At 46.9% G+C, this 144179-nt stretch overlaps 1 protein-coding gene across 6 annotated transcripts; it reads right to left on the reverse strand.

Annotated features, from left to right (window-relative positions):
- Positions 1–5833: 5833 nt before the first annotated feature.
- Positions 5834–120825, reverse strand: RPH3A (rabphilin 3A). Of its 6 annotated transcripts, none has more exons than XM_034791329.1 (23): positions 120724–120825; positions 85298–85393; positions 83419–83430; positions 68499–68642; positions 50778–50898; positions 49648–49734; positions 48248–48413; positions 46933–46974; positions 44292–44330; positions 43870–43977; positions 41076–41237; positions 34310–34393; positions 33788–33847; positions 30869–31111; positions 27958–28037; positions 25044–25118; positions 22236–22345; positions 20700–20826; positions 19472–19528; positions 18015–18166; positions 15964–16045; positions 13597–13693; positions 5834–12304 (listed from the first exon to the last, which is right to left on the reverse strand). In XM_034791329.1, exons 2-23 carry the CDS (start codon positions 85372–85374, stop codon positions 12174–12176), a joined length of 2256 nt encoding a protein of 751 aa, XP_034647220.1. In that variant the 5' UTR covers positions 85375–85393; positions 120724–120825; the 3' UTR covers positions 5834–12173. The 6 variants fall into 6 exon arrangements, with proteins under 6 accessions (XP_034647220.1, XP_034647222.1, XP_034647221.1 ...); XM_034791331.1 differs by lacking the exon at positions 120724–120825 and adding an exon at positions 120612–120706; XM_034791330.1 differs by lacking the exon at positions 120724–120825 and adding an exon at positions 120239–120389.
- Positions 120826–144179: the final 23354 nt, after the last annotated feature.

Here is a 144179-nt window from a genome sequence, read left to right on the forward strand (position 1 = left end):
TGGGGCGGCAAAAAGCCTAGAGCCGGCCCTGCCTCCAGCAACTGTCTGTCTCTCTGGAAAGGAGCCAGCCTTGGGCCTTTCTGTCATGCTGGCAGTTAACAAACCCGGCCGCGATTCCCTGTTACCTGAACGGAGCCGATCGGTTCTCGTTGCCCCGGAAAGGGGATGAAAAGACGATGTGAGTTTCCTCTCCCCCATTACTATGCAAAGCCGAGAAGGAAGCTGCGCTGCTCTGTCTGCTATCCGGGGCACTGATTAACTGATTGGAATAATTGGTGTCTGCCCAGGGCTTTTCAGCACTTGACTGATCCTCGGGTTTGATCATTTGCTGCCACACTGGGTGGAATTAACATGTGCAGTCCCTGAATAGCTGTGCAAAGTAGGGTAACAGAGAGCTCGCTTCCCTCTGTGGCACCACAAAGAGGGGGGTCTGTGCTTTCTTTGGCCACTGCCGGGATGTATGCACTGCAGCAATGTAACAGCATCCAAGAGTGGCTAAATACAATTGTCCATTAGTGCAATGAAGCCTGAGTTACAGCCTTCAGCTTTCAGATTAGATGGAAAACCGGAGTCCCGACTCTTTCTGCTCTTCGTGACCCGAGGGCACGTGGTACAAGAATCAGCAGGTGTCGCTGCAATATCCAGGCCAAATTCCAAGTTGGACAACTGCATTGTGCCCAGCTTCATCCTAGTGAGGTTCTTATACCACGTCCCTCTCGGTGGTATCTGGGCGCTTAGGGTTTCAGTCAGATAGGTTATTCTTTACAACTACCTGCCCTAGACAGTTACTGCGTCGCACCCCAGAGGTGGCTGCATTTCAGATAAAGAGATTCTGCAATTAAAGGGCCCAACTCTGAAAGATGCTGGGTGAACTCAGCTCCCACTGAACTCAGCTTAGCTCAAGGCCGGTTCCACACAACGTCCTTAAAGCCATTCCGCAGAGCCCCCTCTGGTGCTAATGCTGGCATGTTCATTTCTGCACTATGTTTCCTTTACCCCCGCCCCCCTTGAGGCCCAGCTAACAAAAGGCAAGAGATCAAGCAATACAAGGACAAATCTGCCAAGGCCAATCAAAAACTGAATGGAGGAGGCTGCTGGGTTTGCCTTCCTCTCTCATCCGCTGACAGCGTGCTCTTTGTCTTCAGGTCCTTAGTCACAGGACCAAACTCAAACTCCTCTGAAATCAGTAGAGATCAATTTGACCCCTGGGGCAGAGATTCAGAGGTTACAGGGATACCTTCTTCCCAGGGTAGCTCCTTCAAGAAGGGAAGTGATTTGTGTCTTATCATACGTCTACACTGGTGTAATTTCCAACTAAACCTGGAGCTGGCATGGGTCTATCGACACCAGCTGGAAATTATGCCTTCCAGCTCCTGTGTAGGCATAGCCATACTCTAAATCATGTTCGAGATGCTCAGGTGTTACAGCCATGGGCCCCCTGCAAAATGCCTGTAACAAATGCTAATAAAGTTAACGGCCATTGGCTGGCCTTCCTGGGAGCCGCGGCACAGCTGGGAGAATCAGTTGCCCCAGGTTGTTACAGAGCATGCGGCGGGCTTCCTGAGTGCTGGCCCAAAGTCTTATGAGAAAGGTCACTTTCTGGTCACCCTGGGTCTCTAGGTGCATCCAGATATCCTCCAGTCACACAAGCTTTCCCTGAGCACGACTGGTCAGGACCTTGGTCTTCTCTCTTATCCAAAGGACGCAATGAATCACAAAACGACTGCTAGGAATGCAAGTCCAGCCACTGGGTTTTGTTGGGTTTTTTTTACTCGCCTTTTGTGGTTGAAGTTGCTGATCTGGATCATTGAAACCATCTTCCTCAAATCAGCCCTTCTTGCAGCTTGCAGCTTTCACAGCTACTGCAGACAGGCGCGCTTGGTGGCGTTGTACCGGCCAGTGCTCCCTGATGTTGTCTGATGCCAGCAGGTGGCACTGCCGTCAGCTGGAAAGGGAGCTGCCCCGGCACAGCACCAGGTGCAGCTCCGCTCCCTGCTCATGAGAACAGGCTCCCGGCAGCGGAGCGGACAGCTAAAGGAGGCGATTCAGATGCTGGAGTTTTCCAGGTGGGGGCTTGGGAGCAGAAAAGGGTTGGGTGGCAGCGAACCACTTGAGCATCATCTAAGCCATAAGTGAACTTTTTCAGTGCAGTGTGGAGCAGGGGAAGGGTTCCGTAGCTCTGGTTTCTAAATCTGGCTCACAGGGACCTATGCAAGGGCTTGATTAGTTTCAGGTCTCATAGCCAGGGCATGGCTTTTCCCTACCATCAGGTGTGGAGTTGCGGAATTCTGTTTTGGTCTGAACCAATATTTACATCAGAGATCAAACACCTCTCTCTCTCCACTCAGGATTTCTGACCCCCAGGTTGAAGGTAATAAGACCAGATCCCAGGGAGATTTTGGCCTGTTTCCAGCCATCTCTGATGCTAAAACACTTCCCTACCTCCCACTGAATCTCTCCTACTAAAGACCAGGATCTGCTTTTCTTACATTTTATGCAAAGGTTTTGGGGCTTCTACATAATTCAACAGGGTGATTGGTTGGGAACTAAAGGATCTGCTTTGCCAGCCATGAACAATGACCATTACTGGCTGGGGCAAGTTAAAAGCTACTTAATACCATGAAATGCTGATTTTTAAAGTATCATTCCATCCCTTCTATAACATAGCCTTATTCTTCTGGGGCAACTAAGCCAAGCTTGGAAGTGAGAAAGGAATCAGTGATCAAGGTTGGTTCTTGTGCATTATCTTGTGTCCCATGCTCTACCTAAGTTAGTTTTCCAAGGAGAGTTTTCTGTGCCTACCTAAATAATAGCACTTTTAATAAAAAGATAGGGGAATAGATGACCATCCCAGTGTGCTCTAATAAAGGCCTCTTTCCCCTGGTTGAAATCTGATTATGCATGGTAATTTTTTTTCAGACTATAACCAGCGTCAGCTGTGAAGATGTTCTGAGGCTCAAAGAACTTCAGACTCATTTTAAACATATGGTTCACTATTCAATTACAGCCGCAAAAAGGATGAATGGCAAAGAGGAGGCAAACAAACAAGGAATGTGAATTTCAATGCAGTCAGGCACACAAAGATAGCACACAGTAAGCATCCTGATTTCTGAATACTAAATAAAATAGCAACAGATCCTCGCCTAGTTGAATTCATTCCTAACAGCTCTGCATATATTTTAAATGACGCTTTCAATCTGAATAGCATTTCAATAGATATAAACCAGCCGGCCTTTTACATCAAAAAGTAAATTCCTTGTCAGCATAACAAAGTCCTGCTGACTTTGAGCCTCCTATATTTTGTGCATAATGCATGCGTGGGGTTGTGAATGGAGCTAATTGCACTGGAATGTGTTGGTATCCTAAAATATTCTATCTTCCGAGCAATGACGAGAATTATAACACCCATGATGTCCCGCCTTAAGCACAGGCCTTTCAGAACCAAGCAGAGGGCCACTGAACATTGCAGGGGTTGGAGTGGGTTGAATTTTGGGTAGAAGACTATTAGATTCTTTTCTGCTTGCAGACCGATCCCAATCAAGTCAGTTGCATTCATCGAATTCTGCCTCAGCACCTAGATCCCTTAAACTCCCTTCTGGCCTGACAATTCTATGAGTCTATGACTAGTTTGCAGGTGACCATTTTGAGATCCGGTCTCCACAAACTCTGCTATTCGGTATTCATGGTGTGCAGCTGCTCATCTGCAGGTACGTCTACACAGCCACCGGAAGGTGTCATTTACAGCTCGGGCAGATGGACATGTGCCAGCTCTGCGCGAGGTTCCACGCTAAACACTGCAGCGTGGCCCCAGTGGCATGGGCAGCTGCCCTGGCTAGCCACGTGAACACCACCTCATCTGCCACCCTGGATACGTGCTTGGGTGGCTAGCCCGAGCCACTGCCCCGGCTGCAGTGCCCACGCTGTTATTTAGATGCTAGCTCGAGCGGAACTACTGCGGGTACATCGACCTGAACTGCGAATCGCCTGCCAACTGCAGGGTAGATGCAACCTAAGTTACACGGGGCCGTGCCTGGATTGAGGACGTCAATGGGAGTTAAACACATGCTTAAATGTTTGACTGGGCTGGGGCCTAAGGGACTGGAATGCTTTAGCTAGGAGAGTACGCAGCAGCAGAGGTGCCGTATGCCGTTGCCGGTGACCAATCACTTATGCTACAATCGGATTCACAAATATCTTTCCCATATGTGGAGGCTGAGAAGAAATTCCCCCCCAGGGCAGATGGCAGAGACCTTGGGGAGTTTCACCTTCCTCTGCAGTGTGTGGGTTTGGGTCTCTTGCTGGGATTATCTGGGCGTCTCTCACTTAATCGGTTCTCCTGAGGGCTGTAATCCTTCGGTCTAATTCTGGTTGTTGGGTTTGGTGTGCAGGTGCTGTTGATGGTCTGTGCCATACAGGAGGTCAGACTGCATGACGTGGGGTCCCTTCTAGCCTTAAACTCTATGATCCATTGTCATTGCTGGAATACTAGTGAATAATCATCCCTACCAGCAATTGAAGTGACGTGACCTCAGGTCTTGGGTTCACCATTCTGACTAAAGGCCAATTCCATTGTTCCTAGGATTTGAAGTCGTATCATTCACTACAGCCAGCCCACACTAACACAGTATGGTATACACCCATTCCTGAAACGGGCACCGTGTCCCTAAACTCACAGTGAAGCGGAACAGGACTTTTTACCATTAGACACAATAAGCCAGATCCTCCGCAGCGGGTGTAAATCTATTGTGATCAACAAGGCCATGCTGATGTATGCCAGCTCAGGATTCGGCCCATTTGGTTATCCTACTGAAACCTCCTTCAATGAGATTGTTGAATTAAAATTAAAACCAAGAAGCTGGTCTGGGTTTTTTCCAATAGTCTTACTTTATTAGATATCACACAAAGAGAGAAGAGGTTTGTACCTGCATGCAGCGGAAGACTGGAGAGTATTTCTAGGTTCTGTGTTACATTTCTCTTTCATTACTGGTAAACTGACATTTTGCTGTAAAATTACTGCATGCTAGTTAGAACGCAAACATCAGTAGACAAGGCTCCTGCACCATTCCCAAGCCAGGTGTGCATGCTTTATTTACAAAGGCAAAAACTAGGTCAGGTCACAAATCGCCAACACAAAAATCAGAAACGGGTGAGAAATGGAAACATTTAATTTGACTTACGCAATACTCAGAAAGTGGTATCAGCAATGGAAAAAATTTTGAATAAGTATATGACTTGAACATAACTTCTTCAAAAGTAAAGCAGACCGAGTCGGGACTGTTAAGAGAGGTGATGGTAAGAAGTTGCCAGGTAAAGTCAATCTTTGTTTAATTGTTCTGTGTGTATATATGTATATACACAAAGAAGGCTTTACTGCCATTATCTTTTGAAGAAATTGCTTAGTAGTTTTTTTTGGGGGGAGGGGTCCCCAAGAATTAACATCTCCATCCAAACTTTGCTCCTTGACACATCAGGATTAGCTAAATTATGATGTCAATTGTGTAATAGAACATTACAGCATAGGACACTGCTACACCCAGGGCCGCCTGGGGGGGGGGCGGCAAGTGGGGCAATTTGCCCCGGGCCCCGCAGGGGCCCCCACGAGAGTTTTTCGGGGCCCCTGGAGCGGGGTCCTTCACTCACTCTAGGGGCCCTGGAAAACTCTTGTGGGGCCCGGGCCCCCAGAGCGTCTTCCGCTCCGGGTCTTCGGCGGCAATTCGGCAGCGGAGGATCCTTCTGCCCCAGGACCTGCCACCAAAGTGCCCTGAAGACCCGTGGCGGGGGGGTCCTTCCGCCCTGGGACCTGCCGCTGAAGCGCCAGGTCTTCAGCGGCAATTCGGCAGCAGGGGCTCCCCGCCGCCGAAGACCCCAGGCCCCCTGAATCCTCTGGGCGGCCCTGGCTAGACCTATAAATACTGTGAGCCCAATTTCCCCACTCAGCATCGAAGGTGGTCAGTTCTGAATTGGTAGAGTCTAATGCAGATTATTTGGATGTCTATGACAAGGTAAATACTCAAATTAATGCCCCACAATAAGCATCCAAGTTTGAAAATTAAGCCTTGTTTGCAAACCACTTTTTATATACTTAGCATAAAAAGGCAAATTTATATAAAACCTCTGGAAAATAGGGAGGGGATGATAGATTTGGCAAAAAAGGGATTTAGATTTAAGAAAAGACTGTGGGCACTTTAGACGTGTATGCTCAAATGTACCACTCGGAAAGGTACTGAAAATGGGGGAGGGAAGGCAGAAATAGACCAGAAAAGCAAAACAGGTAGAATTGACAATTTTAGTTTGGATTCTCAGTATAGATCAGCTACTATGGACATAATTTATTTGGACTTTGTACGTAGTTGAGAAGTGCAATACACGAAGGAAGGATGGAGGGACATTTTCAAAGTACCCAACCCCCATTAAACTTTCAGGGGGCACCTAACTGCCCTTGTGAATATCCCTCTAAGTTCCTTGAGTGAAGAAATAAATGAATATAAGATATAGAAGACACTCAGGCATGGGAAAAATATGGGATGGAAGGAAGGAGCAGTCTTCACCGGCCAGGGGAAGTTAAAAGGATCAGTACGAGGGTTTGCATCAGTTTTGTTCACTTTATGTCTCAGTGGCCTAAGAGAACAGCCTTGTAGAGGATAATGAGATGCTAACTTTTGCATAACAAAGGTTAGCAAGACAGAGCCAAAAGCAGTGGTCTAAAGGACAAAGGCAATAACATCTCACTTGACTGCAGTAGTCTAGGGGCAGAGAAGGGTTAGCGCTTTATGGAATTCTGTGCAGAGAAATGTAAGGTAATGTGGCTAGGAACCAAGGACATGAAACAGAAATATGTCCTTAATTTAAAAAAAGAAAAATCAGCGTCTGAAAAGCACAGATCTACAGGTAGCAGGGGATAAAAAGAACATCTTCAGGTTACTTGGCAGCAACACTGCAGAGAGGCACAGAGGTACTGAACTCGAATTGCAAAGAAATTAAGCTAAATGTGCATAATGGGTTAGCGAGATCACAAGGGAGTATGGGGAACTGCTCTCATCACCCTAATATAAAAAAAAGTCTATTCTAGCAATGGAGACAATGCAGCCAGGGCTGGCCATAAAGAAACAGAGACTGGAGAATCTGCGGCCATGACCCTGCGTGATGCAATCGCCGCTGGCTTCAAGGATCAGCTATTCTGAATGGCCAGATAAGCTGACCTTGTGTAGCGCTATGGAAATAAGGCTTAAGCCTCAGGGAGATACAAAGTTTCTCAATGGGGGACACAACATCAGAGCTGGTTTTAAACAAACAAATTTAGGGAGGGCACTAAGGTCTCATTCAGGAAAGCTCCTAAGCATGTGCCTAATTTTAAGCACATGCTTAAAGTTGAAGACAGTGGATTTAAGCAAGTGCTTCAGAGCTTTCCTGACACAGGGCCTAGAAAAAACTGGGCAGAATTTCTTCACCCAATTATAGAGAAAAATAAATACGTCTCAATGGGAACTAGGTTAATATTTGGAGAGAAATGTTTCAGGGCTGTGGCAGGAACTCTGATCTCAAGAGTTCCTCTGCAAAACGTGCTTTTAAGAGAGCTGGCGTGAACTATTTCTGAGATCTCACACATTTCTAAATCAGTTTTAGTGTCCCAGAGCAACGACTCATGTCCCAGGCCTGAGTCTCTGTTACCTTGTACTGTGTCTTGGCAGTCACACTAGTGCAAAATGCCTAGGCAGCCGGTACACAAACACTAGTGTTTTACGCCCTCTTAGCACGGCGTAAATGAGGACACGAGGTGCAGAACAGCAAAGAATCAGGCCCTCTGCTTTCAACTGGTCCCACTGGCTGAAAGAGGCTCTCGGACTTGAGGGTTTCTATTCTGCATCACAGCGGCACCAGCTTGGAGTTGCCGGGTATTCCAGCTACTTGCAATGAATGGCCATTCACAACCCAGACTTCACTGGGGATCAGGGGCTGCCTTCCTGGATTCCTCTGTCCTTAAAGCAGCTTTGACTTCTGAACCCCACTGACGTGTTCAAAAGGAGTTGAGAAAGCAGCAATATAGATGCACACCGAAGAGTGAGTCTAACCCGGGGAAAGGAAGAGGGTGGAGCGATTACTGTATTGCATTCAAAACACTGAACCCCTCCCGCCCCAGGCCAAATTGCTCTGAAATAAACTAGGAAGGGTGTCTCAGTGTGGGGCATTGGATCTAAGATGCTGAAAATAAATGTACCAATGTCGAGAAAAATTCCCTTGTCTCCATCCCTTCAAACCAGAGCTGACAGGCCCTCAATAATCATCAGTGCTGGGTCAAGCAGAAGAGGCTGATAGAAATGTGATCATATTCCCCAGACATTTGGATTGTACAATCAGAAGCACATCTGCAAAAGGTGTCCCATCTGGGGAAAGATTGTGAGCATTTCCCTATGCTGCCTTACAAATCTTCTCGACGCTGCGGTCTTGCCTTTTACTGGCCACCCCGGCATCAAGTGTGCGCTTTAATGACCGTGGGGCAATTTCCTGTGGAAGTCTGTCTACTCCCAAAGAAGGCTTCAAACGTGCACTGTTCTAGCCTGAAACATTTTGGTCATAGTAAACCAGTCCGGCAGTTTAACTGTAAACCCTAGAGTAAAGTCAGGTTCCTCCATTACCACGTTCAGGAAGGCTTTCCACCCCCACCCCTCCCCAAAGGGGCTGATGCAGGGGTCTCCAAGAAGCTGGGTCCCTTGTCCAGAAGGAACCTTTGCAGGTGGTTCAAGTGGTTTCTGGCTCAAGGCATGAGTTTCCAGGCAACAGAACTGGGGCTTCAGCAAGAAGCCCTGAAAACCGAGCTCTCCAGAATGAAGAAAGAGCCTGTAAGGATTGTTGAGGAGATGCTCTGCAGCAAGATGCTATCCCTTGTGTTTTGCTATATCTTGCAGAGCCTGGTCAAGGTGATTACCCGCAGCAAAAAAGGAGAGAGAAACTTGCCTGCCTGAAACAGCCTGACTATCCATTCTGCCAGGAAGGCGCACCGTGCGCTGGAAGGCTGTTCTGCCATTGCATTATGAGCCGTAGTTTGTTTTTACACTGGACAAAGGGAAGTCCTGCACTACATCAAGGAAGAAACCCTGCAGCCAGGAACTGACAGGCTGCTGTCCCTCTCCTGAGCCCAGCACAGGCAGAAAATGTGGCATCCAGGAACTTCCACGGGGCAGTTACCAAATACACAGGGCAGCTGATCCGATACCCGGTGAGGTCGCTGGGAGTCTTTCCATTGAGGTCAAAGGACACTGATAAGCCTCAAGGTCTGTGTATGGGCACGGCTCCCCCTGGACGTGAGTGGCAGCTCTTGTGAAGGAGATTTGATTGAGACGAGGACAGGATTCATTCGCACTGGGAATGGCCTGGTCTCCTTTGGTGCATGCCAGAGAGAAATCTGAGGAAAGGAAGTTAGCAGGGCTCCTATACATTTCAATGGACCCTCCCTCACACAAGTGTCCAGGTAGATTCAGCTCAGAGAGGCTGGGCCCGGCCTGTATGCCCTGTTCAGTACACCAGTCACCTCAGGGGGCAGACGGCACTACCATCTAGAAAAGGGAAGAAGGGCTGAATAGACATGCAAGTTCCTTAGCCAAAAACCCAGCTCCGAGTCCCCCAGCCTTGGGAAAGGTCAGGATGTAACCTTCACATTGTGGGCCCAACTCCAATGCTCTGGGCTGACCTGAATGAACAATAAAATGCCTGCCACACGGACCCACCCGCTCTAAGGCAGAGAAAAGACTAGCCCTCTGAAATCACAGCTGGGGGAGGAGGGGCAGTCAGAGGGGGAAGGGAAACGAAAGATGGCACCATAAACATTAGCATTGCCATCTGCCTGTCGAAAGAGGGGAGGGGACGTGCACCAGGTCTGGATGTGATCCCTTATCAAATCAATGGTGCAACAGTCCACTGCTGTGAGGTGGCAGTGGTTTGGCCCAGAACAACAGCATCCTGCAGTGTTGTGCGGATGGGTGGTCTGAGGGAGCAGAAAGCCTTTGTTGGTTTTAATCAGAACAATGCAAACAATACTGAGCTTTATTCACCTGGGAGAGAGAGAGAGAGAGAGAGAAAACTCATCTTGATTTTATCCCATGGACATTTAAATGATCACAGGAGCCAGCACTCCCTGGAACACTATACACCTGTGTTCTACGAGCGGAAAAGAATCACACTGCACAAGAGGACAAGAAACAATCCACAAACTAAAACAGCAGCTCAGGAGACATGCGCGGGGCCCACGATCTGGCGATGCGTTAGGAGTGAGGTTATTCAGTTGAGCAATGCACTTCCTTCACTGGCAGGGACTGCCCCCCCGGTCTCAAGGCTCTAAAAGAAACGGCGAGTAAAGAAAGCTAAGGACTCCAGGTAGGAGAATTACTAGCCTATAGTTTCTTCTGTATAAAAGCACATCACAGGAATACAGTACGGTGACAGCCCATTGAAACCTTCATGCGGGATAGAGGGTTGGATTTTCCCCCCTGTCTGTGAAGTTAAAGCTTTATAAAAAGATGTTCATTGCAAATGACTAGTACTATTAAATGCCACTGAAAAAAGCCAAGAATAAGAAAATAACGCATCAAAATAAAGAATTCAAGGACACTGAGGTACAGCTCAGTTCAGAATACACCACACGACACCACCACCGTAGCAGAGAGGAGTGCAGCAGCCTGCAAAGAGGCTTGGGATGACAGCCTGAACCAAGGTCTTTAGGTTTTGTTTAGCATGCTAAGTTTGTAGCTGAGCGACCATATAGTCCAGGGGTACTTACTGTACTAATCTTGACATTGCTATGCTTGAAGGTTGTACAAAACAGCAGAGGGATCAGACTGGCATCAAAAAGATCAATATCGATTCAAGAGCTTGTCTACGCTCCTTTTGTTGATATGAAATAAAATACCCACAAACAATAAATGTAGCACAGATTGAAGCAAATGTTTCTTTTGTGCAATAATAAAAGGAAACCCACCAGAAAACTGAAGTTGGAAGACCACTAACTGTCCCAGATAATTTCATTAAGTACTGTATTTTAAAAGGAAAACAAATACTTAAACACATCAACTCCTTAGGAAATGTTTTCCCATCTGCAGATGGTAAAATGAACATTTATCAAATTATTATGAAACAGAAAATACTGTCTCAAGAGAGCTTAACAAATTCAGCCCCCAAAATAGATGTATTTGCTAGGTTATGTAGCCATATTCAGTGGAATGGGAGGTGGTCACAAGTCTAAGACAAGGAAGGATTCCTATAGTAAGAGCATGTGCAGGTTCCTAGTTCCAAAATTAATTGTGTCTGAAACAAACTAAAACTCAGATCTGGTGTTTCCAAAATGACCATGCAGAAGGTGGCTCTCTATCTCAGTTATTTATTTAAATGCCATAATACTCAGTGTCCTTTCTGTGAAAACTCAAAAGGATTTACCACCCCGTTTGCTAGCTCTGTACACTGCAAAAATGTTCCCTTTGGAAAAGAAGCCAAATACCTAGTACTCTCCGGATTATATCAGTGGAAATGCAGTTACTAAGTTATGTCTATAACCAAACCCAGCGCAGAACAAACAGCCTTTTGCTTATTGCAACTGAGGTATTGATATCAAATGAACTGAACTGTCCGACGCTGCTCCCTCACCACATGCTGAAAACAATAATAGGGTAGGTTCACTGACTGTGCATCCCAATGGACAGAACTGATGTTAAAAGTATTTCAGTTGGCGAAGAGAAAAATGAGAAGAGTGGAAAGAGACATGCAGAGATAAAAATAAACGCACTCGGGTTAGTGAGGACAGAACAATGAGCACCCAAGTGAAACACCACCTCAAGAACAAATATCGTCAACAAACAGAATAGGAAGCAATATTATGATGCAGGTTAGACTGGTGAGAAATGAAGACAAATGAAAATCCTCAGTGTGTGGCTATTGCTTGACAAAATCATACATCAGAATGATGCACTAGTCAGAAATGGATGTGAACACACAAGATCCAGGTTGGTCTTTGGGATGAGAATGGTGAACAGAGGATGCTGGCGTCAAGGAGACAGGGCAGCAGAACGTTCCTGGGATCCAAAGAGACGTAGGCGAGGCGTGTAGCATCGGCTTCGGAAGACGGACATTGGGAATCTACTGTGACTTGGCTGAGGATGTGGACTTCAGAGAGACTTGTGCTGGGGACCTTAATCGCTTGCAACGTGGTTCTCGTTTTGTAAAGTGTGCCAGCGTTCAATTTTCTTATCCTTATTCTTCAGACACTCGTACCAGTGTTTCAAACGCTCCCCCTTGGCGGTGATGCCCAGCTGACATCCGCCTGGAGGAAAGAAGCAGGCAGGATAGTCAAAGAAGACACCAGGGTTCCAATTACCCATCTCCATGGTGCCACTTTTTTCTGTATTTCTTTTTTTCCTCCCCAGTTTAAAATTTCATGTGAATTTTATGCTGGCAAAAGGCCTCAGACTGACAAGCTCCGGAGACTGGGGTCTTCTAATCAGCACAAAATAGAGGCAGCACCACGGACAACCAAAACTCGTCTAAAATGGAGCCCCAGTGGGAGACCCTCACCCCACCCCTCCACACAGGACAGCCTGGACAGCAGGGCAGGTTTAGACCCTAGGAGTTCTGAATAGCCTAACACGAAATATTTAGTTTTTCAAACCATGTTCTCATCCTACAACCCCTCCTCTTATTAGTGTTGGCTTAACCCAGCGGAAGTAGTGTGGCATGGGAGATCCAGATGCACATTAGAGTACCCTGCAGCTGTAGCTGGAGAAGTTCTTCCTGTGGCGCGATCCTGCTGGGATACAAGAGCCACATACACAGGTTCAGCTACTTTGATATTTATGTACAGGGTGCAGAAGAAGAGGGGCAGGTTGATAGCCACGCCCATATTGGGGGGGTCTAGCACCACTATTGATACCACCTTCCCCTTCCTTCAAGCGACTGGGCTCCAGCTCCTCCCTGCTCAATGCACATGGCTGAGAGCAGAGCTGTCTAGGCGCCTGCCCGTCTGCAGAAAGGCCACAATCTGGCCTGAAGTTTCCCTGCTCCCCAGGTTACTCTGACCTAGAGCCGGCCACCAAGTGAGAGTTCGAAAAAGGTGCCAACCAAAAAAAGGGGTCAAATGGGCAAATTTTATAAAATCAGCCCAGAGCAGAATCCGCTCGTGAGCCCAGGTCCTCTATACAATGGTGCAACATGAGGAGTCGCAACTGAATCACCGGACCTGCTGCCCACGAGGTCCTACTTCAGTGCTTAAAATGGAACTGATTTGTATTTCAGAGCACTGAAGAGGAGCTAAGGACAGGGGAGTCATTTAAAATCACCGAACACTTCAAATACAGAGAGAGCACTTTGTGGCAGAGAGACTGCAGCCACGCTCCGATAAGCCCAACCCATTCTTAGCACCCTCCCCGCCAAAGTGCCTGCAGTTTTTAATCACACCCAGCACCTTGGTCACTTCCAGATTCCAAAGTAGAGCCGGCCAACTGTCAGCAAGCCTTTGCCTCTTCCCTCTGACCTGGCGCTGTGTGTGACCTCAGAGTGACTGTAGGGAAACACCCTGTTCCCATCAATCAGCAGAGAGTAGACAGACCTGTAACTCACCGATATAATCGTTAGATTTGCCAATATCATAATCCCAGACCGATATGTCCAGTGATTTCTTGGCCAGATCGCTGTGTTTTATGTCATAGAAAAACTCCTGGAAAGCACACAAAGTATTAAAATTACACCAAAACCCCAGAAGAATCTAAGGAAGCATTACATTCTAAAGCTTATTGTGCACACTGAATTTAAAAGACCCTCACAGAGATTTAATAAAATGCTAGCAAATAATCATACTCTGCTCTTTGACCGTGGCTCATATCCTTGGATCTAAATGCACTTACATGGCAAGTTCCCCCCTTATAACTATCATAAGCATTTCCAAGGCCCCTATCAAGGGGACATCTAGGCCGCGGCGAGGTGCAAGGATTGTCCATTTTACAGACTGGCCAACTCCAGAGCCAGAGGTGAACTCTGGCCTGATTCTCTGTGGTGCTGAGCTATGGGTGCTCACCACCTCTGAAAAATCAGTGGGGCCAAGATTTCCCTCCCAGGAGTCTGGACTGCCAGTCTCCTGCTCTGACCACTATGCCACCCTGTGAGTCATTTTGCCAGTCGCACAGTAGCAAAGCCTCCTCAATCCAAGGCTCGAATGGCGGGAACTTGCTCTTCCCTTCAGCGCAATCTCCAGATATAGCGAAGGATCAGTCATGGGGGACCTGCATTCGCCCTTTGCTCCTGAGTTGAGCCTCGCTTCAAACAGCTCCCCGAGGAGCACTACTGTTCATACTGCCTTTTTAAAGCCACTGGAGAAACTGCAGACCAGTCACACAACCCAGCCCTGAAAGGTGTGGGGTGCTCCCGATTCTCCTGGATGCCAACGGGGATCGAGGATGCAAAGTACTTCACAGGATCAAGCCCTTGGTAGGGGAAAATGTCTTACAAGGAGCTTGTGTGTCATCGCTGGGGTTTTTTATAATAATAATCCATACGTTTCAGAGACGTTTTAACCATGGTCCTTTCCAGCAGCAGGAGAGTATGGTGAGAAGAGGTCTGACCTAGGGGACAGCAGTCAGTTCCTGGCCAATGTCATCTGAGCAATCTTCATTTACAATGCACTCCTTCCCAGGAGTTTCGAGCATTTGGAAGCTAGTTATGAAACTGATCACACCCCAAAAGCTTTCCAGCTAGGGACAACATAACCCCTGCTTCTCACTTAGCCCAAATTGTATTGTAGGTTATACTGGAGCCTCTGATTCGGTCAATGCAGAGATCTCAGCATGTACTTGTGGTGTAGAATCATGATTAGTTAGATCAGTCGCTCTTTCATAGAGGGGGAGACGACACTGAATTATTGAGATTGATCTAGCATGTATATTTCTCCCTGATCAAGGAGATAAGGCCAAAATATCAAACGCTTCAATTAGGCTGCCCAGATTCCTGACTCTCAGAAACACAGGACTAGAAGGGATCTCGATAGGTCATCTAGTCCAGTCCCCTGCACTCATGGCAGGACTAAGTATTATCTAGACCATCCCTGACAGGTGATTGTCTAACCTGCTCTTGAAATCTCCAATGATGGAGATTCCACAACCTCCCTAGGCAATTTATTCCAGTGCTTAACCACCCTGACAGTTAGGAAGTTTTTCCTAATGTCCAACCTAAATCTCCCTTGCTGCAATTTAAGCCCATTGCTTCTTGTCCTATACTCACAGGTTAAGAAAAACAATATTTCTCCCTCCTCCTTGTAACAACCTTTTATGTACTTGAAAACTGTTCTCATGTCCCCTCTCAGTCTTCTCTTTTCCAGACTAAACAAACCCAATTTTTCAACCTTCCCTCATAGGTCATGTTTTCTAGACCTTTAATCATTTTTGTTGCTCATCTCTGGACTTTCTCCAATTTGTCCAAATCTTTCCTGAAATGTGCGCCCAGAACTGGACACAATACTTCAGTCGAGGCCTAATCAGTGTGGAGTAGAGCAGAAGAATTACTGCTCGTGTCTTGCTTACAACACTCCTGCTAATACATCCCAGAATGATGTTTGATTTTTTTGCAACAGCGTTACACTGTTGACTCATATTTAACTTGTGATCCACTATGACCCCCAGATCCGTTTCCGCAGTACTCCTTCCTAGGAGGTCATTTCCCATTTTGTCTGTGTGCAACTGATTGTTCCTTCCTAAGTGCAGTACTTTGCATTTGTCCTTATTGAATTTCATCCTATTTATTTCAGACCATTTCTCCAGTTTGCCCAGAACATTTTGAATTATAATCCTCTCCTCCATAGGTGGTGATTAACTTTGTACTCATTTATTTCAGAAATATCTCTGAACAGTTTGAAGACAGAAATGGCAATGCCTTGTGTTTCACACGCACAAAGAATTAATAGTTTGTCCCATGTAAAAAAAATGGATCCATCCTTACCTCATTAAACTCGGGATTCAAGGTCTTCCTTTTAATCTGCGTCTTATGCTTGGCCTTTTTCCCCATGTCAGGTTTCAGCCAACTAGGAGCAACATAAAAGCAGTTTAGAAGTGAAGTGAATGAACAGAGCCAGCTTGCAAGCTAAAGAAAAAGGAGTTTCTGGACTGGAAGAACAATAGCTGAGGAAGTTAAAACTTAATCAGAATCACAAAATGAGTAAAAAACCTGTTTCCGATCATCAGGTTAAAGTCTAAGACTAGAATGATTCACTTGGCGCTGGTTACTGAATTCAGCATAAATCTCTGTATATAGATGCACTGTTGGTACTTAGATTAGAAAGCCTAGAATCATGCTAAATCCGAATAGCTAGCGCCCCTCTCACTTGGATCGGTTGTAGAACGAGCGTGTAGAAGAGATCGCACTGAGGCAGTTTATTTGTAACTTGCTCCACAATTTTCTCACAAGGCACCTCGATGGAAAATTGCAATGGTCAAAGAAATGGCCAGAGGAGTGTTAAAATGCCCAAGGGACTAAACTGGAAATACACGTACAACTCGAAAAGGGCTTCACTGTTGCTAGTGAGGGCTACAAGTGTGGAGAGGCTGAAATAATCATGACATTGACAAGTAGTAGACCAGTTGGTTATTATATGATGTCAAACCACTTTTAACCTCCCTGGCGAGCTATTCCATTGTGCCTCTGTTCCTGAGAATTTCAAGAGTGCACAAACGCAAACTAGTCTAGAGAGACTTGAAAAAAAAAAACCAACTACTACTAATAATCAATTAGCATTTAATGAAGCACAGACTAGCATACTGAATTCATTTTACTTATAAGTATGGAAACAATTAGCTGTTTTAACAGTCCAGTCCAAACTCAATGCTCAATTGTACAGTTTGTGTTAATTAAATCTTTGTTTAAATTACCTTTGAAAGTAAAAATCTCAGTGTTCTATTTGTTGAGCATGAGAGAGAATAAAGCACGACATCAGAGGAAAAACATTCAACTTTGTTGAACAGCAAACAAGACTTGCAGATCGCTATGGGCAGGGGTTATCAGTGTTTTTAATTTCATTTTTTAGGGGGAAAGTGTTCTTGTTGGAAGGGGAGAAAGGAAATGGAAAACGACCAGGGGAAAAAAAATATATGTGATGTAGATGTAGAGGGAATTCAAGCCTGAAAGGATAACTGGAATATCTATTCTGGATTAAGAGTTTCAGATTAAAATTTGCCCAGTTTACAAACTGATTACATGTCATTTGACTTTGCATTGAGCGGAGAATGTGAACAACAAACTGTGTTCTTCCTGCCTCTTGCAGTGTCACATGTAACTGAGTTATTGTTAAAAAAACGCATATTTCCAGATGCAGTGAGGCATCACCACCATGAAGTGCAGTAAAGGCCAGCCTGGCTCTGCTCATGGCAAGGGCATGGGACAGGTTGGAATCTGGGCAGCAGGGATGAACAGCAAATCTCGTATGCACTACCATGCCCCGCTCCAATGGCAAGATTGTTTTGTGTATTATACCACACGATTATCAAGACTTCAATCACAATGGGTCAGCTACTGAGGGCCTGATTCTCCACTCTGCTACAGCCGTTTTACACCGGTGTGTCTTGAGGAGTGAAGAATCAGAACCTGAGTTTGGAATCACTCTGGAATGCACATGGAAAAGGCACATCAGAAGCCCACGTAATGTGTATGTATTTGCGCCGTGTGAATGGCAGCATGCCTCATTGCAATCCCGAAGAGCCTGCAATTACAGTTCACCTGACAATGTCATTGGTTTTGCATGAAGCTGGATAGAATCCATTTTACCCTTCCACTGTTGTATGGGCTTTTCAGCGATAATGCCAGTTAAACCGCATTTCGGGCAGTGAAATTCATGGAGCAGGTACATTACAGAATTAGAAGCCATCGTGTTTCACTGAGTTATTCCTCTGACAATGACCAGGCTTTAAGGTAACCCCCCTTGCACACACTCCATCATTGAGTTTGCTCCCCGCGCGATGGCACAACAAACACTTCAGAACTTTTGGGCTCCAACTTACAGTTTAACGAAAGGATCCGAGTATCCATTGGCATCCATGGCAGCTAAATGGACACAACGGACAATGCCAACAATCAGGCCTCCCTGCTGGGTGCTGTACATGAGGGACACGAGGATCTTTCCTCGTTCTTCCACATCACCACCACGGTCTACCTACAAGAGGAAGCCAGAGGAGTGAGTGGGGACTGGGATAAGAGAGACCAGAAACAGACCCACACGGGAATACTGGAGCCAGGGACTCACCATAATCCATTGTGCAGGAAAGAGGAAATGACTAAGGGAAAAGCTTGAAAAGGGACCACGAGAGATGACAAAAGAAGGCAAGGAAGTGTTTGAGCACAGGGACCTACTTGCTGAAGGTGACCAATACAATGTGCAGAAGCCACGCCCAGTTATTAGGATTCTATTTTTTATATTCGATAAGGATTGAAAAGGTTTGTATGTGTCAGGTTACTTGGCAGACCCCGTTCAATGGTTTGCAAGAAAGTTGTAGCTGGTTTCGCTTTGTCCGGGGGTCACACGTGGCACCTGTTAGTCTCAGGTTCAGGTTGGAATGAACCTACAATCTGAAAGGGCCTTGGCAAGCAGATGCTCTGAAGGCAGAACGGGGAGAGAGATCACACGTGTAACATTTCCACCTCCCACTTGGCACTTCGGCAGCTCCTTCTACAACCATTAACTAACCCTCCCCTCTTGTCACGCAGAGTCTGAAACGGCTCATGGGAAAAATGCCCGAGTCCTCCAGGCCTGCAAAGAAGTCAAAGAAACTCACCTCCACTATTAGCATTAGCACCACGACTAGACATTTGAGCTGGCACTAGAGAGATACGCACATCCCCCCCAACTGGTAGCATGATGGGTTCCCCCGTGAGAGACCTGGGCTCAGGGATGACCTTGGGATCCCACACCCCAACTGGCTCTATACTGGGGGCATCAGGAGAGCAATTCTGTTACTCACTCAAGAGGCCGATCACAGGGAAGCGGTGCACTCTCAGGGTACGTCTACACGACAATCAGAGACGGGATTGCAGCACGTGTAGCTATACCCAAGATAGCGTGACTCTAGCTAGCGCGAGTACCAATAGCAGTAAAGCTGCGGCAGCGCGGTATGTGCAAGCTCACCCAGGACCCTGGCTACGTACTCCGGCGGGAATCCACGCTGCCGGGGCTTGACTGCTATCCGCACTCGAGCTAGCTAGCTTACAGAGAGCGGATATGTCGGCAAACACACCTCCATCTGCAGCGCCATCATACCTAGAGCCTGACTCTCGCTATGGCCCTGCGCAGGTGACCTGCATAATAAGCAGCTGCTGAGAGGCTCTGGAAGTGGGATTATAAAACAAAAAAGCGATCAGTCACTAGTGGCACCAAAAGGATCGAAAACGGGGCCTCTCGCCCCTTAGCTAAGGATGCCCTTTGAAAGCAAAGCCAGAGGAGCAGAGCAGCACAGCATCTTACCTCCTCTTCATACAGCGCCATCCCACGAGAGGAGCCGGTTGTTCCAGCCCGCTTCATCTTGGAATAGAAACAAAGAGAGATTCCCTTTAATAACTCCACAGGCAGAGAGAGACCTCTCCCTACAGAGACAATATTCATGCACACACCCAACAGGTCAAACTCAGCCACGGTGCCCCACTCACTGACCTCGGGGGTGGAGGGGGGTGAATTTGTCCCACACACCTACAGGCTCTTCAGCGAGTGATGTGACTTCTGTCCACCCATCGAACTTTAAGAGTTTCTTTAGTCCTATTTTCCGATGGCCAGAGCCATAGATCTTAATCTATTCCACGCACACAGGAGTGCAATCTTTTCCCCAGCCACGTACTCAATCATCTCACCTAAGCTCCCGTCTGGAAAATTGTGGTAGGATACTGGATGGCAGGGCACTCTTGTCAGGAGAGCTACAGGCCACCGAACTATTTAAAGCAGCTTGTGGGCATCCATATGAGTTATTTCTAGGGAAGGAAGCCACCCATATTCCACTTCACCCCCAAAGCTGTACACAGGAGCAGGCAATATGCTACTCGCTCATGGGGTCAGTCCTTTAAAACTAGAGAAGGAATCCTAGATAAAGAGTTGGACAGGAACACCGCATAGGCTGGTCAGACAGGTTCCGGCTAGAACTATTGGTGATCTTACCTCAGCGATTGGCCTAGTTTTCCTTGTTTAAAGCCTGTGAGCAAAAATCTGCTCTCAATCCTAAAATAGTGATCTCAGCTCCGTTACGCTGCTCTTCCTACATTTACAGAACTGTCTCTGGGAGACCAGAGTACGAGAGTCAGCATGCATATCCAAGAGCAGAGTTTTGCCCTTTGTCCACATCACAGGATGTTTTTGGGGTGCAGGGGGGATAATATCTTATCAATTAGACTTGTGCTAGTCCATGGAACAGAGTGCCCCGTGCACTGAAGAACTGTCCTATCACACCAACAGGCTAGGTAGTGCTTGGACCAGATTCTGATCTCCATGACGGCCTACAATAAAGTTACTTCATATTTATACTGCCGCAACTGAGACCAGAAACTAACTCCAAGGTTCTGAACACCTTCACAGAGACCGTCACTTTCACAGATCACATAGCCACTCAGGAGTCTCAAATTCACTGTCACTCCAAAGTCCATTAAATGCTACTTTTATATCGAGCACCAGAAGTAATGACAACATAGCAAAACTTCACGAGACTTACCGGTATTACTCTCTCCAAGCAGATGTTGAAGTTCTTTTTCTGGTTGGATTTGAGTTTCTTCAAAGAAACTCGAGTTTCACCAATAAATTCATTGTGGCCAAATTTGTCTTCATCACACACTGAGATCCTGAATTGAACAAGAAAAAGGACCTAATATTGAATGGGCTGGAGCATTTCCCAGCTCAGACTCTGTGGAGTAATGTAGACCGCAAACCCTAAAAATCTCACATCTAAGATACCTGCGAAATCAAGCAGCCTCGATTTAACTTCTGACCAGAGCTGGTTGGAAAACAGAATTTCCATTCCTCAAGAAATTCTGACATTTTTAAATTTGTTCCAATTCAGAGCAAAAAGCCAAAATTTTGAAATTTCCTGCAGAACGGAAATTCTGAAAAACGCCACTTCAGAACCACTGAAATATTTTGCTAGAATAATGTGAAACTATCTAGTTTCAATAAGGTAACATTTCATTTTGATGTCAAAATAGAATATAAAATATTTAATATTAAATAGACAATATATTATTTAAATTATAATAGTACACAAGTTTAAAGGAAATAAAACATGATGAAATGAAACATTTTGACATTATCTAAACAATTTGTTAAGACTTTCTTCCATCAAAAATTTCAACTAAAATCGACACCTCCCCAGGCAATGTTGTGGTTTTGATTAAGCTGCATTTTCCGATGGAAAACTGTTCCTTCGTACATTTTTCATCCAGCTCTACTTCTGCCCAATTTCTTAAAGGGGTGCAAAGGTAGCTAACTTTAAGTGCTGCTACAGGGAATGACACTCACCCCTGTGCAGAAGACACACATAGTTCCCCATCACAGTGCACTTTCATAGAATCAGAGAAAATTAGGGTTGGAAGAGACCTCAGGAGGTCATCTAGTGCAACCCCCTGCTCAAAGCAGGACCAATCCCCAACTAAATCATCCCAGCCAGCACCTTAAAAACCTCTAAGGAAGGAGTTTCCACCACCTCCCTAGGTAACCCATTCCAGTGCTTCACCACCCTCCTAATTAAATAGTTTTTCCTAATATCCAACCTAGACCTCCCCCACTGCAACTTGAGACCATTGCTCCTTGTTCTGTCTTCTGCCACCACTGAGAACAGCCGAAATCCAGCCTCTTTGGAACCCCACTTCAGGTAGTTGAAGGCTGCTATCAAATCCCCCCTCACTCTTCTCTTCTGTAGATTAAATAAGCCAAGTTCCCTCAGCCTCTCCTCGTAAGCCATGTGCTCCAGCCCCCTAATCATTTTCATTGCCCTCCGCTGGACTCTTTCCAATTTGTCCACATTCTTTCAGTAGTGGGGGGGACCAAAACTGGACGCACTACTCCAGTTGTGGCCTCACTAGTGCTGAATAGAGAGGAATAATCACTTCCCTCGACCTGCTGGCAATGCTCCTACTAATACAGCCCAATATGCCGTTAGCCTTCTTGGCAACAAGGGCACCCTGCTGACTCATATCCAGCTTCTCGTCCACTGTAATCCCCAGTGTAAGACCCTGGGATTTTGTCTTCAACTTGCCTGAGTGTTTTCCTTTGCATATCTTCGTCCGTAATGCCATGATACACCAGCGTCTCATTCCACATGGGGTTGCGAGTGTTGCGCAGAGTCTTGGTCCTCAATTTGTTTGACTGTTGGGTTTCAAAAATTAAAACAAAGAACTAATCACATACACTGTCTGCAGCCTAAAATGGTCCCGGGTCAACCGTTATGCAAACGGTGGGTCAATCCTGTGACCTTTCCTCACATGAGCAGCCCCATGGTTCCCCCGTATTTGACTTCATTGGAGGCCACTCACCCAAGCAAAGTATTACAGCCTAACATTTTTAATTTTTTTTAAATAATGTCTGTAAACCAAAATTGCCAAACTAGTCTCATTGAAGAGTCAAACGCCAATCCTCATTATTTGACCCAGATGCACATGGCTTCTTCTTCTAAAGGAAGTTGAGGTGTTTACCATGCCATGGCAGTTTAGAAGATCAGGCACAGCCCACTGGAAAATGGACTTTGTGGCCTAAAATAAATGAAAAGCCTAAGAAGCTGGAACTTTCTTGCCTCCCTCTCACTTGTTCATATTTACTTACTATCGGCCAATTCAGCCCTTGTACAAACAGAAAATTAACTGATTCCCAAGTTAGTAAAGTCTTGGCTTCTGCATCTCTTGTGCCACGTGGGAAAATTATTCCTACTAATCGAGATTCCACATCTAGCTGCGATTCTCTGCTTGGCAAGATTAGTAGCCTCCTTCCACTGTTGCGAAGTAGAAAGATACACCATAGATTGGATAAACAGAGGCACCTAAAGCTAACAACAAGAACCCAGATGCTTCTAACTGGAGAATTTTTTCCCAATGTATGAGAAAAAGGATGAGAAAGGAAGACTAGCCCATAGACTTCTCAGATCTTGCACTAGGGATGGATTCTGTCCACTGTATTTTGTGGTTGTGCTGGAATGTTTCTTTTGTTTGAGATCAGATGGCTCAAACACCAAAAGTGCATAAAGTGTAAACTACAAACTTTTTATTAACATTATTTTGAAAGAGGTTGGCACCTCAGTCATTTCCTTTGAGTATAATTCAGCCAGAGAGAGAGAAAAAAATCTTTGAATCCCCACAGGAAACAGAAGAGACATTTGTTAGGCAATGGGCCAACAATGTTCATTTCTTCCTAGAAGTTTTCTCCACTGAATTCAATTCAGCTGGTCCTGGGCGCAAGAGTTTACAGAGCTTCCTTTGATGAGGAAACTAATTGGTGCATTTACTCACTTGGTGGATTTTTTTCACAGCTCTAATTAGAACACGCAAAACCTTCAAAGTAAAATTGATCTTTCAGACTCCAGTAATAATTAGATTTTGTGTCAGATGTTTTGCGTTGCATTAACAATGTCACCTTCTCTGAAGCTTCTCTGTGCTCATTAACTAGGTATTCGTCTTTCGAGATGTTCTGTACGCTGCTCGCTTCCGCAAGGCTGCTGTGAAACATGCAAAACCGAAGGCAAAACGAAAAGACACCCTCTCTCTCAGAAATCAGGGAACACTCATCCATTAACAAAGACCACCAGGCTGAGCTATTCCTCTCCCTATTCACCAGTGTCCTATTCATTTCCATCCAAAATTAAGGAGGTATTGATATCCTTACAATAATAAGCACTTTGCTCCACTAATAGCAGAAGTGACTTCAGTGGGACAAAGGGCGAGGTTCTATTTAACAGTAATGAGGGCATTAGAAGCCAGTCATCAGGTGGAGGAGGAGCCTGCTTGGTACATGGGGTGTAAATAACACAATCAATCCAATTAATCTTAATGTGCAAAAGGAGAAAAAAAAAAGACTAGAGCTGACTCTGAGACAAAGAAAAATCCAGATCCAGATTGGGAGGAACCAGTCAGAGATAACAGCTGCAGAAGCAGCCAATGCAGAGGGTACTGCTGTAAACTCTCCAGGGCAGAGACAATCTGCTGTTCTGTGTTAGTACAGGGCCTGCCACCATGGGCCCCGCTCTTGGTGGGTCCTTAGGCCTCACCGCAATTAACATGATTAAAAAATAATCAGATTCAAACTTCTCCAACACAACAAGTGTTCTCAGCTCTGGGGTTTTAGTTCAGCCCGTTGAGCCAATCCCATCTGTTTGCATCCAGATATGAACATCAGCGGTGTCAAGGGGTGTTCAGATCGGTCGTCTCATGGTTGGACCCCAGAAAGCATCTTTTTGCTGAACGTTAGTGAGCAGCCATTGCACAGGAAATATCCTAGTAGGCCTGTGTGAGTTCTTGAGAGTGTCAGGGAATAGCGGAACATTTAGTGCAGTTCATCTCTACTGAGTTACTGTAGGTTTCACACTTCTGATTTTCCAGGACCTACATCACAGTGTCTACAATCACCATTCATCCTAAGAGATGCAGGCGTCAGGAAGGTTGCTTGGCCCAAGACTTCATTTTCTTGAGCAGGTCACGTACTGTATAACAGCAAGGAGCAACTGTGTACCGAAATCAGAGGGGAGAGACCAAGGCAATCTTCCGAATAACAACAGAGCGGCTGCCTTTGCGAACTGCTCTCGTTCCTTCCACGCTATTGTTGTTTTCAGTTAAAAAGTATCAATACTCAGGATTAACGCAGCATTGTAGGTTTTTCTCTCCATGTGGAATATTTTTAGGCCTGTGAGCTGAGATTTTGAAAGAAGCCTAGAGGATTTGAATGTCAAGCTCCTATTAATTTTAATGGGAATTAACCATCTCAGTCCTTTGGAAAATCACTACTATAAAGCAGTACTGTCATATTTTTGTTCACAGTTTCAATGTAACAGAGTTAAGAAAATGAATTGATAGATATTTACCTTACTGGCTCCCGGCAATAGGTGCAACTTTACATAAGGATCAGCTAAACCATTGGAGTCCATTGGTTTTAAGCCCTAAAAGAGAATGAAGGGGGTTAGCCATCTTTAAATACAAGGGGGAGAAGGATTTAGCAATAGTTTATTACGAAATATAAATTAATAAAGGGAACGGAAGGTATGTGCTGGATAAAGCAAGGCTCTTTGTTCTGAATAAGTGGAAAGCCCGATATCCAGTCCCAACACTGAACCAACACTGTGAATTCAGCTTCTAAATATCAGAGCAATGCTACTTTCCGCTATAGACTTGGTCACGTTGTGTTTGAGTCTTGTGCGACCTAACGGACAGATCTGCATTATCCCCAGCCAGCTTCCAAACTCACATTCAAGAAGCAAAGGTTTGCCTCCATGTCTTCATCCCCTACAAAAGGGAACGAAGAGCTAGCCCAAAATGACACCGCTGGAGCAGCATGTTTAGCACAAAGAGGAGAGACCTCCTTCATCCAGAAAGTCATTCCTGAACACGTAAGAGGATGGAGCTCTTCCAGAGAGAGCGAATGAATGGGAAGCTGGGACACAATAGGAGATGAGGCATGTTCAGAGGTGCACGTTGGCATTTTCAAAGTGGAAAATGCTGCACACTTCACTACCACCAGCACATCTACGCACTGGAATTACCAGCCTTCTCTACAGGACAGCGGTAGCAGGAATTCGAGCATTCAATGGCATTCACCCTACAGAACTGGTGAAATCTGAACATCAGTTTCCCCTCAGGCCTGCAGGATCCCCAATTACCTTCAGCGGGACCGACCAGAGTTCTACGCAGGGAGGAGAATCAGGCTTCAGGACTTTACCTGTTTCTCAAGGCACTAGGGATGCAAGTCCATCCTATGGCCTCACCACAAACTACTGAAACACAGTTGGCTGCAGCAGAAAGCACTTGGACCTACATTTTCCCACATGACTAGAGATTTTGGGTGCCCACGTCAAGGCACCTTAAAAGGGGCCTGATCATCTAGAAATGCTGAGAACCCTCTGGAAATCAGACCTATTTAAGGTAGGTACCCAAAATCACTAGTGGCTTTGGCAAATTTAGGCTTTTGTCTATAGGACTGCCTCCGAGTTAACCGGGGTATTCGCCTTTGTCAGGTGTTTCGGTTTGAGATGTTCACTGCTATGGGAAATCAGACCGTGTTTGTCAGATCTGAGGTTTGGGGAATTTTCACTGCAGAGCGCAGCCCGTTCCCATCAGGCAATCTGGAGAAATGGCAGCCTGTACTTTGGGTAGCCTGACGTCACCTGCTCTAACCAGATACGATATGAGTGCTGCGGGCGCACGGGCAGCCAGGTACGTTATCTGTGAATGTCAGCGGGCGGTGGGGTTACCTAGCGACAGTAACAAATTCTGGATTCAGGCCTGAATCTGTGCTGTTAAATTCAGAGCTTTTGTGGACTTCTCTGCTTTGCGATTTTAACAGGAGTGAAAGAGTTTTAGGCCCGAGTCAGACATTGCTCACAGTGCTGGAGCTTGGGGTTTCACTGCACATACGCTCAATGGCAGCTAAACGTTGTTGATTTTGCCTGATAGCGAGAACAGAAATGGCAGGTCGACTGAATCATTACAAACAGGAATCATGGAAATAAAGGGCCGACGTCTTAACTTGTCTGCTGCCGTCTCTGCAAGCCCGTTCAGTTCTGAGAGCCAGGTACTAATGACTGTTGCAGGTGGTTAAAGGAGATGGAATGAACTACCCCGATTATTTTCAGCGTAACTCAAGTAACTGTCCTGGTTACCGTTGCTATAATCAACCCGCTGCACATGGGCAGACGTAACCCCGATAACCCCATGAGATGACTGTGGGAAATCAATTAACCTGAGCAAGCTGGTGGGAAATTACAGCGCACTCAGCTCTCGGATGCACTCCTATCCAGAACACGCATCGGCACGCTCAGGCATAGGTTGCCGCCAGCTAGGCTCAGGTCAAACATGTGATGCCAGCTCCTGGCACGTGGCCTCTGAAGCCAGCTCAAGTCTCCATTATCTGCTCAACTGCTGCAAAAAATAATCACCTCCTCTCGTCCATCTCCTAACGACATTCCCCAGCAAAGGGATTCCAGTTCAGAGACACGTCACACTGGAAATTGCCTATTCAAGGACCTGCGGCTTCGCTATCCTGCCTACCCAAGTCTACTGCAGCAGATTCATGCGAGGGAATGATGAATGATGAAACCCACGTTGTAACTTGCTGTGTCCAGGGACAGACTGTTTTTGGAGGAGAGCGCTCAGCAGGAGAGTTTGCTACCACTAGCCATCAGACTGAGCCCGTGCCTTGCTACCTTTCAGGGCCCGATACAAGACCCTCCCATCTGCCTTTTCCTGTGTGGCAGAACAGGAGCTCACGTATGCCTCCGACACTGGAAAAAACTACTTCTGCCACTTTTAGAGACAGCAGAGGTTTCTGAGATGTTCCCTACACTTGGAATGGGGAATCTCTCTAGAACGAGTAGGCGCGCTAGCGCTGGAAGGACGCTTAGACGTGCCCAATGCAGCCCTAACGCCTCGCAAGTCTGCAGCGAGATGGAAGGACAGAGAATCCTGCACCTCACCCTTAAGGGAATTATTGTTACCTCCAGCACCCAGCTATTACAGAAACGGATATCACACATCCTTGTTAGTAATGCCTGTGTGGGTCGCCTGGCTGGGGGGGAGAGAAAGATGGCGGCAGATCTAGCTTCAGTTCCATTGCATTCGGTTAGGTGGAAACCAGACTAGGTCTTGGGGAGCGTATGAAAACAGAGAGGTGTTTCTGAAATACGCTCTTCCAGGCGAGGACAATGGCCTGTGTACGTAGAACGAGCCGGTGCCTCTGCCGGCCTACTCCCAAGTCATTTTATTTTGCTCCAAGGGCGCACTTACTTTGGCTTTGATGAGAGTGCAGTGCAAAGAGCTCTTCTCCTGGTCGTAGAGCAGACTGAACTCCAGCGCCCCCAGCGTGGCTAATTAGCAAGAGGGGAGAGGGAAAGGTAAGAGATGGTTTTTTTTAAGAACAAAGCCACTAGAGATATTTCATCCACCCGGCCTAGCGATACCAATATGAAACCCTGGAGGCTCCTAGCACCAAAGGCAGAGCAGCATTAAGGAAGGGAGGGTATCCACACAGTCCAACACGCATTCTGCCATGCCAGTGAGAGCTGACAGGCCGACAATTCCATTTCATGGCAACTTCCGAGGTTCCAGGCACCAGCCGACCAAGCACGTGCTTGGGACGGCACCTTGGGGCAGGGCGGCACTCGATTTTTTATTTTTATTTTTTGGATTCGGCGGCGCGGCGCTCGGAGGGAGGGCGGTGGCTTTGGGTGGCGTGGTGCTCGGCGGGGGAACGGGGCTTCGGGTGGTGCTCTGCTCGGAGGGAGGGCAGGGGCTTTGGGCGGTGCTCGGGGGGGCAGGGCCAGCCCTGGGTGGAAGAGACCAGGTTTAAAGTCCCTGCTTGCCTGATTCAAAGGAGTTTTTCATCCCAGACCACCCCAATTCAGGCAGAGCAGGGGCTTGAACTGGGTCTCCCAGTGCCCTCACCAAGCATCACAATAAAAATCTCACTTCATCCAAAGCGTTCAGACCAGCTCTCCATACCATTTGCCTGGCAAGTCTCCTCCCAAAACTCACCCCAGGCAGAGACACCATTTGAAATTGCTGACCGTGACCCTGGCCTCGCTCTCCTAAAAGGACAGCACCGCTCTGCCAAGGGGCATTCCAACATCACAGAGAGCCCAAACCTCTTGGAGTACAGGGCAACCACGTTGCATCACATCACGAAGACATCAACCTACAGCATTATGACACGCGATATATTTTAGCTTCTAATTTAATACCCAGAATTGACTATGGGCACAATTAATTGGGACTGCAAAGGATAGCCTCGAACGACCTGGTCTGCAGGCTTGATCTATTTGTTCCCCTTTGCTCTTGTGACTGCAGGTGAAAAACTGTGTGCACGAATTTAAAGGGCATTTAAAACACTGCAGCCATTATTACACACAGTCACCAACAGGGCCGGCTCCAGAGTTTTGGCCGCCCTAAGCAGCCAAAAAAAAAAAAAAAAAGCCGCTATCGTGATCTGCGGCGGCAATTCGGCGGGAGGTCCTTCACTCCGAGGCGGAGTGAGGGACCGTCCACAGCATTGCCGCCGAATACCTGGACGTGCCGCCCCTCTCCGGAGCAGCCGCCCCAAGCACCTGCTTGACAAGCTGGTGCCTGGAGCCAGCCCTGGTCACCAACTAACCTACCATCCCAGCATCTCCTGGCCAAATTCACGAGCTACAGTAGTCAGAACGTTATCAGAACAGAGCTATGCAAACATTTACCTGGAACACGGGGAGGGGCCACTGAGAGTTTTAGCCTGCGTTAGTGCTCAGCATGCAAACAAGAAAGTGACAGCACAAGCGAGATCTGTTAAAGGCACAAAGCAGCTGTACAATGCAGATCACATCTTTATATGACCTGCTAATGCACTTTAGCCCTGAACTTCAGCAGTTCTCCCAAGTGAACAGAGGCTGCCAATTACCCCAAGTTTCATGTTGTTTCCAGCCTGGGTTCTGCACACTCGTTTCGTTGGGTGCTCACCCAAATTTGACTGAGGAGAGGAAATGTTAGACACGGGCTCCCACTGTACTAAATTTCCTCATGGCCACTTTCCTCTCTGCCTAATATTTATGCACTGCCTCGCGGTTCCTAACCACCCTCATCCTTCTCCCCAGAAAAAGGTCTGAAACCATGAAGTGATGCCTTCTGGGAGTTCCTGATCTTCACTCTTATGGCCAGTAAGCTCATGAATTAGGATTGGGGTGGGGGGAGGGGAATCTTAGTGCAGAAGTATTGAAATCACAAGGATCTCTCCTTTATACAGATGGATCTGTCTATTGCATTTCATGCCGCTAAAGAAACATAAATAGAGGCTTCACCTGAACTTCTGTTCATATGCGTACAAACGTGGACATGTGCATTTACACACATGCTACATAATGGCATATATTAGAGAGAGTAAAATAAACTAAGGTCCTGGGGCCATAAGCTTAGGCACCTACATAGCTTTAAAAATCTGGGCCCTGATCCTGCAAGCCATGTCGAAATCAATGGGAGTGCCTCTTGAGGAAAGTTTGCAGGATTTAGCTCTAGGTCAGAGCCATAGTCTCCTCTCAGTCTCTGCAAATACTGGGCCTTTAACGGGGCTCTACATTATCAGTTCAGTTTTTGACTTTCCCCTTTTTCAAGGTTTAAAACCAAGTTGCATGGAGTTGCCACTTAGACCCTTGGGCGCCTTCCTAAAAGGATGAATTATTCAACTCAAACGCTGAATTTTTGGAGATGGTTTGTTATTTTCAGTCAGAGCGAAGTGGAGTCACAAAATAGCACAATTCCCTCCCTGATTACTTATTTACCGAGCATTAAAAGCACTTAGTGGATGCCAGGAACATGACATGAGCCTCGGAGGATCAAAGCTGCAGTCACTTAAAAAGGACAGTGTTCCCATTTTTTGCCAAATATAAAACATTCAAGAGCATAAGGCGACATAAAAAATAGAACAGTTTCTCACAAGGTGCACTTTGCAGGGACCCGATGACCTCACATTTATAGTCACATTCCCACAACGCAGCCCTCTGAGCCATCTCCACTCCCCCTCTGAATAAGGGGCTCTGAGCACTGATGAACCCAGAGGGAAAAGCAGGTCCTCAACAATTCAGGATCTGGCCCAAGATTTGTTACTTTTCTTATGTGGCTCAAAACAACCCATCTGTATCAGAGCCGGACGGTATGACACGAGGCTACGTACTTGCTTCATCAGAATCGTAGCTGTTGGCCTCATCCTCTTCGTCGTCCTGAGGCGGCGGGAGTGGACGTGCAGGTGCAGATGGTGCAGGCGGGGCAGCAGCTTGCGTATATGGGGCAGGCTGGCGCATAGCCCTCTCCTCTCTGGCTACAGGCATCGAGTAACCACCGCCACCTCCTCTCTCATCCCTGGGTGCCGCTGCTGAATAGGCCGGGTCTGTCTGGGGAGGGCCCATCGACTGGCTCACTGGGCAAAAGAAAATAGGCATTGAACATAGAGATCCTGATGAGATGGGGTGCAGCACTGGAGACCTGAGCTCCAGGTGAAGAATGAAAGTTGTTCGTGTCCGAAAGTTCAGCTAGGCAGTTTTATCAAGGTTATTGGGCACCTGGGATTTGGATCTGCACAGTTCGTGATCCTACTTGATTTTCATAGATTCAGAGATTCTAAGACCAGAGGGGACCACGGTGATCATCTAGTCTGATTTCCTGGATAACAGGCCAGAGAACTGCCCCCAAAATAATTCCTGTTTGCACTAGAGCAGATCTTTCAAAAAACATCCAATCTTGATTTAAAACTTGCCAGTGATGGAGAATCCACCACAACACCTGGTAAGCTGCTCCAACGGTTAATGACCCTCACTTACGTTTACGCTTTACTTGCTGTCTGAAATTTGTCTAGCTTCAACTTCCAGCCATTGGATCTTATCAATTTTAAATTCCTCTTCCCTCGGCTTCTCTCACCCACTAGACCAATGCATCTCTAGCTTATTCTATGGACTCCTTCATAAAAGGGAGGGATCTTCTCATGGCTTTTTTATGCTAAAAAGTATTTCCTTTCATCATTTTTAAGTTTGTTGCCCTATACAGATTCACCCACCTACTGCCAGTCTGGCTACCCGCGGGTTTGAAAACCCCCACCCGTAGACTGGTTTTGGTGTGCTTGAGACGAGATGAGCACTGGAATCCTTTCTATGGTGACGGTGACACAGATATAGCAGCGGTTCTGCTGCCACTTCAAACCTGTTGTGATGATTTGATCTGCATAAGTTCATGGAGGATAGGTCCATCAATGGCTGTTAGCCAAGAGGGTCAGGGACACAACTCTATGCTCCAGGTGTCTCTAAACAACCAACTGCCAGCAGCTCAGAATTGCCCTGTTCTGTTCATTCCCTCTGAAGCATCTGACACTGGCCACCAACAGAAGCCAGACCATTGGTCTGACCCAGCATGCCCACTCTTATGTTCTTATTTGCATAAGCAAATCTGACATTCCACATTCTATGGGACTACACCTCATTTATACAGGTACTTTCCCTCTTAAATTGCTAGGTGGGTGGGGAACCCGTGATGTGCTAAGGAGTTTGGGGGAAACTCTGCTTGGCTTCTGTGCCTTATGTATATTATATCCATGCTTGTGGTGCCAATACCCAAGTGGGCAAGCTTTATGTTTGTTTCCCCCAAGCCTCCATGTGGGTAAAACACAATCTTCTGCTGAAAGCAAACACAAAAACAGGGTAGCAGGGTCTACTGCCTAGAATGCAGGCCTGGGAGTCAGGTGACCTGGCTTCTAATCTGCCCCAGGCATTTAGGTGCTCAGATACCAAAGGGATGGACGTGGCATAAGGACCAAATTAAACAAAGGGGCTTGAGCATGGCCATGGCGATCAGTCAAGATGGCTGCTTGGCTTACTGCTGATGCAACCAGTAAATTATCAGGGAGGAACATGCATGGTGAGCAAAAAATGAATTTCATCCTGGATTATTTCTTACCCCATTTTCCTCTATGGAAGCCACAATAACGCATCTATCTGGGGCCCTTTATGCTTCTGTATAATGCCTATGCAAGGGGGTTTGCTTTTTTATCAGGTGATCTCTACATAATGGGCTTCTCCCAGTTTCCTTTGCCCTGGGGTTAAGCCATAAGAGGTGGAGGTGCTACATTTCAACCCAACCTTTTGCTGAGTCAGAATTCCCCAAATACGAGGGGCTCAGTCAAGGAAAATCTGAAAGCTCGGAAACAGAGAGCTGACCCACTTCTACTCTCAGATCTTGGGATGAAAGCCTGAGGGGAATGCGGAAGCACCTTGTTAACGTGAATTAATAGAGGAGATGGAACTGAATGCTTATAATTAACAGCTTGAAAGTCAAATGTGGCACAGCTTGTTTCTCCAGGAAGGGAAGGTGAAAGAAGACATTCATTTTAATCTGAGCTTTTTAATACTACACCGGCAAAATTCTATTCTCAGTTACTTGGGTGCAAATCGGGTTACCCCATCAACATCTGTACTTACTCCAGATTTACACCGGGGCAAAGGAAAGCAGAATTTGGCCTTCTAAGAGGAAATGCAAAACTTTAAATAAATCATAAATTGCAAAATTGCTCAGAAGTGAGTCCCCTGACCTGGCTGTCAATTAACGCTGGCAGAGACTTCGCCATTTAATCCATCATTACGGTGCAGAATGAAAGAAATGGGAGCCACAGAGAGATGAATCAGTAAGGCACACGGACTAAACAAAGGGAGGGAGCGCGATCTGCTCCCAATGCCGCCATTAATCCACCTTTTCTAAGCCATTTATCTGGACGGGCATGCTAGTAACCATACCAACAGTTCACTAGCCTTCCCTAGAAGAATTTCTTGCCCTGATGCAGAGAACAGGCCGTTTACAATATGGAAACACCTGAAATGGTGTTTGTTAAATACCAGAGATCAGACAGGCAAGCCTCAGACGAGACAGTTTAGGTTCTGCTCTGAATGCTATTTTCATTCCAAAATCTCCATGTTTTCCATTAACTCTGTCACCTGCTTTGTCACCCTTTCGAAGCATTTTGACATAAGGGCGGGAACATCTCTTAGAGCAGGAAACTGTGTGACCCAAGAAAGTGCGTTACAGTAGATGGGGACCCACTGAGATTCTTTACCTTGTCTTTCTGGATATCTCCCAGCAGGCCCGGGCTCTTGTCTGCCACCCACTGGAGGAGCTGTGGTATAAAAAGTTATCTTGTCATCTTGCAGCAGGCGGCAAAGCCAATGACCCCTCAAGGGCAGACGATTAGAGCCCCCTTCTCCCCCACCCCCCATTGGTCCTTGGGAACGGAGTCAAGCAGCAGTGAGAGAATGGGGCATGCAATCTCATCCACCTCCTGGCACAGGCCCAGGAAACAAAGACCTACCACAGCCTGTACCAAGCCACCCCTGTGGGAACAGCTAGTTGTTAGAGCAGTGACCCAGGAGTCTTGGCTTCCAGGTTACGGTTTGTGCTCCAGCACTGGTTTGTGGTGAGATACTTGAAAATCCATTACGTGTGTGTGTGTGTGTCAGTGATCAGTAGTGCCTTCAAAGCACAGTCCTGCACTCTGGGAAGCCATTCTGCACTATCCCAACGCAAGCCAGCACCTTCGTGGCACAAACGGACCCAGAATACGTAAAAGCAGAACATGTACCTGGCTGAGTAGCCTGGGCAGCAGAACTCTGACTAGTCGCTGGAGGAGGCCTGGCAGCTTGAACGGAATTGGCACGTTTTACACCTACAAGGAGGAGAGAAGATTAGAGGCGAAACGGGGCATTTAGAATCTGTAGACACAGGCAACCGCAGAGCCATGACAGCTGTTCGGTAAGAGGCAGTAACATGCACGTCAGTGAGTGGCATGAGAAAAATAACTGGATCTGGTGTGCGGGTCTCTTGCTAGTCATGTCCGCATGGCTCCATTAATCATCAATGGAGCACCACTGATTGACACCAGCTGAGTGCCTGGCTTTATTTTCAGAGAGGGAAGAGAACCCACCCCTCTCCTAAACTGCCACCATCGCAACAAATTGCATTAGCACAAAGGCCATCCCCTGCTTGGGCATATCCAAGGGGAGTATGCAAGAATTCAATTCAAAGCCCATATCAAAGTTTCCTAAAACAGGGTCCCCGCTTACCGAGCTGGGGATGTATTTGTACACACAGGCCCAGATCTGAAAGGTGTTTAAGTGCCTACCTCCCTTTGAAATCAAACAGTTCTGAAAAACTGAGCCATAGCGACCAGTCAGTCACCTAGTACCACAGTCTCCCAACACCTTTCGATACAGACTGAGATGCGAGGAGTAAAGTGCATTGCAAAGCTGGGCCAGTACTATTGATGGGGACAATGAGGCACAGAGCAATTCAGTGACTGGCCTGTGGGTGCCCATTTACAGTGTGGACTGTCCATAGTAGATTCATTTCCCCCAAATGTCCCACCTTTGCTACTACCATTGCAGCCCTATTGGTGGCAGGAAGGGGAGCGGACTAACGTGGGCCAGTGGCTGTTTTAAACTCTGCGTCTAGCCCAGTTCAGAACAGGCTTAGTGACACCATGATCAAATGCACCAGCAGCCCGCAGAGCCCAGTCATACCAGCACTTCAACCGGGGCTAGTAACGGTGGGGAATGTTAGGAGAATAACCTGACGACAGTGTGGTCAAGACAGGGTTAAAACAGAGATTTCTGGTCTCCAACAGCCAGATGAAAGGCAGTGTTACCTAATGACACTACAGGGGATGTGTGGCCCCGTAGATCGAGTGCTGGCAGTGAAGCAATTTGGCTCCACCATTGGCCTGCTGGGTGACCTTGAGCAAGTCACTTCACCGCTTTGTGCCTCAGTTTCCCCCGCTGTAAAATAGGGATAATGATGCTGACCTCCTTTGGAAAGCACCTGGAGTTCTACCAATGAAAAGTGCTATATCAGAGCCCAGTTTTATTATTATTAGATGCCACTATTTTCCCGTTTCGTCTCTGATATTCTTCGCCTGTGTCAATAACATGCAGTTGACTTCACTCATTTCTTATTGCTGCTGTTTCAATGCTAGTTCCATGCGCAGTTCTTTTAAAACCAGCTGTGCTCAGGAAGCATGGCTTTAATGCGATACCCTATTGCTACATACAGTGAAACTAGCCAATGTACTGCATGAACTTAACATCCATTTATCCACTCAGCGAAACGGCTCACTCCACTTCGTGCTTCTTGTATCCAAAAACGCTGGGCATCAGAGAGAGATGGACGTGAGAATATGGTGAAGGAAATGGACTTTGTGGCCAACGAACAGTGTGGAGTTTATTCCCATAGGGACTGACAGAGGAGGGATTAAGCTATTCACAAAGGGCAGAACCACCATCCCCCAAAAACCAAAGAAAAAGGACTTTGAGCAGGGATGCTCTGTGGGGGTTGGGTGGAGGCAGTCTACTCCCGATCCCCCACTGCCAGGGGCACTGATAGATGCTCTCTGGTCACCACTGCACCCCACTGACTGCACAAGTCTCCACAGCTGTGCACATCACAGTTTTCCCCCTTAAAGGAAAGAAGAGGGTTTTGTCCAACAGAGCCACATATTCTAACAGCCTGCCCTGTGCCCAGCTCCAGGGGTTGCCCCAGCCACCATGACTAAGGCGAAGATTTTGTCACGCATATTTTTAGTAAAAGTCCCAGACAGGTCAAGGGCAATAAAGAAAAAAATCACAGAAGACCTATCCAGGACATTTACTAAAAATATGCATGACAAAATGGGGAGCTGCAGGGTCCCCACACCGCCTGCGGGGGCGGGGAACGGGAGGGAAGGGCAGCTCAGAGCTGCAGGGTTCCCCCACCCACCATGGCTCAGAGGGACTGCTGCCGGGAGTTGAGGGGGCCGTCCCCACCCGCTGGGAGCCCTGCCTGCGGCAGCTCCCAAAAGCCCTGCTGCCCATGGTAGCTTTGAGCTCCTAGGGGCCCCGCTGCCCACAGTGGCTGGGAGCTGCAGGGTCTCCCAGATGCCCATGGTGGCTCAGAATTTGGGGGGTCCCTGGTACCCCACAGTTCCCCAGCCGCCACGAGCTGAAGTCACAGAGGTCTCTGGAAGTCACGAAATCCGCAACTTCCGCGACCTCTGCGACAAAATCTTAGCCTTAACCATGACACGGCAGAACTAGGCCCACTCCGGGGCCTTTCAGTCCTGTCAGTCACGGAACCAGGGGTCTGGCTTCGGGCCTAGCCTGAAACATTTCAGAAGAGAGAGGCTGAGGTAATTAAAGCCTCTTGATACCTATTTGACACAGGAAAATCACGCTGTTCACAGAGGGCTGCAGAGCGCAGGGGAGAGGCGTGCTGCAGCCAGACGCCATCCAGAAGGCAGGAAACAAGAGATTTCTCTCAGAGGGGAGAGCAACTGGCTGAGCTCTATTTAGCAGAAATGAAATAAGGAGGAGACCTATGTGGGACACTGGTGTGTGTGGGAAGCACGGAGTAGAGAACAGAAACTGATTAGGAGCCTTGTCACAAGGTAGAAAGTCTCAAACACCCACTGCTATGAAAACGTCCATTGATCCCAGAGCCTGACAGGTCTCAGAACTGGTTTCAATCACCTACCGCTTCATTCCTGTGGGTCAGGTAACCTCTGGGTACAAGCTGGCCTCTTGCCCCTCTCCAGCAGCCAGGTGTAAGGAGGGCAGGAAGAGGTGAAGGTGTGGGGCGGTCCCCACAGGGATCAGAGCATAAAAGCTGCCGAGTTTCCACACCACTGCCTGGAGCTAACACGGTCACATCAGACACGAACGCAAGCGCCAAGAAGGTGAAGCAGAGTTTTTCAGTGAGCGCTACCAGCAGGGGCTGACCACGCAAAGCCAGATCAGCATGGCCTCTGGAAAGTTATATTTATAGGCAACAGAATAAGGTTCCATGTCTGTTGCACAGCTGGAGTTATGACCTTACAGGATGTGATAAAACAGGTGCTCCTCTTTGTCACAGAGAGGGAAAAAACGGTGCCCCATAAAACTGAATACAATGGTGGGGCTGCTGCCGCTCATTTTGAACAATGGCCTGGTGGACAAGCAGCCCTAGGACCTAATCCTGCAAGCTGCTGCGAGGTGAAGGGAATTCAGCACCTTGCAAGATCAAGCCCACAACCCATTCACTTCAGACCATGTCTAGTGCCACTATCAATATGTACGTGCACTGAGAATCATTTGAACAGGGCACAGAAAGAGCAAGCCACGCTTCCACCTTTATCTGGTACTGGCCGCTATCAGGGACAATATACTGGACTAGGTGGACCCTGGGTCTGATCCAGCCCGGTAGTTCCTGTGTTCAAGTTTTTCTCAGCCACATATTGCCAGAAGTTCAGTTACACTCCACATCCTGAGGGGTGCACTGGGTATTCCAAAGCAATTTTTATCTCCACTTTAAAGTGAGATGCCATACATAGAGCTGAGCAAATTATCTGCAACAAATAAGTTATTCCACTAACTCACTTCTTCAGCTCACACACTGTTCATGAGTAGGTCGCAACTAATTCAAAGGCATTCTTTTTTCTTTTTCTTTTTTTAAAACAACCCTTTTTTCCCTGATTATTTTTAATCTGGGTAGTGACTAGAGCAAAAAATCCTCAACAAGGATTCACCATTCAAGCTGTGCTGAGTGGGAATAAAGTGAGTCACATGGTATTGTTTCTTCCCCCTGATTGGATGAGTGTGTCAGGAAAGTATCCCTATTCAGGAAAGCATTTCTGCATATGTTTAACTTTAAGCACATGCTTAAGCCCCATTGCTTTCAGAACAGGGAAGGATTTAAGCACTTGTTTAAAGCACGGCTGAGTTGAATTCAGCTGCAAATCTTATTGACAGGACATTTTATGCAGTATTCACTCAGACCTCACTGCATGCGTGCACCGGGGCAAATCTTTATAAAGTTTCCTGATGCAGTCCTTCCAACCTACTGCACCAGGTTAGCCCAGCATGTATGACAATGAACTCTGCTGGTAGACAGATTACAACTGATTCGCTGCAAGTAACTCTAAGATAATAGGAACTACTGCCTCAATCTCCACTGCACATACATATGGATTGGATTAAACAACAGAACTACTGCCAGGCTGCACTGTTAAACAGAGATTATGGTTGATGAAATAAACTGGGAAAGTACAGCTCGAGTGCCCAGAGGGCTCCTGCATGACACGCAAGCTAATAGACACCCTTAATATTCAGCCCACTGTACCTCTATTATTCACAGGAATATGAAATTGAAAGCACAGACTCCATCTGGCATCAGGCAAGGGAATTACATGATTAGTATCTCCAGCAGTTTGCTATTAAGTATTCCTTTTATATCCAAGGAATTAAAGAGAACTTGGATTTTTTCCAGTGGTGTTTAGCTCAGGAAATATATTTGCCAGCTCAACTCCCGGCTGAAAGGCCGTCTCTGAAGTTGCCTGTCAACCTACAACGCCCCCTAGGGAGAATTCTGTCCTTGACAAGCTCTGGCATAAGCTGTCAGTCATCAGTTTTTATCAGAACAATTTACAATAGCGTGGGGCCCATTACATTTTCATGGAACAAGTGACACCGAGTAGAATCAATGCAGCAGCCTTCATCAATGAAGCTTTGAAATTACCGCACGGAGAGTCACGTGCAGCATCAGTGTGTTATGGCTGGGATCATTCGGCACCTATCCGCCTCACCTTGGAAGAGGAGACATGTTTGGGAAACTGTCTGAATTCTCCAAAGGTAACAATTATTTTGCATTTAATCTAGTTTTATAACAATAAAAATGCCGGGTACATAACACCTTCTACCTGGGGATCTCAAAGCACTTTGCAAACACACACACAGCCTCTCAAGCCCACCCTCTGTGGGTTAGGGAGATATCTCCATTTCACAGATACGGACATGGAGAAATGGGGCTAGTTGGGTCTCTAGGTGCTACTGCAATATAGATGTTAGATCAATAATAACAAGTGGCTTGCTCGAGGCACTTGGGGCCTCACTGAAGTCAATAGAAAAACTTTCCATTGACTATAATAGAAGTAGGGTCAGGTCTACAGTGAATCTGCCACAGAGCAGGGAATAGAACAAAACATCACAGTCCTGTATCACAGCATCCTACTTTATATAGCACTCCCTAGATATTTAATATGGTTGGATAGGATTGTGGAAGAAGAGGTTAGCTTTGACATAAGGGCGAAAGAATATACACACACGCTAACATGTATTATACACATTATACATACTCCCTACACATTATACATATATAATTTATATTAAAAACACACACACACACCTGCACACGCACCAGCATGAGAAAAGCCAAGAGAGATTGACACGTATTCAGCATGGTGGGCCTAACGGAAAGACTGGGTCCCAGGACTCTTTGGGTGCGAAGTCTGGCCCAAGTACTAACTGCAGGAGCTTGGGCAAGCCCCCTGACCTCTGTACCTCAGTTTCCTCATCTGTAGAATTTTGACCTACCTTAAGGTTAAGTACTGAGGATAAATTAAAAAACCCAGCCCATAGGAATTCTGTGGGAATGTGGCATAAATAATGACAGCAGGATCTCTCCTCTGCTTGGGCTTAAAAGGAACAGCTCAGACAGACCCAGGCAAACAACGGTGCTATTTCTCTTCAAGGAGGGGGCGAGTGTGCAAGCCCCTCCTACGTAAGCACAGCTCCGTGCAAGCAGATTCACTTCTTGCACGGTTAGTTCTGAACGTAGCTTTTGGTTTAGTTGTGCCAGTCAATCTCACTCCCACAAACATTCCTGGGTAGCAAAACCCAGCAGGGAGCACTGGCACGGCCAGAGCAAATTCAGCTGAGCAGCCCCGGTATCAGTTTGTGGCGTGCTCCCCGTTCTCCCTTACGCTGGGAAAGTGAAGAAGGGAAATAGTGTCAGTGTCGAGGGGGGAAATAAGAAAGAGTAAGTCTGTGTCTTCCCAGCATCAGTGACTGGGACCAGAACTCCTCTTGGGGGAGGGAGGGACACAGACTGGTCTCGTTATTCAAATCTGATGTGCTTGAGTGGACACTGGGCTTCAAGCCTCCTGAAGCTGAAGGGAGTGTTGGTCTTGGGCTTGTCCAGAAACCCAGCCACCTTCAGAGCCAGATTTATTTGGTCTGCAGCAGCATTCAGTCTGCCAAGTGTGGTGTACTGAGGCTGGTGTTGGTTACTATCACTTTAAGGGGAGGGGAAAGGGGTCCTGCTTGCCGGCTAGGAGAAAGCTCTGGAGGGTCAGTCTGGACAAAGCAGGCTGTTCCCTATAAGTCAGAGAGGCACAACTTACCCCACTTCATTCCAGGCTGGCTCTTTCCAAACGGACACTGATCGCACACTATCCTACACAACCCTATAGCCTGCAGACAGGACCAGGAACCCGCTCCCACCCTTCCACCCTCCCCCGGACCCCCAACCGCCCCCACAGTAGACTTTTCATTGCTTTCTCTCACTTCCAGGGCTCCTGTTGACTTCACTTTCCGCTGCATACTCCCAGTTCTCAGCAACCCTGCCAGCAAACTCGCTGCCACTTGGAGCCATTCTGACCTCAGACGGTTTGCGGCTAGGAGGTGGGTAGCTTCCCCGGCCAGAAGCAGCAGCCGTTGGTTCACTGCCTGAAAGCACAGCAAGAACAGCAGCTGGGAGGTTGGCTTTTCTTGATCACAATGATAAATCCATCCCATCTACATGTATCCCAGTCACCCCCAATGGAACTCTGGGAACGTCGTCAGACCTGGGGGGTTTTTATTGCCCATAACGATCGTGTTTAGGAAGCTAACATTGCTTTGTGGAAGGGCAGCTTCCGGCTTTATCACCTCCTCTGCCACGAGCACATGTCACAGCAAGGGAGGGAGAGACGGGAAAGGGCAGAGAGGAAAACTGAGGGGAGGGAGAAGAAATGTGCTAGCATTAGCCACCTAGAGTAGAAGGACAATGGGAATGAAGGATTAGGCCAGAGGGGGTATACAATGGCCTGCTTACAATAGCCAGGTATCCCTAGCTAGATGATATGGGTTTCTTTGATCAAATTTGTGTGATTCTATCAAGCCACCAAAGCCAGCCAAGAAAACAGGCAGCTGTTAGCAACAGCCCGAGCGAAGGTGGCCGGCAGAGAGCTGGCTTTTGAAGAACAAAATGATGCAGGCCTCATTCCGTCTCACAGTGGGGTGAAACACAACGGCATGAAATGTATGAGACTGGCTGGATTCATCCAATACAGCCAAGCAGATGGCTTCGCCGCGTCTCTCCAATCGAACCATTTTGTTAGGCAGGTCTGGAAAGAAACAACTTCTCAGCAGATTCTAGCGATGCTCGTTGCTACCCCAAGTGAAGCCTGTCATCTCTAGCTAAGGGCCGCAGTCCCGCTCTTTAGCATGCAGTTTGCTTTACGCTTTGTGCCAGCTGGGGGAAGCGGGAGCTCAATCAATTGTGTTGCTCCTGCTTATGCCAGCTGTGAATCTGGCACGTCAGCTGTTTGCACCAAACCACAATTACAGGCATAAATGCACAAAATACATTGTTTGACAGCAATGCATTGGGACAAAATACATGCAAGGACACGTGACCAAGCCCGGGGAGTGTTCTAAAGAGGCGTATGTACGACTGGGTATTTTGCAATACTCAGGGTGTGTTACACCATGCAGGGACACTAACGGGTCCTACTGAGCAATGGCTTACCCTCAGCTCAGCTGCTCGGGGGAGGCTTGTAAGAGTGGATGCTTGGGAGACAGACGGGGAAATGCCTTTGGGAGGTTGGGCTCTACGCGCAGGGGCCATAGGGCTAAGCTGAAACCCATGCTGGAGACCTTTCCCTTTATGTTAACGTCTCATGCTCACTAACGAAATGACAGTCTTACTGTGCCCTTTAAGAGACAACCACAATCGCTGTCTTTGTCTTTATTTACATTCATCTGGTGCCAGCGGTTTGAATAGATAAATTACAGCCACGTTGGTTAGTGATTCTGGTCTCCTGTTGTTGATAAATTGCAACCCCTGGCTGGAATGCAAAAGGTCTCAGACTTACCTGGCATCTTCAGCACAAGCCAGGTATAAATCTTTCTTACGACATAAATGGTATCTTTACCCTTGGATGAATTCTCAGGGTCACCGCACACCAGGAGAGTGTGTATAGCAACAGGTGGGGGGCGGCTATGTAAGTGTAGAGAGAGTTAATGTGGGGAAAAAACGTGCCTCTCACACCAGGAGCCTTGTCTCTGCAGAACAGCCAGGATATATACAAAAGGCAGCCTTGGGAAAGTCATTGGCACACTAAGAGGGCGCTGATAACCAGGAGCAGCTTGGTTAAATAGTGATAAACGGTCACACGCAATAATGGTTTAAAGGTCGATTAAGACCCTGCCGACGTTGGGGGCAGAAATGTGCAAGCAGCAGCCATATTTAAATAGGGTGACTGTCCCCAGCTGTTGTCCCCAGTCATTGTCCATAGGAAAGATTTTGAGGCATGGTTGGGCTGTGGGCTCGTGTGCTGCTTAAACCAGCTGCATGCTCAGAACCCCTCCCCACCCGCAGGTCTGCTCTCAGTGGGTGAAATCCACCCCTGGGCAGAGGTCCCAGCAAAAGGCCTCAGCCTCAGATTGTGGCGGCCTCCAGTGTTGGGTGTCAAGGCAACCAAAAATCAGAGGCTGGGGGGACTTGAGCAGCGCGTGAGTGCTGCGCTAGCCGTCCGCATCGAGATGAGTTTTGCTCAGTATGGAGAAGAGTCTAAAGGCCTGGTTTTCATTCGGGCCTCGAACCCGCACCACCATCTGAGCTGAGTGGGAGCAGCAGGTGCTCGTTACCGGTGACAGTCAGGCCAGGAAACATTCAGCCCTGTCATAAACAGGTGAGACTCCTAAGCAAGTGCACCTGCTTACCTCCAGGCCCAAGCTTTCCCCGAGCCAAATCAACCCCCCAGAGTCAACTGCATGCGTCAGTGCTGGGAGCGGAGAGTGCACGGAAAGCTGTGATGTTGCTCAGGATGTTGCCTGGCCAGATTTCCTGAGCGAAAGCTGGGGGCGGCGGCAGCTGGCCTCTCTCTGCTTTCCATTCAGAGAAACTTTAATGCGTTCAGCATCTGAATTCCCGTTCAGGCTTGGACTGAGGCACCTGAAGGCGCATTGCCAATGGGACGTGTCACAGCCACCAGGGGGTGTTCTCTGGCCCATCAAGAACCAGCAGAGCCATTGTACAGAACCCAGATCCTCCCTGCATTAGTCGCTGCTCTCAGCCAAGCTAGCAAATCTTTACCTGCTTCTGGCCTCTGTCTCGTCCCCTTCCTTCCCCTGTAGGCAGCAGGACTCTCTTCTTCAGAACTATAGCCACGTTCAGAATCGTGGCTGGGGTCCCGGGATTTGACTAAACAAACAAAAACAGACTTGGATTAAAACAGACACAAAACCCAAAAGCAAACTGCAACGCCGTGCAAATCAACAGGCTAGTGTGTATATGCACTGCTGCCTTCTACTGGATGGAAACAGAATTGCTCAAGTGTAGGTCATAAGCCCTATATTGCTAATGGTAAATGGAGATTCTCCTTTAGTGCATGTGGCAGGGCCTGTGGTGTTGGAGTCGGAGCGCTATTCTGCTATCACTGTATAATTCTGAGTGGCCACTGTGTGCTAAAGAAAATAAGGAAAGGGGGAAAAGGCATCCATAGCTTAGAAACAAACCTGGTTTCCTGCCCACTCCCCTCTTCTCCTCAGGGCCACCTGAAAGGAAATGGAAAAGGTGACCGTCTGCAGCGACACGAGGCTGGGGGTTCTGCTTTTGTACTGCTGCCCAGACCTCCGTCTGCAAGAGCCATACTGAGCAGCGACACTCTGCTGCTCCGAAGACAAAGTAACCAGCAGTCTAATCATTATTCTGACAGCCCCGATGTGCCTGGTGTTAAATGTGGGTGTCAGGTAAGTCTATGGGATTTACACTGCGATTCAGATTTTAATCATGGGGCTACGATTCCAAATAAAGAGGCCGACCTGGTGATGGCAGCTCACAGCCAGGCAGGAGAAGTGAGTTTGGGACCAAGCAGCACCCCTCGCTCCCCACCAGCCACAATCAGGAGTACAGAGAGAATGCCGCACACTGTGACCCGGGCTCTCCCCAGTCCAGGGAAGAGGTCCCAAAGGAACCTCAATCCAAGACCACCTCAATCCAAGACCAAGACCAGGTTTCATCCCACCTCTGCCCAGAAGCCCGGGGCTACTTGATAGAAGGCCAGGTTAAAAATCAGGGTAAAAAAATCTTGGACCACCCTGCCAGGAAAGTTGTTAAGGAAGTGACTCTAACCCAATTGATAGGATAGAGGTGAGTAACAATGCTGCCCCTTGAATAATACCACCTCGCACTTGTAGAGCACACTTCACCTTCAAAGTGCTTTACATTCATTTATTTATTAATATTCCCCCCACCCCAGAGTAGTTAATCAGCAGCATCCTCCTTTACCCCAAAGAAATTTAAGGCTAACCCACCCCCCAGGTTCGGTAAGAAGCCAGGACTTTCAGTGCTAACAGCAGGGGCCTCTACAGCTCACGCTAAAAGAGTAGCTCTTCCAGCTGGAAGCTGTAGTAAGCTCTTATCCTCTTTGTGGACCAGGCACTAATAGGGGCCGGCTTCCCTGTGCTAGTGCAGGTTATATTGGGTGAGTTTTCAAGGCCATAGAGGGAACCCACGTCAGGAGTAGAAGTTGCCATTCTAGGGTTGTGGTCTCCGTCTCTTTAACGAGGTGTAATCGTCAGCTGCCTCTCTCTAAAGTTTCTCTCACATGAAGGGCTTTGGGGGAGGGGTTGTGTGACTCACATTAAATAACCTGAAAATACAGTGAGGAGCATGTGAATCCACGTCAGGAAACACCCCCTACAGATACAGCTCGGCTCTTTCAATTACAACATTTCAACTGAGAAATGGACAGGAGGTGGGAGTGCCCCAAAATAACTAAATTCCTGTGAAATGGGTGGTGTCGGTGTAAAAATACCCTGTTATGTGACAGGCTTCCCACAACTACATTACAGGGCTAGCTGGAACCCCTGGATAAAAATAACCACTGCAGAAAGGACTAAATATTTGTAAGTGATTAATGACAAGAAAACAATGGAGATTCTATGATGACTGTGTTATGCAGGAGGCTCAGTGATCAATGGGGTCCTTTCCGGCTTCAAAACCCCATAAATCTGAGATGGACCAATCCAGAACCCCAACTCCAAACATCCCCTGACTTTGGGAGCTTGAAATTTGGACCTGAATTTTGCAGCTGACCCATCTCTAACCATAGCTTTGGATAGAATCCTAAGACGTTCCCGACACAAACTCACAAGCAACACAAGCCAACGCCCACTGAAATCAACAGAAACATTCCAGTTGGGCACCTGGCAGCAGGTTTTCAAGCTGATATTTACACAATCTCATGAACAGCACTGGTTTGCTCTGGTCCCCGTGTGACTGCAAGTCCAGCCACGAATGAGTGAGGCGTTTGGAGGTGTGGAGGGGTCACAAGAAGAGAGGGACGATTAAACTAGCTAGCAAGAGCTCTGAATTCTTGCTACAGAGAGGGGGAGGCTGCCGGAAGACGCTCTTCAGAAGGGAAGAGCGGAAGCACGTAACAGGAACGTGGAAAACAAGAGGCGAGCACCTCTGAGCCAGATGCCACGGGCATCATTGCTCAGCAGGACGACACTGGTCATCTCTCTGGGTGAATGAGCCTTTTCCATCGCATGTAAATTGTATAATGGCTGACAGGGGTCAGGCTGGAGACTCTTGCCTATATGCTCGGGGTCTTACTGATCGCCATATTTGGGGTCGGGAAGGAATTTTCCTCCAGGGCAGATTGGCTGAGCCTCTGGAGGTTTTTCGCCTTCCTCCGCAGCATAGGGCAGGGATCTCTAGCAGGAGGGTTTCTGCCGATTGAAGTCACCTAAAACAGGATTGGGGACTTCAACAGCAGAGTCCAGGGAAGGGGTAGGGACGGTTTTATGGCCTGCAGCATGCAGGGGGTCAGACCAGATGATCATAATGGTCCCTTCTGACCTTAAAGTCTATGAGTCTATGAGTCTATGGGAAGCGTTCTCTGAAGTCATCATCCCCCCCACACACACACACCTGTTTATAAATTACAAAGAAAAAACTAAAGAGGAAATTCAATGTAATCAAAAGCTTTCATGCACTTACTGGCCCTGTTGATGGATTACCGGGGGGAAGGGGAGGGAAGAGAGAGAAACCTGGCTGCGGCATGTCCCTGAGCATTAGCAGGCAGGCACATTTAGCAAATGCACTAATGAGATAGCAGCCTGGTAGAGGTTTGAACGCCAGCGCTCTTACCGTAAGAGTCCTGTTCGGCCGGGGCCCCAGCCTCAGCTTGGCCTGAGCAGCACAAACAAAGAGCAATCAATGACTGGAGCGAACACTCACACCAAGATGAAAAGAGGAGGCGATCCGCAATGAGCGCTGTAGTGCTGCCCTCCTCGCCAAGGCAGCTGTTTGCTTGAAGCATATGTGAGTGTTCCTCATCCTGGGACTGGGATGTATGGCTTAGATTAAGGCAAAACCAATTTCCACTCACAGGGGGTTAATATCCTACAGTACCCTCAGCATCGTGACTTTAAAGGGAAGAGGGGACTAGGTAGAAGAAGCTGAAAAGCCGGGACAAACAGGCGAGTTTGCAGGGCTTTCCGAACAAGGCCAGGATCAGAACTGGGCATGGAAGACAATGAAGCCTTGTCTTCACCACTTGAGGAATAAACTAAAGTAGGATGCCTCAGCCTCAATCTTCAATGAACGGATAATTATGTGATCCTGGAGCTCCAGGAAACCCCACCAAATGGAGGTCGCCCACTGGAAGAATTTTAGCTGTGCTTCCCCAGGAGGGTTTACTGATCGGGATTTGAACTCAGGACTGAGCTCCCTTCCCTGTTTCACTCCACACTGGAATTTAGCAGAGATCCTCCAAGCTGATTAGATGCATGTGATTAAGTTAGCGGAAGCTTTTGAACAAGGGGGTGGACGGAATTGTTCTCCTTTATCTCCAGACCAAAATCAAAATCCAAGGCTTACTCTAGAGAGTACCAGTCAGACTGCTGGTTTACTGTGTGAACACGCCTTTCGTTCTAAAGGGCACTGCAGGCCATTGATCGTTTTAATTGAATCCATAAGGGGCCAAAATTGTTTTGCTGGGATTTCTTATTTTAATTGCTGCAGTGCCAAGGTTTCACATTCATCCACTTTCCCTGCAATCATCTCAGTGACTTTGTCTCCCTGCACAGAACACGCTTTGATACTTACCGCAACCATGTGTGTGGCTTAGGTTAGAGAACCTTTAAAAAGCTGCCCAGGGCCTTGGAGATCTTCCAGATAGAAGGGGCACAAGGGCTGAGTCTTGAGGAGTAGGGAGAGAGCCACCCAGCTACCCCCAGGAAAAAAATAAAAAGGACAAACTACAGGAAACATGATCAGGAAACATACACTAGCAATAAAACAACTGGGTATTTTACTGTCAACGTGTGTTCACGTAGGGATGGATCTTCCGAACTATCACTACCAGACACTGCGCTCTATTGCCATGAGCCACCCCACCACTCCCTCAGGCTGCGTTAGAGAGACTGGAGATGAGACAGAAGGACAGAAATCCACCCCCTACCTCGACTCAGCGTGCGGGAGTGAAGTTTCGGGTCCTGAGCAGGTGGCTCCGAGGAGGCAGGTTCGCTGGGGGCTTGCGGCGGCTTGGTCTTGCTGACGGGCATTGGCTGAGGCAGCACTTGCTTCGGCAAGCCCTTGAAGAACCACGCCCCCGAACGCTTCCACACCTGGGAAAGAGGCAGAGCACAAGGGAGGTTCAGAGGGAAGTTCTCGCTCTCCCGAAAATGACAGTGCTTCGTCCACAAGAGCATCCATTTATTAAACAAGGTGGGATGTGACCCACATTTAAGGGTCAAATCAGCTCTCAGCAGCTGCTCCATAGTTACATTCTGGCTGGGCAGATCAGCCTTCGAGAGCTCGTTTGATGCTTATCACCTTGTTTATTGAAATGATGAGCATGGTACCCAAAGCGATGGTGGGTGGAGCCTCTTGATAGCCAGCCTTGAATTAACTCTCCAGCGTCTTGAACAGATGATTCTAGCTTCTCGCACACAGCAGTTTTTTGACTCACTCTCCAACTCACAAGCATGCTGGGTGATTGCACAATCGGCAGGGGCATGGTGAATTGTGGCAGTGCAAAGTGAGTGCAGAACCTTGCCAGTCCAAAATGGCAGCACCTTACACACACTTGGCACTGGGGCAAATGACCTGACCAGGGGACATGAATTGGGTCCTTGTATTCCCAGACTCATACACATCGAGTACCAAGGCTCCAAACTTCACCTCCCTTTGAACAGACACCATGTTACAGAACATATATACCCACAGTGCTTGAAAGCAACCTGTCAGAAAGGGAAAGTCTCCAAGTAACCTGTTCTCTCAGTTTGTGAGCCATAGTACAAAAGCACCCGCCAAGCCAATTGACGGGGCTGATGACCCTGAAACCTTCTCCAGAACAGACGATCATTACATGCAAAAGTGGTTAATTTTCTTAGGGGGAAAAACACATCTTGTTCAATCTGCTTTTCATTAAAAAAAATTGCCCATCTATACCGAGAGGGTCTGGCTAACTAGGAGCTGTTCTTCTGTCAGTGGGAGTTCGTCCATGGAGTGAGGGTAGAGAATGAGGGGGAGGGAAGAGAGGGAGATTGCAATGATTGAATGTCTTGGGAAAGAAGTTGGCCCTAAATCTAATTAACACAGTTCCTTCCGGGATTCTTGGGACAAGCCTACTCAGAATTAATATTGTACGAGCATGCAGCCAGCCCCTTATATAATGCTCCATGTGGCAGGATGCTTAATATCAAGAAATGCTTCGGACAACTATCGTTAAAGCTCTGACTTCAAACGGCTACCGATTCTGGAACCACTAAGCGGCAGGACATCCCAGACACAGGGTTTAATAAAGCATCACTGCAGCAGCAGAGAGGAAGTAAAACCAGCCAGGAGCACTGCACTCACCTCTCTCTGCTCGCTGCAGATCTTGCACAACCAGATGGAATGAGGGCGGCTGTTGGTCGCCTCGACGCCACACTTTGTGCAGACATTCTACCAATAAAACAAAGCACACGTTTATGGTACAACGTGACACTAAATCGCTGCAACAGAGCATTGCCAGAAAGGCCTTGTGCAGAACAATAACTGACTCCTGCTGTAGTTAAAGACTCAGTCATTCACCCTAAGAGGTGTGTGTGGGTCTGATTTCAAAGGTACAAAAATAAATGATCAAGGAAATTCAAAAAGTTAACACTGAGACTTTGCCAGCAATGCTCACCGGGCTGTGATGGGCGTTAGAGCGAGTCCAAAACAGGAGGACATTTTGCATAGCATATGTTCTGCTATGTCAACTTGCAACTGAGGGACATCATTTCAGATTTAGTGATGATTTAATATCATTTGACATTTAATATGGCACTTCTCACATTCAAAATGGTTTAAAAAATGATTTCTCATGAACCCCCACAAAGCCATGAGGAGGTGGGTTCATTTCACTGGGGCATAAAGTTTAAGGCTGAGATTTGCAAAGCTGACCAACACATTCAGACTAAAGCTGGGAAATATTTTCTGAACTAAACTCCCCCCCACACACACACAAAAATGCAGATTTGGGCCAACCAAAACATTTTGCAAATTAGTGATGAGTGTCACATTTTTTTCTTTTTCCAAAAAAAAAAAAGAAAGAAAAATGTCTTGATTCAAAAAGACTTTTTGTTCTGAAACTTACTTCAATTATATTTTTTTTAATTAAAAACCTGAAAAAAAATTCAAAACCTAAATAAAAAACCCCACACTTTGCTCTACCCAAAACAAATTTATTTTCATTTTTGCAGCACTGCAAGTGAACAAACAAAAAAAAAGAAAAAAAAGTATTCCGCCAGATCTCATTTAGACACACATCTTCCATTAAAACTAATGGGAGTGGTGTATCTAAATCCCCGACTCGGCTTTCAAAAATCTCAAGCTATGTGATTTGCTCAAGGGAGTCGATGTCAGAGCCAGGGTAGAACCCAGGAGTCCCTGAACACACGAGCTGAAGGTTGTATCCTCAGTATTATCTGCTGTTCTCAAGCTCAGCCTAGGTAAGGTCTCACCTTTTTGCAGTCCTCACACACGACACAAGCTGATCCCAGCTGTTCTCCGCACAGGATGCAGCGATTGACCCCATCGCCGGCCACATTCTTGCGCATGTCCTCCAAGCGGTTCATGAGACGCCTGCACACAGAACAGGACACGGTAGCACAAAGACAGACAGTGCAAGAGATAGGAGAGTGGTGTTGGCGTGCCCGGTTCTGCTGGACGCCACAGATACTTATTTTAGCCCTTTAGTTCATTGTTTCTCAACTAACAATCCAAGGACCAGTGCCGGTCCAAGAGATCGCCCTGACACAGTTTAGGAAAAGGCTGAGAAACACTGCTAGTTAACAGCAGTATTTCCATTGGTAATGCCCTACCAGCCACTAACATGACAAAGACGCTTCCTTTAGATTGGGCAAAGATATGTATGACCTTCCCTCTTTGATCAGGTTTTCCCTCAGTAGCAGAGCCTCCCTCAGACTAACCCAACAAGGAGTCAATTAGGAAGGAAAAACAGGAGATTAGAAGGAAAGAAGCAGCATAAGGAGTTTGGGAGGAGAAGAAAGAAGAATGGGTATTGTCAAAGCTTAATGTCTCAAGTTCGCCCCCTTGAGGTGAGAGCAGACACCTCACTTACCTCCCATGTCATTCTCTGGGCAACCACAATCCAGTGGTCTTGCTGGCGCGTACAGCCCTCTGGCTGTACCTTTGAGAGAGTCCTCCCCGTTTCAGGGGATATAAAGCTGTCCAAACAATAGGAAAATATTTCCCTGACCCCCGTCCTTGTGCCAGGGAGAGGGAAGCTGTGACACAGCTGCCCTGCTGTACACTCTGTGTAGCTGCTCTAAGCCGACAGGAGAAAGTTCTCTCAATGAGTTAATTAATCCCTTCCCAATGAGTGGCGGCAGCTATGTCAGCAGGACAAGCTCTCCCGCTGACATAAGCGCCGGTGTGGACAGCGATACGTCAGCATAATTTATGTCGCTCGGGGGCGTGGCTCATTCACATCCCTGAGCAACATAGCTTATGTCGACTTAAGCTGTAGTGTAGCCAGAGCCACAGAGTCAGATCCTTACAGGTGCTAAGCATGAGCACCTCCACCCCATTCAAAACCAGGATCAGGTGACAGGGAAATGGAGCGTTGGCCATTTTTCACTTTTTCCCAAGGATCCCAGGATCTGTAACTTTCACCCTCCTGGACGGCCACCAAGGACCTGACCCAAATGGGGTCAATGGGAAGACACCCACGCACTTCCACAGGCTCTGAATTAGACCCCAAAGCTGGTCAAAAGGGACCTCAATGTAACAGTCACCCAAAAGGCTCTGCATTGTCAGCACTGCATAATAGACCAAGTCCCAGATGACCCAGTAACCATCCAACCCAGAGACAAGTGTTGCATCATAACTAGGCTGGGCAGAACTCAATTTTTATTCTTTTTATAATTTTAATGGATAATATTGCGGTTTATTTTTAAGCATTTTTTCCTATTTTTATTGACTCGTTTTCATAGGTGCACAAAATTAGGGGTTTTAAACTTTTTTTATTTTTGTTTAAATGTTCAGAGTTGCGGGAAATTATGGGGGTCAGACAATAAATATTTAATGACAGTAGATATTGATATTTGTAAAGTTAAAACTTTGTAACTGTTAAAATAAGTTGTGAACATCACATGTCAAAATATACAAAGTAACTATCATTAAAATCAAACTTGCATAAATTCTCAAACAGCATTTCTTACTTTGCTTATCTGTACATTTCAATTATTATTGATGGAAATATTGTGTGTGTGTGTGTGTGTGTGTGTGTGTGTGTGTGTGTGTGTGTGTGTGTGTGTGTGTGAAAGAGAGAGAGATGAATAAAAATCTAATCCTTCCAAGTCTAGTCTGACTCATACAGTCTAAGTGAAGATAAAAAGATCCTGTAGGTTGAATGAAGTAAAACATAATTAGGAAACGTAAAAGTAATTAACCTGAAGAAAATGTGTCACTTTCAACTATCATTTTACCTGAAAATATTGAGAAATCTACAGCTGTTAGTGTCCAATCTAATACATTATGGGAATCTCTTGAGATACTCTTAATAGGCAGCCAATTTAAAACAAAACAAAAGAAAGTACTTCTTCACACAATGAACAGTTAACCTGTAGAACTTGTAGTCAAGGAATGTAGTGAAGACCAGAGGTATAACTGAGTTCAAAAAATAATGAGATAAGTTCGTAGCGGACAGGTCCATCAATGAGAATTAGCCAAGGTGGTCAGAGACACAACCGCATTCTCCAGGTTGCTCTAAACTCTGCCAGAAGCTAGAACTAGACGACAGGAGATGGATCACTCAGAATTGCCCTGTTCTGCCATTCCCACTGAAGCACCTGGCATTGGCCTTTGTAGGAAGCCAGGCTACTGGGCTAGATGGACCATTGGTCTGACACAGTATGGCCGTTCTTATGTTCTTAATACACACACAGCATGATATAGAAACATTACAGCTCGGTGAATGCTAGACAGTATCTCCAATAAATATTTTCAGGTTTTCAAACAAGTTCCCCTCGAGTGTGTTGTCCCCTCTTTTGCATTTGCTTTACACGTGTATTTTAGAAAATGAGTTTCTCAACAGGGATGTTCATCCAGACAGTAAATATTGCAGACTATCCATGGAAAGCAAGCTTCAGACTGGGAACTGAAAGTATTCACCGTGGGCCCCGAGTCTAAGAGCTATGTTAATCCATTCAGGGAACGAGAAATACACCATGTGATTTACACTTCCAATCAAAACAACTCACATTGGAAATGCTGAATTTTCACAAACTGCTGAGGAATCAGCTATGGCCAAGAAGTATAAAGTATTTGGCACATAAAATTAAAGAAAAAAAAGCATCCATTTGTGACAATTTTATCAAATAATCGCATTGCTCTGAATTATTCCCCAGCTAACAAACACCAGTGTACGTTGCGTAGATTGTATCGGCATGCTCCCAGTGCTCAAACTGAGCAGGTGGGGGAAACGTATATAGCAACACTCTACTCCAAACGTACTCTACTCCATCTTCACTGAAACAAGAGGCAGTGGTGAGGTGTATGGGCACAGGAGACATTGTGTGGGAGGAAGCACAGTATCGCTGAGCAAAGGTCACCAAGTCAAGAGGTTGTAAGTTCTTATGCTGGCACTCCTATCCTATTGCCTTGCTGTGCGATCTTGGACAAATCATTTCTCTCCCTCAGTTTCCCCAGCCCAAAGAAAGAGAGGATAATACTGCTGTCCCTATCCATCAGGGAGGCCATGAAGATTCACCTTTGTCAAGCACTTAGAATATGTAAAGTTCTAGACAAATAAATAATTATGTTCCTCAAAATGGCAATACTATTTCCTTACTTATCTGTGCCTGCTAGTCACGGTCACAGCCTGCTTGGGAACTTAGTCAAAACCCATCAGGACTTTTTTTCTAGAGCTGGTCAGGAATAGAATTTCCGTTCGGTGGGAAATTCCAACATTTCGGGGGGGTGGGGGGAATCATTCCAATTTGAAACAAAAAGCCACAATTCTTCAATTTCCCATCAAACTAGAATTCTGAAAAATGTGGATCCAGGGCCTTCAAAACATTTTGTTTGAATAGTGTTTTGATTCATTTTGTTTCAGCTTTAATATCATATTTATAATATTATTCATGGTGTACATTAGTGAAATAAATATAAACGTTGAAACTAAATGACTTGAAAGAACACTATCAAAATGAAGCATTTTGACTTTTTCCTATCGAAAGATTTCATCAGAATCAACATGTCCCCATAAAATGTTTCAATTCCAAACAAAACTGCATTTTTATACGGAAAACTTCTGTCTAACACTTCTTGAGCAGCTCTAGTTTCTGTCTGTCAAAGGGATGCAGGATAAAGACCTTAGTGTATTTTGGGGGATGACATGTAGTGTATTAATGCCTTCTTTACTTTTCTAAAAAAAAAATTAAATATTTTACTTTGCTGCAATTGTTAATCTTTTGAGTAAAATGCAAAAAGCCCACCAGAGACTGCAACTGTGCAAACCCATCTGCGTACTGTGCGGGTAAAGAGACACAACTAGCAACTTCTGAAAAACCAACAGCAGCAACAGCAGTTTGCAAGCTCTGGAAAGACGCAACAGCACAAAAGGTTTGAGTGGTAAACTGTACAACTGGTTAACTTACAAACCAGCTAGCTAAAAATAGCAGAATCTAAAATGCATTATTTATTCCATTCAAAGGGGGGGAGAGAGAGAGAGAGAGAGATCCTTACTTGAGAGAATTTCAGGGGAAAAAAAAAAATCAAGCCCGCAGGGGGCTTTATACACTCCCATTGCAGCATGACCCAAATCTGACAAAGCAGCTAAAACAGCATCCATTAAAAAAAAGACATCGTCCCCTATGTCTTATGACAGTTTCAGGTTTATGACAATTACACTGACCACACGTTCAGATCATTTACAAACTATATGATCCCTAATTTACATGTGGCAAACTCTGAAGAGACCTTACTGAGATCCATGAATTTCATCCTTAAACTACCGGCTGTTCACAGAGTGGAACCCAAGAATACCTGCTAGACATTTTTCATGTACTGCATAGAGAATACATAAGCACTCGACAAAGGAATATGCCTTGACAGTGCAGCAAGAGATAGAAAATACATTGTATGTACCAAAACCAAGCCATTTTATTTCAGTTCGTACAGTGCCTGATCCAAAGCTGGTTGAAGTCAGTGGGAGTCTTTCCACTGACTTCTCTAGATTTGATTCAGGTCCAAAATGCTGAAGTCTTGTTCTATGGCTGTTTATTAAAGGGACACTATCAGGCCAAGTTTGACCCAAAATTCAGGTATCTCAAAAGACAGGAGTAAAATCCTGGCTGTATTGAAATCAATGGCAAAATTCCCATTCACTTCAGGATTTCACCCTAGATTTTTACTATACTGTACTTGAGACTAATAGAAAAGTTTCCAGTTTTAAAGGGGGGAGGGGAAATGGACATTTTTTAAATATAAACCCCCCTAATATAGAGCACATTTCTGCAATACATATAGTAGGAGTACAGCAGCTAGAGCAGGGGACCCTGAAAGTGAATTACTAGAAAATGACTAAATCGGCAAAACTGAAACAGCCCAGTCTATTTGCATTGTCAAAAAACAAACCACCAACCACCAAAACACCAAAACTCAAGTCAAGGGTTTTAATTCTTTCAGTTTGCATAATCTAAAACATTGTCAATAATGCAAGTAAGGCACTTTTTTTTTAAAGTAATTCTGATTTTTAACCTGACAATATACTTTCTAAAAGGAATAAAATGGGTTAAAGATTAACAGTCTCTGGTCTGAGTTAGGTGGGTTGATAGTTTAAACATTAAAAGTACAGGAGAAAGTTATTTTCTAGCATAATTCTCTCTCATGTCTTCATTCCTAAAGCAAGCTGCTGTCTATCCCTTTCTTTGAGCCAGTGTTCAGTACACTGGAGATCATTCGTCCAGGATTCTTTTCTAGATGTTAACTCAGCTGTCAGACCTGGTGATGCAGGGGAATCACTCCTGACCTACATCTATAGGTTTAACATTTCATGGGGAATACATTTAGTTGCAAACACTAAGGGTCCCATTGATTGTAATGGGCACTGGATTAGGCCCTTAATATTTAGATCAGAATGAAGATTATTCCAATGCTTCTAAAAAGAGAACGTTGGCTGTTCTCAACACACTCCTTAATTAAACTAACCACTGCAATTTCTATGCTATGGTATGGGCAGCTTCTCTGTCAACTATCTGCACAGGGCACTGAAGCATATTATGGAAGTGTGGCAAGTGGATGAAACCAACAAATCTGGAAATATCATTGTCTAGCATGTATGGTGCTAGCGTTATATTGCTGATTATGGTAAGTACTGTATCTCTTTGTTTAGAAGCCCCAGCAGCAGATAAATTTTGTTATTTAATCCAGTGGTTTATCTAGGGACATAATCTATTACTTTCCCCATAGATTGCATGCTACTGCTACTAACCCAGGAGTGCCTTCTGAAATTCACACCTTATGTTTTATGTAATTGTATGTAGAGGTTTTGTGTTGTGCAATATTTTTGGCAAAATGGCTATTTTCATAGCAAAAACATCTGCAAGTACAAATGTTCACATTTTTTCAATGCCAAGCCAGCTATGCTAGAAAATGGGTCCATTTACATTGAGCAAATCTGCATGTCCAAACAAGGCTCTTTCATGGAAAATTGAAACAAATTGCAAAAACAAAACAAAAAATCCTTTAACCTCAAGCAATTTTGAATTTGGCTCCAAATGTTTTGCAAAACCGCCGCTTATCATGGGCAGCATCGTCACAAAGAAATAGAGTGCAAAAATATAACAATTTGTGTACTTGCACTGGGATTATATGACTACTTTAAAAACAAACATTTACCTTATTACAGTATTGATGCTAAAATCATAAATGCTGCTCTTGTCTTAGAATGTAATGCTGCAGCCAGGAGTTTGTACCCCAAAGCGGTAAAGATTTTCTTTTCACACACACACACACACACACACACACACACACGTGCGCGCGCCTTCCAAGCGAGGATGTTAAATTGAGGCCCATCTCTGAGGATCAGCCAGGCTAGAAGTTAAAGATCCCCTGGGAATCATCAGAAGGTTCTAATGTTCAGAACTGTGCAGTTGTGAACTGTGGCTGAGTGCACAATGACGGACGATTTTGCCATGCAGCAATTGCGCTATTCATAGAATCATAGAATATCAGGGTTGGAAGGGACCTCAGGAGGTCATCTAGTCCAACCCCCTGCTCAAAGCAGGACCTAATCCCAACTAAATCATTAGCACCTAAATCCTAGTTTCTTTAAGTTCCTGGGGGTACTTTAAGATAGAAAAGTGCTCTAGAAAATCAGATTCCATTCCATTCTGTCCCCCTTTTAGTTGGGGGAAAACAATTCACAGAGCCATGGGATAGTCCCTAATACGAGCATCTGAATTTCCAGGACACTCAGAAAATTCATATCCGTATCTGCTCCACAATGACTCAAGGACCCTCAGGCAATGGCACACCCCTATGCATCTCTTTGGTCCCCCTCTCTTTAAACTTTCTCAGTCCCACAGCTTTGCCTTCCCTCTGTCTGAGGTTGATTCTTCATTGTCACTGCACCTGAAACAGCCTGCCTTCCTCCTTGCTCTGCTTTCCCTCCTTAAGATGCAGTTCAGACCCCACCTCTTCCATGCTGCCGACAGCTAGGGAGCTGTCACAAGTTCCCCACGCCATCACTTACCAGTCCTTCACGCTTCTCCTGATCTACTGCTTTCTCCTACTTACACACCTCCTGATTTTAACTGCTCTACTTTGTAAGAAAGGCATGCTTTCATTAAATTGCAATAGATTGTACTCGACACTGGAACAAAAAGATCTGGTTCTCATCAGCCTATGTCCTCCTCCATTATGAGGTCCGTTACTTTAGGGCTATCTACATACAGGATTTGCTCCAGTTTCACTAATGCACTAATTTAATTCAATGGGTACGTCTGTGTGTGGACACTTGTACACCGGTATAAATCTGGCTTTCATTGGTTTAGTTTGCCCCAGTTAAATAACTTGAGTTATCAACACTCACATTGGGCCCTGGTATGCGAATTGGTTCTCATCTCTATATTTAGTGCTAATAGAATCCTGAGAGGAAGGATGATCCAATGATTAGGGTCCCTGTTCTGTCACAGACTTCCTGTGTGACCATGGCCAAGTCATCTAGCCTCTCTGTGCCTCTGTTCTTCATCCCTAAAATGGGAGTGAGCAGTGCCCCACCTCACAGGAGTGTTGTGAGAAGGCGCTCGGATACCATGATAACAAGAACATATAAGTACCATGGATAAACCAGAATGAAATGTTAACAGAAAGGTGTGGTTAGCCTGTCTGCTGAAGGTGGATCAGTGCAGAGTCAGCCCCGTCTAGAAGAGTGAAGGAAGGTGCATTACACAGGCCACCTAAATTATCCTCCACTAAGCTGTGGCCAGACTCCATTTTGGAAACCAGAGACTGATAACAAAGGACAGCAAGAGAGAGACCGGGGATATTCAGCTCATACATACGGCGTGAGGGCAAGCTGAACATAAACTACACACAATGGTAAGTTATTGATTCAAGCTTAATTACTGGGATCAAAAGGTCCAGGTACTCCTGACTGGAATAAACTCTGATTTCTTCCAATGAAACCAAATACATAATCCATCTTTGCAGTAAGATGGATTCAATGTAGACTCAGTTTTCACTGCTGCTAACAGCTAGAGAGATTTACATTGAAACAAAACATCTTCCGTTCACAACACTTTTCAGCTGGTCTTACATTTTAGGTCAATCTTATTCAGCTAATACAATTCAGTTGAAAAACATTTCAGTTTGCAAGAAGTCTATGTAACCGTATCAGTCTTACTCAACTAATGGCATTCCGCTGCTCGATCATTGCTATGAATCAGCATCGAGGCTTCCTCGCGGCTTTTCCTCCCCTCTCCTGTAGATGTCATTTGTTTATCTTTCTAATTTTTGCTGCATGTATAAATTAACCATCCAATTAATCACTTTATACTAAGTGTCTCTAACACAGTGGCTGGATTTTAATTACCATTATGCACATTTCCAAAGTGCCCATCACTGTGGTATCTAATGGGCTAATTTTAAAAAGCAGTGCATACATTTTATGACTATTAAAATCTGCAGTTGAACAGGCCAAGATAAGAGTAATCAAATCACAGGCTACAGTGCATTCTATCAGAGGCACAGGGAGCATTATTTCCTCCCGTGGACAGTCCTTATGGTGGGAGGAGGAGTAGCCATCCTCTAACAAATTAGGAATTGGTCACTGATAGAAGCAAGATATGAGCCTCATGGACTGGTATAATATTTCCTGTGTTCCTAACATTTGCCCCAGGCGAAACCAAACTCCTTCACCAGTTAGGGATACGCTACAAGCATCACCTCAGAGATTGTGATCGATCTTACTGAGCCTCCGAGAGTTCATCTATGTATGTCGTCACCTCTAGACCAGTGTCTAAGTCACTATAGGTGACACTGTACCATCCTACAGAGCCATGAAGAAGACCTTGCAAGAGACTTGGGGAATCCACGACAGAGGTGACGTGATCTTTCTTCAGAGGAGGGACTATAGGACAGCATTATTCCTGCACCACCTGTTGGCCAGTCCATGCAACGGTTCTGAAGAGGCTACAGAAGAGGCTTCGGTTAACGTTTGAGTGCCTAACATGAGGCACTTGTATCTATTTAGGTACCTAATTCAATGGCTTGATTCATGTGGTCCTGGGCACCCGCGCCTCCCGCTGACTACTGTTATTAGTAACATCACCGTAGTGCGTAGGAGCCCTTGTCACAGACCAGAAGCCTGTTACGGTAGGTGCTGCACAAACACAGGGCAAAAAAAGACCGTCCCTGCCCCAAAGAGTTTACCGTCGAAGTGTAGGACAAGAAAGAACAGGCGGATACGGTCAGACAGGGGGGTACAAGGAACCAATGAGACAATATTGGGCAGCATGACAGGCCTCAGCACACCAGCGCCTAACCATTGACTGTATCAACCCTCGTGTCTCACTGCCCTGGTAAGAGCAAAGATGCTCGAGTAGTTGTCCCTCCCCTACACCGCAGAGATGAATACGAAATAAATGTCTCGCTAGACCATGAGCATTTCAGCAGGAGCTTTGTGTTCAGCTCGACATCTATTGCAGAAGCGGCAATTGCGCGCATACACACACACACACACACTCTGCATATACTGTGCCTCTCACTGCAGTACACGACAGCAGCACCATACCAGCAACCCTGCAGCATGATGGCATAGGCATTTTCTCCTGCTTTTTTATTCAGGACAAGCTGTAATCAACAAGGGGAATATAGAAAGAACTTTTATTAAGTGCTGACTCCTCGGCAAAACAAGAACTGGCACCAGCGTATGCATGCAAAACTTCTCTGTATTTAAATATTTATTGTAGCGCCACAAAAATGAATAAAGAAGACAAGCCTAATGGGTTTGAAACAGCACCAAGCAGTACATTCAATGCAGCATGCAGTATAAACTGGAAAACAACCCTGAATCACAAAGGATAAATGGTTTTATGCCTTGCCTCACAACTGCACAGGGTTGAACACTGAAATTCTATGACCAGTCTTAAAAAAACACAACACTCCTGTCACAACAGAGTTGATCGGAATGAGCTTGTCTAGGGATTTTGCAAAGATTTCTAAGAAAAGGGAAAAAGTCAATGCAATACACAAAAAAAGGTCACCCAGCTGACTCCAGAATTAAGCCACTACTATTTCTACTGGGAACTCATGTGTATTAAAGGTTTGAATACTAAAACTAAAGCTAACATGAAGGTCAAAAAAATGAAACATGTGATCTAAGTTTTTTATTAAATTAAAATTAGGATCAAAAGTTTAGAAGCAATTTTCTTTATATATGCACATACCTCTCATGGCAAAATGTGATTCTACCATTTTCTCAGCTTGAGATACTGAATTAGACAGCAAATGTGAAAAATCAGGACAGGGGGTGGGGGGTAATAGGAGCCTATATAAGAAAAAGACTCAAAAATCGGAACTGTCCCTATAAAATCGGGACATCTGGTCACCCTATACTGACTGATCATGAACTTGGTGCATCCAGTATTTAAGTACATCGAATATCAGTGCAATGCAATGATGTCTTTGTTAGGCTTTCAGCATTTTGATATGCCTGCAACTACTGTTTCATGTGCAGGGACGTTCATTTCTGTACACACACGAGTCACACTCTGGAGGTATTCGTGCACAGCAGGTAAAAATCTCACACATTTCATCAAGCCACCTTTGATCCAAATCCACCAGGATGCTAGCTAGTTACACACATGCTGAAACCAAACGGAGGTTGGCCATGAATAGAGAAAGGGAAAAAAACACAAAGGAAAACAAGATAGCGGATACATTCCCTGCAGAACTTGTGAAGGCTGAACATCAGCAACATGAAGAGTTAAGGTGAAAAGTCAAGCCCAGCTTATGAAGAGAGCAGTTTCCTCCAAAACACAGCAATATGCTATGCCAGACTGCACAAAAACAGCCTGTCTATAGAGGACATTGGTACAGCCTGGCTGAAATCTACTAGCCATTTCCAACAGGCAACGCCAATACCTACAAATCTCTCCTGTAAACAAAGGCAGAGATCACAAATGTTAAAGAGAGGAATTCAATATGCTCTTCGAAGGTGAGGGGTTGGAGTCACAAGGAGCTCGGAGATCAGGAGACTAAAACAAAATACAGAGCTTTTGCAACTGGAAAATTTCCTGCAACACACGCACAAAAAAGAGCGAGCGAGAGAGACGGAGACAGACAGACTCCAACAAGAAACTGCAGAACAGGAATTAATTTGCAAACTGGACACCATCAAATTAGCCCTGAATAAGGACTGGGAGTGGATGGGTCACTACAAAAACTAATTTTCCCCTGCTGATACTCAAACCTTCTGGTCAACTGTTTGAAATGGGCCACCTTGATTGCATTGGCCTCATTAGCACTACAAAAGTGATTTCCACCCCTTCTTGTCAACTGTGGAGAATAGGCCACTTCCACCTTAATTGAATTGGCTCGTTAGCACTGACCCCCCACTTGGTAAGGCAACTCCCATCTTTTCATGGGCTGTGTACTTATATCTCCCTAGTGTATGTTCCACTCCATGCAGGGCCGGCTCCAGGCACCAGCGAAGGAAGCAGGTGCCCGGGGCGGCCAATAGAAAGGGGCGGCATGTCCGGGTCTGCGGTGGTAAGTCAATCGCTTCAGTCTTCGGCGGCAGGCCAATCGCTCCGCTTCACTCTTCGGCAGCACTTCGGCGGCAGCTCAATCGGGTTTTTCTTGTTTTTTTTTTTCCTTTTTTTTCCTTCATCGCTTGGGGCGGCAAAAAAGCTGGAGCCGGCCCTGACTCCATGCATCTGATGAAGTGGGTTTTAGCCCACGAAAGCTTATGCCCAAATACATTTGTTAGGCTCTAAGGTGCCACAAGGACTCCTCGTTGTTTTTGCTGAAACAGACTGACACGGCTACCACCCTGAAACACCCAGAGGTGTCTTTGCTTGGAGATTTAGCTCTATTCCTCCGTGATTTCAAGAAGTGAATTTTCCCAAGTGGAATATCCACCATCACTCTCTAGCTGGGTATTTTACCATACGTTTGAAGGTATGCTTGTGAAGTTTGCCTCTGATCCATTTGCTTCTGATCTCCTCACCTCCACCTGCCCATGCATTCCACAGAAAATTGGGGAGGAGGGGGAGAAACAAGCAACACTGGATAACGTTTGGCTTTGAATCGAGCACGTTGCTGCTCTCAGAACTGCTGCTGCTCTCTCGCCGACTCTGAACTAGCTTGCGAACGAACAAACATTTCAGGGCTTCTTATACAACCAGGCCTTTTATCCTCAAATTACATGTCCGCAACAGGAAACAAAAAAAAAACTAACCACCCTCACGAGGACTTCTGCACCACCAGCATCTCTGTGCTTTTCAGAAAAGCCAGTCTGACAGATGGTTTCCCCTGCATTACTTCAGCAGGTCTTCAGCTGTTTTTGAATCTTCCATAGGAGAAACTTTGGATTTCGCATGCTTAACGTCACCAAATTCAGCACCTCGGGATCCCTTCTCCTCCCACACCCCAAACTTCTTTCCAGCCGTATTTAGGGCAGAGTTCTAATTATAGTTTTACAGTTTACTTTGAATTCCCTTTTACAGTCAGGTTAGCAGGGACTAGATCTCAGCTGAGTCCGAAGCAGCCAGGCGACAGTATCCGTGGGGTCGGTTTTCAAACGCTCGTTTGCTTTCAACATCCATGTGGTGTTTTTCCATTTCTGGGAGATGGAACTGCTCTGCCTTTTTATGAATCGACTGCCCCTGAGGGCAACTTAGTTGTAGTAAACAACTAGAGGGGTTTTAACATTCTCTGAAACAGTTAATAATGCTGGCGCTGGCTTGCCCGACTCCCACCCCTAGATGGAAAAACCAAGCGGCTGACTAAGCCTGGATAGAATACAATCACCTGCTGTCCTTAAAACAAACACAGGATGTTAGACACGTAGGATTATAGGATTTCCCTCTGGGAAACTGTCACTGACAGAGCAGGTTGATATATTACAATTATTATTTTGCTCTTCTCTGGTATCTTCTCCGATGCATGGTACAAACACGGATGCTGAAAGGAAATGGGGGATCTTCTCACACTGCTCTGCTAGGTAGGTAAGTCTAGAAGGGCTACAGTATCCAGCTCTCTGTGCATCCTCAAATGTAAGATGGTCTTGAAGTTCGGGGCAAGGACGGGGCATTAGAAGCGAAGTTTTATTTCCATTTCTCCCCCAGGTGCTCTCCTCTTTCAAATTCCACACCACGTCCTCTGGGAATTTCCCAACAGGTGTGCCCATTAGCCTTCCTGCTCCAAAACCACCGCTCTCTAGCATAAGAGAAGAACTGCCCCAGTATAGGGCTTATGACACAAACATGTCTCCTTCCAACCAGCAGAGAGCAGTGGAATACAGAGGCACAGTAGCTACTTAACTTGTGAGGTACTGGCTGCAACTCTGCAGTTAGATTGAGTTTGCAATATACTTCTGCAAAGAGTTACATGCATAAAAAAGGCCGGTTGTAACATATGTAGCATGGCTGGAAGTGTCAAAGCCAGACATAGTCAAACCAGAATAAGGCACACATTTAAGAGTGAGGGTGATTAACCACAGGAACTAACTACCAAGGAAAGTGGCAGATTCTCCATCTCTTGGTCTTCACATGGAGACTGGAGGCCTTTCTGGCAGAGATGTTTCAGCCAAATGCAAGTTACTGGACTCGACACAGGAGTAACTGGAGGAAAGTCAGTGTTATTTAGATCCGGCTAGATCAGTGGTTCTCAAAACTTGTGTACTGGTGACCCCTTTCACATAGCAAGCCTCTGAGTGCAACCCCCTCCCCCCCCCTTGTAAATTTAAAACACTTTTTTTATATATATTTAACACCATTATAAATGCTGGTGGCAAAGCGGGGTTTGGGGTGGAGGCTGACAGCTCGCGACCCCCCATGTAATAACCTTGCGACGCCCTGAGGGGTCCCACCCCCCAGTTTGAGAACCCCTGGGCTAGATGATCTAATGCCCCCTTGTGGCCCTAAAAAGACCCCTATGAATTCTACACGTTTTTCAGTAGAATGCAACATTGTGTACATTTCCTACAATAGTCCATAGAGCAACAATATCAAGTGGCTTATTAAACTGCTAGCCTCGTTTAAATAAATAAATAAATGACGCCACAATGGGGCGTTTATCACCATTAACAAAGGAGCGTGGATTGGGATCACAGCAGCACATGGATACAGTGAGGCGAGAACTTGGGGTCAGATACGGTTTCCATCTAGGCGCTGAATAAGGCGGAGAACACAAGAGGCTGCAGTTGGAGCTAAGGCAGAGCTTAGCCGGTGTGGGGAAGAGACTTTCCCCTGTTGAACAGGTTTCTCCAAGCCAACAGTGCCAGCTGAAAGAGATCCCCTGTAGGCAGTTTCAGTCTCTCCCCTAGTAGAACATTGCAGTACAGTAGCTGCTGGCTAGAAAATTAGTCAAGCGAATGCTTTCTGTCTCTCTCCTGACTCTCTGACTGGGCCAGGGAGCAAATGCAAGTATGAACGAATCTCTGGGGCATAATATGGCATACACACCTACCCCGTCTCCAGCAATCGCAGGACTTGAGCTTGTGCCAACCTCCCAAGCAGCAATTCAAATGGGTCACGTGCTAACAGGCCAGGGAGGACGCTGGAGCAGAAACTTCCATGAGAGGTTGGTGTTTTTTAGATCCAGAAAGGCAAGGCGAACTGCGCAGTACCTTTCACTGGCCTCTTTCAGTGGGACGGCTCAAGAGACAGATCCTTTCGTGATCTGGAGAGGAGATGGGCGCCACCAGAATAAAAAAAAACCCTATCAAAATGTCATGAAAGGACACCCCTACGACTGAGTCGGTCACAGGATACATAGACGTCTCTGTGAGCACATACAGCCCAAAAGGCTGTGGGATCTGGGGCAAGGGGCAGGATGCAGCGACCCCATGGCACTGGGGTCCACCCCCTGCATGCTGCACAGCGTTCCACCACAGGCAAGAGCATTATTATTAGGAAGGCGGGGGGGGGGGCAATGGCAGGAAACCTTTAGCTGCGGCAGGCTTGCTCAGGTGGGGTCTGGAACCCAGGGAGGGGAGGGTGGATGGTAAGATGCTGTACCCCTTCAGAATTCCCCTGCACCAAGTCCATTTACTTGCGCTTGACCGAGGAGAGAGGATTTAGGCCCATTGATAAAAGTCAGCGTGCCAAATTCTGCTCTCTCATTCATGCTGGGCTAAACCTAGAGTCACTCCAGTGGTGGTAATAGAGCCACTGGACTGGACTGGGTAACATAGGAGTATCTGGCCCGGCAAGGAAGGCCTGGTGGCTGTCTCCATGGATGTGAAGGATGTTAGATTGTTACACAGGCACGGTTGTATCCCATGCTTACTCCGGGTGGCTCTCTCCCCAAGTGGCTGGACAGCTTAGAGGTTTGAGCCCACTGCTGGCTTTGACCTAACAGGGCTGGGTCTTTTAGCTCATGCAATAGAGGTTCAGATCCAGAGGTCCATGGTCTTCTCCCCACTGCCAGCCACCCATGCTGGGCATCATCTTACATTGGTACCCCCCAAAAAAGGCTAGGCCGCCAATTAAATGGGTTTTAAAAATAGGGAGGAGAGTAAGAGCCCACCAACTAACTAAAGGAGCGCAAGAGGCCAAGAGATACTGACGGGGACACTAAGAGAACCAAGCTTGAAGACTGAACAGCACAAACCAAATGGCAAATACCGAGCATGTGACAGGCCTATGGCCGGCAGTGAAGCTTTGTAGCGTGACAATCTACCTTCCAGTGAATCAGCTCAAAGCAGGACACCATTTATATGGTTCACCCTAGAACAGACGGGTCACCCTGGAGCCGTCCCTCATAGCAGCCATATGTCCAGTCTCCCAGGAACCAGGACGCACAGTTGAAATCTCTCTACATACTGCCCATGTGCGCGCTTATCGGGACAGGTCAGCAGGGCGCCAGGAAACGAGCACCCAGGCTCAACTCGGATCAGTCCAAATAGATTCTGCCCCCCATGCAGAGAAATCCTGTGTTAATTACAGGCTCTTCTCCTCCAGCAGCCTCTTGAGCTGAAACTCTGACCTATCGGGGCTAAGAGAAGTTGTAGAAATGGGCCCACGCTATAATATTCAGCTTCAAATCCAGGTTTCAAATACCCCCCAGTTCCAGGGTGTCTAGCTCTGAGGATTTGACTTGCCCTATTTGAGGGGCTGGAGAGGGATAACCAAAATGTAGATGTGGCTCTGAGTTTGAATCAGACACCTCATGAGTTCAGGGATGCTCCAATTCAGGGGTTTCATCTTTGACCACCTAATTTTGACTTTTGGTGTAAGTCAGTCTCCCTGCCAGCAAAGGATTAATTACTAGATCCTTCAGCAAACGTCAGTTATATTGTCTTTCGTTGCACAGTATTTCACACACACAGCATTGGGTGTTCTCAGCTAACTTAACAAAAAACTCTCCTTGAAAAACCCTTCTGCTCCCATCCTGATATGCAAGAGAACACAAGCTGAAACTTCCAGGATATGTTGGGACCCCGTTTTCTTCATTTCTTTACTAAAAGAACTCCTATCCTAGTGTCTACGTATCATTTTCAGCAATTAAAGAGACATCCATACACAATCAAATCAGTACAATCCTCAAATACAGTAGCATGGCCCTGCTACATACAACCACAATCAACAAAAACTAAATTACAGAACAAAATCTCCCCACCCAAAGTTTCCAAAGGAACTGCCTACCTCCCTTCAGCCTTTCCCAAATACCCTCACAGTATGTCTACACTTACCAGATCAATGCTGTGGTAATCGATGCACCAGAGATCGATTTAGCAGGTCTAGTGAAGACCCGCTAAATCGACTACTGATCACTCTCCCGTCGACTCCAGTATTCCACCGGAATGAGAAGCGTAAGGTAAGTCGACAGGAGAGTTTCTTCCATCGACCCAGTGCAGTGTAGATACCACGGTAAGTCAACATAAGCTACTTCAACTCCAGCTATGTTATTCATGTTGCTGGAGTTGCATAACTTAGGCCGACTTACCCCAGTAGTGTAGACCAGGCTTCTGTGTCTTGTCTATTTAGATTGTAATCTCTTTGGGGCAGGAACTGTCTCTTAGTGAGTGCTTGTACAGCCTCTAGTACAATGAGGCCTAGCTGAGGCCTTTATGTGCTTCCATAATACAAGTCAATACGAATAATGAAAATGGATTTTCCAGGATGCCCCCTAGGTCAATAGATTTAGGCTATTTTGTTCCAGGACTAGGAAACTAATTCCAAAATGTAGGGGCCCTCTTGGGGAATCAATCTTCTTGTAATGGAAGATTTGATTTCAGCTTACCCAGGTGCATTGGATGGGCAAAGCCATCTTAGCATTACACAAATCTCTGGGCTCAAAGAGGTTTTGGAAGGAGGTAGGTGGCAGCAAGCAGATGCAGCTCTGTGGTATGATTATCAAACGGGCTCCCCTATGATCTTCATGCCACAAGGCTGAATCTAATACATACAAAATGAAGCCCATGCACTGACGCATGTTACCATCTCATGGGTTCCATGGAGTGATTAGCCAGGTCATTTCCTTACCCAATACGCTCCTGCTCCATTTCTTCCATTTTCTCTGCTCGAGCTATTACTCGGTTGATGATCTCCTTCTCTTCATCTGTCAGCTCTTCATTTTTCCGTTGCCTTTCCGGCTGGTTTCCACGTACCGACCATCCAGCAGGGAGTCTGCAAAGCACACAAAGGCAGTGAGACTGGGAGAGGGAGGACAGGTACATTATAAAAGCACAGGGCCCACTAGAAATATGTTTCCCAGAATAGAAAGTGTGCAGACAATTGGTACACAGAGAGTGAGCTTTATAATTGTCTCATGTTTACCAGTTCTCTCCCCATTTATAGGTTTTAACCACTTGTTGAATCTCCATGCATGGGAAAAAACTCCTTGTCAAAATTCACTGAGTGCCACCTTACAGTCTACCAGGCATTAGTCACCGCATTAGCCATCAGCGTCTATAACTTCCATCCTGGAAATTGTATCAGCAGCTGTGAAATTGGCTGTTGACATTTGAAATGAGAGATGGGAAGCTGTTTCCCCACTTAAACTCCTCTCCCTCCCTCTCCAATCCTCCACTTTTCCACACACTGGTAATGCTTTGACCACCACAGAGTGAAGGCTCTATAGAGGAAAGATGGGTCTCTTTTGCAGACAGCACCGATCGTCCAAGCAGCAAGAAAAGCAGTGAGAACACCACCCAGGTAGAAGAGCTGAGATTCTTCTACCCAGCTCTGAGCCTTTTCTTAGCCAAATTCTTTCCCCAATACATCCTTTGCTGCTTACACTGCTCACAGGAAGGACACCTAAAATACGACAAGTCCTACGAAACAGTCTCATTATCCCAGTTGGAAACGGATTGTGTTTTTTCAGAGATCTCCATGAAATTATCTACATCTTACAACTCCCGTTTCTGCTTAGAACAGGCAACACCAAACAGATACTTATTAAGAAGGAGGAGGAGAGATAGCTCAGTGGTTTGAGCATTGGCCTAGTTCAATCCTTGAGGGGGCCATTTAGGGATCTGGGGCAAAAATCTGTTTGGGGATTGGTCCTGCTTTGAGCAGGGGCTTGGACTAGATGACCTCCTGTTCCAACCCTGATATTCTATAAGATCAGGCTCCTCTACTAGGTTCTCTCACACTGTTTTCTGCAAGGAGAACCTAACTGAAAGCAAGAAGAACCTAACATGATGGGTTAAAGCAGCTGGATGCATTAGTTTAACTAAAACGAGACTACCTTGTTCATGAGATGTAGACCTTCCTTGGTTCTTTACCAGAATTCAGGCTTCGTGAAGAACTAGCCATTAACCCATTCCCATTTTGTATGCATCTATACAAGAACTGCACATTTTGATTTGCTGACCCAAGTCCAGACATCGCTAACAAAACGATAGGCATTATTTGAAACGACTAATTGCCCAGGATCTTATTAGAAGGTGAGAGGCGTATCTGCCTAATTTCATTCTGCTTTAGCTAGTCAATCTATACCATTGCATGCAGACACAAAATGACTGTCCTCTTCCTTTCTCTCTTTCTCCCCCCCTCAACCTTTTTTAATTTGAAATATATATAAACATCCCTGGGATAATCTTCCTTTTGTTTCTCCAAACCCAGTTCCCCTAGCACAATGGACACAACTGATAAATAGCGAGAGGCAATTCTGAAGATTCCCTCCCATATGCCCCTGTGTCTTTGTATCGTAACGTGGAAGGAAATCTCTGGAGAACAAATTTGGTTTGACAAACCGAACCTGCTGTTCTGAAATGAAAATCCATTTCATAGCGGTTCGTTTTCTGATGTTACTTTCAGTTCACCTTGGTCCCCCTGGGAAGATTGTACAGGGGGAGGAAAGCGGGGAGATATGTTCAGTGACCAGCTCCATCAAAATTAAATAAAACCTCCAGTCACAAGACTGGTATGCAATGCTTCCTTGACACTTTCAGCATCATAATTCCATATTAAGTGATAAGCTCTGCATAAAGCCTCCTTTTCCTCCTGAAATCCAGTCAGCTGCCCAGGGCCACCGAGAGCGGGTTCAGGTCCCGGTGAAAAAAATTTTTCGGGTCCCCCAGCAAGGGCGGAGCGGCTAAACAGGGCCGATGAAGCCAGGGAAGCCAGGCCACGGGCCCCTTTCCGGACCACCGGGCCCCGGTAATTTGTACCAGCTTCCCCCCCGCTCTCGTCGACCCTGCAGCCACCTAGCACAGTACACGACCTTTTTAGTCAAGTATCAGTCCCCACAGAGATGAATCTCCCAGAAGCCACTGCCCGTCCTCTAGACTAATGGGCTATCAAAATCTTCTGTGGGTTGCAGATAGTTGACAACCAGCATATCTAAAAGGCTGCGAGCCCAATCCTGCAATGTACTGAGTTCCCCCAGCAGTCTTGTCTACACTAGGGACATTTTTAGAACATTTCCCTCGTGTAGACATGGCTCAGGAGTTGAAAGTGCTCAGCAGCCCCCACGAGGGAGTCAGGACCAGATTTAAGGCATTGCAATGGTAAGTGCAGCAATGCCAATTCATAAAATCTCCTAGGTGCCTAAATCCCTTTGACTGTCAATGCCTAAGTGCCTAAATCCCTTTAGGAAATGAGATTTTAAGACTCATACATCAGTTAGGCATTGCGATGTTGAGCGCAGCAACGTCTCAACACCTTTAAAAATCTGGGCCTTTGAGCTACACACCCTAATTGCAAGAGAAGCTAAAGTGTGGGAGTCACACAACTATAATATCCAAGTACAACCTCAGAAAAATGCCTCCCCGTAGAGCTATGCAGTTCAAGAGAGGAAGAAGACAGCGCTCTCTGTTTGCAGCTATATTCCATGTGTCTGTAGGGCCGGTCAGACCATTTTCGATTAAATGAAACTGTGTCAAAATATGCAATTTCCTCGGCGCTGGAAATGTTTCAGCGACGTCCTCATCAGCAGAAAGGTTTTTTGGTTGAGAGAAGAGGTGGTGAGAGATCCCGATTCATGTCCCTGCTCTGTCTGAATCAGAGTGATCTGGATGAAAAAACTCTGCTCTAAATTAGTTGGAGCACAGACATGAACGAGGCGCTCACACACAAATGGTTTTGTTTTCACTGCAATGCAGAACAAAAACAGAGTTGGAAACCTCAAAAGCTGCTGCGAAATAGAGTTGTCGTCCTCTAGTCAGCTGTAACCCCATGCTTGGTAGCACGTCCCAACTAACCTATGCGCTGCCTTGAATATTTACCCCATCATACATCACTACACAGCCCTAGGTAACACGTTTACCTTGGGGGGAAAAACTACCTTAAAAAGAACACTAGAGCTCTGTCTGAAATTCACCTCAGGAACAAAATCTAGGCTTAGGGTCAACCCCTTAGAGAGAAGAACTGTCATTTATTTTACTTTTATTGATTCCAGAGGAGTTTGACAGGCATCTGCTGTTACGATGACAGAAACACTTACAAAATGGTAAATGTAAAAGTACTATTATAACTAAACCCACTTCCTCTAAACGTTCTCTTCCCCAGCTCCGAATGCTCAACAACTTCCAGCCAGAAGACGTGGCTGCAGAATTCCTCCTCTGATTTGCAGGATGATTTGCTAAATATATTATGAATTTACCTCAGTCCCCATTCCTCTCCATTCCAGAAACTTCAGGCATAAAATGGGGTTGTTCGTTTATTTAAAACAGCACCACGCTGCCAAAAGAAATCCTGAGCAATTCAGCCCATTCCCACAGCATAGGAATGTAATGAGATGCAGGGACTCAGGATTCTAAAGGTTTAAAAATCCTGTAGAATGGAATGGGGGGAAAGAAGGGCAACATTTCAGTCACTTTCAAGGGGACTTCGGCACACTTGAAAATTGCACACCAAACCAATAGGATCCTGTAGAAATTGCTCTCAAAACCTATAGAAATGAATAGAGACTTAGATCCCTGGTCTAGAGTTGTCCAAGTGGGATTGAAAATTCTATCGAAAGGTTCCCGTTCTCTGTTACACTCTGTGGCACTTTGCTCTGAAGGTCCTGCCCTCAGAGCTGAGCCATTTGTCCTAGTCATGGAGGGAACTTCTGGAAAAAAAAACACGTCCCGCTGTTGAGTTACAGGCTGGGTCCAAACGCACCAAGTCAAGGAGCACCGCACACAGACACAGGAATCTGCCTGCACAGAACAACTGGAAGGATCGGGGTCTTAGGGTCAGATTTTCAAAGGTCTCTAAGCACCAGAAGATGCAGCTAGGCACCTAGTGGGATGTTCAAAAGCACCTAAGCAGCTAGAAACCTAACTCCCATTGAAATCCCTTGGGAAGAGTCACCCTAGGCACCTACCTGCATATTTTGGCACCTGTATACCTTTGAAAAGCTGGCCCTTTAGTGACAGATGCCCTGATCCTGCAAACACTTACCACATACTTACCTTTCAGCAAGTTGAACAGTCCCATTGAAATCAATGGGCCTTCAAATTAAGCACATGCATGTTTTCGCATAAGGGCCTAACTCATTATGCTTAACTCTCCATCACTAGATAGACTGAAGGCACCAATTATAGACTGAAAGCACCAATTATAATGTGATGTTCCACGTTAAATCAGACCAAGTTTCCCTGCTGTTTCTGACAGCTGTGAAACAAAAAGTGAACAACCTAAAACAAAACTCCTCTCTCTCACACAAACACACACACACACACACAGGCTTTTAAAATAGAGAAAAAACTCCTTGGCTGATGCACATGGGATTCTTGCAACATTTCTGGAGTATGTGGAATTCAACTCGCTGCCCTGCTTATGTGTAAAGTGAATTCTGTTTCGGTACATGCTTTGTACTTAGGATGTACGGGAGGGCAGCACTGTGGTGGATTGTTGCACACTTCCTCCTCCGTATCACCCACAGCGATCTAATGTGTGTGAGCTATGGATGGAAGCCTCTGATACCGTGAAGGGGAAAGAGACAGAAAGAGACCCAAGAACATTAAAAATATAGTGGGGGGGGGGGAGTGGTAGACTTTTTAATTTTAGGTTCCATAGGAAATAACTTCAGTCACAAAGATTCCCATAGCAACTTCATAGCTCCCAGCTAAAGTAAATACCCCCCAGAGTTACAGCAAGCCTTTGTCAACCATCTTTCCAGGCTGCTGATATATGTATTTATTCCAAACTCACTCCAGTCCCAGGCTGACTAGATCTGACTAGCCCCAGCTCAGCCCATGCTCCCTGGCCAAACTGACTCTTCCAAAGCCAGGGCAAGCGTTATAGCTCCAGAATCCCGCCTCCAACAAACTCCAGCCAATCAGCAACCACTCTCAGTGATGGCCATTCCAACACACAAAGCTACTACACAATCTGCGCGCTAACGTGTCTCTGTTATGTTAGAGACGGGGCTTCCTGTCCCAGCTCTTCCCAACGTGAGCTTGTGCAACCCCTCAGTTGTGTTACCTGTGAAATGGGTGAATGCTAATTAGCCCCCAAAGTCACAGTAGGAGACCCCAGCCAATAATGAGGGTTGTAAAGGGCACAGAAATATTAACGAGCAATCAGCGGAAGAGCTGGGACAAGAACTCTGAGCTTGCAGTTTAGAGCACCTTCCCCTAGATTACAGGAGATTGATGTGGGGATGGACTGTCCTCCCCACTCCCAATTTTGCTTCCCGAACATCATGCAAAGACCTACAGTAGGGGCCAGAGTTGGGTTAATCATGATAGACCAGTCAGATTAGGCAATACTGATTCCCACCATGGAAACACACAGTAAATGCGTGAGGGTTTGGCACACCAGTCCCAAAGTCTGTGAAAGACATGGATGGACAGAAGCTGTGCCACACTAACCAGAGGCCCCCAGTTATTTAATTTGGACTTTGTAATAAGTTCTTCGAGCTGAATTTATTTCAGGCTGCGCTGACATCATGCAAATAGATCTTTGCCTTCCAAACGCTGCCTAAAGGTGTTTTCAGAAGGTCCCATTTTTAGATTAGCAGGTCCTTCTATTGCAGTTTGCAGATCACAAAAAATAAATTTAACAGGGGTGTGGTGACAAGTAATTTATTCCCAGTAAAGATTAACACTTGCAAAGAGGAAAAAAAATAGGAGGCCTGTTTCATACAGAGAAAAGCAATTTCCTTTCCAAAACTATTTCCATAATTTCAAGTTAAGCAAATGATCCAGTTATATTTTATACACTTTTCCTTATTTGTCAGCTAGACTGTGCAACACCACAAGGGCCTCCTTCTCTTGTCAGATATGATCCCTGCACACACAACATTTCATTGTGTTTAGATTTTTCTTAATTGTTATCCTTAACATTTCAGAACATCCCATTTGAAACAAAAAACTGCTTCCAAGTGATTGTAGTTTGTAAACTTATTAACCACCATGTTAGTTCTGTACGTTAATGTTCTGCACAGAAAGAGCTAACTAACCACTAAAATTGCTAATGATGGGAGTAAGTGGACTTTTAAGAGAGCGGTTAAGATCAGAAGTTTGTTCTCTAGTTCCCAGTTCACGTGCTGGTATCGTATCAGGAGAGATTACAATTATATTCCCTTTCTGCATAGCAATTTCCTAGGCAAGCTGCTTCATTGTGTTTGCAAAATAAACAAGAACAGATTCATCTCTGTGTTGGGGGTGGGCGGGAGGGAAGGTCTACAAGGAAAACATCTGTCAACATTTTATTAAACATTCCACTGCCTACGTTGAATTTCAAACCCTATTATAAAGCCATGTATTGTAAGCACATGGACGCATCATACTTCAGGAATCTCTGCCAACTAGTCAGTTAAAGGGATGGTCCTATTCGACCACTTAATGGAGAGTGAATAATCCATAAGATGTTCCGAATGATCCTACAGAACTTTAACACCCCATTAGGGAGCCCACCATTTTTCTTGCTTGAACTGCTAATGCCCTTCTAGGGAGAGATATATGCTACACGTTATCCTCCAGTTGGGAGAACAGACTTGAAGGCTGATGGGCACAGTGCAAATATTACTGATCCCCAAACCCAAGTGCAATCAACAGGAGGTGCCCAGCTCAGGTAGCAAGATAACCAAGGCTGAATTCAGTCTCAGGCCTGCTCAGCACACGTTTGGTACAGAACACACCTGGATTGACTGGCAGTGGAAAACAGGACGCTGATGGATTCTTGCACTGAAGGGCATGGTGCGGCTGCTAGCAAACCACTCAGTCAAACTAGCTGCTCTTTACTTATTTCGGTTTATTACTCCTGAGGGCATTCTGCGCCAACACATTAAAAATTCTGCGCCAAAAAATTAAAAATGCTGCGCACAATATTTTAAAATTCTGCAAGTTTTATTTGTCAATAAGTAAATGCAGAGGCTCCAGCATGACAGTGCACAAAGCGGGGAGATCACCCTGCAGCCTCCCCATCCCCGATCCCGAGGACACGGACTCAGTGGTGAGGGTGCATTTGACACAGCACAAGGCCTGGACCTGTCCCAGAAACACCCTGGGGCCCTGCCCCTCTGCACCAGGCGCACAGCAGGCAGACAGGCTCAACCAGGGAGGATCCAAGTGTGGAGGGGCTCAGATCTGGATGCACAGAGGCTCATTGGATGGGGGGCGGGGTTCCAGGTGCAGGAGCAATGGGACTTTGCAGGAGCTTCCAGGTGAAAGTGGTTGGGGCTCAGCGGAAGGGTCGGGTGCTGGGGGTGTGGGACTTGGTAGGGTGGGGGTCTGGGTGCAGCTAATTGGGGGTGTCAGTGGCATGGAGATCTGGATGTGAGGGCTCAGGGTGGTACAGGGATGATGTACCTGCACAGCTAGGGAGTGGTGTGTGACTGTTCTTGCAGCTTCCCTGTCAGAAAGTCATTTTTCTGCGGGGAAGCAAAGAAAGCTGCAGGGGATATTAATTCTGCGCACTCGCAGTGGCGCATAATTCCTCCAGGAGTAGTTTATATGGGACATAGAGAACAGAGAGCACCTAGCCAGGGCTCCAACTGCTTTTGCCATCACTGCAGCCCAAGCAAAACTGAAACCTATTAAACCTCCCAAAAGCACCCAACAAACAGCTACCATCAATGCACCCTTCCTTCCCCACAGCCCTGGGGAAAGAGGTGCACTTTGCAGCCCACTGTGGAAGGCAACAGCCGTGGGTTATTTCAAATCAAGGGGCAAGAGGCGAATCCCACATTCAGAGGCTCTTAAAGACAATACTTTGGCAGCTGCTTCCTCCCCGTTAGACCGCTGGGACTCTGCTCAAGCACTTCCACTGACCATGGCTACAGCTAGGGTTGGCCGTGCCCCAGAACTTCTGTTCCATGGGAAGTTCTGACATTTTTGATTCTTTCCAAGCTGAATCAGAACGAAAAGCTGAAAATGTTGATATTTCCAATGGAACAAAAATTCCAAAAAAACCCTCCAGTTTGGGATTTGACCTTTGATAAGGTCAAAAGTTTCATGCCGATAACGTCAGAGCATTATACAATTACTAGTTTAGAATGTAAAAATCCAAACAAAATGAAACATGACTGAAATGAGAACGGTGCAACAGTTCATTTAGACTTTTTCTGGTTGAAATTAACACGTTCCTGCCAAACATTTTGATTTTTGACTAACCAGCATTTTCTAATGGAAAACTATTCCATAAAAACAAAATAATTTGGCTGGCTCTCCCTATGGTGGTAGAGCACAGAAAAAGGCCGTCTTCTCAGGCAGACAGGCCCCCAAGCCGCTCAGGGTACATCTAGCCCAGAATAAAGGACCCACTGCATGGCCATGGCTGGCCCAGGTCAGCTGACTCAAGTTTGCAGGGCTCAGGCTGGGGGGCTAAAGATTTCCATGGAGACATTCGGGCTCAGGCTGCAGCCCAGGTTCTGGGACCCTCCCCCTTTGCGAGGTCCCAGCACACAGGGTCCATCCCAAGGCTGAACATTTACACACAACTTTTACAGCCCCTCACCCTGAGCCCCTCAAGTCCGAGTCAGCTGGCCCAGGCCAGCCATGGGTGTTTAACTGCAGTGTAGACATACCCTAGGGCTCTATAGGTCAAAAAAATCACTGCCTCGGACTCCACCCTGCAGCCAGCCGGTCTGCATAGAGCCCAGAGCCCTGTGGCTAATAGCCAGGTATTGGAAGCTATTTATTTTTCCACTGTGATGGGAGTTGATAAGTTTCCTCTAGAGATGGACCCAAGCTTTGATGTTTGGATCAGGATCTGAACAGCCCCAAATTCCCAGGGTCTCTGGATCAGGGGGATGGTTCGGTACATTACAAAGAAGGGCCAGATCATGTCAACATTTGGAGGGATTCAGAGCCAGGATTTGGGCTCCACCCTCTCTTTGGTAACCAAGAGCAGAACCTTCTAGATTTCCTGCTCCCTCCAGACCCGGTCAGCAGGGTCTCACTAGTGCAAATCTCCACGAAATGGTTAGTGTCTCTTATCACACAGCCACAGCATGCAACCAAGCCCCTGGTCTCAGCCTTAAGACTTCAAATAACTCTGCCTGTCCCATTCAATTAGGGAAGGCAAGAGCAGCAGGATTGCTCAGCTGAGCTGCCTGCAGTCTAGGGGGATGACAACCCAGAGCAGATTGCGAGGTAGCTGCAGCAGCAATACAAATTGCTCACACCCTCCGTGCCAACAGAGGCAGAATGAGCAGCCGCCGACATTCTGTATGGCGCAGAAGGGGAGAGTGGGGAGGGGAGACAGACTTCTATGAATTTATAATGCAAGAAAAACACAGTAACACACTCTTCCTAGTCCAGCCCAGAAGCAAAGCCACGATAGACATTTTGCAGTTCATCAGCAACTATTTCCATAAATCTTGCTGAGTTGCCACGTCCTCCCCGTTTGTGAGGCCAACACAATCAGCATACTGGCGTTGCGTTAGCGGCCAAGTTCTGCTGAGCATTTCGTTTCCAATCAATACAGAAAGTCTTTATTTTATGCTCTCTTCAATGATGCACTAAATATTCCACTGAACTTCTTCATTAATAAAACAGAACTCCCAACAAAGGCCCCGTGATGGAGTCTAACCCGAGTTTCTAAGACTCGGGGGGATTTTCAATCCTGTGGTCCCCAGAACACATTTTCCCCCTTCTGCACTATTCAGCAGAATAGCTAAGGCCCCTATGAGAAACACAGCAGATTATGCACTCGCGAGGGAGGGAGGGAGGGACATCAATTACACAAACTCTGCATATGTGCTGCTGAAGTACCTGGCAAATCAAGGCAAGCTAACCTCCTTACATCAGGACCAACAGGATAAAGCTATGGAATTTACAAGTGCCATTGGGAGAGGAAAATAAATACGAATTGACGGCCCTTGAGAACCCCAACCCCCAGCACCAGCTCCAGCCCAGTGAAAATGAGTGCGGCTGGGGGGGAGTGAGCGACGGGGGGGGGGACAGAGTGTGTGGGAGCGGGGCCCTGGAGAAGGGGCAGGGCACAAAATTTTGCACACTCAAATATTGACACCCTCCCCACCCCAACTTTGGGAAGAGCTTGAGTCAAGCTACAAAATTACAGGGATTCAGATCCTGGGTTTGGGCTCAAGCCCGTGCCTTGCGGTGGGGTACCAAGCACTCATTTTTACACAAAAAAAGTAATTCCTGCACCCAAATGTGGGAGTTGGATGGCCAGCTTCCTGACCCACACATGCAAAAAACAAACACAAAAAAACCTGAGTTTCTGAGAATCCAGAATCCTAGCCATGAACAATGTAGTAGCTACCTATGAGAATTTGGCATGTCAAGGTTAGGAAATTTCAAGTAGTCAAAGGCTGCACATAGGCTAAATCTGCAAGTCAAAGGCTCCTCCAGCACGCCAACAGTAGGGTTACCATATTTAACAAATAAAAAGGACCCTCCACGGGCCCTGGCCCCGCCCATTTCCCACCCCAAGCCCCGCCCCAACTCCGCCCTAACTCCGCCCCCTCCTCCCTCCCACTCCCAGCCAAACGAAAAGGGCTGCCCGAGCGCTACCGGCTTCACGGTTTGCCGGGCAGCCCCCAGACCCTGCGCCCCCAGCCGGTGCTTCCCCAGCGCAGCTAGAGCCCGGGAGGGGAAGCGCCCAGCCGGGGGCGCAGGATCTGGAGGCTGCCCGGCAAACCGTGAAGCCAGTAGCGCTCGGGCTTCGGGTAGCCCCCATGCCTCCGGACCCTGCACCGCCGGAGCCCGGGAGGGGAAGTGCCCGGCCGGCAGCTGGGGTCCAGAGGCAAGGGGGCTGCCCGAAGCCCATAGCGCTCGGGCAGCTCGGCTCTTAAACAGAGCCGAAGAGTCAGGGGAGAAGCAGAGCAGCTGCGGGAGGGGAAGTGCCCAGCCGGCATTTTCCTGGACATGTTCGGCTTTTTGGCAATTCCCCCTGGACGGGGGTTTGAGTGCCGAAAAGCCGGACATGTCCGGGAAAAAACGGACGTATGATAACCCTAGCCAACAGAAAACAATGGCTTCATCGGAAACGTTACAATCTACAACACTGGAAATCGCCCATTAAGAAGTCCCTCCATAGGCAAGCCCCTGTCTTAACCAAGTAGTTTAGCGTATCTCCAGGTAACTTCCCCTACAATTGTACGGGACTGTGGCATAGGCAGTCTGGCCTAGCAGTCACAGCTGGACTGAGGTCTGGCCACCAGGAACAGGAATCACTAGGCTGGACTGGAGGCATCGCAAGGCCAGGTCCATAAACAAGAGCCAGGAGATGAGGTGAAATCAGGCATTCAATCTGTGTGGTTCCCCAGGCCAATCACTAGGGTTAAGTAGGGGCACTTGGCCAATCAGAGGGTCACAGGGTACTGTCACTCTGGGTCTCATAGGCGGTACTTCCTGTGGCACCTACTCTTCACAGTGCTCCCTGGCCGAGTCTCTGTATGATCTCCTGGTGGTGCTGTGGGCATATCAACTTCCCCTAGACTATGGGTTCTAGTCCCTGGGTCCTTACAACAATTTTGTTTGGCTGGCTATTGACCCATCTCTGCTAGACAAGCGGGGCCTAAATACTGCCATGACTTACAGGCTGTACAATCTCAACCCTCGCAGTTCCTTTGGGCTGGCTTCTCTACTAACGTTTGCAGTTCCATAATGCAGGAGACACAAAGCTGGGCCAAGTGTATTTCATCCCAGCCTTGGGAAGAAAGGATCTCTTGGGGGCTTACAAGGGAACGCTAGCAAGAGGGCTGGTTTCCCTTAGATTAAGGACATCTAAGGGGCATTGCCTGTCAGACTTCAGTGGTTGCTCCTGGGGGCATGTAGAGGGAGGTGAGCCCTGTAATTCTACAGCCGCTCAGGAAGAGCTTTGTCGGTGGAGATGTAGGTCTAGTTCCTCCTGCCATGCATTTGAGAGAGGACGGAGCCAGGTGAGGAAAGGGAACAGAGAGGAGTCCTCATTCTCCTCTCACACCGGAGTTGCTCCGTTCACCTTCACAGTGTTGCTCCTGGTTTACCACCAGTGTAAGTGAAAGGAGAAGCAAGGAGACGCAAGGTTTTTGAAAACAGTATTTGGAACAAGGTTCTCACAACTTGTAGGCTGCAAAGCACTAAACAAAAACAAGCATTCATTTACAATCTTAAATGAGACTGTCCCTAGATTCTCTACGAGTAAAACCTTCCAGTGCATGCCAACACCCAGCAATCCCAAAGCGGCTGTTCGTGTATTGTGTGCTTTAATTCAATAACTGCTTAGAGACTGTATCCGTGTGACAGTCACAAGCAACGTTTAATTTAACTACAGGGCAGGCAATATTTCATTTCTAGAGTCAAGGGCTGATTTTGTTTTTAGCTCCATCCTAATGGGTCTTCAGCCACTCCCCACGAAGTGTGATACAAGGTGGGTAAATTAGCAGTTGCATCTGAATGGTTTAATGACTATGAAAATGTGTACCATAAACGGCAAGTGTTTGAAGCATCCAAGTAGTTTTTGAGGGATAAATATGATGTTTCTCTTTCCAGATGAGCAGTGCTGGATTTCAAATGTCTGATTTCTTTGTAACGTTCTCGACATGGATATGAAACTCTCAAACAAGTATTTGTCAACATGCCACTAAGGAGATTAGGCAGCAGTGATTTACAATTTGTGTTTCAGATACACACTTACTGAATCGAACCGATTCATATAAATAGATGACTGCAACATAACAGCTTCAAGCAGGAATCGTTTCTATTATTTCATGCTCCCGACATAGCAGCAGCTGGAGCTCCAAACAAAGACAGCATGCCAGGGAGCAAAATATTGTGTGTCTATATAGCACAAATTGTTCTTACTACTGCTTGCAAGATCTGAATTGGACACTATGTTCCCTATTCTCATGTATGGGCTGTAGGATCTGTGCATTACACAGGTATAACAAGTAAATGTCCACGGCTCATTTTATTCTATTTCTTTGTCAAAACTGCCTTGGCTAGGTCCTGCGTTAAAGTAAAGCAAGATCAGAATGGCAGATTGAGGAGAAGGGGTCTTGTTTTTAGAAGGTCTCAGGCGTACTGACCCCAGATATCAATGTGGCATGTTATTACAAAGGGTAGCTTACCCCATAGATTGTGGCTTGTAATTAGTTAGGGACGGATTCAAAGCCCATTGTATTCAACGAGAATCTTTCCACTGACTTTGATGGGCTCTACTTCAGATCTGACCGGAGAAAAGCCATAGGAACAGGGAGACAATACAGTGGCAAAAATGTCTTGGCAGTTGCTCCTACTGCATGCAGTTCCCCTGCAAATGCAACAGTGACTCAGCTGATATTTCTCCAATCAACACCAGAGGATTAAGTAGGGGGTTCACGGTCAAATTGTTGTGCCCCAGACTTGACTGCGTGAGTCACATCACTCATTCATTGACAACGCTGCCTCCGAGGCAGCCTGCCCCCGCACCGCCCGAAGGGTGAGCACCGCTGCATTGGCACAAGCTTCTTCAGTCCGGCCCCTGGCATTAACTTCAGCTCCACAGTCTGCACGGCAAATTGTTTTAAATAAATAATAACCCACTCACAGGGCGTTTCATTTCTGTCTCTCCCCGTCCTAAGGGCATCACAGAGGCTCATTTGTGCAAGTGGAACCCTAGCTAATTCAATGCATTTGGGTTAGTTGTGTTTGCCCTTTTGCAGTGATTCGGGTGTTTTAAGAGAGAATGGTTCTGATCCAGATCTCCTACCCGTGTAGAGCAGGGGTGATCTACACTGGCTTTAGTGGAGCTGCTCCTGATTTACACATAGGTGAAAGGAGAGGTGGGCCTTTCAGTTTTACAACTCCGCTAGGTGAGAAATGCTGGCCAGAGATTCCCCTCAGAAGAGTGCTTTCTCAGGAAACACTAGAAGATTGTGTCAAGGGGAATAAATCTGGATCCCCTCCAGTTCAGAAGGTTCAGCACATCTCACCGCAAATGCCAAGAAGCCAAGATCATTTTTCATACAGACAAAGATAGAGAAAAAACAAAAAAGACTAAAAATTTGCTTAAGCAATTCTCTTCACTCATCCTCCAGCCAGCCATGCAAGTTTGCCATTGGGGCTGCAAAAACAGTCTCCTCTATAGCTCCCACCATCTGGAACAGCTTCCCTGTATCTCTCTCATCAACTCTGCAGGCTAGGTCTTCAGCTGATATAAATCAACGGCAGTCAGGGAGCCACATGGATACACACCAGCCAGGGATCTGGCCTGTCATCTCTCTTCAAATCTCAGATGAAGACCTCACTTTTTCTCCCTGGCCTCTGCATGTTCATTTTTCTCTACCGGTGCTATTATTTAATGCCGTTATTAGCTCTTAGATCTGTAAAGTGCCTTGGCAGGCAGGATGTACATATTACAGCTTGTACGTATGCCCAGTAGAGTTGCATTACGCTACTGAGTGAGGGGACAAAGCAGAGACATTTGGGGATGCTGTGGAGTTTTTTGAAAAATTTCCTGAAGTTGCTTAAAATATAGGACTTTTTCCAAAGCTGTTATTTTTAATGACATCTCGCCTTGCCTTTGAAGCCCACAAAAATGCCTCTGGGTGCAAGCAAAATACAACAGAGCAAGAAGCAAGCGGGATACTTACTGTTCCTTTTCACTGCAGGAAGGCATACAAAAAAAGAGAGGGAATAAAGATTAGGTGAGAGAAACAATGACGACAACTCATTCTAGCAGCAGTAACAGCATTTCTTGTTTCAGCCGTGATTCAAACTGACAGTTTGTCGCTCTCTCGAGACTGTTCCCATTACTCCTCCAGAACCCGCTGCAGAGAAGCACGCTGCTGAGCCCAAGCTCAGGGCAGGCGTGAGTCATCTGGGGCCTGCACACACACCCCCACACACTCACAGGAGAGCCTACACGTTCTCCTTGCTGTTCCCAAAGACCCCGCTGCACAGGAAATGGCAAATGCATGTCAGGCACTGGACCACGATGGCCATGGCCCTTAGCAATGGCAGCAAACACACAGAGGAAAGGAACAGGGACAGGTCATAACTGCTAAAGAGAGAGGCCCCAAGTAAAATCCTGGACCCAACAGGCCTGACTTTAGGAAAATGCAGACCTAGCTCCAAACACCAACACCAGCCTATGCAAGAGGGCCTTGTATGGTTCTGAACAAGCCCTGAATCGAAATACTGCCAAGCTCTGGGGACCTTTAGATCCAGATTCTTTGTAGCCATGGTCCCATCTCCTGTCATCAAGTCCTATCAACCTTTAACTTCTGTTTTCTCTTGGAAAATCTTTCCATCCTTGCAACAGTTGATTATTTTGACTGCAGTACAGATTCTTCCATAAACAATTAGCACGACATACTGTCCTAGAAATTACTCAAGTCATTCACACTGATCTTCGAGGCTCACTTTCCCAACACAGTAGGTTAATACAAATCAGTGTTTCCATCATAAACTCTTTCTCCCCCTCCTGCCTCCCCCACACACACACACTAAAAAAAAAAATGCTGAAGGTTAGAAGTTGCAAACGAACTCGGCTAACAGGTCCGAGTCTTTCTTGGAAAGAAATTTTTCATGTGATCGCCTAGCCTGGGGAAGACATAATTAACACCAGTTCACCTTTTTCTTTTATAAATAGAGATGGCTCCCTTTTCTGGGGTAGTGAGAGATCAGGTATGTAGAACAATGTCACTTATATGGCTCTGAGCTTTGATCAGCAAACAATTTAATTTCTGATCAACTCGCTACAGAATAAAGCGAGCTCTGCAAATGTCAATGATATCTCAACATTAGAAAATAAAAACAAATCCCTGATCTATTTATAAGGGATACATCACACATCCATTCATTTAAATTATTTGGATTTAATTCCAGAGCAAATTGACTGGCTTGATTGTTATTTTTTTATTTATTAAGGTCTGGTAACAAATGGGATTCACTAGCACAAGACCTGTTTGGATGCCTCTAAATTCCATGTTCACCAGAGACACACAGGGTATGCTTGAAGTGTGAGGATTTGTTGAAAACCTCATACCATTGTTGTAATCCACACAGCTCCATCAGTGCTGACAGTGGTAAAAGTGCCAATGCAGACCACGCCTGGGCATTTTAACCATCATATGAGATACTCCTGTTCTGAGCAGACTTCGGAGACATGCTTGTACAAGCACCAGCAACCAGTCTATATTAGTGCTTACTCCATTGATAGAACTAGCAGGAGATTTTCACAGACAATTCAGCATGGTCAAGGCCACAGTGTCAACTTCCTATCTCAATTGCAATGGTAAACCCAGAATAACACCGTCCATTTCAAAAAGTACTGACACCAAGGTGATGGACACAATACAAGAATCTGGATTGGCAGCTGGAGTTACTTGGAATTTACATTGGTGTAACAGAGTAGAATCTACATTGATTAATCCAATTTTGTATGTAAATGTCAAATACATTTTTATAGCAATACGTTTTTTAGCCACAAACAATCCTAGATTGACAAACAAACAAGAATTCCCTTACTTGGCTCTGAGGGACATCGGCCTGTCATTTGGACACATCCACCGATCAGTACTGTTGCCAAACATCGTGTCTGTCATGGCTGACTCTTGAGGCTATCTGGAAAAATAAACAGTTTGCAAGTCACCAGTCAGATAAAATATTGGATCATCTTCCTCCGTCAAGTTAAGAGAAGATACAGGAAATTCAAACCGGAGAGTCTTTAAAAATAAAATAAATTAAATAAAAAGGGTATTTTCCCACTGAACATTTAGATATTGCTGATGCGTTTTCTGTCCCGCTAATCCACAATAAATCTCACTTTGGCGCATAAATATGTAATGTAGAGCCATACTGAAATGAACCCAGCAATGCTAATTCTTCCATAAATCTGAAAAAATGGTTGGAGATCTTGTTCATACAGGATGATTCCAGTTCTAAATGGCCTCTGTAACAACATCATGAGAATTCACTTTGCACAGCTTAGGCTCCAGATGATAGTTTATGCCTTGGCTGTGTAGCCACTCATGAGATGGAAAATTTAAGAGTTTCTGATATTAAAAAATAGATGAGGGGGGGAGATGGTTAACATATTTTTGGCTAAGTTTGTTCTAAGTTAAAGGAAGGGGGAAGAGATGGAATATCAGTTTCATCCACAGTCCAGGTAATGTGTATCAGCAACACAACCCTCTAGACCGGGGTGGTATTTCCGGGCAACAGAAGTGTTCATAGTTGTGTGTGAGGAACAGCATGTCCAGCTCCCGTTAATGATTCTACTTTGCACTAGACACAGGTGAGAACTGGATTTTTCCATTTCATGAGAAATTCCGTAATTTTGAATTTCTCCGTTCTGAAATGGAAAGGAAGCAAAAGAAACTGAAATTTCCCGTGAAATGAAATTCAAAAATAAAAAAATAAATAATTTTGAGACTATCAAAACACTGATCAAATCGAAATGTCTCATTCCAATTTAAACCTGTTCAAAACTTCTTACAATTTTTTTTAATATAAAAAATGATTCCAATTTCAAAATGAAAAACCAAACCCGCTGTTCTGAAAGTGTTGAGATGGCTTGTTTCGACATTAGAAAAACAAAATGAAATGAAATGTTCTGGTAAAGAAAATGTTGTCAAAATATATTTTTCTTAAAGTTTCAGTTTTGATGAAAATGGCATTTTTTGTCAAAAAAAAAAAAGTTAGATGAAAAATTCCCGGCCAGTTGTCCCTTACACCTATGAGTTTGCACAAGTTGAACATTAGTTTCCTCTTTCTCTGAGCAGAGACCTACTTGCCAGTCCTGCCAAAGCAAGCCACAGAATAAGGGGAATAATGTAATATAATCTACCATATACTCAGGTAATGATCTGGGACCATCAGATTTGCTCTTCCCATTCATCTTTTCTTTTTAATCCACAGCACGTTAGGGGTTTTAAATGAACACCCTGACGAGCTACTGGTACACCACTATGTACAACTACTAAGCCATACACAAAGCTGGCGTAAATCAAGTCAGATTGTTGAGTTCAGCAATTTTCACGCACTGCGGATCTGGTCCACTGTGAGGTTTTTATTAAGCCGAATCAGCATGAATCCCAAAATGATCTGGTTCTCGAAAAAGGAACAAAGGTAGGTACCAAGGGACAACTTCCTACCTACTGCATAAGCGCTGGGCAAACACCCAAACCAGAAAGATCCGATCATACAGATTTATCAATAGGCAGGGCTGTAGCAGTCACTGTTAGCAAAGCCATAACTGCCTTCATGTTGGGCCCCTGCGTCGCTTTTCACAATAACCAGCTATTATTGGAAATGAAACAACACGGCGCCAGGTGGTCGCGCGTCTGAGTGATTCTCTGCAAGGGAAACGGCTGTACATTTTGGAAAGGAAAATCTGAAGTGGAGGCTGCACTGTAGCGACCAGAGTAGCTTTGGAGCACTCTGATGCACTGCATCATGAAACCTCAATCACAGCTGTATTCACTGGCCCTGCAAGTTGGAAGTATCGAAATATCAAACGGCACCATGCCCAGCGGGGCGGGAGACCAAGCGTGGGATACAGCAAATGTACCAAAAAAGTGCAAGCAAACAGAAGCAGTGGCAGGAAGCACAGAGGTGACTCAAATGGTAGTGACGTGTACTCTGGTTGCACAAGCATATAAAAAACTTGGTCTCTCTAATATCCTAGGACTGACACGGCTATAACAACGCTGCATACAAGTGAGAACTTGGCATTTGTGGTCATGATTTCCATAGGATTCCTTTTTCCCCTTTTGGAGCCAACTATAGAACTGGCATAACATAAAAGCTGGTCTGTTCATGGTATTTCCACGACTCTGGGACAGACCAACCATGGGAAAACCAAATCTTTCTTATTATTTCAGCTGCACAAGAAGATCCGGCCCATGAAGGATGAAAACAAAAATAAAAATGCTAGAACTACACTTGCCCTGTTTGAATATTGACTGATGCCCCATAAAGCAAGTAAAGGACAAGTACAAAGTATGCAGGTAGACAGTGCGACAAACACATTCAGGGAATCCTGCAAACATCCAAATATGTTTTGTGCGTGCACGTGAAGCCCAACTCTGTCCTAAAATAACACAAGTAAACATGGCTGGAGAAATCTCAGCCGCTACTAAGCTGCAGGGATCAACCACCACTGAATTTGTCAGTTCATTCTGCCTCTTCAGGGGATAATGCCACTTGAGGAGCACTTTTTTTTTTTTTACATACGGCACAAAATATAGTGGTCAGAACACCCCCCGTCTTAGTTTGCTGGCACGGGTGAGAATTTAACTCAGCAGGTTCTCCCTATACAGATGATTTCTTCTGTTTGGCTTGATACATGCAAGCAACTAGGGAGATAATATTAAGGAGCTACAAAACAATGGGCACATGGGAGTGGGAGAGAGAGAGGCTATTTAGGGCCTCTTTGCTCTCAGCTGTTAATCAGGGAGCTGTCAGATTTCCAGAGACCAGCAATGTGAAGGCACCAACCCACCTTTCCTCGAGCAATTACCGTTTTCTAAAAAAGGTCACAGCAGCAGCAGCTCCAGTGAAAGGACATTAATTGCAATTCTTAATCCTATTCCTTTGTCACAACCAATTAGTTAAAAAGAGTTAAAAGGACACTCCATCTGCCCTATGGAGAATATAGGACATCTCAATATCAGGGTGATTGGTGCACAATGGATTAGATAGATACACAGATAAGAAAACAAGGATTGTCTCTTTGCTGTGTCGTATAGCACCTAACACAACAGGGCATCAATCCCAATTGGGATCTGCGTCTGCTGCCATGACATAAATATTTACTATCACCACCAACAACAGTGAAAGTTTGGTGCTGTGTTTTTCCCACACACAGTTATCAAAAGACAATAGCATCATCGTTTGAGAATAAGGGTCACTGGAGTTACAGCTGCACTAGACTCTTTTACCTACTTACCAGGAAAGACGCTGGATTTCCCTTAAAGTCAGTAGTTTGGGAAATAAAATCAGCGAGACATCTCTACAAGTGTTCGTTTTGCTGCAGTTTCAATGAGACCACAAGACTCCAGAACAGATATGAATTCTTCTTTTTCATTAAAAACTCTCTACAGTCCACAGGAATACAGGCCCCCAAATCTCAAGCCTGAGAGCATGAATCCCCAAAAAGTTTTACAATTCCAGATATTTCACAGCTGACCTTTTTTTCCTTTCCTGCCTCTCTTCCCTTCAGGGCCGGCTGATAGAGCTGCTGGTGCTGCTGTCATAGGGTGATCTGCTGGGATCACACCATTCCCTTGACTGTGTTCATCATACAGTATCTGATGCCTGCATAGCTTCCAGCTCTTGCATTTGAATTGCCTTTTCCCGACTGCAGCAGAAAGGAGAATCTCCTGCAGAGCCCAAGTCAGTGTAAGAAGAGGGAGAGGAGGCTGGTGCATAGCCTGGCCTCCAGATTAATCTCTTCAAACCTCATTCCTCACCTAGGAAACTGCATCCTGCTGAACGTGAACCCGTCTCGTTCTTTGTGCATCCAGAGAATGCTTCACGTCCATTTTACCCCGGCATCACCCATTGTTCTAGGCACCGGCCAGTCCCTTCTTCCAGCGAGGCAGGTGCAAAGGCACCTTTGAAAGGGACAACGGCATTCCCCTCCCATGGCTCTAAAGGGATCCCTCCATTCCTCCCTCTCAACAAGGGGAAATATGCCCTGCCATGGATTTGTCAATTTCAGCCATACTTAATATGCTTTCAGTGGCCTCCTTGGGGTCGCCTTTCTCACACTCTTCATGTTGACTGTGGAGGGCTACGTCTTCTGCTGGCATGACTCCATTGACTTCGGTGGAGGGCTGAGAATCTGCCCCTGAATTCGTGCTGCCTGGGCCAAAGGCTTTGTTCCTTTTCACCTATGCAACGCCAACGTTGGAAACTGTACCAGGCTTGCGGAGAGCAGAATTTGTCTTTGAGAGCTTGACTCTCTGCTCTACCCAAGCTCTGCTCCGGTCACAACTTCTGCCCAGCTCTGGCACAACAGCTGCACAGAGGCAATTCTCACTTACAACAGTGGCATAAGGTCCCATCCGTTTCCTGCCTCTGGAAGGCCCTGATATGCCCCCGTTGCTCTTACACCAGGGTGCGTGGCAATGTTTAAAATGGTGGGGAAAACACCATACAGCTAGACTAGAATCAAAAGCTCTCTTTGGGACGAGGAGATCCCAGGAGACCCCGTGTTCCCTTTAGGGACAGCACAAGCAAGCAATGAACCTTCTGGCCAAAGAACCAGCAACCAGTGGGGGGACTGGCTGAAGTGTGCCAACCACCAGCGCTCCAAAGGGATCTGGTGGCCAACCCCAAAGATGTGCCGTGGGTACGATACGTTGTTTTTCGCCCGTTTCACAAGCCCCTGTGGGGAAATGGTGTTTGTTTGCTTTCTGCGGGTTCCAGAATAGATCCCGACACAGCTGCCGCCATTTAGCAATCGCTGCTTGAATCACAGCCGCACAAATTAGCCTAGCCCCTCCCAACATTCCCCTCCCGCATGTTACAGCTCTCCAGCCAGTTGTGGCTAAATTGCTCAACTGTTAAAAATCATTTAATGTTCTAAACAAACTGGGCGTGTCCATATCCATTCGCCCAGCCTGCCATTCCGGAGGTCTTAGACAGCACTTAAAGGAACAGCATGAAGACACTGCCAACGCTGCTGCTCAGCGGGGATTGTACATGCGATCTCCAGTCTGATGCCCACGCAACAACATCTCCACATCTAGCCTTACCAGGTAAACGAACACGGAGGACCAATGTTCCTTCTCATTTTTTACGTCCATGTGCAGAATGAATTTTGCTATGTGCACCAACATGGAGGTGATGTGGTGGGGGTGGGGCCAAGGGGTTCAGAGTGTGGTAGGGGGCTCAGGGCTGGGGCAGAGATTTGGGGTGGGGGGCTGAGGGCTCTGGGGGGGCAGGGATAAGGGGTTTGGGGTGCTGGAGGGGGCTCAGGGTTGGGGCAGAGAGTTGGGGTGTGGGGGGGTGAGAGCTCTGGGGTGGGGATGAGGGGTTCAGAGTGTGGGAGGGGGTCAGAGGTGGGGGAGTGAGGGCTCTGGGGTGGAGGTGGGGATGAGGGGTTCAGGGTGCAGGCGGGGGCTCAGGGCTAGGGCAGAGGGTTCGGGGGGCTGAGGGCAGGGATGAGGCAGAGGGTTGGGGTGCGCTGGACCAAACCTGCAGCACACTTCTCAGCTAGCAGACTATAGGTATTTATTATGGCCCAGTGAAAATCAGTAAATCATGCAATGAGCCGCTAGAACAAACGTCCTGCATCGCTCTCGATAGTACATCTGGCTGTACCAAGTCAATGGCGACTACAGTTCTTGATTATCTGGCATCACTTGCGTGCGGTGCTTAACCAGCACCCAAAACGCTTACCAGCTAAACTAGACCCAACACAGCAGTGAGGCAGTGTAGCCTAGTGGGTAAGACACTGGCTAGGAAAGTCAGGCCACCTGGCTTCTATTCCCAGCTCTGCCGGGAGACGTCGGGCAAGTCACTTCACCTCTCTGCCGTTCAGTTTCCCCTCCCACTTGTTGTCCATCCAGACTGTAAGTTCTTCAGGGCAGAGACTCTCTCTTGCCACGTGTCTATGCAACCCCCAGCACAACAGGGCCCCCAGTCTCCACTGGGTCCTCTCGACTGCACTACAAATAACACAACACTCCCCACCACCATGAATGCTCATTCCCAAGAGCAAAGAATTGCCTTGGAGTCGCGTGGTGGGGAGCTAATCAGAAGTGCTGAGTGTGGAGGAGGAATACGGCGGAGGGCATCACTTGGCGACTGTCTACTTTTCTCCATCCGCTCCCACACCTCCCTGCCTTTGTGCTCACAGCATCACCCTGTGCATGCTCAGCAAGCCCCAGCTGCATCGACCGCCTTTTGGCCTCCTTTAGCTAGCTTCGCGCCGGGCAGCCCTGATTCTCCTATGCCACCAAACTCACAAATTTCCCTCTACCTTTGTAGAGCCAGGAAGAGCAATCCCCTTTGTCTGGCCCATTAAGCCCACATCCTTAATTTAACTACAATTCTCAGTGCATTAATCAATCGGCTCTACCTTTCCTCATCAGTCTCCCGAGTGCCATACGCTTGTGAGTACCACCTCCCCTCCCCCAGGCACAGCAACCCCAGGCCTGAACCACCGCTGCTCCAGGATGGGCCAGACAGACAGAGAAGAAGTTAGATATGGGTCTGAGCTGAAACCCAGGTTCCAAACGCTGCACTTTTATGATGTGCAGAATCCAAACCTCAGATCCAACCAAACCTCACGTGGGGGTTGGAAAACCAAGGCTGTACTTTGGTTTACTTTGATTTAGGGCTCAAGTTGGGCCCAGGAAAGAGATAACAGGGGTTATGGAGAATATAGGAATATTACCTAGCATATTTCACAACAACGATCATTAGATAGCACAGTCCAACTCAAAGGAGAACTTAACCAAAAACAAACAAAAAAAGCCTGATATAAGCTATACGCCTGGATTGTTCATCACATCCACCACAGAACTGCAACTATCTCTGGGGTGCAGCACAGCATTTGCTTACCAGTGAAGAGCAACAGTTTCGGGCAGGATGTAGAGCAAAGCCTATTTAAAAGTCCCCCCTCAAATGAGTACCAACCTTTGTACCGCAGCCATGTTAGCGTTCACAGGGCAATCCAAAGGGTGAGAACAATTACATTTAATAAAAAGCCACCTCATTCCAAAAGCTCCCTCTGTTGAAACCTGCATGGAGAACTGATTAGATTCAATGCCAGCCAAAGATATACAAATATACAATTAGGACAAACAAACTGATGTGAAAGGAAATTTTTTAGATTGTATCCACATACCAAAAGTTCACCCCAGTATGTGCCTATAGCCAAGTAACCCAAAGCAGCCACTGCTGTGCATGGAACTGTCTTAATATTTACAGTGCAGATTTCAGCCTCTCCAGAGGAAGAGGGCAGCAAAGCTAGGCAGCGTTACCGCAGTGGGTTTCACAGGGCCAGGGCTCGGAGCAAAGGTTTCCAAGTCAAGGTTTTGTGATTTATTTCTAGACTGCAACCAGAGCAGAGTCATTCACAATCCCCAACACACCCGAGTCTTTTCAGAAGGATTTTCCTTTAATGACGTGAACGAATCAGACCCGATCCACTTGGACTCAAGTCCCCAGGTCATAGATTCCAAGGCCAGACGGGACCATTATGATCATCTAGTCTGACCTCCCGGATAATGCAGCCCAGAGAACTCCACTCAGTTATTTCTGCATCCAAACCATTGCTTCTGTGTGAACTACAGCATCTCTTTCAGAGAGACATCCAGGCTTAGAATCATAGAATATCAGGGTTGGAAGGGACCTCAGGAGGTCATCTAGTCCAACCCCCTGCTCAAAGCAGGACCAATCCCCAACTAAATCATCCCAGCCAGGGCTTTGTCAAGCCTGACCTTAAAAACCTCTCAGGAAGGAGATTCCACCACCTCCCTAGGTAACCCATTCCAGTGCTTCACCACCCTCCTAGTGAAAAAGTGTTTCCTAATATCCTAATCTGCCCAGCCAAGCCGCTACCTTCCCTTCGTCCAAATCCCTCCTTAAGAAGTGCTTATCCCAAGATGCTCAGAAGAAGTGAGTCAATAACAATCGTTATTAAAAGTTCTTGTGACTACGCAAAAGCCCTACTACTGCATCAGCTCCGCCCCTTCCTCGGTCCCCTCATTTATCTAAAATTAGAAGGTAAGCAGGGCCGGTGCCATTCTAATTCTGCTGAGAAGGATGTAGCACACTCTTGGGTACTGTAAAAACAACAGCTACGTAACAATTCTGCCTGGCACAGATCTGGGCAAAAGCCACTGAGTTAATCCCAAATCTATGCCAGAGCTGAGTGAAACCTGCACTCAGGGTGACCAGATAGCAAGTGTGAAAAATCACAACATTTTTTTTAGGGGGTAGGGCGGAGGGGTGTAATAATTACATCTTGGGACGGCTGGTCACACTACCTGCACTTAGTGATCTGTAATGTGGACTCCTTCTTAAAGGTCCGTTCAGAACATGTGCTTTCCTTCACATATCGTGCCCACCCATCGGACCCTAAGACGTAGCTCCACCACCCCAGGAGGCCAGAGAACAAACTCTGGGCTCAAGAAGCCATCAAAATACAATCACCAACCCAAGACTTCACAACTCATGAAGCAGGCTCCCTCTCACACACACACACCCCCAAAACAATCACACGATTGGCTTAAAAATTAAGAGATCTACCCTTTAAAAATAATATACTGGGGGCTGTATTTGCCTTTGGCTTTTGAGCCTTTAGGAGGCACATTTTCAAGCTCTTCTCTGCAGCCACATGGGCTAGAGCCTTACTTTGTTATTTAAATGAAAACAGAGATTCCTGCCTCATCCCAGGACTCCAGGAGCTGGGCCTTTCAGAAAGGCACCAAATATTCCAAGACTCACACTAAACAACCCAAGACTTGGCAAAACGAAGGTGATCAGAACAAACCTCCCCTCACCCACCCCAAAAAAAAAAGTTAAAATGCGGCCATGAAAAGGAGGCTTCTAACAGCCCCTGCTATTTACAAGAGTCCTAACAGCTTTTGCATGGTAGGAAGAAGACAGAGGCATTTCCTCCAGAAATTAGGAGAGAAGTCCTGGCCCCACTGAAGTCAGTGGCAAAGCTCCCAGGATTTCTCCCAAAGTGTCCCCATTGGCTCCTACAGCCTGTATTGTTTTAACCCTGAAAACAATACCGTTTAACGAACCTTCAGGTTGCTCTGCCCGCTTCCCCTCGTCCCCTTCCATAGCACACTTAGCCTGGAAGAGAAATTGGTGGTGACTCTTACGTGGTTTAAACAGATGCCTCTGCAGCCTGCCAGATACACGAGCGGAGCCAATGCAACAAGCAGATTCCTTCGGTGAACTCAGTGGAGAATGGAACAGGATGATTCTGGCCTAGCGGGCCTGCATCCTGCAGGTTACCTCACCGGAGGCCTGAGCCAGCCCCGGGAGAGCCCCGCTGGTAGAAGCCGTGGGCAGCTCATTCCAGCTGGAGGACGCAGCTAGTCTATTTCGCAGTCCACGCAACAGGACTCCGCAGCAGTCAAGCAGCTGCTGCTTTCCCAACGCCTTCTTAATAATACCGAGACGGAGTCCAATTCCACGTGGGCTGCTGCTCACGGGGGGCGATTGGTCAGTAGCCACCGCGGCAGCTGTATTGACTCTGCACAGACCAGGAGCTGTCGCCGTCTCTCTGCTGAATTAAAGCCCAGCTCTCACTGAAGCCTCATCCTGGGAACTAGAGTTTCCTTGGTGACCTGCTCGGTTCTCACTGGGAATTGTCGAATTTAGCTGGGAAAAGGCTTCTGCTAACACTGAGTACGAGTAAGTCACTCTGTTGGATATTCTGCTAAACCCCCACGTGCCTCCCCTTACTCGGTTTGCCAAGGCTCATGGGAATCTTGCTTGGTCATTTTGCATCTATGGGCATGTCTACAGCACAGCCACTCCGGGTAAACGGAAGGGGACTTTCCATCACGGTAGTTAATCCATCTCTGAGAGATGGTAGCTAGGTTGATGGAAGAATTATTGTCAACCTAGTCACATCTACACTGGGGGTTAGGTCCACCTAACTACGGTGCTAAGGGCACAACGTTTTTCACAGCCCTGCAGGACATCGCTAGATCAATCTAATCTTCAGGTGCAGACCAGACTTATGAAATATGGGGGCTTGGCTCCCACAGGCTGGTTTGTGCCACAATGAAACGTATGACTGATGTCTTCGCACTTTGCTGTAAATCAAACAAGTTAATTTGCTCCTGACTGCAGATGAAAAGAAAATAATTAAAATTAATGGGAGTGAAGAGTCATAGCAGCTCAGGTCCGTTGTAGGCTGGCTTGTTCATTTTATTTAGGATGAATAGCGTGAGAGCCAGACCCCTAAACAAAACAACATTTAGCGCCTCGTGTTCACACTACTCCACACGGTGCAGCGCTGGAGAGGGGTGAGAGCCAGGGGCTGACTACAGCCCAGCTGCTGCTGGTGCCATGGTTGCAATGGCAGGAACTCATCATCATCTCCCCTCTACGGGTAGCATAGGGGTCAATGGCACTGAAAAGGAAGCCAATGTTGGCTAGAAAAGGAGCATGGCCAGGCTGGAGCTGCGTGGATTCAGAGCATCCCCTGAGTAGCATTTAAGACTGCCCTAAGCCAAACCCCTCTTAGGAAAGGCAGAGGGACCAGTGCTTACCCTGCGTTCTAGTCTATGCAGGTTCTCATACTGTGCTCCTCATCGTAGGATCTGAGCACCACGGTGGGTTTCAAACTTACAACACCGGGGGTAGCTGAGGTCCAGTGGCCACCACATGCCCTTTTAAGCCTCTCATGCCACACAGGGGTGCAGTGAGCCAGGCTGATGGGTAGTTTGCCCCTCCTTGAGCCAGCTCCAGTGGCTCCAAGCCAAAGGACTTTGCTCTGTGATGGGTAGGCTGTACTGGATTCCGGACGAATTGCTTTTGGCTGGCGAAGCAGCAGCCATCTGAGCATTGCTATCTGGTCTATGGCGCTGTCTTGTCCCTCCCAAACAAAGACCATTTCACTCGGGCACACACCAGATCTGAACGACGAGAAACAAAGCAGTCCCCAAAACAAAGAATTGTAAAGGTCTGTTTTACAGCTGATTAACTTAGTATCTCCCCCCGCCCACATCTCCCAATCCACGCTCTGCAGGCAAAAAAAAAATGAATGAGAACAGGGGCCGCTAATGGCAAAGTTATTTACGCCAGCAATGAGAATGATCTGCACATTCAAGCCGAAGTGATTTGTATGGGGCTTGCAGAAGTTAGCTGGAAATGGGCTTCTTCTCTGAGCCGCTGTACCACTGATTATTAATGAGATTCTCGATTGGATTCTGGCTAACCCCTGCAGTGCTAATGTTATAAACCCTGGCTTCTCAGGTTCATAATGTTTTTAGAGATGGAAATTTGCCATGTGCACAGTGTATATTTATGCTTCCCAGCTAGGAAAATCAAATCAACATGTGTCCCCTGCTCATCCTGGCTTTTAAAAGACAGATATTTCAATCCTGAAGCTGCAGTTATCGTTTTTTGGCCTGTTTTTCATATTTTGCTGGTGCAATAGATCCAACTCACTTCAGCAAAAGCGAGACAGCTTGCTGGCAGGGCCAGTCGGTTTGACTAGTTCCTCTTTGCCGCTCAGCCGGGATGATGACAGCATTAATGGCTGCAGATGGCCTGCTTGATGGGGAAGCCCCCAAATTCCAACCAGAAAGGGGCAAATCAATGAGGCGATTTATCCCTGGTCACTTCCATTCAGGCAGGCGCAAGGCTGCGCGTCACATGACGGAAACCTGTCAAAGGGCACAGCAGAGTCAAGCAAACACAAGAGAGTCAAGCTAATTTTGTCGTGGGTGACAGTGATCGCTCTGACGGATGCCACCAGCACCTGACTGAAGGAATGAAGCCAGTGACTGAAAACTAACTCCTGGGAAACTGATGCTGGCCGACGTTCAATGTGTGCACTGCAAATAGATGTCCCCTAAGAAACAAACATGCACCTCATCTAGCATGACCATGGTGCATCCTTAAGGGGAGCGCAGAGCTTTTACCATGGGGCAAAATTAAACTATCGTGCAGATATTTAGGGCTGGGTGAACAGGCAGCCTGATCCGGAGAGGTGCCAAGTACACACAGCTCCCACTGTGCTGCACGGCCCTGATCCTGTGATCAGCTCTGCTAGCACAGACCCCTCAGTCTGCGCGTGGCCCCCCGGCGGGCAGGGGTCCACGGTAGCAGATTCGAATGCTGGAGCAGGACTAAAGAGAGCCGTAGGTGCCCAGCCCAAAGAAGTGTCATTGCACATGGGTCATTTCGGAGTCAGGCACAGGTGATCTTCCAGGTTGGGCAGTGGAGCTGCTGCCCTTGCTCCCTGCTCAGCTAAGGATGTTCATGTTGTCCCAGAGGAACACAGGCAGAAGCCCCAGCGTGCCCTGGGAACTGGCGCTCTCAGCCCCCTGCACCAAGAGAGGCACGTTCCCATGTTCAGGTTGTGTAGAATGCCAATCTCCCAGCAGGGCTGCAACTCCTCCAGGGCTACAAGGCCCCACGTCAAGCCAGGGCCATTCCCGACAGCTCCTGTGTCAGCCAAGGAGGTCACAATGGAGCTACCCAAGATGCCCTCTCTGGGCCTGATGCCAAGCCCACTGAAGTGAATGGAGAGAGGCCCCCTGGGACTGCGTGGGCTGTTGGATCAAGCCCGCTACGCTCCGAAGCAGACTCAGCGGCAGGAGAGGAGGAGAAGAAGCCTAACCGAAGTCTCCAGCATGGCGGCGCAGAGGGGTATAGCGCCCTGGAGCCAGTCCACCATGTGCTTTTGCTCTCGCCCTAGAAATATGCTAACTTGGCACAAAAGACGGTTGCCAGAGGTCTTGTGGTTAAGGCACTGGGCTGGGATTCAGAAGATCTGGGTGTCACCGTTTCAGGGGAACTGCATCGCACTTTCCCAATCCTCCACTCTTCGTGGTCTCTTATGGGCACCCACGTCAAGGTTTCTGGTGCCCAGCCACCAGCTCTCCTGGGTGGAGACCCATGTCTCGCTCCCTCCTGACCAACCCTCAGGCTGCACAGTTCCCTGCCTTATATTGTGATAGCCCCAGCAAGCCAGACTGCCCAAAAGGCCATTGCCTGCATTTTTCTTTTTCTCTGAAGGCTGTGACCAGCGGATTGCCTGCTTTATAAGTTACCCCACAGCTCCTTCTAAGCAAGCACTTTTATTCTTAAGGTTACACAGAAAACAGATTAAAACGATAGACTTTCCTACACACCTACTAGAAAGCTCACCAGAGGGTCACCCCAGCTCCAGCCTAGGGCTCTGGTAGGTTTAGTCCATCAAACCCCACAACTGGCTTTTCCCTGCGGTTATAAGTTCATACCCATCTTGGATCCAGAACCAGAATAAACACTGGGCAGACCAGTCACTTCTTTCTAAGCTCAGGACTGTGAGCCTGGCCTTCTGTAATAGCTAATCAACAGACAGTGACCCTCTCCTCAAGGTGAGGCGTCAAAAGGCTGGTTTTTTTGCATAATCAGAGTTTGCATTGACCACTCCCTAGGGATTCCCCAGGAAATCCACTTAAGACTTTTGTCCCAAAAGTCCATACTTGTCTGGTATATTCTCAGTGTAGCCTTTTGAACTCCCAGTTCCTACATCGGTCACATCTTCCCCCCAGAGAGGTTATATATCATCTCAGTCAACAATAATACACAAGATTAATACAATAAGGTCTTTCAAGGATATTGCATGGCAGTGCCTAGCTCTGCCACACATTAACATGACTCAGTGTGCCTTAATTCACCGTCTGTAAAATGGGACAATGATCCTGCTTCCCTCCCACTCCGAATGAGGAATGGAACAAGATGGCGTCATTCAGCCATTTTTTTTCTTTTAAGAAAGTTAAGTTATTGGCAAAACTGCAAAGTGTCCATTCAAACTCACCCGCTGACAGGGTGGAGTTTGAGCCAGGAGAGAAACTGAAACTTTCCCAGACCGAGGCAGGGCAATAAAAACCACAACCCAGCAACATTTTATTTATTCTCAAGTATTGGAAAGGTTTTTCTCCAATAACTAGGGCCCCTCTCTACAGACACCAACTTGTAAAGAAAACAAAAACTATCCAGTGCAAGCAGCTCTGATCTGGATAAATAACGTTCCACTATTTTCCTACAGTGCACATTCCGTTTTGGCACAAAGAAAATTAGGAAGGGCAGTGACATTAAACGAGTCATTTAATTTAGGAGCGCGTTAGCGGCCATTGGAATCTGCACTCCTCCCAGTTATAAGCAGTTGGATTGTAGTAGGCCCTTCGGGCCATAATCTAGCATCAGGGCCCTATTGTGCAGGGTGCACAGAGAGAGAGTTTACTATCGAAGTAAATTAAAACCTATGGCAAACATGCAGTGTTTTTACCATGTTATCTTCATCTAGAGCAATGTATTTATGCAATCCCCCATTATCTGAGCACCCCACAAACTAATAATGCATTTGTCCTCACTACTTACCTGTGACTTAGGGCATTGATATATTATCCCCCATTTGTAGATGGGAGGAGAGGCACAGAGAGCTTAAGTGACTTGCCCATCATCACACAGATAACCTGTAGTGGAGCAGGGAACTGAACCTGGATCTCCCATGTCACAGATTAGCAGCCTGGAGCATCTGCCCTCTTCCTCCCACTTGATAGCTGGTTTCCCTTGTGCCACATGCAGCAGCAAAATGAAATCTAAAAAAGGGACCACCTTCTCACATGGTCTGTCTACCTAAACAGTCAAAGAAATCAACTGACCTTTCAGCCAGGAATAAGCAAAATTCGCTTCTTGGACTAGAACTTTCTACTCATAATGGTTACGCCAACGGCATTTCCTACAGCGGTACATACCGAAAAAAACCCAGAGACCATCCCTGGTGAAATACACAAGCCTTTCTCTGTGCCTATAAATAATAGATTCTGAAGACCTAAATTGCATTACTTCCAGCATCCACGCTTGCTCATTCTAATGCCTGCTGGTGCATTTTTAGCACAAGATAAAGAAGAAAAACAACAGCTCACAGTTGGATTTGTCCAACCCTTTGCACTTGAGCAATAATACCTGGCAGAGCAGACTGCAGGTCTCGATCAGTGGGGTGTGTGAAATATTTAAGTTAACAAATTGAAATACTTTATCCCAAGACTTTGCTAAAAAGATGCTGCCAACTCTTGTATCATTTAAAAACGTCTACTGGTGCTGCTGTCGCATTACGTCAGCCCAACAACTAACAGATTTGTGAGGAAGGATGGGCTTCCAGTTAAGGCACAAAAGTCTGGTCGTCAGGAGCCCCAAGTTTTATTCCCAGCTGCTGTGCCAGTAATATCCTGTGGGACTGGACTGGCTTCTCTGTCCCTCTTTCAAGACCAGTGATGTGGGAATAATACTTGCCCAGTTCATCGGGAATTGTGAGGCTTAGTTCATTAGCGTTTGTAATGGGTTTTGAGATCCTTAGGTGAGACCGTGGAGAAATGTGAAGAAGTATGGGGAATAAAGGTCTGATACACACAACTCTGCACTGTATTCAATGAACGTCTCACCCAATTTGAGCCTCACACCCAGGGCCAGCTCCAGCTTTTTTGCTGCCCCAAGCGGCGAAGGAAAAAAAAAAAAAGAGAGAAACCCGATGGAGCTGCCGCCAAAGTGCCGCTGAAGAGGAAGAGAGGGAGCGAAGGACCCACCGCTGAATTGCCGCCGAAGACCCAGATGTGCCACCCCAATAACAGATGGAGTGCCGCCCCTTTCTATTGGCCGCCCCAGGCACCTGCTTCCTTCGCTGGTGCCTGAAGCCGGCCCAGCTCACACCCAAGGACGACTCACCTCCAATCAATCTGGCTTACCTTGGAAAGGTCATATGGGACAAGTCACATGATAGTTTACAACATGGCCACTAGTCCCAGTCCCAGCGATGCTTTGTAAACCAATTCCATCCGAACCTTCGCAGCAAGGTTTGACAATAGGGAAAATGGAGTTTGACTGAACTTTAACCTTTCTGACTGGAAATTTGAAGTGTCCGCGTAGCTTTAAGCTCAACCCCATTAAGGGATGCCAGGGCTTTGCACAGCAAAGACTTTAAATGGACCAGGTCGTAAAGTATTAAGATTACATTGGTGGCAGCTAATGTCATTTTACTTATACAAATTACATAGCTGGATCCTGGTTACTGCACCTGAATAACAGGTCATCTTTGATTTTAGAGATGGGGAAATTGAGGCAAAAAGCAGGAACTTGACTTGCCCGTAGTCACCCAGCAGACCAGTGGCAAAGCTAGGAACAAAAGAACCCAGTCCAGTGCTCTATCTACTAGACCACACTGCCCAGCCTAGGTTTCTGCTCTTGGATCCTCCAGCTCAAGCAAAAAGAGGAATTTTGATCTCATTGAAACAAGCTTTTCAACTATTTCTTTTTAATTGCAAGATTCATGGCTAAGCTGCACAAAAGAGAACATGTATTTGCTTTGGGATCCTAAGAGGTGATGACACTCACGGGAATAACCTAGCACAGACTATCCGGAGTCAGATCAGATAATAAATCAGAGTTGGACAAGAACTGACTTATCTTAAAATTCTCCTCTTTCCACCCATAAGAAAGCCTTTAGTGCTGCCCTCGGAAACAGAGGCTGGGGATTTGTGTTCAGTTGGTGGGAGAGAGTTGCCCAGCTAAAGATGCTTAATTACTCGAGTTTAAGTTTCTTTAGGGAGCCAATTTTTCAATTGCTAGAATGAGATCGTTCTTTTTGCTGGAGCTTACTACTTTATTACATCTTCTTTTAGCATCACACTTTGTGCAAATACAGCCCCACTTAGCCTGAGGATCTCAAAGCACTTTTCAAACATGAATGCACGTATTCCGATATCAGCCCTGTCACACTCGCACAATGGTCACCATTCAAAAGAGCTCTTGCCTCCCACATAGTGGTATTTGAGATCTCACAGATTTGCCCTGTGCTAAGAATAGGAAATAACGAGACATAGCCATGCGGTTACTTGGCAAGTGATGATTTTCTCATGGGGACTACCCTAAATAGTATTACAGCCATTTTACAGATGGGCAAACTGAGGCAGACGTGGCTTGCCCAAAGTCACATGGTAAGTTTACGGAAGAGCCAGAAATAGAGTTGAGGTCTTCACTCCTGGCCTTGTGGAACAGCCGCAAGACTAACATCGCCAAATCTGTTCTGTATGAGGGAGCCCACAAATCTGCTAATGCATGAATTAAAAGAAAGTCCTCTATGAATTGCTCCAACTTTACCCCAGCGTGGTATAATATCTGCTCTCCATCCTGAAATCCTAGATGTTTATAATGCTGCTGCTAAGCTCTTAATGTTAAATACAGTAGGACCTTTTAGCAGGAACTAATACTATACACACATAAAAACTACAGTAGGATTACAACTTGAGTGCATAAAGGAAAATTCACATAAACACGTTAGCTGCTTATCTCTGTATTTGGGACTTTTCTAAATGTTTTGCTGACTCCATATGATGAGTCTCAGTCTGAAGATAATCAGAGCTTTTTTATTCATTTATTTATTTATTTTGGGGCCTCATATTTGAAACTGGGCAAAATCAATTCAGGAAGCACAGATGCACCCATGCACGAGCATATTTGTCTCTTCACCAGTAGAACAAACATGCAAACCACGTGCAGTCAAAATTGGGTCATCTAGCATGGACTCTCTCTGCCAACTGGCCCGGGTTTTCTGCAGCACACGTCCAAGTACAAAGTTTGTTACTCGCTCGCAGCAGACAGGATACAGAACTTACATTTCTCTACCGTCCACCTCAAGAGATCCCTGACTTAACTGGCATCTTTCCTATCCAGAGATCACAGCATCAAGGCAACATGGGTCAGCAGCAGCCATGAATTCTAGCCTGTATCAAAGCTATATAGTCACAGGCAGAAGAAAGAGGTGTGGTCTGAAGTTGAGGGAGTCCGACATTCACATCCTCCCCTACCAAGCAGGCTCCTGGGTCAGACGATTGTTCAGTCACATTCCAGTCTCGTAGGTTGGACCAAGAAACATGTACAGTCATGGAGGGAGAGGGGGGAATCTCAGCACTGTTTGGATATTTCCTACTGTGAGTTGTGACCGGTCAGTGCCTTCCGAAGGCAAAAGGAGAGTCTTGCCCTCCCTTGGCATGGCTCAAAGAGAAGATGTGTATTGGCAATGCAGTGCTGTAGGAGGCCCTGATTTCAAAACCGCTGGGTGGCAACCTGGAGATGTCAACTACCTGGTACTAGCTACCAGCTCCTCCCTGACTACTCCCAGATACTTGGCCACCAAGGCCCTGCCTTACATGCTGTGGGAGAAGTCCCTGCAGCTCAGGGAGTGCACTGAGGAGACGTGCCCCATCTTCCATACTCCAGTCTTGCCATCAGCCAGCAGCTCCTCTCCATGACCAGCACTCCTGCTGCCAGAGGGCAGCCCATCCCCCTGGGGCTATGCCCCGCTGTTCTGAGGCTGGGGGAAAGACCCTCTGCAGAATGAAGTTGTATTGTGCCACGAAGTCAAGCAGGGCAAAAAAGCACCAGTCCCTTCCCGACCAGCATCCATGCCCCACACAGCTTCAGTGCTGCTAGCAACAGTGTTCCAGACAGGAGACTTCAGCTCAGTCCAGCTCCCAGCCCACCCAAACCCCACCCCACCCCACCCAGTGATCATCTGGAAAACTTCCCAGATTCCACATCTGCTCCTCTAACTTATATCCCTGAGGATACAGCTAACTAGGGAGGCAGCGAGGGTGACTGCGCTGATTCATAGCGAGACGACTACTCTGGTTCAAACCATCGTGGTAACCCCCACACCTGCCCCTCCCAAAAACAGAAGGCTGGTCGCTAGCAACTACACGCCGAAACACCTGCATTTGCCGGTCGGCTCTGCACAGCACAGCGACGGGTGCGACGCTGCTGAGCTCACTGCGTGCCAAGCCACACTCCAGCGCCTTGACAGCAGGTGGATAGGAAGAGAATTCAAAGGGGAAGGGGAGAAAGTCCACACATAAATGTTAAACAGCTTTTCCCTTTTTGTTCATTCAGCCTCACCTCGGGACTCAGGACCAGCTCTTCAGCTGGGGCAAATCAGTGGAGCGAGGCCCATTTACACCAGCTGAGGATTTGGCCCTTTGGTTATTCGTGATAAAGAAAAAGGCCCTCTCTTCTGGGGGTTTCCCAGTTCTCTGGGGGTGTCAGTTCTCCGGATCGGGTAGGGTTGTGTTGTGTTCCGAGCATACTGTCAGCACTTAATAAGAACAGTGATACATAAATAATAAACTCGATTTCTGCTCAGTCTATGCAGGATGGGAGCCCAGAACACAGTTGAAACAATACTTGTGCCAGAACCAGGGAAAAAATAATCACGGAGTCGTTCTCCAACTACTGTTCTTCAACCCCCTTCTCTTCCTCCCAGGTATCAGGTTGGAGGATTGTATTAATTAGCCCCGGATATTTGGGTGGGATGAACCCAGCACGAAGGCAGTCCCAGCCCCTCTAGGAGTAGGAATAACTAAACAGATGCAGAAGAACAAGCCTGCAGAGCCAGCAATCGTGTGCACAAGAAGCTTAGCATCAAACCCAAAATGCATCACATCGCCCACACTTTAACAACCCTCCTCTCAAAGAGATGCCTGTACAGAGAAGCCACTGAACGGAACAGCTAGCAGCCCGCATCCAGGGCCGGTGCAACCACTAGGCGAACTAGGTGACCGCCTAGGGCGCCTAGTGCTTGAGGGTGCCTAAAAGCCCGCTCAGGCGAGGAGGTGGAGTGGAGGTGAGCTGGGGCGGGGGGGGGCGCGGGGAGGCCACCCGCAGTACCAGGGGCGGGGGGACGCACAAGGGAACCGCTCCCCGCCCCAGATCACCTCCACTCTGCCTCCTCCGCTGAGCACACAGCCCCCGCTCTAATTCTCCTCCAATTGGCGCCGCAAGCCTGGGAGGGGAGGGGAATTAGAGCGGCGCCAGCGTGCTCAGTGGAGGAGGCGGAGCAGAGGTGAGCTGGGGTGGGCTCCCAGGGCGGGGTTAGCTGTGGGGAGGGAGGTAGCTGCTGTGGGGGGGGCTCCCCAGGCCAGGGGGGCGGTGGGCTGGGTTAGCTGCCGCGGCGGGCGAGGTTAGCTGCCGTGGCGGGGGGCTCCTCTGGTGGGGGTGGGGGGCGTGGTTAGCTGCCGCGGGGGGGAGAGGTTAGCTGGGGGGGGGCACGCAAGGTGGAAGTTTCGCCTAGGGCACGAAACTTCCTTGCACCGGCCCTGCTTGCATCTCTCGTGTCCGTGGTAAAAATGAAGAAGCTTCAGTATTTGAAAGATCATCAGTTCAACAGCCAAGTGCTGAGAGGGGAGCCCTCCATTTCGCACTTCACGCTCTGCAGAGATGCAACAGCCAAGATACTGACCCAGGCAACCTATCTCCCCAGCTTTCTCAGCTCTGCAATGCAGCTTTCTTAAACATTGAACAAGCCTGCTGCTCCTACACCACCTGCCAGTGCCAACGATGAGATAGTTTTTACATTGAAAGCCTAATGCCATTAATCTGGTTAAAGAGAGCAGGCTTTAAAGCCTGTGCCTTCAGCTAAACACTGGATAACGTCACATCTGTAGCAGATTTTCTTTTTCTTTTTTGAGTAACTGTCTGGCAAACAAATAAATCGAACTGCAACGCAGGTTCTGGGCTGAATGGTTTTGTCATCACCAAAGAAGAGTTTTCAAACTTGAACAGATCCAAATATCCTCCTGTATCAAGCTGATGATTTTTAAACTAACCCACATTTGTGGTCCTCTCGGCCTGGGAGAATGCGTTCATTTCGATCTCTCAGCAGCGTAACGGAGTTTGAGAAGGCAAAGGAAGGCGCCGCAGAATTGTTTGATAGATCCCCTAAGTTGAGTTCTCTGCAAATTCATCCCAAATGGCAATTCTGCACGCTTGTGGGGTGTCAGCCAGGAAACCAAGTACACTATTATGAAGCTCGTTCCTTCCAAAAACTCCCACCCTCCCCACACAGCTTTGCCCTTCGTTTTTTGGCAGGAACTTTAAAAGCACTCTGAAAAAAGAGCAGAAGCAGCTCTCAGCAAAGTGATTCTTCTCCATAGATTTGCTATCCAGGTGTTCCTTCCATTCCACGGCATACGCATGCTCACGCCCACAATTATCTGCTCCAAGGGTTTTCTAATCCATTTCTGAAGAGATGGTCTCAATTAGCAATTAAATATGCCATTGTCTCACCAGTCCATCTACACGTGTATTTAACAGGTTTCATCCTACCAACAGAGCATCCTACTTGAATTCAACTGCGCGACTTCACTATCAAGACTGCACTTCCCAGCTTAACGTGTGCTCACCAAAGCCCATAGCGCATGGACTAATGACACCACATCCACTGCCAAGTGACGGTCAGGGCTGTAGGATCGCTCTGTACAGAAGGCTCAGCACAAAGGTAAACTGATTGAGCAAACAGGGCTAGCAATGTAGCACACTTCCCCTGCGATATTACATGGAAAAATCCATACACACAGAAGGCTAGAAGTGATTTGGATCCAAGCTCCATATTACCTAAAAGCACCCAAGTTAGAGGGGTTTTTAGGTAACAGAATCTGGTTTTGACCCCTCTGATATTTTCAGAGATGGGCCAAAATATTGTTCTGATGGGTGTCACCAGGTGGCGCTGTTACACATAGTCTTCCAAGATCTTTTTCTTCACGTTCAAGCAAAATGTTCAATCTTGGGGAAATATGCTCTGTGGTATTCTTAGTTTTATAATGCAGAGGATCTGGTTAGAGAGCTGTGCAAGTAGCAAGATATCGTAGTTTGTTCTCTGCTTTGGCCTCTGATTGGAGTCAGTTCTTGAGGCAGAGTTGTTCCCTGAGAACTGGGCATTGTTTGGGGCTGAAATCCCTGAAATAAGAGATGGCTCTGCATGCTGTTTGACCCTCTCTATTCCAGGACTGGTGCACATGTGTAACTAAAACAAGTTCTCTTTATCTATATATATTTCAATGACCAAACTACTCCCCTCCAAAAATTAGACTGGTAAAAGTAGTTTCCCTGTGGTATATACACTATATCATACCGTAGTTGTGCATATGAATTGAGCTAGGTACCATATATATAGGAGATCTTTTGATACATTCACCATATATTAGCCTACATTTCTTGAGTAGAGCAATGAGATGGAGAACTGAAGCCCTAATATATAGCACAAGCTTCTCTTTAACTAGAAAGGCATTTAAAATATTTGTTCATGGGGAGGGGAGGCTTAAATTACAGAGCAAGTTGTTTACCATCTTGAACAAGTTTTGTGCGGCCCCACTCATCCCCACTGTCAATGACCTTTCCTCCCAGGAGCTAAGTGGTAAGAATTGGTTAGCGACAAGCTGAGGAACAGACCCCAAACTATTAAGGCTGGTGTATTTTAGCATCACAGCAGTGACCCTATGGTTAAGACTATGAAAACCACTCCATTCCAACTCCTTCCCAGTAGAACTTTCTCAAATGAAAACCCCTTTAGGACAGCAAGGGATCGTGCTTTGTCTCCGCTCAGCGAGAAATCATTTTAGAAAGTTTGGGCTGACTGGGAGAAGTTGATTTTGGATCACACGGCTGGAAGTAGCCATGGTGAAGGGTTTTGTTGTTGCTGTTTTTTAAGAAGAGCGAGATATGTTCCATTAATCTGAATTCAATTGGTGTAGCCACGTCAAACCCAGTTCAGTGGAGCCACACCAATTTACACCACATGAGGATTGGGTGCAAACAGTCTATTGTGGGCACTTTAACTGTGAATTTCTCCGGTGCTGTAAAGATAAAAGTAAAGTTTGTTTGCAGGAACAGCACCAAATAACCTCCCTGGTTAATTCTCAGCAGATGGCAATGTCTCGGGATCATTTCCCAGAGCCACTTGAATGGAGGATTCTGTCCTTTTCAGCAGCCACTAACAGAGAGCAGGGGGGGGAGGAAGGGAGGAAAAAAGATTTATAGACTCAGGCTTTAAGGCCAGACAGGACCATCACGATCATCTAGTCCAGTGGTTACCAACCGGTCCATCGCGATAGGGTTGCCAACCCTCCTGCAGCCAACCAGGGAGTTTGGCCACTAACAGTCCGGCAGCACAGCAGGGCTAACGCAGGCCCCCTGCCTGTCCTAGCCCTGTGCCGCTCCCAGAAGCAGACACCATGTCCAGCAGCAGCTCCTGGGGGGGGCGGGAAGGGGCAGATGGCTCCGCACACTGCCCCTGTAGCTCCCATTGGCTGCGGCTCCCATTCCTGGCCAATGGGAGCTGCGGGGGCGATGCCTGCGGACGGGGGCAGCGAGCGAAGCCACCTGTTCCTCCCCATGGCGGCCGCTTCTGGGAGCAGCATGGGGTCAGGGCAGGCAGGGAGCCTGCCTTTGCCCTGCAGTGCTGCCCACCAGGAACCGCCTGAGATAAGCGGCGCCCAGCCGGAGCCCACACACCGAACCCCTCCTGCACCCCAACCTCTTGCCCCACCCGAGCCCCCGCTCACACCCCAACTCCCAATCCCAGCCCTGAGCCCCCTCCTGCTGCACCTTAACCCCCTCCCAGAGCCCAAATCCTGAACCCCCTCCTGCATCCCAACCCCCTGACCCAGGCTCAGCCCAGAGCCCCTCCCACACCCCACACCCCGCCCCAGCCAGGTGAAAGTGAGTGAGTGTGGAGGAGAGCGAGCAACGGAGGGAGGAGGGATGGTGTGAGCCGGGCAGGAGCGTGGCCTCGGGGAAGGGGCGGGGCAAGGGTGTTTGGGTTTGTGTGATTACTGTTATTTCTACATTTTCTTTGAGGTAGAGCCTGGGTTGCACTTAAATTCAAAAAGTGATCTTGTGGTTAAAAAGGTTGGAGACCACTGATCTAGTCTGACCTCCAGCACACTGCAGGCCACAAAACCTTACCCACCCACTCCTGTTCACAGATCCCTAACCTCTGACTGAGTTACTGAAGTCCTCCACATATTGTTATTTGTGTTTCTGTACTGCCTAGGAAGCTTAGTCACTGACCAGGCCCCCATTGTGCTAGGAGCTGTATAGACACAGAGCAAAAAGACAGTTTTTGATTGACTGCATCTGTGGCTCTTAGGGTTACCATACGTCCGGATTCCAAAAAGCCGGACAAGTCCGGGAAAATAGGGAGGGGTTGTGGGGCTTGAATCCGGGCTGGAGCTACTGGGGCCGGAGCCACTGGGGCTGGTGCTGCTCGGCCGGAACCGGGGCCCGAGCCGGGCCCGAGCCGCTGGGACCGGGGTTGGGGATGCTTGGCCGGAGCCGCTCGCCCAGGGCCGGGGCTGGGGCTGGGCTGGAACTGCTTTGCCGGAACCGGGGCCCGAGCCAAGCCAAGCCGGGCCGGAGCCGCTGGGACTGGGGCTGGGGGTGCTCGGCCGGCACCACTCGCCCAGGGCCGGGGCCGGGCCGGAACCGCTCGGCCGGAACCGGGGCCGGCGCCCCAGGGCCCGAGCCGGGCCGGAGACACCGGGGCCAGAGCTGCTCGGCCGGGGGGGCCGGACTGGGCCGTGCCTCCTTGCGCCCCCCTGCCACCACCCCAGCCCCAGCTTACCTGCTGCTTGCCTGTTTCAGGCTTCCCGCAAACATTTGATTCGCAGGAAGCAGGGGAGGGGGAGGAGCAGGGGGCGGAGCGTTCAGGGGAGGGGTGGTGTTGGGGCGGGGACTTTGGGGAAGGGGCGGAGTTGGGGTGGGGCCGGGGTCGGGAAGGGGTGGAGTTGGGGGCGGGGCCCCGTGGAGTGTCCTCTTTTTGTTTTTTTTAAATATGGTAACCCTAGTGGCCTCTCTGCGGAGCCTGCCAATTAAGCTGACAGCAGGTGACTTTTTTTGGTTCACAGTGGTTTTTACGAGGCGGGGAATAGGACCACACTCATTTCATGTAGCTCCAGTCCTCAGGTACCCACTGGAGTTTCCCCTTTGTAAGCCTTACAGGGATTCTTGCCATTTTGTAAAAGTTTTACAGCTCTTGGGTTTTTGGGATCAAAGTTTTCATTGCTATTGATACACCCTCTGCGACCGAGCATGATGTCAGAGGAAAGAGAGAAATCAGGGTGTCAGATGGTTTGATTTCTTACACTAACAAAAGAAATCTTTAAAAAATTAAGGGAATTAGTTGGGGAAGTGGTCTGGACTGAAGAACTCAAGGATCTGAATGTGGAGGAGGCCTGGAATTACGTTAAATTAAAGTTGCAGGAACTATCTGTAGTCTGCATCCCAAGCAAGGGGGGGGAATCGTAGGGCAGGTTGCAGACCAAGCTGGATGAGCAAGCGTCTCAAACACGTAAGCAAGGTGGCGCTCATCTCCCGGAATCTGATATAATATGGAGCCAGGCCCCGTGCTGGAGGAGACAACAGTTAAAGGTTTTGACTTCAGTGGAGTCATTAAAGAGAGCTGTACTCTGGGCTACATTCCTGGTAATGAGATGAAACCTCAGTACTTTCAAATTAATTATAATAATATTTTGAGGACCGTAGTGCCTAGGATCTTTCAGCATGGACCAGGACCCCACAGTTCCCCAAAGAATTATACTGATGTGAACCCAGGATAGAGGTGATTTTATTCTTAATTTTGGGCACGACTGATGTCCAGCTTCATGTCTGATCAGTTGATTTGCAGAAAACCCCAAAGGATCTAGTTAGGGAGAAGGATTTCTTGTAGCTAAAGAACAGAACGGGGACTGAAGTGACCAGACTTCTAGTGCCAGGGTGCCACCAGGTTCCCATGTGACAGCAAGGAATGTGTCCTGTGTGACAAATGCACCATGAAACCAGTGATATACCTGAAGTCCATCGATGATATTTTAAGCCTCTATCCAGAGGATACAACTCCGTCATAGATTTCCACCACAACTTCACCCACCACGGCCCATCCATTAAACTCTCTCTGGAGCTCTCCCACACCAGCATCGACTTCCTGGACATGCTGATCAGCTTCAACAATGGAACCCTACAGACAACTATACACAAGAAACCCCTGGATTCCCACACCTGCCTTCGTAGACCCAGGAACCACCCAAACACACTAAGAAATCGGTTATCGACAGCCCGGCACTCAGATACCACAGAATGTGCTCCTTACACCTTAACACACTCAGAATCTCTCAAACATGGACACTCCACTAGAGAGGTAGATCGCATCATGGAATAGACACCCCAATACCCCGAGAGAACCTGCTTTGATACAGAAATGAAAGTCCGTCTGACAGCACACCCCGAGTTGTCACCAACCACCCCACACTGGAACCCCTATGGGGCACCATCAAACAACTACAACCCATACTCAATGGGGACCCTATTGAGAAAAATCTTTCCTGACCCCCCCCCCCCCCCCTTCTGGCCTTCACACAACCCCCCAACCTCTCCAGGCTCATCATCAGAAGCCAGCTCCCCACAGACCAGGACACACCAACTCAAAGCAGCACCAGGCCCTGCCAGAACAACAGACGCAAAACCTGCAGCCATAGCTCCAGTGCTACAATGATCAACAACCGCCACAACACACCTTTTAAGATCCACGGGTCCTACACGTGCCTATCACATAATGTGGTGTCCCTCATCCAGGGCACTATGTAGGTGAAACCAGACAATCACCGCGCTCTCAAATGAACTCACACAGGAAAATGATAAGAGACAAGAATACCCCATTACCGGTGGGTGAACACTTTCCACAAAGCAATCATTCTACATCTGACTTATCAGTCCGCATCCTCCAAAGGAAACCTGCACAACACTGCCTAAAGATGAGCCTGGGAGCTTAAATTCATTACTCTGCTAGGCACTGAAAATCACGGACTGACCAGAGACACTGGATTTATGGCTTATTACGACCATCTGTAACCCACTAACCCCCCTTTCTGTTCTAGGACTAGAAGGGTTTTAATGGGCCACTTCACCTTGAATGGTCCCCTAGCATGGTTGTTAACTACTTACGCTGAGTTATCTGTTTGCGATTGTACTTAGCTGGGACACTCTCCGCACCCTTCCCAGATTGGAAGGAAAGCTCGTCTCTCTCACCAACCGAAGTTGGTCCAATAAAAGATATTACCTCACCCGTCCTCCTTCTCTCTGGCAGCAAGGAAGTCCCAAGTGGCCCCTGATTTCAGGTGCCCAATTAGAGACAGCTGGAGCCCAATCTGCAGAGGTACGAGCACCCGCAGCTCCCATTGACTTCAGCTGGAGTTGGGGACGCTGAGTACCACCCCACCCCCCACCCCGTGTCTCAAAGCCCCCAGAAAGCGAAGGATCCTCAATCAGGGGTCACGCTGGACGATTCTGTCCTTGATCTCTCTGTGCCTCTGGTGTGCTTGACAGTAAAATGGGGATGTTATCCCGTGGGGGTGGGCTGCGAGCAATTGATTGTGATCCACAGGAAACAAGCACTGCAGAAGTGCGAAGGACCATAAGTAATCACCAGCATCAGAACCCCTGCAGACTAGAGGACTGTCTCCATCAGGCTACAAACCCAGCCATCTCTACGGGCTCCTGAACTCTAGCACCCTGAGTCTGAGAGGATTACAAGCCTACAATGCAGCCACCGCTGGATCAATTCTCTGAGCTTGAAGGACAGCAAATGTGACGGCCGTTCAGTTAAATAACAGGACGACTAATTTCATGGCTACTCTTGCTGAAAATCGCTGGAACGCTGCCCAGTGCGTCTCTAACTGTGCGACCACAAGGGTGTAACACGACTCCCAAAGCACTTGTGCAAAGGTATCGCTTTAAACAAAATAAGCCCGGCTCCCATAAATATCCCTCAGGGGCATTCAGATCTTCGCCACCTGTTTTCTGCCCTCCTGTTTTCTCTTTGTTCCTATTCAGATTCACAGGGACCCAATAGGGATCGCAGTGCCAAGGAGCATCCGCCTTCAAAATAAGCCTCGGTGGATACTGGTCCTCTGTCCTACTGTCCTCTCCTTGCTGCCTCGCCGGGCTTTAATCTTCCTGCATTTTGCATACCAAGTTCTGCAGAAAGCAGCTCTGCGGCAACAGATTTTGGGGGATAAAACCCTGCCCGTACACTTTGTTTTATGGGTATCCCACTGATGGGCATAGGTGACTATATAAAGGCAAGAGAGACTATTAGGCCAGGTCTACACTACAGACCTATGTCGGTATAACTACATCGCTCGGGGTGTGAAAAATCCACATCCCTGAGCGACGCAGTTATACCGACCTTAACCCTGTGTAGACAAGGCTATGTCGATGGGAGGGCTTCTCCCGCTGCCATAGTTACCGCCTCTCAGGGAGGTGAATTACCTATGCGGACAGGAGAGCTCTCTCCCGGTGCGTAGGAGCATCTTCATTTAAGCGCGATGGCACCGATGCAGCATTTGATGTGTAGACCTGCCCCAATTCTGCTCGCACTTCCAGTGGTGTAAATCAGAAGTAGCTCCACTGAAATCTTATTCACGCCAGACCAGCTCCCCTGAAGTTAACGAAGTAACGCCAGTGTAAGACCAGAGTCCAGTCCAGAGAGATTTAGCTAATTCCCCTTTCCATACCCCCATCGCTTTTGTTTAGCTAATGCCTTCTTGTCGCCATTCGACTACATTTACATAGCATGCGACATGCGGAAAATGTCTTTTTCCAGTCAAAGTTTCCTGTCAGTCTCTAGACAAAATAGAACAAAGGCAGCTAAGCTGTGGGGAGCGGGACATTTTATTTAAGCTGTGCAGTGACATTTTTCAAGTAACTCCTTCACAAACCAAACATCATTATAACGTTGTCATGTGAATTTTCTCCAGTTGATTAATAGCAGGGAAAACAAAACAAAAAATCAGTCTTTGGTTCATCTGACTGATCTGTGATTGCTAGGTCTTGGGATCTCTAGCAAGACAATAGTACGGTGTAATTTAAGCCTGCATTATATTATTAAACCTGATGGCAGCATTATAGTTACTTATATCAAAGCTGTTGTGACAATTCTGGCTCTAAAGCACTGTTCAGATGCAGTTCACTGCACGGCTATAATGCACCTCTCTGGATGCTAGCTCCTGCAGAATAGCGAAGGCACCACGGTGAAAGGAGGGGGCGGGGGAAATCACTCACAGAGCACCTGATGCCTGCCTAGAGCTGCGAAAATTAATTGCCTTTATTTAAAAAAAAAAATGTTCAGCAAAATGAAAACTCCAAAATCAGGTTGACACTGGATTTGTACAGGGAGAAAAGATTTGGAGACAAATGTTCAAGAGGGCCCCGGGAGCTGTCTGTCTGCGGAGGATTTGTGGGCGCATGTTTGTCGACACAGATCGGGTAAATGCACCCGCAAACCAGGGCACTGTACCCCGGGGTGTGTGCCGTTACGGAGGGTCTTTTGAAAAGGGATCTCTTGGCAATATCTGGCTGCAGTGAAAAGCGGTCTCAGATACTACCGTAATGGAAGCCACATCAGTATCTCAATAGCTGCCTTTCAGCCCCAGTGACCAGGAAAATGATGCGAGATCCAAGACCACAGAAAAAGAACAAATTACAAGTAGAAGGAGAGAGAAACCTCAAGTGCCTTCCAGGAACTGACTTTTCCCTTCTCTGGCTTCCAGCTCCCTGTTGGCCCAGTAGCAATTTTGTCAGAGGCGGTCTTGGGTCAGATATTAAAACAATCCAGAAATATAATCCTACTGCCTAGACTAGAAATCACAGCCTGATGGTGCAATGACTGTCCACGGAGGACAAAGCCTAAAAGATGGCAACATTCAGTTGATCATCCCTGGTGATCCAGTGACCAGCAAGGTACAGGTCTGTTTAAAGTTTACGCACCTCTGCAGACCACTAGGAGGATTAACAGAATCTTTATCCCGAGATCAGCGGCTGGAATGAAGCCCACTAGTCCATCAGACTCAGGGACTTTAATCAGCCAAGCTAACGCCCCCGGGGAGTTGAGTTTCCCAGGGTTTGTGCCAGAGGGTAGGTGGGATGAGAGGGTGTGGCGGGGACAGGATCAGCATTTTCTCTTTCAACACCCAAAACACACAGAAGCAAAAATGTTTAATTTCGTGCAGATTTTGCCCTGACCTTCCCCCATCAGGATTCATCAACAGAGCAGTACGTGGGCAAAAAGGGGGCCACACAAAAACATTCTGATTCCATTTCAAGAATCCCCAAATCCTAAGCCCTGTTCGCAAAGTAGGAGCGAGGAGAAAGAGCTATTCCTGAACATGGCTGCAGCAAGGCATTTGTTGTGCTGGGGTACCTAAACGCCAGCCTGGGCCTGAGGGGGTTAAAAGGCAATACGGGGCCCAGGTAGACCCATCCCTCCAGGCCTGCCAAGCTGCAAGGGCAGGTTAAAAGGAGCCCAGAAGCCCAGGCAAGGGGGGGAGGGGTAGACAGGCTATTCCAGAGAATTCTTCCCCAGGAAGCCAGACAGAAGGTGGAGCCTGAGAGGGGACCACAGGGTGGGTAAGGCCCCCAGGCAGAGCCTTCTCCAACCATCACCCCCTTGGAGAACCAGCAGGTCCTGCTGCTTTGGACTGAGAGATCATAGGTAGGAAGTAACCCAGGGTGGCAGACTTAGACTTTCCCCAGAGAAGAATCTGCCAGTGCTACCTCCCACAGGGCTCTCTGGGGAGGGAAGCCCTGGGTCCCCCTACCATACCTCACTTAAGGGCAAAGTCCCAGATGCAGCAGGGGAGGCCCAAACACTCCCAGCCTAGGGTTCGGAACCAGGCACCGCTACTGCCCCCCAAGAGAGAGACAGAGGGTGGAGGTCAGATGTGCTAACCTCCAAGCACCCTATCACGTTATTTTCCCAGCCTCACAAACCCACCACCATAATTAGTACCAACTGTGACCCTTGTTCACAATTTCATTGAGAAGCCAAGAAATGACTAGAGATGGACTGGGAAGCACCACGTTGAGAGATGTGCAATTGCTCAGACGCCTGCCTACTCAAACATGAAGCTCTCTGCTTGCAGTGATTCATTATTACTGCTAATTAGCACTAATGATGATGGTAGTTTTCATTACACAGATACCTGTGTACCAGGAACAGACTGAAGACACTCCATAAGGATCAACAGTTGTCAAATAGTAACTTTTAGTCACCACCAACTTGCATCCTATTCAAAGTGATGATGAAGGGTTGAAAGAGTCACATGCCATTTTCAGTCCCATGACCAAGGCAGCCCCTCAAATCACTCCTTTAAACCAAAAGAAACTTCAGATCAATGATAGTTATTTTCCCAGTCAACTACATAGACTCCGTTCCTAACCAACGCGTCCAGCCCATGCAGTTTCTTTCATCTTAATAAACTTAAAATCAGCGGGAATTTAAATTTACACACACACCACACACACACACGCTCACAGCTGCAAATATTTGCTCATATCCAACTGCAAGGCTAGCAACAGCCAACCAAATTCCATCCTTAAACTCCCCAGAGGCAAATGAGGCACCATAGACAGCAAGAACCAAAAATCTTTTCAATTCAGCATGTCTCTTTTTTGTAATACCTGTGAATTGACAGACATTACAAAAAGAGAAATTATTACTGGGAAATATAACTCAGGTACAAAGCATGGATATTATTTATATCCAGACCAGTTCACGTCTTTCTCGCTCACACACACAAAATACTTCACAGGTAACAGACACACAAACCAAAGTTGCCATTTTGTTGAGCATCCTCGTCTCTCACTGGAGTCAGTGGGAGTGGAGGAAGCTCGGCAGAAGACTCTAACCTAGGGCAGCTTGTGAAGTTAGAGGAGCCATTAGGTGTCTATATCACTCCATAGCATCTTTTTTTTTTCAGGAAAAGAAGCCAAAAATCATTGAGACCAAGTCCAGGTTCTCTGGGTTTAGGGATATTTTGAGGCCTAATTCAGGTAATTTATTACCAGCCTACTGCCCTACTCCATTGCTTTGTGCCAGTGCCAAATATGGATGCTGCTTTTCATTTATGTGAATTTCATGCTGTTGAAAAGTGCCAGATTCGAGCCTGGAATCTCCCGTTTATCCACAGGCCAGGCAACATCAGTCTAAACTTCCCCAGTCCTGCCCCTCACAGCTTGACCTGGACAGAGGGGAGTTTAATATCCATGTCCATTCTGACCTCAGATTCTCTACTGAAGCTACCATTGGGGTCCAGATGTGTTACAGATATCTATCCATCAGGGATATCCCAGGGACAGCAAAGGGCTGATGTGAACAGGTGACATGGAGACTGAAGAGCTCATGCCCCATTACCAATTGCTGGAGCTATGGAGTGCTACTTCTGTGGATGACCAAGAGGATGCTGGAATTAGCCAACAGCCTGCTACTGGTTCAGGGTCTCTTTTCCAGAGATGCCAAAAGATATCAGAGCCCTGCAGCAAACAGCAGCCTGGCGAGAGAGCCCACAATGAGGGCAGTTAAAGGATTAACTGAGCGTGTCCATGCTAGCATAGAAGCACTTGAGATTCAGGGATTGTTTCAGCAATTCCTAATTCGGGCCTAAGCCTAAAGCCCTTACTCTGTTTTACTCCACCCCCGTCCCCGAGGAAGGTCTGAACCTAAACCTCATGAACTGCCCCTTATATCACAGCTGAATAGCACCAGGAATCCCTAACAGCCGATGAACAATGTGTCCTCCAATCCATCCCAGCATCAAAACATTAACAAGATCTATTTCCATGCCATATTACAGCACAAGCTCCGGCTATAAGTAATTAAACCCAATTATTCATCTGTTCTCCTCATCATATCCACTGTGGAGAATTCTCCTCCAAGCTCTGAAAGCACAATCTCACGGGGGGGGGGAATCAGTCTACTCAGTGCACAGACCTGTTTCCAGGAACGGCATAACACTGACAAAGTTCAAAGTATAGAAGCATTCGGGTGGAGCCATCTGGTTCAGATTTTTAAGTGGCAGACCAAACAAACATTAATAGCTGAAACCCAGCTATTTGGTCCTTCGATTTTATTGATTTAAATACTGCCTGCTGGCGAGCAAGACAAATAAAAAGGCACAGAGAAGTTAGATAACCCTGGCCTGATTTTAAATTACCTCGTTATGCTATAAGACTTAGCAGCATTACCACATTCCACTTGCTTTACTGCAGTATTTTGCCCACGGGAGTTAGGAGACTATGATCTTGATGGTCTTTTTTTTTAAATGCTCCATACAAGATTTGTACGTTCAGGGCGCGTGGTGGAGGAGATGCACTAGCAGAACAATTGAACCAATTTGAGAACTACCGCATTAAAAGCCTTGGCTGAATAGGAGGCTAAGAGACCAGGACCACTGCAACACACAAATCAGACTAGTGAACTCTCAGTTCCAGCAGGGACGGGTAGGTTTCTACATCGCCACCCAAAGTTATCGTATTTTAAATGCCGTCGGGTTTGCCGTGATCAGCTCTGATACAGTAACTACTGTTCGCTCTGTGCAATGTTAGCGCATCATTTGCTGTTAGCACTAAAATAGGAAGGTAAGAGATATTTGGGGTATTTGGGGTATTTAATAAAAAAATCTAAGTTGCTGGACAATTTCCCCCTGCACTGGTCACCATGATCACTGCATAACCACAAAATCCATGATCAACATTTCTTTGAGACAGAAAATAGTTAATTCCCGGTATATCCCTCTGTCTACATTAAACTAGAACAACACACTACAACTTATATGCAATTGGAGAGGTGAATGCTAATTTCACATACAAGTCCTGTTCTTTTATATAATCTCAAGCTTTGTGAAACCAGTTTGTTAAAATATAGGATTGGGTGGGGTTTTCTTTTTTTTCCTTTGTTTTCCAAACAAAAACAAAGCTTTTGATAAAAACACCAGTCCTGCCCTCTAGTAAAACAAAATGGTCACATTAGCCACATCTGCAGTGTTTTACCTCCCTGGAAATAGTCATAGAGCAGAAGTAGCCTAGCTCTGAGGCTGCTGACCAGTTTACATCACGTCCATTCTGAAACTTTCCCTACATCTCTCTATTTGCTAGGCGTCCCCCCACATAACAGAGGATCGGGGGGTGCAATGAAAACATGCGGTCAGCTGCTGTCAACGGTTACATAAGAATTCTTTTTCTTTATGCTATTCCATTAAGCCCCCCAAACTCACCACCCTTAGGACCATGAACTCTGCAACATTCTCACCATGGCAACAATCTTCTGTCCCTCCAGAAAGACAAGCCAGCCAGCAAGTGGCAGAGACACTAGAGAAACTGCAAGGAAATTGACACACAATTGCTCCTGAAATCCATGCAGGATTACCCCCTGATCTGCTGACTTTGAAAATCCAGTGCAATCATTTAAAAAAAAAAATCAAGTCTCCTGTTTCCTTAGACCGCACACATTTTTTCATAGATACTTTTCCAAGGGCTAATGCCCCACCCTTAGCACTTCCCCAAATCTCAGATCTTTAGTCTCCGAAGTGAAAGACTCTTGTTCATACCTGTCTCACGCCTGGAATATTCAAAATATTGGAGTTTAAACCTTGCCAGAGTTTTGGTACAGACGACAGGCGCCATCCATCACTCACTCTTTTCCTTACACTTCAACCCAGATCTTTATTTTTACACTTGTTTAATATTTTAGCTACTAGAGATTATTTGCTTCCCTTCCTCTCCTGCCCCCCCTCCCCCCTCACCCGACTCACTTTAATTTGAGGGGCTACGGTCTCTTTTTATGAATGACAATAGTGAAAAACTCTTTTAAAAAAATAAAGCCTCCACGGTTGATCTCTAGCAAACACAACGCGGATTTCGCCAGGTTCATTCGAGCGAGATTAACCCATGAATTACTGACGTGCTGCAAGGTTCATTTTCTGTCACAAAAGGCATTTTGTCTGGCGCACCCAGCATCCTCCTCTCCGGCGAGCAGTTTTAAGCCCAGGGCATCTTTTAAAGAGCGAGCAGCACATCCCAATGGTGCGCAAAGGACCCGGACTACGGTACCTTTCCAGACGCCAGTGTATCGAGCGCGCCCGCCCCAGGGCAGACGGGGGACCCGCTCCCGTCTGAAATGCCAGGGTTAATGGACAGGGGGGCTAGCAGACATCTCAGGCAGGTTACAGGCGTTCAGCTGGGGATCCTCCCCCGCTCCCCATTTCCAGGGGGGAGCCCAGCTCAGCGCGCAGTGGCTGCTGCAGGGATGCAAGAACAAAGGCACCAGGCAAAGGCTCCTAGACAAGTTTGGCCAGCGGGCGGCTCCCCTGCAAACTAACGCCCGAGCCTCTCCCCCGCACCACCCCAGCGGGGACAGCACCGAGCCCACCGTCCCCACCCGCCCGCGGGGTAAACAAACCCTCGCGCCGCGCCGCGGACTTACTCTCCAGCCGCGGCCAGCGAGCCGGGTCTGCAGCCGAGCGGGTCCCGCCCGCGATCGCTCGAGCCTGGCGGGCGAGCCCGGACTCTGCGTGGGGAGAAGTGGGAGCGTTTACCTGGGAGCCGCGAGTCCCTGCGCCCGGCCGGGAGGCTCCGCGGAGTTGGCGCCGCTTCCTCCCGCAGCGCAGCGCAGCACGGCGCAGGCGAGAGCGGCTCCAGCCCACACCCCGCCCGGCGCCCCCGGGTCGCGGATCGGGGACCGGCTGCAAGGGGCGGGGGTGGAGCGACCTGCCCCCAGACCGATTCCAGCGGGGAAGTCACGCACGGGGCGGGGGGTGCCCCCAAAGCGGTGGATCAGCGGCGCTGCCCCGGAGCAGCCGGCGCTCCTCCGGAAAAGCGGGAGTCGTGTGTCCCCCCCCACACGCCCCCTGAGCCAGGCTGCTGGGCTCGGGGACGTTTCACTGCCTGGCCCGGCTCCTCCAGCTCCAAGGGGGTGCTGGGTTGGGGAGCGCAGAGCACGGGGAGGGGCGGTGACCTGGGGAAGCTGAAGATCGGGGCGGCCGAGGGTGTTTTCCTCCCACTCACCCCCCGGGGCTCCAAACGCACCTCCGGCTCCAGCAGGACACGACGAATAATCGCCTCGCCCCCCTCTCCAGCCTGAATCGGGGCTTAATTTTCAAGGGCTGAGCCCCGGCCCCTCTGGGCTTGGCCAGTCAGAGCCCCCGCCCCTTTGGGCTTGCTGCATCAGTTATGAACGTAAAAAAATTGCTTGAGCCCCGGGCACCTCTTTCATTACAAATTAAGCACTTGCCTGAATGCAGGTGGGGGAGGGGATCTGCAATCCTCTCTCCCGAGCAGTTGTCACTTTGTTTTGCCAGACTGTAGCTTCTGAGGGTCTCTGTACCTGCCAGCAGGCCCCAGGCTGCACCCAGGAACCCGGACTGAGGGTCACCCACAGCTGGGAGTGACGGAGGTCGCTTGTTCCCAGGTAGTTCGACCTCCTAGAGACAGGAGAGAGCCACGAAATTTGGATGTGACCTTCAGAGATGGGGGGTGATGCTCTGTTCTGTCCCCTCTGCTCCATCCCCCAGAAGATCAAAGGGCCAAATTTCCAAAAGCATCTAAAAAAAAGGAGCCAACGTCCCATTTTCAAAAGTGACAGAGCGCTAGGTGTGAACCTAAGCGCCGCTGACATTCAGTGAGACAACTCCCAAGAAAGTAGGTCCCAGAACATTATGGCCCTTCTGAACATTTCACCCTAAGCACCTTTCAAAGTGTGTTAAGTTTATCAGGAATGAGGCACTGTTGCACCCGAAGAAGAGTGGCCCCTGATGGAGTTAGTCAGGAATAGACCAAGAAAACAAGCCCTTAGTAAGTAGAAGGAATCCTAGAGGATCAGTACTGTTGTCTCGTCTCTCTCCCCCTTTGGATCTGGGCCAGTAGTTCTGGGCCATCTTTAATAGGCTGTCTGGTTATAGTGTTGTGGCTACATAATCACTGCCCCCTGCCTCCCTTAGAAACCAGCCGTCTCATCACATACTTTAAACCAAGCAGACCTTGGCTCAGGTCACTGGATGCTGCAGCTGGCCCCAGTTTGGAGTCATAATCCGGATCAAAGTGTTTAACTGCTCCTGCCTTACAAAGTGGAGGGAAGCACTAAATAAATAGCATGTTTTACAAGGACTACATCGCCCTCTGCAGCTTCCCTTGGCTGTTGGGTCACGCCCAGACAAAGCAGGCTGGATTGTCCGAGGTTAGAGACCTACCCGGACCTCCACCTCTAGGTCAGTCATTGGAGATGCATGCTGGCTCCCAGCCTGAGGTATTTTCCCGCCCATTTCCTGCTGTTCTCTGGACAGGAGGCTGCAGGGCCTGGTGCCATCACGTACGTTGTGGCCTGTACGCTTTCTGCCTGTCCCCCACTAATGGAAAAGCAGCAACGTGGGTTTAGAGACATTGTCAGGGGCCTAAGCTGGTGTTCCGAACTATTGGAATTCCTTTGCATTGGACAAGGACAGCTGGCAGCTCTTCGAGAGCCCTTAAAGGCAGGGTTCGCTTTCCTACACGAGGCCCTCCTGGGGCAGCCTAGCTTATGAAAATTATTCTGTCGGGCTGAGATGGCCTCACCTGGGAGTTATAGCAATCTTTTCAGGATATGATCCTTGCTTTGCTCCTGGATCAGGTGCTGAAAAGTACCTTCTCTCTGAAGCAAGCAGACCATAGATTGATTTTAGTGATGGACAGACCTTAGGAACTGCAGTGGGGTCTGACTGCCAAGCCCAAGTGTCAGAAGATTAAAACAAAGAGAACCACTGATCCAGTACCCTAGAAGCTGAAGTGTCCAGGGCTTTACCAAAACTAAACCTTCAGGAGTCTGAAACCACTCCCCACCTCTCAGGAATGAAGTTCACAGTAGAAAGTCCGTCCAATCTTGCATCCCTAAGATGATCTTTAGGTTAAGTTACTTTAAGATACACTATTCTCAGGGGCAGTGTAAGCCACCTCTGTGCACACATGCACTAGTGAGTCAGAAGAGGTGTACCAGATACCAACTGGGCTCCCTCTCTTGCCCAGAACATTAGAGGCTCAGGAACGGAGAAGACGACAAGAGTCCAACGAAGCAGAGGGAAGTTGTGGGGCATAGGATCTGCCCACGTGAATATGGGTAGATTTGTGACTTTAACGTGAATCCGGTGCTTCTGTCTATGTTTCTCTGTCAGTGCAAGGGCTTGGCTGAAATCCAGGGTGTGGAAAAGCAACATGGATCAAAGGAGAAGAAAAAAAAGAAGTGTGGTGCACTCTTGGAACCAATCCTGCTGAGTGTCGCCCAGGGCTGTCGCTGGTGCTGGTGCAGTTATACCGGACGTCTCACATTCAGAGCTACCAGAGAGAGACAAACCGGAGGGGTTGATAGGGAATAGCGGTGAAAAGCCAGGGGCTGAGGAGTGTTTGAGTTAAACAAGCTCAGCTTGGCCAAGCAACGCTGAAGGATGGCCGGACAGCAGCCTACAAAGGGGCGTCAACGCCATGGAGGGAGAGCAGGGGAGGGATTCAATTAGGCAAACGGAATGAGTCTAATAAAGGGGGAAACAGGCTGAATATGAAGGAAAGTTTCCCTCCAGGGAGATGTTTCAGGGCCTGGAATAGCCTCCCAAGAGTTGAAGCCCGTCTCTAGACAGGTTTAATACTAGAGCCTCCATAAAACACTAGGAAAAGATACCATAGGGAACAATCCTGCATAGGCTGTGAGATGGACCAGATGATCTAACAGGCCTTTTCCATCTCTGCTGTCCATTAAGCCTTGAGTTATAAGCTGCATTAAATGAACTTAAACAACAATTCTTTCAGGGCCGCTGTCATCCTGTAACATGCAGGTTGGTGCTAAGCTGTCTCCCCATCAAGTGAATGATGATGTTCCTAGGGTGACGAGGTAAAACACTCCCCAGAGTGATTCAGGGAACCCCCCTTTAATAAGAAAGCAGAGGCTCCGAGCAGTTAGAGAGGAGGTCGTTTTATTTTATGAGGCTCAGAGGGCTGGGAGCACGGTGGAGACAGCCCAGATGTGGGGGTGGAATCGGCTAACATGACACTGAGAGCCTCTGGCGGCCACCCCCAAAGGAAGACCTCCAGATCCTTCATCAGCCAATGGAACGGTGCAGGGCAGACGGGTCAAAGGCAGACAGGTCGCCAGTCACTGCTGCCATCTGGCTAAGAATTGCGCACGCCCGCTCTGATTTGTTACCCTGGTTCCCTGGTCTGCTTGTTCGTCTCGCCCACCTGTTAGACTGTGCGTGCTTTGGGGCAGCGTCACTGCGTTCCTTGCCCGGGGTGCCCCCGGAGCCAGGCCTTTGCATTCATCATGCAGACATACCCCCCACGCCAGTCCAGGCACAAGAAGGTAAGGCCTCTGGCTGAGCCCTAGCCAAGCCGCCCTGTTCAGGGCAGTCAAGTGAACACAAATGAGTTGTCCCCAGGGTGTGGTAAGGCTGCTACGTAGCTCACAGGCTACTATGGAAGAACAGTCCCCTCAAAAGCGGATCAGCATCCAGCCCTCCCTTCCTTCAGGAGGGGCTGCTAGGCTCCACGGAGCTCTTGCCTTCTGCCAGCCCTTCTCCAGGAGCTGAGGCCTGGAGACCTGCCCTCTGCTCTGATCAGCCACCATCCCCCTGCTGTGTGGTCCCCTTCCATGCTCCTCCCTGCAAGTCTGACATCTCTGGCAGGTGTGATGATGCGGGGCTGATGGAGCCCACAACAGCTCATTAGCTTTATATTCCATGGTGTGGGGTGTATGTACCCATCATAGGCAGGGACTTCTATTTAAGAACATAAGATCGGCCAGACTAGTCTGATCAAAGGTCCATCTAGCCCAGTGTCCTGTCTTCAGACAGTGGCCAATGCCAGGGGCCCCAGAGGGAATGAACAGAACAGGGAATCATCAAGTGATCCATCCCCGGTCACCCATTCCCAGCTGCTGGCAAACAGAGGCTAGGGACACTTAGTATATGTTTGTACAGTGCCCAGCACAATGGGGCCAAGTTGACTGTGGCCTATAAGCCTACCACAGTACAAATGTGAAAATATAATAGTACCACGGGGGGAGCCCTGGACGATTTACTGAGCTGGGTGTCTAGATCCTCTAGGGAATTTAGACAAGCCCATCCTCTCTCATTGGGAGCTTTCAGAGGAGTAAATGGTACAATCTCTGGAGCAGAAACCATCACCAAGTAACAGTCGAGACAGGAATATTACACAGGAAATGTCCTAAGAATGATTCCTGCGAGTGAAATATAGTTATCAATGTATTTAAGCATTATCCCTTGAAACGGGAAATGTAACACCCATTTTGTGAGATCCCTATCCAGCCATGGCTTGGTGATGATCAAAGCTGATAATCCGGAGGACAAAGAGAACTACAGGCCATGGGTGGGGAATTTTGTTTCTTTGTTTGTTTTGGTTTTTTTCCAAATCAAGTTGCACCTCTCATTTACCTAACAGATCTTTCCAACCTTTTCAATGCAATTTTTCTCAAAACTGATTTATTAGAAAGATCCCTAGGTTCTCAAAAGGTCTCAGCTTTGATTGCTCTCTTCAGCTTCCTGGCCATGCCCTAGCTCTGGCTTTTGCAACTTGTGTAACAAAGGAAGGTGGAAGATAAATAGAGGCGCTCATGAGAAGTGGCAGTACAGCGGTTCGCTGCATGCTGGGATCACACAAGGAGCAGTGGAACCTGGTTATGTTGCCGATGCGTTTGAGCAGCCTGGCAGACCTTGTCCAGCGCTATAGCTAAGTTGATGGCTTTTCTGACAAAGGGAGCTCGTGGAACCTTTCTTCAGAGTAAACCCTCAAAACCCCTAGTTGCCTTGGTGCATTCCCCTCTTCTACTCCCCCCCAAGCCACCTTGGAGTAAAAGGTGAGGAGAGCAATGCTCATTGCAGGTTTGCAGAAATATCCCAGGTGGCAACAGACTAGGGCCAGATAATGCACAGGAGTGAAAGATCTGAGTGGGGTGTCTAACATTCAGCAAATTCATTTCCTTTTCCTGCTTGAGACTAGCTTATGATTTTCCATCATTGATAACTCTCGATTTGCATGCTGTATGCCAGCAGTTTGTTGACACTATTCATGATTTCAACTGGTGGCTAATTTTGACTGGACACATGCGGCATGTGAGAGATTGTGAACTCTTTTTTTTTTTTTTTTTTTTGTGAATGCCATTTCTCATAGGCGCAGGCTTCTGATGTGAATATTTATGGTTAAGAATTATAAGCCAGATTCTCAGCCAGTGTAATTGAGTCTAGCAACTTTGATTTCAATAGAGCTGTGCTAAGGATCTGGCCCTTTAAATTCTCTTTCTGTAAATATTCTCCAGAACTTGCTAGAACATTTGAGGAAAGAAAACACTAAAAGGTCAACAACAGTCAAAAGAAATTTGTTTACAAATTCACCCCCAAAAATAATTGTGAAGTATGCCCCCGGTTCTAGCTGTACATTACAAAGCAGATAGAAGAAGCCATCATTCCTATTTAACAAACTCTTCATGAGGAGACAATGAGGAAACTATGTCAGTATAATTTCATGGTATGGAAAAGGAAAGAAAAGGCATTTCATTTTTCAGTTTGTCTCAATAAGAATAAAATAACTCATAGAAGTTTCTTCTTCTAAATTGCTTTCTTTTTAATTTTTAAAGCAAGCTTTGAAAAGACAGAACTAGAAGATGGGATGTTCTCTTCCCTTTTTTACCAAAGAAATTATTCCAAAATTCAAGGTTGATTCTTGACAGGCTTTATTATATAATCTTGATGGATATTTTATTCTGTCCGCTCTCAAAAAGCATATTGCATTTGGTTAAAGAATTTCCAATTCATGCCAGGTGGTTGGAGGGGCTACCACAAGAGTTTAGATATTTTTAAAAGTTTATACATCCTGACAGTCTCCCTGGAGAGTTATAAGATAAAAAACCTATACACAAATTTGAAAACCTGATTTTAAGCTACTTTCAAATCAAGAAAGAATACCTGCAATTATACATTTTAAATACCTGTCTCTTTCATTTCCTTGGGAAGCTTGGCTAGGGCTAGGCCCTAAAAATAAGGGTCTGTTTGATTTTTGTTGAATCATAAATACATTTTTGGCAGTCTGTCAGTTTCATGCAGCAGATCAAAGCAGGGATTTTTATTTATTTCCTCCTCAGTTTATTTTTAACTTTTCAGATACTGTAGCTGTCAAGAATTAATTATATTCCAACACAGGAGCTAACCAAGCATGTAGCAAAATGCAAAGTTCAGCTCTAGATTCAGAGTTGTCCAAAGGTTTGGTTCAGGCTCGCCTCTAGCAATTAGCCAACATATTACAAGCGTTACAATTTTCCACCTTGAAGGAAAAATTCAAGGCCGGAAGCAAGGATCCCGCAGGTTGTTATAGCAATAAAACATTTTCCTTTTCTAGGTCTTCTTCATTTCTTGAATATTACTAGCTCCAACTGGTACATGACCAGTCAATGGTAATGATAAAAAAACTTTCACTCGTGGCTAGCATCATGCTGAGTAGGCCTCACCATTTTTAACTCTGTTAGCATAGGGCCGTTCTGGAAAATTAAAACAAAAGTGCAACATATGCAGTCCTCCTGACTCAGAGCGATTTCTGCCTCTTGAAAGGCCATTCATCGTCTCCTGCTAAGCAAAGGAATTAGCACTGAAAATGAACACCCATTAATAGATCAGTTACTCATTTATTGATATGATCAAAGTGCTGGGAAAGGAAATAAGCATAAAAGGTAGTAAGCCAATTTCTGAACCAAGCTATTCAATGGAGTAACCCCCCTTAGTTAATGTGGTGGAAATCCAGAGTTGCTCTGTTGACTTCACTGGTGTGACTGATTTAGTTCAGAACTTGACGGTGTCTTTCTCCATCTAACTTCTGATGCTACTGGCACAACATGAGCTGGCTTGAAACAAAACACGAACGTTGGATTTTGAACAACCAATCCTAATCTGGTTAATTATAAATTATGCAAATAGCCACCATTTAACAACTATTGTTATCATTTGGGGGGCTCAAGGAGCTTTTCCTATTAACTGGTAAGTCAAGGACTTTAAAAGAGGCCAAACACTACAGTCCTTGCTCAAGAAAGACTCTCATTTCAATCGGTGGAAGCCTGCAAGATTTGGCCTAAGGTTAAGGAAAAGCCACAGAAAATTCCCACCAGAAAGCAACTATAGTTACCAGTTGTGCAATGGACGTGTGTGCATGGGAGTATAAAGTGAATTAAGAAAACTCCAGTTCACTTAAGGGAAATCGCATGGTGATTTTTGCTAGTCGTGTTGTGCAACACAACTGAGGCACTACTCAGACAAATCTCCCATTGAAATAACGGATGCACCCACTATCATTGATTAGAAGGAGCACTGACTAGGCCAGTTTAACTGCAGCCATTACTTGGGTCTTAATAGCTGCTTGTTCACATGTCCATTGGCCAATTAAGGATTACACATGAGAATGAGGGGTTGGAGGCTCAAGCCCCAAGTTTAAAGACCGTCTTATCCAAAGGCCCAACTCAAGAGGGGCCCATTCACCCCAATTGTCTCTCTAGTTTTATTTATTGGGGTTCAACTTCTTTTTAAATATCACAGTTATTATTCCCTATGCCATAAACAACCCTCTATTTAACTGCAGAATACTAAGCACCATGTTCTGAACCATTCTGTTCTAATATCTTTAAAGGAGTGATTAGTTTAGTAGAATGAAGCTGGAATTCAAAGACGATCCCACAGAAAAAAGGAATATCAGCATTAGCTTTTTAAATAAACATATATCTTAGCGTTTTTAATTATCATGGAAGCATTTCAAAGAATCCAGTGGAAACCCATAGATTCTCAAGGTTCAAACACATGAAAGCTGAGAGAGAAAAAAATAACTAACTCCAGTGCTAAGAAAAAATTGAGTTTGTATTTGCAATCACATTGGTAGTTTTGATGCAAACATGGTTATACAAGTTAAATTAAAATGACTGATGGGAACTCAGTCACACAAGAGAAGGTTTTTTTGCCTCCACAACATCACTAAAAATATTAGCTGATCCCTTCCTAAAGGAAAAAAAAAAGTATTTGTCACACACCACACAATATTCTTGCCCACAAATCACACACAATGGGGGGGGGGGGGGGGGGGGGGAATGTCTCCAATATGTGCCAGTGATCAAGTGATACTGCCCTTATCATAACTCATCAGCCATAACTTACCAGAGGACATGTTCTCAATGGCGATAAGACAAAGCAGTTTAATACTAATGTAATTATTTGACACTCGTAAGAAATGGAAATTAGTCACATCTAGCCATCCCAAAGTCAGAAACTTAATAACGGGTACAGACATACCACCTCTGTCTATTAAATTAAGCTTTGGGAAAATGTACTGATCAAACAAGGGTGAAATAAGAACCAGATTTTGCATGGACGGATGTGACGCTTAAGAGATTTTGACCTGATTTTCAGGAGGACGGAGTGACTGCAGCTCCCATTGAAATCAGTGGGAGGTGTGGATACCAAGCATGTCTGAAGATTAGCCTATTTGCTTTTTATTCTCTAGATAAAATAGATACAAACCCTTTATTTAGGTTAGCGGGGGTGGGGGAGCTTCAGAATCTTCCTACGTGACATCAGCAAAGCTAATTTCTGCATTTGAAATGGTAGCTGCTGAGGACGTCTTGCCGAGGTACAGAATTGATTCAAATTCCTTTTTAAATTTCACTTCACAGTGAGACCAAATGCATTCCCATTGCATGGGCGGGATCCTGCAGAACCCTGCTTGCATGAGCAGCCCTTACTCGGCCAAGTAGAGTCCCATCGAAATAGGAGAAGTCTGCAGGATCAGGTCCTATGCAATTAACGCCTCCCCTCCCTTGCTCCCCGTCCTACTGATGCAGACAGTAACAAGTAAGCCAAGAGACAGAGGAGTCAAATTCTCACCACGTTTTCAAACACAAGCTATTGAGTGGAGTAAGGACATCATTCAAGGCTCTCCTGGCGTCGTCATGGGCATGACAGAAAAGCAGAGGATTGAAGGGCACAGACAGTCACGGGGCAAAGCCCGTTAAATACAGCTTTGGCTGAATCACTTATGACAAAACACACACTAAAACCTGTCCATTACGTTCTCCTTCCACTTTCATTAGCATTCAGACGCTCCTGCATGCCATCCTTTTCTCCTTGCGGCACAGGGTGTCTGAAAGAACTTGGCACCCCGGGTAATGGATGGAGGGCTTTGAGCATCTGTCTGTGTTAAACAAAACTGCTCCCAAGGAGCAGAGGGAAGAGACAGCGCCGGGACTGTAAAACACACCTTTCAAAAACTCTCGCTATTCTGTCATAGTACAAAACACCAGAGTCGCATCACAATGGACAGCAAACACAACCCAGAGGAGTTAATGGCCAGCAATCTTCCTCCACGTTTCGTGATCTTCAAACAGCCCTGAGAAGTGTGCTACGCTGCACCCTGTCCAATCAGCCACGTCGTCGAACCAGACTCGCCACGGGCGCCCTTTGCCCCTGGCACCAGTCCCTGCAAAATTTACTTTGGCAACCTCTCTCTGCTCATGAGCCACATGTCCTGCTAACTCAAGTTTTCTCTCTCTGATATTAGGTATCACTCCAGTTACGCGGTAAACTCAAGCAATTACCTCCTCATTAGTCACGTGTGAGGTATAGCTATCGTGCAGCAAAGCACCTGTAGCAGTTCAATTTGAAGGCAAAAAAGCATCGAGATAAATCAGATCTGAGACTCTCACACGAGAGAACGTCTCAGGACCAGAACAATTGCTAAGAGAGCTGGGGAACAACTGGCCAACATTTCAGAGCGAGACAGTCATTTTCTTGATCCCAAATGGAGAAATACTGTAATGGGAGAGTTTACTAGAGCGATGCAACACACCTATAGCACGGAGATGGAAAGAACACAGCAATAAAACCCTAGGCCCTGATTCAACAAGGTACATACGCTTACATTTGAGTACAGGAGTAGAGCCACTCCAGTGCTTAAAAGTTAAACACGTGCTTAAGTACTTTGCTGAACTGAAACTCTAATGCCATGGAGAAGGAGATAATTCCTCAGAACGTGGTCACTATAAATGCGTGCGTAACCCTCTTTAAAGGTATGTTGTGTGACTTTTCCAGCTCAAAGGCAGTACACCATAGGTTAGCTGCTGACGTGTTGGAATGACAGGTCTAAACGTAAATAAGTAATACGTACCTACACAGACCATCTCAGCCAAGGATGTCAAAGAGATTTCTAAATATTAATGAAGCTTCAGAACACCTTTTGGAGCTGGGCCATGATTCTCTTATGAACTTGGGACAGTTTTCCCATATGGGTATCAATTCAGAGGGCCAGTCCTTACCTTAGTTATTTTAAACAAACCAGCTTCCACATTGTCCCTCCCCAAAACAGCTCTCCTAAGCTAATGCATTACAAGAAGCTCCCTGTGTGTCTCCTTGTATTTCAGACTTCAGAGAGTTCACCTGCTGGCAGATACAGGGCATTCTAAAGCTGAAAGTTAACTGAGACCCAGAAAGGTTACGGGACTTGCTGAAGGTCATTTGTGGCAGAGACAGAAACAGAATTCAAATCCAAGTGTCCCAATTCCTAGCTCCCTTGCTAACCCCACTAATCCAGGCTCCCTCCCCGCCCTACATGAACCATCGTCATCATATTTTACTTTATTTCTGAGCAAATGCCATATTTCATCAGTTGTCTGAGCGGAGAGAGATGGTTTCTAGATTATATGTAGTCAGCAGAGCATGACGAAGGGCGTGGCCGTTGTTAACTGATTACACTGATCATGACAGTGTTATAAAACCTCTAGGCAGATTCAAAAGCATCTAATCCCTCCCAAGGGTATGATTATTTCGTAACAGCTACATCCCCACAGGTCATCTTCTTGTGAAGTCTTTATTGAGTAGGAAAGAATCTATTTTAGTACTAGAGGAAAAGGAGGCATCTTAAGGACAGTTGAGCCACATTAACAGAATTGCATTTCTAGAGGAATATTCCACGCTAGTGCAAATGCCATTTTTGCATAATGATAAATTCTGTGCTTTATTACTTCTCTGTAATGAGTTTAAGAGCACACATTGCTGGAATAAGTCTCGAGCAGCGAGCGGGTGTTTTAATGCTTGAGATGAAGCTGTGTGAGCATACCAAGCATACAGAGGCAGAGGACTGTATTGGACATGAAGGAGGAATTAATTCAGGGAAATCCTGTGGCCTTGCCTTATGCAGGAGGTCAGATCACAGTGTTGCCTTCTGGCCTTAAAATCTGTGACAGAGACGCGTGGCCTTCGCTTCCCATAGCCCATGCCTAGCGGACATAGCAGTCTGCTATGAAACATGCAACAGCAGTCTTATAGCACAAGAAGCAATGCCATGGCCAACCCCGAACATTCAAAAAGCACGAGTCAGATGCCAAAACACCATGAGATTTAAAAAAAAATACATTTGGGTTCTTGTCTTTTGCTTTCTGGGTCTTTCTGATACACCCAAGCCTTATTTTTGAGTTTCTCTCTAAGAACTATGGAGGGCCAGAAACTTAAGGGGGAGGGAGGGATTGTTGAGGTTTTTTATGTTTGTTTGTTTTTTTAATTAAAACCAAGATTCTCACCTAATCACTTGGCTTCAGGAGCTAGGGTAATCAGTTATCAGGAGAGAGAGCTAGCAATGCTGCAGCAGAGAGATTTCTGCTTGTCTCTGGGCAACGGGCGGCAGAGAGCCCTTTCCAGCAGTTTATACATCTCTACCAATCCAGGAGTCAAGAGGGCATTTTGATATCAACAAGAGCTAGGATGACTAGACAGCAAATGTGAAAAATCAGGATGGGGGTGGGGGCAATCGGAGCCTATTTAAGAAAAAAACCCCAAACCAGGACTGTCCCTATAAAATCGGGACCCCCTAACAAGAGCTTCCGAATCTCAAGCATTCAAACAAAACTATGCACACCATTAGTGAGGACCCGCGAATCAATGCAATGCAATTGGTTTTTGAAACAGGAAAGCTTCCCCTCTAGGTAGAATTGTTCAGCCGGAGCTAGTATTTGCTGTAATAACCATTTCTATCCCACTCTATATTAATTTCTTTTTAACTGCACCCAATTCAGCTAGCATGCAATCAGCGAAGCAGGCCAGATCTGCCTTAATCAGTCAGCACTGTGTCACATATGGCGCTTTAAATTCGTGTGTGTGTCTGTTCTCTGCCGGCTCTTAAACCCTGATTTATCTCTGCTTGGGGAGCAGAGACAGACACCGACGACAAGTGCAGTTCCTGCTGAGACCCAGGCAAGAAGAAAGAGGGGGGGAAAGAGCCACTAAGCCCCGTATCTCTGTTCTGTCCTTGCTGAAGCCACGCAATGAAGCAACTACACGTGAGTGCTAGGAAAGCGGAACAGAAAGAAACCTATGAGGCCACTGAGTCATCCCGTAGTACGAGTCGCTAACCCCACCTGCATCAGTTCAAAAGGCCGAGCCAGCTCAGCGCCTTGAGGCCTTTCCTTCGTCTTTCTCCGAGTGCCAGCGGTGACTAACTCCACGCCTGTGGACGGCTTGGTGAAGGAGCAGCAGTAAAACATCTTTATTAGGCACTATGCTATCAAATATAATGTCATCTGAAGGAGGCCAGTGACTCTGTGCTTCTGGAACGCGCTTGTCTGCCTGACTTGCAGCTTCTTCTAACCAGGCACTCAGACGCTGGCCCATCCCTGAACTCGGTGGGTCTGAAAGGCTTACTTGGAGCTGGCCCTTTTTGATACATAGCGACCGTGTGGCTAATGTTGTGTAAGAGAAGAGTGTTCCAGTTTGGATGACATATTTGGCCTGCTGTTAAATGGGTAACCTGCTTGTACCGCTTGCAGGCCCACTGATTGGGGGGGGGGGCAAAGCGGGTAATTGCCCAGGGGCCTGGGTGATTTAAAAGGACCCAAGAGCTCCTGGCCGCTGCCACTGCTGCCGGTAGTGCAGCGGGGCTAAGGCAGGCTTCCTGCCCGCCCTCACTCCACACCGCTCCCAGAAGCGGCCGGCACATCCCTGCAGCCCCTAGGGAGGGGGTCTCCGCGCACTGCCCCCACGCCGAGCGCCGACTCCGCAACTCCCATTGGCCGGGAACTGTGGCCAATGGGAGCTGCAGGAGCAGTGCCTGTGGGCAGCGGTGCACAGAGACCCTGTGGGCCCCCCACCTAGAAGCCTCTGCCAGAGGGGTGTGCCAGTCACTTTCGGGAGCCACCCAAGGTAAGCACCAACTCCCTGACCCCCTCCTACACCCCAACCCCCTGCCCCAGCCTAGAGCCCGTACCCCCTCCCGCACCCAAACTCCCTCCCAGGGCCTGCACCCCACACCCCTTCCTGCACTCAAACTCCCCCCCCAGAGCCCTCACCCCCTCCCACACCCGAACTCCCTCCCAGGGCCTGCACCCCACACCCCTTCCTGCACTCAAACTCCCCCCCCAGAGCCCTCACCCCCTCCCACACCCGAACTCCCTCCCAGGGCCTGCACCCCTTCCTGCACCCAAACTCCTCCCCAGAGCCCTCACCCCCTCCCATCCTGAAACTCCCTCCCAGAGCCTGCACCCCGCACCCCTTCCCGCACCCAAACTTCCTCCCAGAGCCAGCACCCCGCACCCCCTCCCACACCCAAACTCCCTCCCAGAGCCAGCACCCCGCACCCCCTCCCACACCCGAACTCCCTCCCAGAGCCTGCACCCCGCACCCTTTCCCGCATCCAAATTCCCTCTCAGAGCCTGAGCCCGCACCTCCTCCCGCACCCGAACTCCCTCCCAGAGCCTGCACCCCGCACCCAACCCCCTCCCCCAGCCTGGTGAGAGTGGGGGAGAGCGAGCGACGGAGGGAGGGGAGATGGAGTGAGCAGGGGCAGGGTTTCGGAGAAGGGGCTGGACAGGAGCTTGGTCTCACAGAAGGAGCAGGGCAGGGAGCGGGACAAGAGTCTTTGGGTTTACGCGATTAGGCATTTGGCAACCCTAGCGGGTGGGCATGTGGAAGCCCTGGCCGTGTCTGCAGCTCACTGGGCACCGCCCAAATGTCAGGCGGACCACGTCCATGGCTTGTACATGCGTGGGGGCCCATTGACTGTTCTGCCCTGGGGCCTAGAATTGTTGTCAGCAGGCCTGACCGATTGTTCAAACATGTAGCCAGGGTATTAGAAAGAATCCTGTATTATTTATATCGAACATGCCTGGGAGGTATATTTGATCAAAGTAAATCTAATTGCACATTATTCAGTAAGACAGATTAGAAGTGGGTGATTCCGGGGGTTGGAAATGAAATATGGAGCATTTTGCCTAAGATGACTTGTTCAAACAGTGGTCAGTAATGACTGAAAATAGTTGCCATCTGATGGCTGTTCAGGGTCCTAAGACATCTAGCCTTACTCCCAAGTTACTAGAGACCCACATCATTAGACACCCTTCATGACAGCTAGCAACACAAAGACCACGCGTGGACAATGACCCATTGTCCCTAGGGCAATTGGAGTCAAAGCAGGAGAACACTGGCCAGCCAGCATGAGGAAGCTTGCATCAGACTTTAGTTCCAAGGGCTGTCAGTCCCACCCCTTTTGCCCACCTTGTTTCATTTAGAAAAACAAAGTTCGACGTATCTAAGGGCCATAAAGCGAATTCATGATTCATGCCATGCTGCCAATCACAGCTGCTCAGAACCTCAGAGCGACAAAGAAGCTAGAACTTGGAACCTCCTGCTCGAAAAACAAAGGTCCCGGCCCCTTGAGCTAAAGAAGAAGCTCTCTTAGCAATAAGCCGTCTATGACACACGTCTGAGTAGTTCTGATTCGATCAGACAGACTCACTAGCCAGTTCATTACAATATTCTAATAAGATATGTGCTAGTTTTACATTCATTTTTCATTTCTGATAATGTTCTGTCCGTGTATAACAGAACTATTATCCTGAGCGAAGTGATGAGAAGAATACATTTCCTAAAAGATTGCCTGCATTCATTTTTAAGTGCAATAAAAGATTTAATCTACAATTCCTTTTTTGCTAATGGGATTAGTATAATTTATTTACTGATGTAATTAATTGGCATATTTTCCACAAAACGGAACACAGCTTTTGAAAAGTACTGATTTTACCAAGAATAACTAGGTTTAGTTTAATTTCAGAGAGAGATAAATGGAATGTGCCCTTAAGTCTGAAACAAGTTATCAGATAAAATGGCTTGAAATTCTCAAAAGAGAGGGAGGGGATCTTTAACTCCTTAGATGGCCATTGATTAGCATAGGCTTTACTTATTAAGTAGTGTCAATATGGCTCCATATCAGCCCTATTCCACTGCCTTACCTTATAGGTCACCAGGTGCTTACTGCTGAGACAGTGATGCATAGTGTGTGGGAGATTGGACTCTTGGGTTAAGTCTACACTGCGATAAAAAACCTGCCGCACCACGTCTCAGAACCCGGGTCAGTTGAGTCAGGCTGGCAGGGGTCAGGCTGTGGGGCTGAAAATTGTAGTGTAGACATTCGACCTCGGGCTGGTGAGACCCGGTGAAGGAGAAGGTCTCAGAGCCCAGGCTCCAGCCCAAGGCTCAACATCTACACTGCAATTTGATAGCGCCCTCCCTCCCCGCGCAAGTCCCCCGAGTCCAAGTCAGCTGACCCAGGCAAGCCGGGACCATGCCACAGGTCTGTTATCACAGTGTGAATGCACCATAACTCTCAGTGGCGGTTTTCTAGGGTACAAAAGGATGTTAAAATACAGTTGCGTTATTTTCAGCTAAGGCTCCGCAGTTTATCACATTCTCCAGCCAAAGTTTAACTGAACAACACATCCCAGCTACAAAGACTGTTGGAAACTTGAATAGAATCATGCAGGACGGTGGTACCTAAGTCCACGGAATTGAATTTACACCGATGGGCCAGATTCTGATCTCGGTTCTGAGACCTTAATGGTGGCAGTACAGAGAGTGAAATTTAAATGTATTAGATGAAGATGAAGAAACCAGTTACAGAATAAGAGCTAAACTTGGGCACCTAGCTCACCGAAAGTAGTTTCACTGAGGTCAATCCTGTAGGCCTGTTCCTGCAGTTATAGGCAATCCTGTAAACCTTTCTCCTGTGGTAACAGGCAGATCCCACTCTTGTTAAATTAGGACTGTCCGTTTCCTACGTTTCTAAGCAGAGGCTGGACTATAATGTCCTCTCTCTAGCCTTTTCTCTATTGCTGTTCCTGCCAAAATGCACAGCGGATTCATCCGCACTCCAAAGGATGAGTATTTCCTCATATTTCTTGTGACCGATGTAGTTTCCATGAGATCTGCTGTCAGTCAGGACACAGAAGAATGCGTACATTGACCTTTCTGATACACACAGAGCAACATACAATTTTTTCCTTCCTGTTATTTTGCACACCCCTCTGCAGGCTAACCCCTAGTCGATTTACATATTGGATAATCCAGTTGCTTTTATTTACATGGAGTAAATTTTATTTCTGACTTTAAAAACTGTTTTCTTTTTGGCTTCATTTAATCTTCACATTTCATGCATGAGACACCAATTTATCTGCTTGAGTTGACTTTTGGTCCCATAAAGGGGTAAATATTTGAACTCTTAGAGCATTATACGTACCAGTTATGTGTCCCATAGAAAAGGGCATCTTTAACTGAGACACTGGAAACTCCAAACTTGGCTACGACCCAGAACAATGACATGAATCACTGGCGAGTCTAGGAGTGATGAATACTGTTTGTTTCCAGGTCAGGGAGCCTCAGGCATTGTAGTTTGGATCTCAGGTTGTTATGGTTATTTGTTGTTTTCCCTTTCATTTTTCTGGAGAATGCAACCAAGTTCCTCTTCGCCCACTCGCACAGTCAGTTTGTTCTTTGGCTCTTTATTTCAAGAGGCTTTGTCAGAGCAGGAAAAATTTCCTAAATTTAAATCCAGAGGAGAGAAGAAAACAAGTTTAAACCTAAATCGGTGAGGAATTTTTACTAGGGTATTCATAAAGCTACTCCAAGAAATTACAGTGTGCCACTCTCTTATATAGAGCTTTTCCTCAGTAGATCCCAACACACTTCACAAAGGAGGTCAGTATCATTCTCCCCATTTTATTGATAGGAAAACAGAGGCACAGAGCCATGACATGACTAGCCCTTGGCAGAAACAGGAATGGAACCCAGGCCTCCTGAGTCCAGTGCTCTACCCACTAGGCCACAATACACTCATCACCACAGAGAGGCCAAGAACTGAATGGGCTGTAGATTGAACTCCTCTAACACCCCAGCGAGAGGATCTGTCCAGCTCAGAGTGGAGGCATGTACATTGCTTCTGCCCCAAGGAGGATCTGGTCCATATTGAGACACAGGCCTTCAGTCTCCAGGACTGCCAGGCTGGTACCTGTCATTAGTGGTAAGTACACACACACACACAATGTACAGAAATACAGAACTTGAGTGCAAATGTGTTACATGGAATCCATTTTTATTATTCCTTACAGACAGGTTTGAAAACGGTTTTTAAATCTCTACAGTATACGCAAGCATTATGCTTTGCACAAATGCTTTCTTTTGGGAGGGTAATTAAAGGGTTAATTATTTCCCCATCCCATTCACATGGGCAAGGAAATGCAGGCGTGTGCAGGATGGGACCTTTTCCTGCAGCAAGAAAGCAAGACACAATTGCTAAGGTTCTAAGCAACCCCCAGCCTGGGCAGGTAAAGCTTCCTAGTGTAGACAAAGCCAAAGATTTCCCAGTGTTGCTACCGCAGGTGAACCAGAACCAAAGGCAGCACCCATGGGAATGCTAGTGTAGATAAGGCTCTTGTGGCTGCAGTAATGACCCTACTGCAGAAATGCTACCACTGCTGAAGCTGAGCCTGTGGTAACAACAGGGTAGAAGTGTAATCAAGCCCAAAGTGTCATCTTACACGGTCAGAATTGCCAATCCTAAATATAGAAAAGTCATGAGTCGGGGGCCCCAAAAATCATGAGATTGGGTTAAAAATCGTGAGATTTAAAATGCCCACGTTGGGTTCTTTTTATTTGCTTTCTGGATCCTGAGCTTGTAGGGTCACAGGGGTTACGTTTTCAGGATTTCCTTCGCAGCCAGGAGGGCTAGAAACGTACTTTAAAAAATATGAAGCTGAGAGTCTCACATACATGACTCCAGGAGCTGGGGCTTTAAGAAAAAACACGAGTTATTGCAAGACTTACTTGTGATACACTTGTAAGAGTTGGAAACCGCTGCCAGAGCTCTCATGGAATCATGCATGTCTCATGGAAAGTGCTTTTCAGTCTGTCCCCCACAGAAATCAAGCTCCTAGTTCGTGCTGAAGTTATATATACAGCTGCCCTAACTATAAGCATAATGCCCTGCTTGGGAAGAAAAACAGCTGACTTGTCTTTAAGCTACTCAGTGCAGTAAGCGAGCTTGAGGTGAGACTCGTGCAAAAATCCTCTGTTCACACATGAAAGGCAAGAGGAAAGGCCATTCTTGCAATATGCTGCTTTAAACTCCCTCACTGATGCAATGAAGTAAGCTGGAGTCAGATGCCATTTACTTAGAAGTGATTAGGAACATTTAAAAATTGAAACATTGTTGCAACTGACATTCTAGGCAACACCTGTGCTTAACCTGGAGGCAGCTGTGTAAGTGAGCAGTTTGACAGATGATAGGGCTGGATTTTTGATCTCTGGCACTGTGGAGTCTTATTTCTGTGTTTAAATAAATATTGTAATGGAAATCCAAAAAATAAAAGGGCTTTGATATTCCAAATACACAGCACTATGAAAGAACAGCAGTTTGAAAAAAAATCCACAATAGTTAATTCTATATTGACACTCAATTATGTTATGCTAGATAATGAGTCATGTTGAGAATATCAAGGTTTAAACTGAACATCAGACAGAGGAATACCTGTGGAATTGGCATTCCAAGATAAACATATAGGGTGTCAAATGAAGTGAGCTAAAAATCATAGGCTAGTAATGAAATGCTACAAAATCTGGGATCATTTAGTTTATATCTGGAGATGTAATCCCACTCCATTGTTAAGGTTTCCTCCAGAAGATATAACGCTAGACGGATGCAAGATCAAAGCTAGGGGCAGAGCAGGGAAATGAAGTATTAATAAGAACTGCCTAGTAACTAGTTTCTATGTATGTCATTGCCCTCTACTGGATAGAATGACAAATTACTCAACTGCGTGTCATAGGTAGAGCTGGGCCAGAAATGGTGTCTCCATCCCACAAAAATATTTGAGATTTCAGGAATTTTTCCCATCCTGAATCAGTTTCAAAAATCTCCATGAACAGAAAAATCAGAACATTTTTCAGTTCAGATCAAAATATTTTCTTTTTGACAAAAAAAAAGACCATAATTAGCTTACATTTCACAACAAAAAGTTGTTTCATACCAGAAAACCAACCTTTTTTCATTCTGAAAACATCAAAATGGGGCGTTTCAGCAATTTGAAACCTTTTTTCAACATTCAAAGAAACCACCCCTTTCCCCCGAGAAGCTTCCGTTTCGACAAATCGGCGTTTTTCTTTATCATTGTGTAAAAAAATTTCCCAATCCACTCGAGTCATAGGCTAAGCACTAAAGCAGCAGATCCCAGGTTGTGAATCACAAGCGCTTGGAGGTCTGGAGAAAAGACGAATAAAAACCCCTGGGAAATAAGGAGCAGCAAGTATAGCTGCCTATACTAGAACCACTGCCACACAACGAGGAAGAGAAGGCAGAAGTTTCTCAAAGGGAATGGAGCCACTCACTTCCCTTAGGAGAGGAAAGGGGAAGGGTGGCTGGGAATGAGGCATCTGGCCAGTGGAGCAGGACACCAAGTGTCTGGGGAGCATATGCAGGGAAGAGGAGAAGAAAGGGACCAAGTGACAGAGAAGCACAGGCAGGGAAGTGGAGAGAGAGGAACAGGTGGATGGTGGAGATGGAATGGAGAACAGAAGCCTCAAGGATGCTATGATTGAGACTGGGGGTGTGGTTGGGCTCCAGCATCACAGATGGGAGGAGAAGTGTCCACTGGCCACAGGCTTTCATAGAGTGGAGCACAGCTCACCTTTGACATTAGGTGACAACCCATGTTGACTGTTCATCCTTTGAGACAGCATGAGAATGGCCAAGCTAAAGAAAATTCTCCCTCAGCTCCAGTGGCAGGAGGCTGTGCTTTCGGAGCAGTTCGCGCCCCGCTGTCGCTATGCCATTCCAAGTGGCCATCGTGAGCAGAAGAGGGATGGCGGTGGAGTCCGGGATGGTCAATGATTAGTTGCACTGTATTAAAATCGATTGAGGTCTTTTATTTCAGTTTCCTTCTTCTGTTATTAAGTGGAGCACAGAAAAGTGTCTGAGCCGATAATCAGTTGGTTGATTTATTGATAACTCAGCAGCAAGTAGCAAGTTAAAGGGATGGGCAGTGGCTCCCACTCGATGGATTTAAACAGTTCCCTCACAAAGTGAATAGTCTTGTTTGGAGAAGCTGAGCCTGATGTGTTAGCCCTGAAAGAAGCGGCGCTACGTAATTTGCTTGGCTTTAAAAAAAAATAGACCTCAGGAATTTTCCAGGTTAAATGACATGCAAACACACGTTCATGATTTTGATAAGGAATGGAGTCAGGGATACTTATTAGTTGAAATTCATTGCAAACCAAGTGTAAATGCAACACAGAGATTAAAAAAAAAATCTAGCTGAAGTTTTGCCTTTGCAGTTAAAATGAAGTAACAACACAGAGAGCTATGAATTATACCTCTAGGCCATTAGCAGAGACTTGTATGTTTTGCTAATGTTGCAGAGGCCACTTCTCTCAGCCTTTAATGCAATGATGGGGTAATTTATTGTGGCTGAGATTGACTGGACAGAATGCAAATGGCCTGAAATTAGCAAACAATTTGACAAATGACATTTTGTGTATGTAACTGCTCCTCAAAGAAGACTGAAACATAAAAGTAACAGATAGTTTGCAATTGGCCTCGAGATGCAGGCCAGAAGATATTGCTCGTTCCACAGCACTGCTGGATTGTTTTAGCAGCTTCTGTGCTGCATATTAGGCTTGGAGGACATCCACCAACTTGTCTCCCCCAAAATTAGTCCGCTTCCTTCATTCATAACATTTGACACTCATCCCTTTCTTAGATGTGTGGGGCCCGTTGGAGCTAATCTCAGAGACCGAGCGTGCCCCTGGAATTATTTTGCTTGGAAATTCAATCAAGTTCATAGCCAGTGTTTCATACCGTACAAGTATGTCAAGAGATAGGATTAGCATGGGTAATCTCAGCCCCAATTATAGAATTTAAATGGCCAGGTGACGTCTGGGCTCATTACACACATCAGAAACAGCCCTCCCACCATCACTCACCACGGGGCCAGCGTACGAGTGAAACAACAGACTAACAGCTGGTTATTAAAGGGAGAGCTGTGGGGCAAACAGCAACGACCCCCTACACCTTTAGGGGAAGTTGGCTTGAGGCAGAAGCGTTCACCTGGCCTACGAATCACATCGTCAATCAGACACAGTTGCTGGAGATCTAGGTAAAATCTATGGGCCGGATCCACAGCTGGTATAAATCAGTGCATGTCTATTGAAGTCAATGAAGAGTTGCCGGTTTACATGAATCAAGGATTTAGCCCCATTTCTCCATTCCTCGAAGAGAAATGAATGTTCTGGCTGAAAGGACCCATTCTGAAGAAGTTTGGCTGTAAGGTGCTGTTTTGGGGGAAGAGGGAAGGGTTAATATATATATACACACAAAGTGGAATCCTTGGTCTGAGTCTCTCTCCCATTAGTGAAAATGGATTGCATGGGCTAGGCTAATAACTGGGAAAAACAGCTTCCTGGCCTCCTTGCTGCCCATTAACATCTACTTTTAGATCAGCGTTACCATGGTCAAAGTACCTGCTCTGGGTAAAGGATGGGATAGTACAGCTAATCAGAAGTGTTGGCAAGTATCTGTTCTACTGGTGATTGCTAAATTGCAAGAACAACACTGAGCTGATTACATGGTGTGACAGGTAAATAGATTTGAGCCCCAAAGTGAATCCCCAGGTTCTGTGTAGCTCCCCTGTCCATACCACCCTAATAATGCTGCACATCTTGATCTTGCAAAGGAAACTTTATTTATTTACTTAACCACATCAGGTCCCTCGGAAATGAAACGGTGTGTTAGTGGAAATCAAGGGGGAGCAATTCTTGGCCCTGTCACTTTTCACTAAGTCTGGGGACGATTTCCCATCACTCCAAACATTGTGGGTTAAGTGCAGAAAAAGTTGCATTGAAAGCATGTCCTTAAGGCTGCATAAGAGCCCCATTCTCTGGCTCACGTACGGGCTGTGGAAGGCACTAAATGCCGTGGAACAGAGGCCCACACAGGGGCCTGCACAACCCAGAGCTGTGATGCAAAGCAGCTCCCAGCAGCAGCTTAGGAGAAGGGACCGAGAAGTTGGACTGATGGATGGATCCACAACTGTGGAGATCTTCCAGCCAACCTCCTCCCCCACTCCACATAGAGAGTAGGTGCAGCAGCAACCGCTGCCATCCTGAAGCTGCAGCAGGAGACCGTCCCCTCAAACTCTACATGAAGGAGAAGATTTGGCACCAACGTCACCCAGAAATTCCTGAGCACTAAGACTCTGCCCCTCATGGGCAGGTGGCATCCCGCATGACCCTGCAGTGCTCAGTATAGCTGCTGCAGGAAAATACATTTCCTGGCTTAGTAGCTTTACGTGTTGTGTTTACCCAGCATTTTGCATTTAATTTCTTCTTCTTTAAAAGAGGAAATAAAATAAAAATATATATATAAGCTCTTTACATTGTGACCTATAGCCTGTACCATGTGTTTAATATGAATCTGGGGGTATTTCAGCACTCAAAAGACTGTTCTAGCTTGTGAACTGAGAAAACATTTGGAAAAATTATTTCTTCTTCCAGGAACAGCCTGACGTGACCTGATTTCCAGAACGGCATCGAGATCCCATCTGCATATGCCCAATTGTTTATTTAACCAACTTGGCTAATTAATTATTTCCCGCCCCTGACACACACAGTTCTGTCGTCAGATGCAC

The sequence above is a fragment of the Trachemys scripta genome, chromosome 15 (assembly GCF_013100865.1).
Source record: "Trachemys scripta elegans isolate TJP31775 chromosome 15, CAS_Tse_1.0, whole genome shotgun sequence".
Classification (NCBI taxonomy): domain Eukaryota; kingdom Metazoa; phylum Chordata; order Testudines; family Emydidae; genus Trachemys; species Trachemys scripta.

What these genes read in the sequence shown, in the direction of transcription:
- RPH3A (XM_034791329.1), bottom strand. Translation starts at nt 85,374, where the DNA reads ATGACAGACACGATGTTTGGCAACAGTACTGATCGGTGGATGTGTCCA. An exon ending in GCACTCTCATCAAAGCCAAA is followed by an intron (nt 25,119 to 27,957) that starts GTAAGTGCGCCC and finishes ATTCTCTTTTAG; the next exon opens with GGCTTAAAACCAATGGACTC. An exon ending in GCTTGGAGAGAGTAATACCG is followed by an intron (nt 19,529 to 20,699) that starts GTAAGTCTCGTG and finishes TTCTATTCCAAG; the next exon opens with ATGAAGCGGGCTGGAACAAC.